A 141,724-nucleotide genomic window follows, 5' to 3' on the forward strand; every position below is an offset into this window, starting at 1 on the left:
ACGGCTGTCAGGTCCCGACCAGCTCCCCCGCTTCCTTGTTGTTGTTTTTTTTGTTGTTGGTAGGGCCAGAAGAGTGTAGGAGATATAGGGACATGACTAAACAAAAGGGCATAAGTGGAGGTAGGAAAGGAACAAGGGGAAAGGACGGGGGGGGGATCTGTGGAGAGTCTGGTTCAGAATAGGGCTGAGGGGAGCACAGGTGGAAGGGAGCTGAGGAGCGATAGACGGGTAGGACAGGGGCAGGGAGAGCATAAGAGGAAGAAGACAGAAAGTGAGAGTGAGTCAGCAGAGGATATGCAAAGTGAGGACGAGGGGAGAGGAAGTAGGGAGGATGAGTGCTTGAATGTAGTGGTGAGGTTTGTTGAGGCGGGTGGTGTGAGCAAGAAGAATCCATTCGGATTGACAGGGGCACTGAAAGGCTGGCTAGGGGAGATTAAATTTGCACGGGTCCTGGGGGATGGGAACTTACTGGTGGGGTGCAAGAACCTGGGGCAGGTGGAGAAAGCAATTCAAGGAGGGAATGGAAGGAAGATAGTGGGGTGCACAGTGGAGAGGGTAGTGCTGGTGGGGTTGAAGAGGACAGCAGGAGGGGGGTGTAGAGGGGTGATTACAGGGGTTCCAATGGAGGTGGGGGAGGAGGAGATAAAGGAGAGAATAGACACTAAGGGAGGTCCGAGGGTGGTGAAGGTGACAAGGATGAAGAGGGGGCCACAGAGGGAGTTTCGTGAAACGGTGGTGGTGGAGTTTTAGGGTGAAGTTCTTCCAGCTCGGGTATTTCTGGGGTGTATGTGTTTTTTTGTGAGGGCCTTCATTCCCCTGTCACTGAGGTGTTTTAATTGTCAGTCTTTTGGGCATACTGCACAGGGTTGTAAGGGGAAGAGGAGATGTCCACAGTGCGCAGGGGAGCACAAGTTTGGAGAGTGTCCTGAGGATGCCCAGCCCCGATGTTGTAGCTGTGGGGGTGCGCATAGTGTAGCTTTTGGAGGATGTCAGGTGATGAAGCGGGAGGTTGAGGTTCAGAGGGTGAGGGTGTTAGAGAAGGTGTCGTATGCTGAGGCGGTGAAGGTGGTCAGGCAGAGGGAGGGAGGGCAGAGTGCAGTTGAAGGGTCGGAAGCAGTGGGTAGGGCAGGCTTGGGAGGGTGGACAGGTGTAGTAGGGCAGACAGTTGGGGGTAGGGAACAGCCGGGCATGGAGGGTCGGGAGAACAGGAGTGGAGGGCTGGGGTGTCAGTGTAGGGAGAAGGGGTGGGTGGCTAGTGAGCAGGTTGTAGCGTTCGTGGCAGCAGCTATTACCTCCACTATGGAGGTTTCCTCAAAGACTGAGAGGATTAAAATCATAGTGAGACAAGCTGGGTGCCTGTTAGGGTTAGAGGAAGTAAGTTTTGAGAAGGTCATTGCCAGGATAGTAGAAGGGAATAGATCAGGGGCAGGGAAGGGTGGACACACTTGAGTATGGTGGTGATCCTTCGATTGAACGCAAGGAGCTTGATAGCAAATGGTCAGGAGTTCAAGGTCTACTTAGAGGGAATAGGGGTGCAACCAGATGTGGTGTGTGTTCAGGAAACATGGCTTAAGCCTGGGTTAGATTTTGTGGTGCAGGGATATGTGATGGTGAGGCGAGATAGGATAGGAGGTGGGGGAGGAGGGTGTGCCACGCTGGTTAGGAGGGGTGTGTCATTTAGGGAGCTAGATAGAGGGGTAGAACAGGAGTACATAGTGGTGGAGGTTTGGGAGGGGGGGAAAGGGGTTGTCATAGTTAATTACTATAACCCCTGTGTCAGGTTAGAGGTAGAAAAATTAGTTAGTATCCAGAGGGAGGGGTGGCAGAGGGTCGTGTGGTGCGCAGATTTTAATGCTCATAGTGTAGTGTGGGGGGGAGGGCATACAGATGGTAATGGGAGGACGGTAGAGGAATTAATGGAGGTTAGGGCACTAGTATGTATGAATGATGGTAGGGGGACAAGGATAGATGTCAGGACAGGGAATGAGTCAGCTTTAGATCTAACACTGGTGTCAAGCGGCTTGGCAGGGGTAAGCAGATGGGAGGTGCTGAATGGGTCGACTGTAGGGAGTGATCATTATCCCGTGGTGTGTGCAGTGGGTGAGAAGGTGCAAGTAGTGTCAGGTGAGGGGGTGGAGAGGTGGGTGTTTGGAAAAGCTGATTGGGGGGTGTTTCAGGAAGTGGTGGAGGAGAAGGTGGCTGAGTTAGATAAGGAGGGGAGTGCAGATGAGGTAAATGATAGGCTGACATCAGCAATAATTGTAGGCGCAACTGAAAGTATACCGAGGAGTAGAGGGAGGGGAGGCAGGAAGATGGTACCGTGGTGGACAGAGGAGTGTAGTCAGGCAGTGAGGGCAAGGAATAGGGCATTTAGGCAGTTGAAGAGGAGTCATAACATAAATAGTCTAGTGAGTTATAAGAGGGCACAAGCAGTGGTGAGGAGGGTGGTTAGGCAGGCTAAGAGGGATAGTTGGAGACAGTTTAGTAGAAGCATAGGGAGGACAACCCCGGTGGGAGAGGTATGGGGAATGATTAGGAAAATGGGAGGGGATAGGAGGGAGTGGGACTACCCAGTGATGACAGCAGGGGGGGAGATAGCAGTGACAGAGAGGGAAAAGGTGGAGATGATGGCGGGGGCATTTGCAAGGATACATAGTGAGGATAACTTGACAGAAGAGGAGAGGAGGGGGAGGGAGGCGACTTTGGGCAAGCATTTGGGGGTGTTGGACAGGAGGGAGGATACAGGTGGGATTATCGATGATAGGTTCACGATGGCAGAGTTGGTGAGGACTATAGGTAGGGCTAAGCACACAGCTCCAGGGGCGGATCAGGTGGGGTATGTTATGCTGAAGCACTTGGGTGAAGGAGCACTGGAGGCACTTCTGGGGCTGTACAATAGGGTCTGGGAGGAGGGCAGGATGCCAAGGGTGTGGAAAGAGGCAGTGGTGGTAAATAAGGAGTCAGTTGTGGTGGTGTTATATTGAGAAGGCATATGATATGATGTGGAGGGAGGGGGTGTTAGTTAAACTGCACATGTTGGGGGTAGGAGGTAGGGTGTTTAACTGGGTGAAAGATTTCCTGTCCGAGAGGGTGATACGGGTTAGGATAGGGTCTGAGGTGTCAGGTGAATACACAGTGAGCAATGGCACACCACAGGGCAGTGTAATTAGTCCACTGTTGTATAGTATTATGATTAATGATGTGTTTTCACGGGTAGCTGGGGATGTAGGGAGAGCACTGTTTGCTGATGATGGGGTGCTATGGAAGAGGGGTAGGGACTTAGCACATGTAGTGGGTAAAGTACAGGAGGCTATAGATGTGGTGGTTGAGTGGGGCTATGAGTGGGGGAGCAGGTTCTCAGTAGATAAGATGCAGACAGTGTTCTTTACTAGGAAGAGGGATGTGGGTGGTGAAAAGCTTAGGATGTATGGTAGGGAGTTAGAGAGAGTGGGGTCCTTTAAGTATTTGGGAGTAGTTTTTGATAGTAAGTTGACTTGGGTGGAGCACATTAGGAGGGTTGAGGGCAGGTGTAGGAAGGTGATAAATGTGATGAGGTGTTTGTCAGGTAGGGACTGGGGGGCTAGCTGTGCGGCACTGAAGACGATTTGTACTTCGATGGTGAGGGCGGCACTAGATTATGGGTGTATAGTATATGGGTCGGCTGCTAAGAGTCACTTGCGGGTTCTGGATGTGGTATACAATAAGGCACTGAGGGTGTGCTGTGGGGCGCTAGGGACAACACCGGTGACAGCACTGCAGGTGGAGATGGGTGAGATGCCCCTGGAGCTAAGAAGGAAGCAGTTAGTGGTGAGGTATTGGGCTAACCTGCAGGGTCACTCCAGGGTGCATCTGACCAAGAGTGTGTGATGAGTGTTGGGAGTACGGGAGGGGGAGGGAGACACAGGGAGCACTTTTGGAGGATAGGGAATGTACTGGCTAGGGAGCTAGGAGTAGGGCACATTAGGGTGAGTCAAACAGTGGTGTACCCAGAGATGGCACCGTGGAGGATGGAGTGGCCAGAGGTGGACTGGTGTTTGTTGGAGTTGAGGAGGAAGGGGGAGGGGGAGGACTTGGTTAGGGCTCACAACAGGTGTATGAGAAGGGTGTATGGTGGATGGGAGAAGGTGTATACGGATGGATCAAGGGCGGAGTCCGGGGAGACAGGATTTGTGGTGGCAGTACCGGGGAGAGGGATAGGGCTTAGTAGGCGCACGACAGATGGGCTGGGGGTTTTCACAGTGGAGATGGTAGCGGTGCTGGTGGCTCTGAGGTGGGTGGAGTGTACACAAGTGGGGAGGGTGGTGGTCTGCTCAGATTCAGCAGCAGTCCTAACTAGCATCAGGTCATGTCACACGGGTTGTCGTCGGGATATTTTGTACCAGGTTCTTCAGGCAGTCATGAGGATAGTTCAGCAGGGGGGTCAGGTTAGGTTTTTAAGGGTACCAGCACATGTGGGGGTGGAGGGGAACGAGAAGGCAGATGAGTTGGCAAAGGGGGCGTTGGTGAAGAGGACGGTGGAGATGAATGTGAGGGTGAGTAGGGCTGAGGTGAAGGTGATAGTGAGGGAGAGGGTGATGGGCATGTGGCAGGGAAGGTGGGACAAAGAGAAGAAGGGTAGGCACTTTTATAGGGTTCAGAGGAGTGTGCAGGCTAGAGGGTGTTGGGGTGGAGGTGGGCAGAGGAGGGAGGAAGTAGTGAAGGTGAGGCTGAGGCTGGGACACTGTGGGCTGAACGGGACTTTGAAGGTGTTAGGGAAGCACAACACAGGGCTGTGTGAGGGCTGTGGTGAGGAAGAGTCGGTAGAGCACGTACTTCTGAGGTGTGGCAGGTATGAGGTGGAGAGGAGGGTGATGAGGGACAGGTGGAGGAACATGGGGAAGGGTGAGATCAGTCTGGAGGGAGTTCTAAGGATGGAGGATAGGGAGAGTGTTAGGGTTCTTTTAGAGTATTTGAGGGATACAGGATTGTATTATAGGATTTAGGTTTAGGGATTATGTTTAGGATTTAGAGGTAGGATTTAGGTGTAGTATAGGATTTAGGTTTAGGGATTATGTTTAGATTTAGAGGTAGGGTTTAGGTGTAGGGGTTAGAAGTAGGGAAAGATGGTGTTCCGCGATGGGACAGAAGAGGGCGGTAATGCTCCATCTGGTGGGTTGCCAACCGCCGAAAAAAACCAAAAAGAAGAAGAAGAAGAATTTTCAAACAAGGAGGAAAGAAGGAGAAGTCCGTGAACCTCCGGCCTCGGTCTCTGTTTCCTGAAGGCTGACTGGCGCCAGTAGAACCTCAACATGTGCGCCGCGCAGCTGCTGCGGGTGTCGGTCCAGGAGCGGATCCTCGCCGCCGCTGAAGACTTCCTGCTGCAGCTGGGAGAAGGAGACTCAGCGGCTGGAGTCCCGGGGCTGAGAGCGCTGCTCACCGAGCGGCTGGCGGCGGCCGCGGAGCAGATCGTGGCTCTGCTGGAGGAAACCGTGGCGGAGTTCGAGCGGGAGAACCGCCGGCAGAGGTTGCTGCTCGATGCCGTGCTGAAGCCCCGAGTCAGGCTCTACAGAGCAGGTGAGTCCCCGCAGGGACCTGCTGGGCCCCGAATTCAGCCCAGGAAGTGGAGAGGCAGCAGGGCCGGTTCTCGACAGGCATTTGTAAGGGGGCACATGGTGGCGACAGAGGTGGGAAAGGGTGTGATGGTGTTTTGGGGGGGGGGGGCGTAGTTGGTTCTCTGGATAACTGTTTTAGTTATGTTCTTAAGTCAAGTCATTTTTTTTTGTTTAGAACCAAATCACTCCAAAAGTTCTCTCATGACTCTTTACTAGTAGAGCAGGTCCAGCACCAAACTCCTCCAATGAATCTACACCCAACAATTCTCCACCAGCAAGCACATCCTGCAACAGTGGTGATGAAAATCTTCCTTTTAACAGGCAGGAACATCGAGCAGATCCAGGATCAGTGGGGACGGCCTTCTGCTTTGACCGATTGGGGGGGAAAGAGAGCAGGAGAGCGGGGCAGAGACAAAGACAGATAATGGAGAAAGACATTCATGCAGAAGGAAAGAGAGGGACAGATAAAGAGAGCGATCAAGGGAAGAGACTGATGGACAGACGGGGACGTGAGCAGGTGGAGCTACGGGTGGCAGCTTGAGCCTCTTCAGGTCTGCAGCCTCCTCCAGCAGCACCCGGGTCACTGAGGCCCACAAACCCCCTGAAAAATTTAAAAAAAAGAAACTACAAAAACTAAAAAAACATTTCTCATCAGATGACAACAACTAAATCTTGACATTTACCTTCAGTGGATGGCCTGAATCAAATATATTCAAACCCAACAAGAATGCTTGTCACTGTTGCCAATATTAACAAAACTAAAAGGGTCGGCCAAGTTATTAAAGAAAAATCCCTTCACCAAGTCTTGAAAAACAAAACTGATCAATAGAAAATAAATAAATACATAAAACAGAACACCCATCCAGATCTTGACAACCAACAACATAAAACTGATCTTAATTGGATTGTCTAATTCTTAGATACATTTTCAAAATAAAGTAAGAATCAAATAAGACCTCTCAATATAGCCGATATTTACAAACTAAAAAGGGTCGTTATTGTATTAAATCTCTTTTTTGTCTTTGCGTCTCGTTTCAAGCTCGTTTGTTTGGGAGCCCCTGAACTCTGTGTTTGCACCTGAACAGCTCCACTCTCCTTTCTCATCAATCCACTCCTCAACAACAGCCTCCTGTTTCCCTTTGCAAAACTCTAACAAACCTCCATATCCAAGTCTTTTGTTCTGGACTTCTCATGGGCCAAGATCACCAAATTCCTCTTTCCTTTATGGATCATGGTGTGATGATAGGGGGTTGGGATCCATGACAAAGTAGAGAAGGAACTCTCACAAGATGCTGAGACGCATCAATTACAGGGCACAGACTCAGGAGGGAAAGAGAGGAGGAGAGGCGGAACCTATCATCTCCTTGGTGCCTTTTCCAGTGGATTTTTCAGCTCCTGCAGTGAATCTTGTCCATATTCAGTTTGTGGGTCATCTGTTATTTTCTTAAGGGAGAGAAAGAGAAACGTCAAAATCTGAGTGCAACCGAACGCTGCAAAAGTCTGTGTCCCTGCTGGAACCTGACAGGCTACGTCCTGGGTCGTTTGCATCCAAACAGTGATTGGATGTTGATGGAGGGCTGTGGGGTTGGGAGGGGTGTGTGTGCACGCGTGTGTGCTGCGCATCCTGAGAAGATACACACACACACATCTCAGCAGTGTCTCTGTCTCCAGGACCACAGCTGTACCAGTTTTTCTTATGTGTGTGTCTTTCAACAATCTTTCAAAAATTAATATAGTAATATTAAATAAATTTGTACATCAAAATGGATGTTTTGGCCGCTAACTTGAAATCAACAACTCCAGGAAAAACTACAAACTTTATTATGTTAATTGGTTAATGAATGTAATCTACAAACAAAATTTCCTTCACAAGAAAATAAGAAGATAAAGTAAAAGCAACCTAAAACTATTGGTTTATTCTCTGTTGTTACACTACTGATTTAATATAAACCCTCTAAAGAAATGCATACAACATTACAATTAACACTTCAACATCAGAACACAGTCAGCACGCACACACACACACACACACACACACACACACACACACACGTGTCAGCAGTCTCTCTGTCTCCTGCAGCAAGTCACATGCAGCTCTTTGAGTGTCTCACTGGTTCAGACCCCCAGTGCTACAACCAGGAACAGGAACCTTGAGGACCATCAACCATTCATCAACAGTATAGAACAATGCAGAAGAGTTTCCACTTCCAAACTAAAGGCTATCACACTGTTACTATTACAATATTACAGTGTTATAGGTTTTAGAAAGTTCACCAAATTAAGAGTAAGAAATGATATCATAGGCATTGACTCAGCTACATGTAGAATACAAATGCAAAGCCAGAAAACCTGGAGGGAACCCACGCAGGCACAGTGAGAACATGCAGACTCAACACAGAAAGATCTTGTGCCTGAGCCGGGGCTCGAACCCAGAACCTTGTTGCTGTGAGGCGACAGGGTGAACCACTGCATCACCGTGCTGCCTATAATGTAAATTATACAGGCCGATTAAAAAAATATTTTTGTTCGCTGCCTGGCTGGCCTGGGCTGGACAGCCATTTGAGAATTGTCCCACTTTTCCCAGTCAAATGAAGAGATTTCTGATGTTGCTGTTTGTGTCCTGCAGATGTGGAACAGCTGCTGGTGATTAAAGAAGAGGTTCCCACTGAGTTGCAGGACCAAGTGCCTCCACACTTTAAAGAGGAGTCAGAGGAACTCTGGACCAGTGAGGAGGGAGCGCAGCTTGAAGGGCAGGAGGAGGCTGATATCACCACGTTCCCCTTCACTCTGGTCCCTGTGAAGAGTGAAGAGGAAGAGGAGAAACCTCAGTTCCCACAGCTTCACCAGAGTCTAACTGAGGAGAACTTGAAAGCAGAGTCTCTGAGCAGCAGCCCAATTCATCATCTGAAAACAGAAGCTTGTGTAGAAGCGTTTGGAGGACCAGAACCAGAAACCGCCAGCAACATAGATCTGGATACACTTGTAAAACCTGAGACTGACGACCAGATGTCAGACTCTTCTGAAGCTGAGACTGAAGTCAGTCAGGATGACAGGGTCAGACCTGATAACACGGCCACCTCTGAGCACAAGGAACACTTTGGCACAACGAAGAATTTGCTTCAGAAATTGAGCCCAGGACAGGAAGCAGCTCATTGCAGCTCAAAAGAGCAAAAAGTAAAAACTGAAAGTGAATCGGAGATCACCAGGAATGTGACCTTTGGTCCTTCAGAAACTCAGACAGAAGTCAGTGAGGATGGGCATCCCTTTAGGTGCTCAACATGCAGTAAAGGTTTTAGTTACAGAGGGAATTTAGATATACACATGAGAATGCACACGGGGGAGAAACCATTCCTTTGCTCAGTTTGTGGCACAAGATTTCCACAAAATGGACATTTGAAAACACACATGAGAATGCACACTGGAGAAAAACCATTCCCCTGCTCCATTTGTGGCAAAAGCTTCTCAGTCAAGGGACGTTTGAAAATACACATGAGAACGCACACTGGAGAGAAACCATTCCCCTGCTCAGTTTGTGGCACAAGATTTTCAGAAAAAGGATATCTTAAAAACCACATGAGAATGCACACTGGGGAGAAACCATTCCCCTGCTCCATTTGTGGCAAAAGCTTCTCAGTCAAGGGACATTTGAAAACACACATGAGAATGCACACTGGAGAAAAACCATTCCCCTGCTCCATTTGTGGCAAAAGCTTCTCAGTCAAGGGACGTTTGAAAATACACATGAGAACGCACACTGGAGAGAAACCATTCCCCTGCTCAGTTTGTGGCAAAAGGTGTTCAGAAAAGGGAAATCTGAAAAAACACATGAGAACCCACACTGGGGAGAAACCATTTGTCGCGACATAACTCTGTCTTTTAATAAACTTTCTGTACACTTTTAAAGTTCTCAGTGCTTTTGTTTACATGTAGAGGCTCTGCTTGTATCACCACTGATGTGTTTTACTGTTTGGAGTGTATGTTACTGTTATTATTTGTCTGTATATCTGATGCTGAGGGAGTGGTTTAGGCAGTGGTTGGGCTTATTTGCACTCTGAGAGAAGCCAATTGAGTCTTAACAATGAAATAAATGAGGAGCAAAGGCTTTTCTTTTCAGCATCTCCATTCCCACAACATTGAAGTCAGCTAAGCTAATTCTTTTATCTCGATAACGGGCTGTTAATTGGTTGACCAAATGTGTACAAATCATTCAGCCATGTTTGGAGGCACAGTGAAAGTAAATGTGGGGGTCAAACTCAACTCCTTCACAGAGGCATTGAATCTGGGCGAGTCAGTTACAAATCTGACTCATTGATGAGAGTGTATTTAGCACTTGATGCAATGTTGGATGAAAACATCACTTTAGAACTACTGATAACTCCATATTCCTCCACCAGCTCCTCAGGGTCCTCACTGAGAGACAAAGCAGGTGCTCGGAGGCTGCGATCTGTCCTTGTTTTCATGGAATCGCTCCACAAACACAACTTGTGTGTGTGTTTGCTCGTATCATGTTTCTCCTTGACAGCAGCAGGAAGAAACCCAGGCTCAAATTTAAACCACTACATGAATGACCCCCCAGTTCCTGCTGTACTGGCCCAACAAAATCTGGAAAAATGTTTCTGTAATGTCCAAATCTCATTAATAATTTGGAATGTTAAAAGGAGAATATCACTACAAGTCATTTAATGATGTGCTCATGAAATGAACCCTAGATTTAAGTCCTGGATTCAAAGGAGAAACAACTTTCTATTCACTTGTGGAAAATGGAAATTTAAAAGATTTGAAAGCCTGAGAAGAGAATAGGACTTTGAAAAGTCTGACTTTTTTGAATCCTCTTAGGTGAGCAATTATTTTTGAACACGACATCAGAAATGAAACAGACTTTAATGATCCAAGGCTGAAAATATTTTTGGCTTCCCATCAAGAAACCAGAAGAACCTCATATTGTCTGTTGTTTTCCATTTGACCTGATTCTTGGTTGTCAGCTCACTGGCTCATTCGCTTTCTTGATGGAACAACAAAAGCAAAAATTGAAGACTTTAAATATCCAGGCCTCTGGCGTGATTCTCAGCTGTCATTGAAACTTCACATGAACTCAGTGTCCCAGCAAATATCTGGTTGGCTGAAATTACTTTTGTTGTTCTGTTGACTTTTTCCACAAGAAGTCTGGAAAAGTATTGGAACACAGTTCATATTCCCAATATTGGACTACGCTGGTGGTTTCTATGGGAACACTGATGAAGGCCCCAGCCTGGGTCCTATGCAGAGTTCTGTGTGCAGGGTCCTGTTGGTGGGTGTGTTTGTGTCTTTGCAGGTCTGAAGAAGCCTGGTCATGAGGCTGACTGGGAGCACCAGGCCAGTGTTCCCAGTTAGGCCTGTTTAACCCCACCTTCCCAGACATCTGTCTCCCTTTTGCACTCAGCCAGCGTGCTGTTGTTGTCCTTTAGTTTGTCCTTGTTTCACACTAACAACATGCAGCACACATTGACCAGCACATCCACACACTCACCTCCACTGCTGACACTGACTTCCACACCTCACATGGTTGATGATTGACTTTAATAAATGGTGATTTGCTGCTACTAGGTTTTGCTGCACGTCTGAGCCGCTCGTAACACATTCAGACATCAATCTTTGTCCTCTTAATGTCTGATATAATTGTCTTTGTAGATTTGTGCTCAGGTGTTTGGACAGAACCCATCATTATTGAATGTAGGAGTCCCAAAGGAACTCCATTGGTCAGGATTTATTTTCAAATGTGTCCACTTTAATTTCCCTTCATACTTGAAACAACTTTTAATTCCTTTCAGCTCACAATCCAACCTAGAGTGTAGAGATCATTTGTTTCTGTATCTGCCTAGAATCAGCAAAGAAACTGGTCATCGCACATTCATATTTTAGTCAAGTCAGTTTTATCATTTGGAAACCATCTTGAGGAGATTTGGAGAAAGTTCAATCATTCAGCTGCAGTTACAGTGACTTACAACACTGCAACAAAAATCACCCTCCACAAACACTCTTGTCCAACTTTTGTGCCCAAATTTTCTCCTCATGAGGCACCAAATCAAGTCAAGTCATTTTTACTTGTTGAAAACCAAATCACTCCAAAAGTTCTCTCATGACTCTTTACAAGTAGAGCAGGTCCAGCACCAAACTCCTTCAATGAATCTACACCCAACAATTCTCCACCAGCAAGCACATCCCGCAACAGTGGTGATGAAAACCTTCCTTTTAACAGGCAGGAACATCGAGCAGATCCAGGATCAGTGGGACGGCCTTCTGCTTTGTATTTAAAGCTCCATCAGATTGGAACAACCTTTCTTCCTCACTTCGGTCTCTCCCTTCCTTTCACATCTTCAAATCATCAAGCATTTTCAAACATCTGCTCTTGTTTCTGATGCACCTCACCTTTTCTCTCCAGGATTCACTCTCTACTTGCTCCTTTTTTTTTCTCTGTACTGTAAATATGTGGATATTTGTGTATGAATATGCATTGTGTACTTTAATGGTGCATGTAAGCAGTATTTATTTAGATGGGTGTTTAAATGTATGTGTATGTGAACACAGGCCCACTCCTATTTTGCAGTGGGATCTCTGATCATACTTTGTAGAATACTGTATGGTGAGTGATGGGGGGGGCTTTGGGGAACATTGTTGGCCTGTACCTGGGTGTATGATGTGTGTGTCCTTGTGTTGAAATGTTTGTTATTTTGTTTCGAATCTACTTTTATTATCTTTGTATTGTTGGTCATTATTTGTCAGGACCCCCTCCAAAATGAGATGGTGCATCTTAAGAGGCTGCCCTTGAAATCAAGAATCAAGAATGAAGGTGGATGCTGGTCTTGGTGGACCCTCTGCTCCTCAAGTTGAGTCAACAGATTCCTGTGTTGCTTGAGTCATTGTGTATCCTGGCTGCATTCAGCGCTTTCACCGCTGCAGCCCAGCTTGAGTGCCAGTCAGGACAGGTGATATTAAGGATGGAAGAGGTGACAGTTTTGGCAGGACAAGTTGCTCCACATTCAGGAGATGGTGGGAAGTTTCAAAGCTGCCATAAATCTTGATGACAAACTCCTTCACTGTGTGTGGTTCAAAGTCCCTGGTTTCATTGCAGCTTTGAACAGAGCAGGTGTTCATTCACATCTCAGTAATAGGGGGACACTTTATCACACCAGTGGACAAACATCAGCATTCATCACCCAGCACCTCCTCTGATCAACAGAACAAGTTAAAGTACTCTGGAGAATGAGGGCATCGATCCCTCTTCCTCTCACATGCTAAGCTAGCGCTCTACCATTTGAGCTAATTCCCCTGTTAATGAGCACAGCAGATAATGCAGGTTGACCTTCATGCATGGTTGAATGAGCGTCACCAGTTGAAGCTACTCTGGTTCAAAAAAACCTTGGGACCAAGACAGGAATTGGAACCTGTGCAGGTCTAGACCCGTGTTTAAGTTGGTGGAGACAATTGTTTAAACCAGGGACTGAATGAAAAGACTTGCCCAGACTCCAGCTCGCTCTTCTGAACCGACCCCTCATCTCTGTGTGGACTAAACATCAGAGGTGGAGGGTGCAGGTTCTGCTTTGACCTCCTGACCTCCTGGGTAAAGCAGTGTAGATGTTGAGCTTGAAGGAGTTGACGGCCTCCTTCGTCTTCTCATTGGTTTGCTAAACTCAGCATCATGAAATGTTGCTGAAATTCAACATGTCAACTGAGGCCAGAGATTCCTGCGTTCCCTGAGTCCTTGTGTGTCGTCTCTGTTGTTTGAAAGCACAAAGCTGTTCCTGATGGTCCAGTGTGTGACAGATTCTGGGCTCTCACAGCTGAAACTGGGGTTTGAGCTACGTTAAGGGAATGGTTTTGTGGAGAGAACCAAGCAAAGGAATTGACAGTTTCAGCAGGAAAGGTGACCATTGCTCCACAACCTCAGTCCCAGGATTCATTCCTGCTTCACCCAGCATGGCCCTATGATCAACAGAAATGAACTGCCAGTGGAGGTCCTCAGTAATCCAGGTCATGGTTTCTCTAGATTGCTGTGTTGTAGTCAGAACATTTGCACCTCCATGAGCTCTCAATCTTTCTTTTCTCTCCATTTCTCCTCTTCATTTCTACTCCTTGCTGACTGTTGTTCCTCATTTGTGGCACAGAGTTCAGTCAGTGGACCGGACATTTTGCCACTCCACTGTCCATCATCAGGGCATTTAACATCCAGGACTGGCTCCCAGATCATCGCCATGACCTCATCCCCTGCACCAGTGGACAGTTCATCAAGGATGGAAAACATGTGGGTCTCAATTCCCCTCCATCTTTGTAGGTCGGTTACATTTCCTCCTGGTCTTTAATACATCTTTAGTTGACATTTTCTGTTGAGCCCAGTTTGTTGACTGCCAGGCCGTTTTACTTTTCAATGGCACAACAGCAGACAGCAACGAGGGTTGCTATGATGCAGTTGGTGAAATCCCTATCTATGGTCTGCAGAAATATGCTGGGAGTTCATTTTTATTATTAACCAGAATTCAAAGACTGACCAAGGAAACCAAAGCACAGAATTTAGAGATCAAAGAAAGAAATCAAAGACAGAACCTGAAGATCAGGAAATGGCACAGATCAATGAGATCCATGGACTCATCAGTGAAGGTTTTCTTTGTTTCACGGTCACTTGTTGTCGTACTGGTACAGTGATGTCAAAGCCTTCACATTCAGTTCAAACAGACTCCAAAGTGTAGCGTGTGATGCAGAGGGCAGCAGCCTTGTGCTTGGTACCATCATGGTTCTCTGCATTGTTAGCAAACTCACCAAAGACCTCCCTGAAAGCAGGATCATTTTCCCACAGTGCTTTTTTAACTAAGTACCAATTTGTCCTTCTTTAAAAAACAACAAAAAAAAGATGAGATCAGACTGAGATGGACGAGATGATATGGATGTGATTTATGGCTTTCAAACACCAAATATTCAATTTGTCTTCAGGGGTTTTGAGAGGTTCTGGGTCATGAATGAAAATTTAAGTTGGACCAAAACGACATGCAGGGTCACTGTGTGTGTTTACACGTGTGTGTATTTCTAGTTATATGGTGTTGGAAACCATTTCCATCATCAACACTGATCAGGAGTCCTCGTCCTCATGGGGACCAAAGACCAGCCCTGATGCAGTGCAATGCAGTTTGTGAGTTCTTTCAGAGTCAAGGTTTGGATTGAGTTTAGTTTCAAATAAACATTAAGATTCATTTGGTTAAGATTAAGATTAAGATTAAGGTTAAGGTCAGGCTGTACATAGAATAGAAGTCCATGGAATGATCTACTAAGAATAGCTGGGCACACCTGAGTGTGTTTACATGCAGACTTCCTCTTGTGACAACTGATGTCATTGAAACCATCTTGAGGATATTTTGAGAAAGTTCAATCATTCAGCTGCAGTCACAGTGATTTACAACACTGCAACAACAACAAAATTCAGATTCAGATTCAGATTCAGATGACTTTATTTATCCCTGAGGGGCAATTAAAGTACGGTACAACTGAGCAGCATGACATTAAAAAACAATAGAAAAAAATAGAAAAAAAAAAACAACAAAAAAACAGGGACATGACAGTGGGAATAAATAAGAGAATAAAAATAAGATTAAAGATAAAAATACAATAAATATACTACATACAGTATGTACGCAATGTAAAATGAAGAGTAAGGTGACTGGACTGAGTGAATAAAGTGCAGACAATGTAAACAGTATAAACAGTGTAACAGTGAAGACAGGATATTGAGTAGTCCGGGGAGAGTATGTAGGTGTGTGTGTGTAGGGTGTTGGTGTGGGGAAGGTGTTAGCAGCTGGAGTTAAAGAGAAGAATGGCTTTGGGGACAAAGGTGGCTTTCCTCCTCTCAGTTCTGCAGGCCACACAGCGGAGGCGTCACCCAGAGGGGAGCCATTCAAATGCAGAGTGGAGTATATGTGAGGGGTCTCTGATGATCTTGGTTGCCTGTCTCAGGACCTGTTGGCTGTAAACGTGTGAAAGAGTTCTGACAGGCAGGCCGATGATTTTGGAGCACACTGATGCAGTGCGCTGCAGTCTGTTCCAGTTCTGGAGGCTGAGGGAGTGGAACCAGCAGGTTATGGAGGATGTGATGATGCTTTCCACAAAGGCGTAGTAGAAAGTTATCATTATGGGCACACTGACTCCAAAGGAATTGAGTTTCCTGAGGAGGAACAGTCGTTGGTGACACCTCCTGAGAATCTCCTCTGTGTTGGCAGAAAAGTTCAGGAGGTTTTCAAAGATTGTGCCCAGGTATTTGTACTCCTCGACCACCTCCACTGGCTTCCCGTGGATGGTGGTGATGACAGCAGAAGCCAGATCCCTCTGCTTGCTGGAGAAGGTCACCACCATCTCTTTGGTCTTGCTGACGTTCAGTTCTAGTTTGGAGCTGTCACACCACTCTACAAACTCCTGAAGAGCGGGTCCATGATGTTGTGCTGGGCCTGACAGCAGTGACAGGAGAACTGTGTCGTCAGCATATTTCACCAGGTGGCAGTTGGGCTGTGTGGATCGGCAATCATCTGTGTAGAGAAGGAAGAGCAGGGGGGAGAGCACACAGCCCTGGGGGGACCCAGTTGAGGTGAAGCGGAGGTCCGAAAAGGAGTTGTTGACCCGAACTTTCTGAGTCCTGTTGGTCAGAAAGTCCAGAATCCACAGTATAAGCTGGTCGTCCAGATGGAAGCAGGAGGAGAGTTTGGTGGCCAGGACGTGGGGCTGCAGTGTGTTAAATGCTGATGAGAAATCAGCGAACAGAAGTCTGGCGGAGGAGTTAGGAAGCTCCAGGTGCTTGTGGATGGAGTCCAAGATGAAGATTTTTGCATCCTCGACGCCTCTGCGTGCGCGATAAGCAAACTGGAGTGGGTCCATCAGGGGGTCGGTTGCTCTGATGATGTGCTGTTTTATGATCTTCTCCATGGCCTTCATCACCAGGGAGGTGAGGGCCACGGGGCCGAGATCGTTCAGAGACTTAGGGTTGTTTTTTTGGGGGTTGGGGATGACTGTGGAGTGTTTCCACAGCTGGGGAACTGTGTGACTGTCCATGGAGTGTTGAAATAGAGTCCGGAAAACACTGCCTAGTTGCCCCGCACAGTGCCTCAGGACTCTGCTGCTGATGTTGTTGGGGCCGGGTGAGCTCCTTTCCCTGGTCCTCCTGAGGGCTCTCACCACGTCCTCCGTCGTGAAGGTGAGTGCGGAGCTGCCAGGTTTGAATGAAGATCTGGTCTCCTCAAGCTGGATGATGTTGTCCGACTCAAACCTTGTGTAGAATGAGTTGAGGTCGTCGGGGAGGGTGGAGGGGTCACTGCTCTTCACCTGGATGGCTCTGGGGGTGGTGACCGCAGTGTTCACAGAGGCCATGGTTTTGAGGCCCTGCCAGGCTGAGCGGAGGTCCCCTGTGGTGAATTTCTTTTCCACAGTGTTTTTGTACTCCAGCTTATGTACTCCAGCTTGTACTCCAACATTTGTGCCCAAATTTTCTTCTCACGAGGCACCAAATCACTACAAAAACAGCCATTAAGTTGATCTCGTTGGGCACTGGTATTTTTTCTTGCTGCAGCTCATTTCCAGCTCTTAACCAAAACTCAGGAGTGATTCAGGAGAAGAGTTTCAGAACAGCCAAGGTTGGGGACTGGAATTTTAAATTTCACCTGGTACCAGACAACCTTGGGAGGTAAAACCTCAAATCATAGCCACTCAGATGCAGCAGCAGGAAGAAGCTGTCATCCACCCTGACAGTCAGAGCATCAAGTCAAGAAAACATCAACCATCTTGTAGTTCCAAGCCTTCACCTGTCAGATTCAGCTACTTATTATTGTGGGATTTTAAATTTGAACACAATGGAATTCGGACAAGCAGTTTTCCTTCAAGTCCAAACATCATCGTCCAGCCTCCAACCAGAGGTTCATGAGTTATCATGGAGCCACATGTGGAGCCATGCTGTTTGGTAACAGAACCATGTGGGACTTTGAACAGAAGTCAAAGATGTTGCCTCAGTTGTTTATTAGAGGTGAGAACTAATGATGACGTTTGAAGAAATAACATTTAGTGATGTTTGCATCTTCAGATGGAGGAAACTCTCCAGTCTTGGTGTTTGTTGAGAGGAGCTCTGACATTCACCACTATCCTGGTTGTTGTCCTGACATCTAAAATGTTCAAGACACACAGCTGCCAAAACACTGGTGGGCTAAACTTTCCAATGTTCTGTTGATCATGAAGGTTCTATGTAAAATACACTGCAGAGAAGCTTGGTGTCAATAACGCAGATTTCGATGAGATTTAGATGGGGGGGGGGGGGGCTGGAGCCTATCATTGTGAAACATTTGAAATTCAGATCCCTGTTCTTATCACAATCCTGCTGTCCTAAATCAATGACTGCTCAACAAATGGTGGCGCAGAGGAAGTGTGCTGGGCCCAGAACCCAGAGGTTGATGGATTGAAACCATCCTCTGCTAAATGAAAAAACTAAAATGAACCTGCTTCTTTAGAAATGTGTGTCTGTTAAAAAGGGGTTCATAAGGAATTCATAATCATTCAAATGAACCTTGCCTGTGATTGTACCCCTTCCCCCATGTGGGACCAAAGCTTTGCACCTACAGCTCTTAAGGAGCTTCCTTGGGCTGCTCTCCTCTTTTGGCTCCACCCCCTTTAAGGAAACCACCAGGAAGAGGAGGACAGACCGTGATGACTGAAACTGCCACATTTACATGACACAAACTTGATAAACACAAAATACCAGGCCTTGCACAGAGATTCCCACTCACTGACACTGGGGTTTTCATTTTCCACAGGCAGGATGGCCAGTCCCCCTGTGCTTCCCAGGTCCCTCCCCGGAACACATGGCATAGAAAATGTTTCACATGTTTGCTGATTCAATAAACCTCACCATTAACATGTGCGTGTGCCTATAATTTACATAAACTGTTCATACCAAGACAAATGCTGCCTTCAATTAATCATTTATGTCATGGAACCCTTGGTCTCCATTACATTGGTCAACCAGAGAAGCTTCAAGTGGTGACGCTCATTCAACCATGCATGAAGGTCAACCTGCATTATCTGCTGTGCTCATTCACAGGGGATTAGCTCAAATGGTAGAGCGCTAGTTTAGCATGTGAGAGGCAGAGGGAACAATGCCCTCATTCTCCAGAATACTTTAACTTGTTCTGTTGATCAGAGGAGCTGCTGGGTGATGAATGCTGATGTTTGTCCACTGGTGTGATAAAGTGTCACCCTGTTACTGACATGTGAATGAACACCTGCTCAGTTCAAAGCTGGAATGAAGTCAAATCATAACCCTGTAAAGCACCAAATAACAACAAAAGTTACACTTTACAAGTAGAACAGGTCCAGTTCCACACTCCTTAAATTAATTTACACTCAACAATTCTTCATGAGCAAGCACATCCTAGCTTAGGCCCAACTTTTCTAGCACTCCCCCAGCAGCTCCCAAGCATCTGGAGGAGCGCTAGTTGGGTCTAAGCTAGGAGCTAAGTTAAGGTGGTCTGCACCAGCTAATGAGGGCTGGCTAGCTCTCGCAGCTTTTGGTGTAGAGCCGCTGCACGTCCAATTCAACATCACTAAGCCTCACCTCCAAGGCTACAAAAAAACTACTTTGAACACACTTATCAGTATCACTAAAGGAGGCAGAGGAGGAACAAAACATGTGGCACCCTGAGCAGGACAGAGGAGAACAAGAGGGAGAAGCCATCGTTAGCTTAGCGTGTTTACAAGGCAGAAAGACTGTTGCTACAAGAATGATGGTCTTTTAAACTTTGGCCAAATAAAGCAATTAGGTATTTATTTTTGGTGGTGATTCCCATCCAGCTCATGTTGGTGACCTCAGTGGCAGGTAAAATGGTGCTTCAGTGGATCTTGTGGATCAACTCATGTCTGTCCTCACTGCTCCACAGGTCTGTCAAATGTTCTGTAAAATAGTTTGACCCACAGCAGAGATGCTACATTAGGAGTTGATGGGAGTTGTTGCAGACACCAGTGTCCAAAGTCCAGCTTGAACTGAGTTTGTGCAGTTCTTTGTCAAGCTAGCAGAGATTCTTTTCACTGCCAAGCTAAAGTGACTTCTGTCAACAAAAGGTAAACATACAAAAGGATATTTCTACTGTCACTTCAAGATTTTGATCAAACTCCTTTTTCATAGCTTCAACCTTCCTCTTGTGTTAGCTTTCTGTTCCCATCTCTGATGTTAACAGGTTGGTTTGGACCCACGTCTTCAATCAGCTGGAAAATAAACTAAAAACAATTTTCTATCATCCAAGTTGTTTCCCATCTCTTGGTTTCCTTGTTAGGCTTCCTTATCCATGGAAATATTGGTTTGAATATTTTTGTTGTGGGCCTCTGGACCTTTTTTTTAGTCAGTAAACCCCTCGTTTTCAATTTAAAAAAATGGTAAAATGAACCTCAAGAAAATCACATAAATAAACAAAAGATTGTTGTGTTTCCTGACCGTTACTGAGGGTGTTAGAACACATCTCTGAAATGTATTGGTTTATTTATTTTGGACGGATGGATAAATGCTTTCTGTCATGACTGAGGAGGTGGCAGTGAGGTGTTCCTTTGCTTCACTCTCCCTACTGGAGTCCTCCAGTAATTACAACTCCTCTTTCTCACCTACTCTGAGTTATCAAGCTAAAACATAAAAAAATAGAAATTTCTGTCATGCTGTAATTAAAACCCAACCATTTTAAATACAAAATATAATACAAGGCAAATATGTTCAGCTACCAAAATAAAACATTTTAAGATCTTCAGTCTCAGAAGTTATTCCACTCATTCCAGCTATAATCTCATTAACAATCAAGTGCAATTACATCTGCATCTGTAATGATAGGTTTTCCAAATATAACCAAACTTTCCAGTCCACAGATTTGAAAAAGAAATTACAGCACAGAAAATCTACAGCACGAGATTTCTGATCCAAGGATTATAATCCACACTGCTAAATCACCACCCAGTAAAGAGAGTGAACAAAACCTCGGTATCTGGGGAACAATCTAGAAGATGTTGAATGATACAACAATAATAGCACCACTGAGACAAGTTGGCCTTGATTCAAGATGTCAGTCTCTGCATTCATTCCTCCATACAATCATTCACGCTACACATGTAATTCTCCTGTTAGCTTCTGAAGCGAAGCTCATCGTGTGATTGTCTTGTGGCTCAGAGCTTTGTCTCAGCTCTGGTGGCAGCAGTGATGCTGCAAAGAGCTGTGCTCACGTCCACAGTCAGGGCTTGGACTGATTCTGGACCTCTGGGCCATGGAAGCAGATTCCAGGGAGAGATGGTGTTCAGGAAGCTGCTGAATGGTTTTCTTGTTGGACTCACGTCTCCATTTGAGATGGTCAGTTATTGTCAGTAACACTGAGCAGTAATAAAGTGGGCCAAAGACATCACGCTGGTCGCTACACGTCATGTGCAGAGCCCTGGTCGTTTGTCAGCCCAAGAATTTCTCTTCAGTCGTGTTGAGGTCTTCACGGCTGTGATGATGCAGGTTGTCTTTCTTATTTTCTTCTTAAAAAAGTGAATAATTTCATGTAAATAATTAATGTTGTATTTTCAAAAAAAATGTGTCATGTTTTATTATCACTGCATTCCCTTCTCTTGTTCCAGAGTTAATTTCATGATCTAAACTTGACATTTAGAAAATCCGACAGCACAAAAAATGAAAATGTCACTATATCATTTAAATTTTCTGTCAAATCAAGTAAATATGAAGGTGTTGACTTTTTCGTATGAAGCTCTTGATGAACCTCTTGGATGAAAAAGAAAAGGAGTGATATTTAGATGTCTGTCTGCCTCGATGTCCAGTAGCAATGATCCTGATAGATGAGCTGGTTACCAGCGAGATACAACACATCAACATCAACATGTGTTGAATTTGTGTGTCTATGCTGTGGGAGCATTTGAGGATCAACAAAGACAATCTGATATGAAAACATTAACAGGAACCAAAGTCCATTACCCAGAGTTCCTCACTCACAACAGTAATTCCTTTGAGAGCTCAGATTGGTCACCAGTGTCCTGTGATGCACTATGATTCACCACCTCTCCATGTTTGTGAGTGGCCATTTAATGCCTGTTGCCAGGGCAACACCCCTCCCCTTCCTGTCTTCCTTAATAAGTGAGCACAATCACTATTTTGAATCAATCTGTCTTAAGACTTGGATGTGTTGAGGCAGAATCTTTCTAGCTCACACATTCAAAACTTTACTGGCAGATTAAAAATACTTTATTTGAGGAAATTTTCAAGAATCAGACCTGAGGATTCATTTCTGACCTTGATTCAAGTTCCCAGTTCAAATTTAACTTCAGGAATGGCTTCAAGGAAGACCTCCAACACCTCAGGTAAGAGTGAGAGATGCTGAATGTTTGACAACATGCCTCAACTCTGAAATGTTTCACTGAAATGAACTGACAGAGTCACTGTGGATCACTTTTGTTCAAGTTATATTAACTGGAAAGTTCTTGAAAAGTGGTGTTCAGAATTCATTCTCAATGCTTGATACTTAAAGGCTTTCGTTGGTTATTTCATCCTTTCTGTATTACTTCTGATTTATTCATATTATGTTAGTGTTGAGTCATCAACACTGTCCGCCACGCCATGATGTCACCACTTGAACTGAAGTCACAGTCTTCAAGAGTTTCTCCCCAAACTGTCAACCTGCTGTGACTCATACGACAACCGATACACACAAACATCTGTCAAAATGACCCAACATTTCAAATGCTTTTATTGTGGAGCCCTGGATGGAACACCTTCCCATGAAAATGCTTCTGTTATTGGGAGGCTTGGCCTCCAAATCAGTCCACACATTCAACTCTGATGTCATCAGATCAGAAGGTGGCAGTGTTGTGTCTGTTTATGTGTTTCTGGTTCCTCTTTTCCTGCCTCTGCTGTCTTTTTTCAGGTCTTCTTGATGGTCCGGCTTCTTCTCCTTCATCGAGGGGTTGCTCTCACCTTATGGAAGCCTTGGAAGCTCCGTGATTCCAAGATGGCTGCTGCATTTATTCCTTGTTACTGTTATGGTGATGATTCACTATATGTCCACATCGTTGGGCTAATTAGAGAAAAAGGTTACATTTCCATCAAAGTGTCCTGCATAACTCTCAGCAAGTAACTTCATATAAGAGGTTGCTTAGTGTGTAGAGTCGAAAATACTTTAAATGTGAAGACTGAGAATACTTCAACATGTGAGCCTGTGTACTTGAGCTTCAGGCCCTTGACCCCAGACTCTTCTTGGTGAACTGATCAAAGGATCAAATTAGTAGAAAAGCATTGACACAAAGGGAAACGTCCTCATTCCCTGAACGCAGCTTCATCAAACAGAGCAGTTGCTAACTGTTCACCTGCAGTAGTGAAGTCTTCAGGACAGGAAGTTGATCAAACATGTGAAGTTTGACACAGAGCAACCAGGCAGGGAGGAGTTAGAGAATACATTCATTTGGCTCTCAGACTGTATCTCCCACTCTTTTGTCATGGCGTCAGTGCCATGTTTGGACAAATGGTTTCTCCCCAGTGTGCATTCTTATGTGTCGTTTCAGATGTCCTTTTACCGAGAATCTTTTAGCGCAAACTGAGCAGGGGAATGGTTTTTCCCCAGTGTGTGTTCTCATGTGATTTTTCAGATTTCCTTTGTCTGACCATCTTTTGCCACAAACTGAGCAGGGGAATGGTTTCTCCCCAGTGTGTGTTCTCATGTGTCTTTTCAAATGTCCCTGTTCTGAGAATCTTTTGCCACAAACTGAGCAGGGGAATGGTTTCTCTCCAGTGTGTGTTCTCATGTGTCTTGTCAACTTTCCCTTTCCTGAGAATATTTTGCCACAAACTGAGCAGGGGAGTGTTTTCTCCCCAGTGTGTGTTCTCATGTGTGTTTTCAAACATCCCTTAACTGAGAATGTTTTGCCACAAACTGAGCAGAGGAATGGTTTCCTCCCAGTGTGCGTTCTCATGTGGTTTTTAAGATATCCATTTTCTGAAAATCTTGTGCCACAAACTGAACAGGGGAATGGTTTCTCTCCAGTATGTGTTCTCATGTGTCTTTTCAAATGTCTATTTTCTGAAAATCTTGTGCCACAAACTGAACATGGGAACGGTTTCTCCCCAGTGTGTGTTCTAATGTGTATATCTAAATTACCTCTGTAAGTAAAATGTTTACTGCATGTTGAGCACCTAAAGTGACGCCCAGTGTGCGTTTTCATGTGTCTTTTCAGATGTCCCTGTTCTGAGAATCTTTTGCCACAATCTGAACATGGGAATGGTCTCTCTCCAGTATGCACTCTCATGTGTCTGTTCAGACAACCATTTTCTGAAAATCTTGTGCCACAAACTGAGCAAGGAAATGGTTTCTCCCCAGTGTGTGATCTCATGTGTCTTTTCAGATGTCCCTTTTCTGAAAATCTTGTGCCACAAACTGAGCAGGGGAATGGTTTCTCTCCAGTATGCGTACTCATGTGTGTTTTCAAATATCCCTTTGAGAATCTTCTGCCACAAATTGAGCATGGGAATTTTTTCTCCCCAATGTGTGTTCTCATGTGTTTATCCAAATGCCTTCTATTACTAAAACTTTTACTGCATGTTGAGCACCTAAAGGGATGCCCATCCTCACTGCCTGTCTGAGATTCAGAGGGACCAAAGGTCACTTTGCTGATGATTTCTGATTCTCTTTCAGTCTTTACTTTATGTAGTTTTGAGCTGCAATGAGCTGCTTCCTGTCCTGGGCTCAATTTCTGAAGCAAATTCTTCCTTGAGCAAAAGTCTTCCTTGTGCTCAGAGGTGGTCATGTTATCAGGTGTGACCCAGTCATCCTCACTGACTTCAGTCTCAGAGTCTGACATCTGGTCGTCAGTCTCAGCTTTTACAAGTGTATCTGGATCTACATTGCTGGCTGGTTCAGGTTCTGGTTCTAGTCCTCCACTCTCTTCTTCATCAGCTTCTGTTTTCACATCACGAATTGGGCTGCTGGTCAGAGACTCTTCTTTCAAGTTCTCCTCAGTTAGACTATGGTGAAGCTGTGGGAACTGAGGTTTCTCTTCTTCCTCTTCACTCTTCACAGGGACCAGAGTGAAGGGGAACGTGGTGATATCAGCCTCCTCCTGCCCTTGAAGCTGCCCTCCCTCCTCACTGGTCCAGAGCTCCTCTGACTCCTCTTTAATGTGTGGGGGCTCTTGGTCCTGCAGCTCAGGGGGAACCTCTTCTTTAATCACCAGCAGCTGCTCCACATCTGCAGGACACAAACAGCAACATCAGAAATCTCTTCATTTGACTCTGAAATAGTGGAGCAACAGACAGAAACAGAAATAAACTAAATGAAAAGAGACATCCTGCTACTGACGACCAGTCAGCAAACTGGGAATAGAAACGCTGGCTTCAGATGCTTGCATCAACGCTGTGTCACCTATGTCAAAGGTCATAGGTCCCCTCTGCTGAATGTTTTTGTCCATTCATCATCATATCTGCTAGTTGATTAATTGGTTAATTTCTATAATATGATCCTGCAGGAGAATGAGAGTTAAGTCACTCTAACCAGAGGTGAGTGCTGGATCACTGAGACCTGTACTGATGCTAAACATGTCAGCCCACCCAGGAAAAAACAGGAGACATCTGGGAAAGAGCCAAGTACACACACACACACACACACACACACCCTGTTGTGTTCTCCACGAGCACAGAACTCTAAAGTAATGTATCACCTATGAAGTGTTACCATGTTACTTAGTTTTGGTGTTTCTCTTCTGCAAAAATACCCAAAAGCAGTAGCAATACAGTGAACAGGTTGGAGGGCCTGAGCAAGATGGCGGTGGCAGGGATGCATCCTAGAAACCTGATGGCGCCATCTAATGTTGATCAGGAAGCAGCCAAGATGGCACCCTGCATGTCCCGAGCCTGGTGATGTTTAACGGCTTGAAAAACACCAAATCACCATCAACCATTAAACACTTCTATGTTGTTACATTCCTGCTCAGTTGGAACACAATGACCCGGATTATGGACACAACAAGACCTGAGACACTTGCTGGCTAGCATGAGCATGAGTGCCTTCTCCCAGTTTCCTGGTCAGTGTGTTGGGTCCAGGGATGTCCTGGCGACTGGGAAAAGTGGGACAATTCTTGAATGGCCGGTCCAGCCCAGGCCAGCTGGGCAGGGAACAAAAATATCTTTTTAATAGGCCTGTATAATTTCCATTATAGGCAGCACGGTGGTGCAGTGGTTCACCCTGTCACCTCACAGAAAAAAGGTTCTGGGTTTGAGCCCTGGCTCAGGTACAGGATCTTTCTGTGTTGAGTCTGCATGTTCTCACTGTGCCTGCGTGGGTTCCCTCCAGGTTTTCTGGCTTTGCATTTGTATTCTACATGTAGCTGAGTCAATGCCTATGATATCATTTGTTACTCTTAATTTGGTGAACTTTCTAAAACCTATAACACTGTAATATTGTAATAGTAACAGTGTGATAGCCTTTCATTTGGAAGTGGAAACTCTTCTGCATTGTTCTATACTGTTGATGAATGGTTGATGGTCCTCAAGGTTCCTGTTCCTGGTTGTAGCACTGGGGGTCTGAACCAGTGAGACACTCAAAGAACTGCATGAGTGACGTCAGTTCAAGCAAGCAAAACGACTCCAGCTACGGTCCTGCTGAGTGTTGTGATGCTCCGGGTTTAGCTGTCAAGCTAGCAGCTCAAGACTCACTGATCTGGACTGAAACTGCATTGAAATGAAACAATAAAGCTTCATTTGTGTCTGCAGGAGGTTTGCCTTTGTATTTTGTCCCCTAAAGCGACTGAAACATTGGTTAATTCTGATGGGACTCATTTGCACATCATGTGACTTGCTGCAGGAGACAGAGAGACTGCTGACACGTGTGTGTGTGTGTATGAATCTTCTCATGACGCGTAGCACACACACCCCTCCAACACCACAGCCCTCCATCAACATCCAATCACTGTTTGGATGCAAACAACCCAGGACGTAGCCTGTCAGGTTTCAGCAGGGACACAGACTTTTGCAGCATTTGGTTGCACTTTGCTTGAAAAGCAAAGGTGGAGGACTTATTATCTACACCAACAACCGTTGGTGTAACCCTGGCCATGTCTCAGTGAAGGTGGTTTTGTGTTGCCCTAATCTGGAGCTGCTAGCCGTTAGCATGAGGCCATATTACCTGCCAAGGGAGTTCAGTCACGTGATCTCCCTCTGTGTGTCCATCCCTCCGACGGCGGACGCGGCCGCTGCACGTGACAGGATCCACAGTGTTACTGCACGGCTGCAGACTCAACATCCTGAGGCCTTCATGATAATTTCTGGAGACTTCAATCATGTCACCCTGGACTCTACCCTGGCTGCTTTCCATCAGGTTGTTGACTGTCCCACAAGGAAGAACAGGACGATTGACCTACTGTATACCAATGTTAATGAGGCATACAGAGTCACCGCCCTCCCCCCACTGGGCAAGTCAGACCACAACCTGGTGCACGCACAGCCCCAGTACATCCCCCTGGTCAAAAGACAGGCAGTCTCTACCCGCACCATCAGGAGATGGACTCCTGCAGCAGAGGAGGCCCTGAGAGACTGCTACAACACCACAGACTGGGATGTACTGCTGGGTGCACATGATGAAGACATAGATGGGATGACTCACTGTCTCACAGACTACCTCAACTTCTGTGCAGACGTGGTTGCCCCCACCAAGACTGTTCGGTGTTATCCTAATAACAAACCATGGATAACACAGGAAGTCAAGGATGTCCTCAACAGGAAGAAGAAGGCCTTCAGGACAAAGGACAAGGAGGAGATGAGAGCAGCACAGAGGGAGGTGAAACGCTGCCTGAAGGAAGCAAAGGAGTCCTACAGGAGGAAGGTGGAGCAAAAGCTGAAGGAGAACAACATGAGGGAGGTCTGGGAGGGCGTCAAAACCATCACCGGCCACAAAGCCAGGATCAGGCCCATGAGAAGTCAGGAACAAAAGACTTGGATATGGAGGTTTGTTAGAGTTTTGCAAAGGGAAACAGGAGGCTGTTGTTGAGGAGTGGATTGATGAGAAAGGAGAGTGGAGCTGTTCAGGTGCAAACACAGAGTTCAGGGGCTCCCAAACAAACGAGCTTGAAACGAGACGCAAAGACAAAAAAGAGATTTAATACAATAACGACCCTTTTTAGTTTGTAAATATCGGCTATATTGAGAGGTCTTATTTGATTCTTACTTTACTTTGAAAATGTATCTAAGAATTAGACCATCCAATTAAGATCAGTTTTATGTTGTTGGTTGTCAAGATCTGGATGGATGTTCTGTTTTATGTATTTATTTATTTTCTGTTGATCAGTTTTGTTTTTCAAGACTTGGTGAAGGGATTTTTCTTTAATTACTTGGCCGACCCTTTTAGTTTTGTTAATATTGGCAACAGTGACAAGCGTTCTTGTTGGGTTTGAATATATTTGATTCAGGCCATCCACTGAAGGTAAATGTCAAGATTTAGTTGTTGACATCTGATGAGAAATGGTTTTTCTTTTCTTTTTTCATTTTGCCCCGAGGGACTGCCACCTCCTCCTGGTCAGGGGTTTGCAGGCCTCAGGGACCCTCAGAGTTCCACCACCAGAAGCTTAAGCCCTGTTCAAACTACGCTACTTTTTTGTTCGCGACACGCCCTGATGTTCACACCATCCAACGCTCGATTGGGCAGCTATTCACACGACAAGATTTGTTGGCAGACGGGAGTGTTCAGAGGACACGATTTTCCCCGTCAGGAGGCGTGGCCAACTGTGCAGCTGGCAAGGAAACTCTTGGACGCAGCGAACGCCGCTTTCATTGTAAACATGGATGCGGAGCAGAACGCAGCCCTCAGGTCGTTTGAGCGCTGCTGTGTCGTGAAAAATCCTGTGTCCAAGGATATGGTGAACCCTTCATAGAATCCATGCCCCTCATCATTTTTTTGTTGTTGTTCGTTATGCGTCACTCCCCCACTGCCAGAGGTCCCATGTCTGCTTTCATTGGCTGCAGCTCCGTTTACGTCACTGCAACAACTCCTGGATATCTAGCAGTGCTGGGTGTCCTTTTTTTGGCCCACAACGCATGCGACCTCCCAGTCTATTGTCTTGGATCTGTTCACACTTCATTACTTTTGTCGCGGTGGTCGTCAGTGCCTCAGCTCGATTTGGGGGAGGGAAGTCGCGGACACTTAAAATCTTGGAGTGTGAACTGGGCTCTAGCCTTCATGTGGGACCAAGTTGGACCGGTCTCAGGGTAAAGGTCTGAAAAAGTGTAATCCAATAACATGACAAAAACAGTTATCCAGAGAAACACCCCCCCCCCCAACACCATCACACCCTTTCCCACCTCCATCCCCCCTTCACATTTCTGTCTGCCCCCTTACAAATGCCTGTCGAGAACCGGCCCTGCTGCCTCTCCACTTCCTTGGTTGAATTCGGGGCCCAGCAGGTCCCTGCGGGGACTCACCTGCTCTATCCAGCCTGACTCGGGGCTTCAGCACGGCATCGAGCAGCAACCTCTGCCGGCGGTTCTCCCGCTCGAACTCCGCCACGGTTTCCTCCAGCAGAGCCACGATCTGCTCCGCGGCCGCCGCCAGCCGCTCGGTCAGCAGCGCTCTCAGCCCCGGGACTCCAGCCGCTGAGTCTCCTTCTCCCAGCTGCAGCAGGAAGTCTTCAGCGGCGGCGAGGATCCGCTCCTGGACCGACACCCGCAGCAGCTGCGTGGCGCACATGTTGAGGCGCAAATCAACCTTCAGGAAACAGAGACCGAGGCCGGAGGTTCACGGACTTCTCCTTCTTTCCTCGTTGTTTGAAAATGTCCGGCTTTCTTCTTTTTCTTCTTCTTCTCTTTCCTCTTCTTCTTCTTCTTCTTCCTCGGTTGCCAGCCAGCTTATTGGCGCATTACCGCCACCTTCTGTTCCGGAGTGTGGACAACACAGTAACTTCCAGTCTTCCTGTCCTAACCAGATCTACTACAATATTCTACCATCATGTCTATCATTAAACTCCTTATCCCACTCCTGTGTCCCCTACTGCCACCCTGTTCTTCAACCCCCCCCCCCCCCCCCCATCAATTCAGTTCTCTCATGACCACCAGTCTCCCTCCAGAAAGCTCTCAGCACCCTAACCTGGGCTCTCCCCCAGACTCAGGAATATTTTTGGTGTAAACTCCTGCACCCCTGAGTCCTTCAGCTTCTTCCTCCTGACTCTCTGCTTCTCATCCCTCCTCCACCTCAGAAATCCCTGCTCCACCGACTCCTCCTCCTGACATCCCTCACACAAGCCTGTCTGGTGCTTCCCTATCAGTTTCAGTGGTTTATTTTGTGCTCTGACAAGTCAAGACTAAGGAGATGTTTGTGGACACGAGGAAGGAGAGGAGACCTCAGGGGCCACTGTTCATCCAGGAGCTTGAAGTTGAGAGGGTGCGCAGCTTCAAGTACCTGGGCGTCCACATCAGCGAGGACCTCACCTGGACACTAAACTCCACACAGCAGGTGAAGAAGGCACAACAGCGGCTGGACTTCCTGAGGAGGCTGAGGAAATCTGGCATGTCGCCTAAGAGCCTCAGCAACGTCTCCAGCTGCATCGTTGAGAGCATCTGAGCAGCTGCATCACAGTGTGGTACGGCAGTGCTGCTGCTATGGACCACAAACGCCTGCAGAGAGTGGTGGAGACTGCTGAGGAGACCACCAGGACTCCACTGCCCCCCCTGCAGAGAGTGGTGGAGACTGCTGAGGAGACCACCAGGACTCCACTGCCCTCCCTGCAGAGAGTGGTGGAGACTGCTGAGGAGACCACCAGGACTCCACTGCCCCCCTTGCAGAGAGTGGTGGAGACTGCTGAGGAGACCACCAGGACTCCACTGCCCCCCTTGCAGAGAGTGGTGGAGACTGCTGAGGAGACCACCAGGACTCCACTGCCCCCCCCTGCAGAGAGTGGTGGAGATTGCTGAGCAGACCACCAGGACTCCACTGCCCCCCCTGCAGAGCATTGACCACCGCAGTCCACAGCAGAGCTGCCTCCATCTTGAAGGACCCCACCCACCCCAACACGTCTGTTCACACTTCTACCCTCAGGCTGGAGGGACAGAAGTGTGAAATGTAGAACCACAGGACTAAAGAACTCTTTCCCTCTGCAATCAGACTCCTGAACTCCTAACTAAACTACCTCAGGACCCTACTTGACCTCTGCCTGCATCAACAATTCTTGTTTTTGCAATACTCAAATATTTTGCACAGCACTGTTTAATTGCACTGTTTCCTCACTTCTCTACTGTCACTGTTTATTGTAAATTTAAATTTATTTTTATATTCCTGATGTTAGGAATTCTGTGGGCAGCAAAGTAAGAATTTCATTGTACAGGGAAACATGTTTCTATACTGTACACATGACAACAAACACTTTGAATCTTGAATCTTTGAATCTTGAGTTTGGTGTTTGATCTTAGAATTCTTTCTTTGATCTCACCTTGATTTCTCAATGCATTTCTTTGTGGACACAAATTGTCTTTGATGTCTCAATGAGACAAAGACATAGAAGCTCAAGCTGCTGTTGAGGCTCTGATCCTCGGTCATCAAATCGGTGTCAGTTCAGGTTGCCTGCAGGGATTTTTAAAGTCCAGCAGGTGTCAGTATTCAGTATCGCAGTATCAACAGTGCGTCATTGTGTCGACACGCTTCTTGACGCCTCATCGATCATCACTGCGTCCAGGAGTGTTTACGATTCTTTTCAGTGCCGCTGGATTTCTTTTTGAGCAACTGAAAATAGCGACTCCCTCGTTTGTTGTAATTAAACGTCGCGGTGAAGCCGTGTGATTGGCGAGCGCCGGCGTCTTCTTCTGCTTTATTTTAGTTAAGCGACCTGCTGCTGCCCTCTACTGGCAAGACCCCCCGGAGGAAGAACTCAATTGGAAAAAACAATTCTGCTTCTTTTTCATCCACAGAGGATCATTTAAGATTAAATAAAAGAACCTGAGAAAAAGGTTCCTCTTCTCTCAGCACGATCTTCATCTGATTTAAATGCAGTATTCCTCCACATCCTGTCCGAATTCTTTGTACAAAAATTCAGTCGGTGACATTTTGTTGAGGACGTTCAGAGCGAGAGGAGAAAATAACTGGGAGACTCTCCCTCAGTGAGAGATAATTAGGATCTGTTTAAAACTCTCAACATGTGTGGTTGTTGAACGACTCTCACGACCAGAACACTCGGACCAAGAGACATGAATCTTCCCACTTTGTAATACGTGACACCACATCAGTGCACACCAACACAGTGATGCACACAATCCAGACCTGTTCTTTTCAGTCCAGGAGTTTGACAGTTTTCTATTTTCCCAGATTAAAAAAAACAAAACACAAACATTGTTTTAATTTGATTTTTTTTATTTGTAATTCAATGAACACAAAACATTTCATCAAGATCATCAATTTTCAGTGAAAAAAAAAAAACAATTGGAAAAAAACATTTAGACACATTAAAACAGGTTACAAGAAAGAAAATTCAGAACAAAAAACAAAAGTTAACAGGAAAAAGAAGGCACATGAAAACAAAGGCTGCAATAACAAAAAAAGCAGACATTTTTAATTCTTATGTATATATTTGACACACACACACCTGCAGACAAGAGTCAGGACCCCCTTGACGACCCCAAAGGGCAGGGAAGCAACCCTTTCATCCACTGGGGTGAACCCCAATGTACAGGCAGAGTCTGGGGGCTATCAGAAAGCCCACCCCGACCCTCTCACCCTGAGCAAAGGAGAGTCCAACGCCTCTCAAGGACTTGGGTTCAGGAGCCGGAGCACTGTGTGGAGGTGAGGCCGACTATGTCTAGCCAAGAACGCTCCACCTCCTCCACCACCTCCAGCTCCTTACCCACCAGAGAGGTGACATTCCAGGTCCCAAAAGCCAGCTTCCATCACCAGGGATCAGACCACCAAGGCCCCCACCTTGGTCTGCTGCCCGATCCACACTGCACCAGACCCTTCTGGGTCCTCCTGCAGGTGGTGGGCCCATGGGGGGACTAGACCATGTATGCAGCTCAGGTTGGGCACAGCCCCACCCCACGGGCAAGGGCATGGCCACCAGGAGCTCGCCCATGGGCCACTACCCCAGGGCGGGGCCCTGGTAACCCTCAGGGCCAGGTACTCAGTCTCTTGGCCCTCTTCCTGTGGGTCTTATGAACCATTCTTTGTCAGGCCCTTCACCAAGAACCAGTCTGCCTTGGGAGACCCTTCCAGGGGCAAAATGCCCCCGACAGCACAGCTCCTAGGGTCATGAGGGCACTCAAACTCCTCCACCACGGTAAGGTGACGGTTCCAGGAGGAGTAGATATAAATCTATACATATAGATATATATCTATATGTATAGATATCCATATAGATAGAGAACTGTATCTGTATCTATATAGATAGACAAAAAATACACACATTAAAATCTACAATCACAATTTAAAATAAATAAAAGTCTAAAGAAAAAACATTGTTAAAACAGAGGTGAACATCACAATTTTCAAATAAAAGAAACAAAACCCAAAGATAAAAAAAGCATGAAAAACAGGATACAATTAATGAAATAAAAACAAATAAAATCGATAAAAGCTCCCACCAACCATCTCCCTCCACCGCTCTGAGATTTATTCTGATTTCTCTCAGGTGTCCAGTGTCGTCTCTCTCTATTCATCAGGTAGATATCTTTGTACCCGTAGATCATCATCAGGTACACACACATCTCCATCATGTTCCTCAGGTATTTAGCTGGTGATCAGGTATTTGTCTAGAAAGATAATCAGCAGGTGAAGATCTAGAAAGAGACATTCAACAAGTTTACATCTGGATGTCGATATTTTTGGGACATTGGTCAACATGGTTTTTGTCCAAGTCAGCAGATATCCCATGATGCTTTTGACTGAGTGTCTCTGCCTGGAGGATTTGGCGTCACCTTTGAGACTTTAAATAAAGCTTTTAGATCCGTACCTGATGGTGGTCCACATTTCTATATAGATATTTCCCTGATGAACACATCAAAGTGTGGATGGATTTAAACTGATTCAGACTGATGAAAACCTATGGGACGGTTATTTAGCCCAAGAGTCTCTAAACAGACACAAACCTAACGCATGTCTGCAAATATCGACATGTGGAACATGAACATCGAAGCACATGTGGATTTATACCAGGTGAAGGGCCGAGGTTGGAAGAAAACCTGAGAGCAGCCAGACAGACAGTGGACGGGAGCTTTTTTCGAGGTATCAAAGTTATTTTCTCTCAAACAAACTCCCTTTCAAAAAAAAAAACCACAAAAAACACAAAAAAACCACAAAAACCATCTGGATCCATTAAAGCTGAGAATAAAGTTACAATTTTTGATTTAAAAAAAAAAGGACAAAAACCATTTAAAACACAATCAATTAGAATTTTTTTTTTTAAATTCATAAAGCATTTAAAAAGATGAAAAGAGGCTCCAGTCGTTCTCATGGTTCACCTCAGTGGTTCAGCCTCTCAGGCTAAACTGTCCTCGGCTCCTTCCAGCAGCCTGTGCAGCCCCTGGGGCCCCGGTGAGGACTTGGGGGGCCATCATCTTCAACTTATCCCAGCCAGGTGAAGAAGAGATGCACGGATTCCAAGGCTCGCTGCTCTGCACCGTCACTTCCCCGCCACTTGAGGAAGACCTCGGTGTAAATGACATCTTCTTCAAAGAGGACGTCAAAGACCGTCAGGAGCAGCACTGCGGGGACGCAACAACACGGCAGCTTTTATCATGGACTGATTTAGGGGCTTTGGAGCCAAAGCACAAGACTCATCCCACCCTCCAGGGAGGTCAGGAGGTCAACGCTCACTTTTGGGGTGATGCATCTCTGCCATCAGCTGCTGGAGGGCCAAGAGGGCCTGAAGTTGTTTGGGTCCATCGGTCAGAAACCTCTTGAGAAGCCTGACTCTCTTAGTCAGCCGTCCTGCATCCAGACAGTTGCTGTGCTCGCCTGAAATGAGCAGATAAACCGGTGGAAAACTTCTATGAGAATTCAATTCCATGTCAGCAGGGTCACGACCCAGAACCGAATATGAGGACAGTCAAAAAACCAAACAAAACAGATGAGTCCCACGCACCGACGACGGCAGACCTGCACACAGTCGTCATCAAAGCTCTGAGGAACTCCACAGAAGCGGTCTGGCTTTCATCCAGGTTGGCCTGAAAGAGAGAAGAGGACAATCCAGGTTCACCATGACTGACCAACAGACCGATGTGGTCCCGTCACCCCACAACCAGAAAACACACACCTGCACCCAGTCCCAGATCTGCTTGTTGCTGGCCTCGTCCCTCAGCAGCCTGTCCAGATGCTGCCTCATCTCTCTGGTGGTGAGGCTCTGAAAGACCATTAAAAATCAGTTTCAAAACGCTCTTCGGCAACTCGCCGATCCAACAAACCAAGTCACCAACAGAAGTAATCGGAGCATGAACCCCAGACAGCCTGCTGACCTGCTTCCTGACACACTTGGTCAGGTCCCTGGATGAAGCAGCAGGGGACAGGTGGCCACGTCCACGCTTGACTGGAGGGAAAGAAAGACAATAAGGGGTTGAAGTTCAGTTCCCATCATGTGAGATAGAGGCTTTAGCTGAAAGTTCCTACCTGTGACGTCGGCGCTACGACGCCCGTCCCTCCAGTTGGACTCTCGGCGGGAGGGTCGCCAGCGGCCCCACGTGTCCCCTCGGCTCCTTGCCCCAGCAGCAGGCTAGCAAAACAACATGCGATTTCAAGTTCAGTCACCAAGACTTCAGCCAGGACGGGCGGTGAAAATGACTGGGACTTTACCGTTGGGATGCTGCGGGCGGCGTCCTCTCTCTTTTGGGGCTCCTGCCTCTCATCACGAGGTGGGCTGCGCCACCGATCTCCATTTTTGGAAGGGTGCCCCATGGCTCCTCCACGTCTGCCTCCACCCTGCTGCTGCTGGATCTTGGAGCAGTCCCTCAAGGTCTCTCTCTCTGGACCAGTTCTCTTCAGCCCCTGGACCTCTTGAGGGGGAGTCAAGTTCACCTGCAGCACAGAGGAGGAGCAGGTTATGAACCATGTCATATCTGTCCCAGCAGCCATGTTTGTTTTTCCTTTACAATTCTACAATTTCATTTAGCAGACACGTTTGTCCAAAGCGACGTACAACACAAGCAAGAATTCAGACTTAATTAAGGAGAACTCCATAGGAAGCGCAAAAGTGCTTCAGTTGTGATTTGGTCACAGGTACTGCCATCTAGTGGCAGAAGAAGTGTCGCCCCCTCACAGTTGGTGCTACATAATCACTAAGTGCTGGGTCTTGGACCCTCTGACTGATTCTACCCCACAGGACAAAGAGGAGAAGAGTCAGGTTCAGTGCCTTGGTGCTCTCTGAACAATTGAGTCTTCAATTGTCTCTTAAAAGTAGAAAGGGACTCAGCAGAACACACAGAGTTCTGTAGTTCGTTCCACCATTGGGGAACAACAGAAGAGTCTGGCTAGAGATTTGGAGCAGCGCTGGGCTGGAAGCACCAGGCGTCTTTGGCATGCAGAGCGTAGTGGGCGAGAAGGAGAGTAGACTTGGATCAGGGATTCCAGGTAGGCTGGAGCCGTTCTTGTGATTGTTTTGTGAGCCAAGAGAAGTGCCTTGAATTTGATCCTGGCTGCCACTGGAAGCCAGTGAAGAGAAACCAGCAGCGGGGTGACATGTGCCCTTTTGGGCTGGTTGAAGACCAGACGTGCTGCTGCATTCTGGATCATCTGCAGAGGCTTGAATGAGCCTGCAGGGAGGCCTGCCAGAAGAGAGTTGCAGTGGTCAATGCATTAGATGACAAGAGCCTGAACCAGAATCTGTGTGGTCTGTTGGGTCAGGAAGGGTCTGATCTTCCTGATGTTGTAGAGGGCATAACGGCAAGACCGAGAAACTGAGGCCACATGAACCTTAAAGGTCAGCTGGTCATCAATCATGACACCCAGGTTTCTGGCTGAGTTTGTGGGTGCAAGTAGGCTCGAGTCAAGTTGGACAGTGACCTGAGGCTGAACAGATGGACAAGCTGGAAAGACCACAAGTTCAGTCTTAGAGAGATTCAGTTGAAGGTGGCGTTCCTCCATCCATGTGGAGATATCAGCCAGACACGCTGATAAACGATCTGAGACCGTTGTGTCATCAGGTGGAAAAGAGAGGAAGAGCTGAGTGTCGTCAGCATAACAGTGGTAGGAGAAGGAGAAGCCATGGGAGCGGATCACTGAACCAAGTGAGGTGGTGTACAGAGAGAGTGAGGTGGTGTACAGAGAGTACCTTTAACTTGTCACCCGTTAATAATTACTGCTAAACGGGTCAGCATCAACCTTTCTAGGGTGCACAACACCTCACTTGAATTATTAGAACAAACAAGAGCTGATCTACTGAGAGACGATCCCTTGATAATGATTCTTCTGGTTGTTTGGAGCTTCAGGAAACTAAGCCTTCATCATCAATCTCAACTTTTACCACCCAATTAAATTAACAGGATTCTCAAGACCCACAGCATCAATGCAGATGTTCACTTTCCTCAATGTTCTGCTGCTAATCTTCACAATTTACTCTCCAGGTCAAAGGACAGGAAAAACAAAAAGCAAAGAGATTCAAACATTCAGTGGTGTATTTTGTTATAAGCTATTTAACAGGTGGCGTTTATTCCAGAGTTAGCTTAGCGCAGGTTAGCATAATTGTTCACATAGGTTAGATTAGCGCAGGTTAACATAATTGTTCACATAGGTTAGCTTAGCGCAGGTTAACATAATTGTTCACATAGGTTAGATTAGGGCAAGTTAACATAATTGTTCACATAGGTTAGATTAGGGCAGGTTAACATAATTGTTCACATAGGTTAGCTTAGCGCAGGTTAACATAATTGTTCACATAGGTTAGATTAGGGCAGGTTAACATAATTGTTCACATAGGTTAGATTAGCGCAGGTTAACGTAATTGTTCACATAGGTTAGATTAGCGCAGGTTAACGTAATTGTTCACATAGGTTAGATTAGCGCAGGTTAACATAATTGTTCACATAGGTTAGATTAGCGCAGGTTAACATAATTGTTCACATAGGTTAGATTAGCGCAGGTTAACGTAATTGTTCACATAGGTTAGATTAGCGCAGGTTAACATAATTGTTCACATAGGTTAGATTAGCGCAGGTTAACGTAATTGTTCACATAGGTTAGATTAGCGCAGGTTAACATAATTGTTCACATAGGTTAGATTAGCGCAGGTTAACATAATTGTTCACATAGGTTAGATTAGCGCAGGTTAACGTAATTGTTCACATAGGTTAGATTAGCGCAGGTTAGCATAATTGTTCACATAGGTTAGATTAGCGCAGGTTAACATAATTGTTCACATCGGTTAGATTAGCGCAGGTTAACGTAATTGTTCACATAGGTTAGATTAGCGCAGGTTAACATAATTGTTCACATAGGTTAGATTAGCGCAGGTTAACATAATTGTTCACATAGGTTAGATTAGCGCAGGTTAACGTAATTGTTCACATAGGTTAGATTAGCGCAGGTTAACATAATTGTTCACATAGGTTAGATTAGCGCAGGTTAACATAATTGTTCACATAGGTTAGATTAGCGCAGGTTAACGTAATTGTTCACATAGGTTAGATTAGCGCAGGTTAACATAATTGTTCACATAGGTTAGATTAGGGCAGGTTAACATAATTGTTCACATAGGTTAGATTTGCGCAGGTTAGCATAATTGTTCACATAGGTTAGATTAGCGCAGGTTAACATAATTGTTCACATCGGTTAGATTAGCGCAGGTTAACACAATTGTTCACATAGGTTAGATTAGCGCAGGTTAGCATAATTGTTCACATAGGTTAGATTAGCGCAGGTTAGCATAATTGTTCACATCGGTTAGATTAGCGCAGGTTAACATAATTGTTCACATAGGTTAGATTAGCGCAGGTTAACATAATTGTTCACATCGGTTAGATTAGCGCAGGTTAACACAATTGTTCACATAGGTTAGATTAGCGCAGGTTAACATAATTGTTCACATAGGTTAGATTAGCGCAGGTTAGCATAATTGTTCACATCGGTTAGATTAGCGCAGGTTAACATAATTGTTCACATAGGTTAGATTAGCGCAGGTTAACATAATTGTTCACATCGGTTAGATTAGCGCAGGTTAACACAATTGTTCACATAGGTTAGATTAGCGCAGGTTAACACAATTGTTCACATAGGTTAGATTAGCGCAGGTTAACACAATTGTTCACATAGGTTAGATTAGCGCAGGTTAACATAATTGTTCACATCGGTTAGATTAGCGCAGGTTAACACAATTGTTCACATAGGTTAGATTAGCGCAGGTTAACACAATTGTTCACATAGGTTAGATTAGCGCAGGTTAACATAATTGTTCACATCGGTTAGATTAGCGCAGGTTAACGTAATTGTTCACATAGGTTAGATTAGCGCAGGTTATCATAACTTCAACTGACTAATAATCGTATATTTCCCCCCGAAACAATGCAGCGTTTTCCTCCACCTTCATTTCATTGACAATTCTTGAACTAGAACTTGCTAGCAGTGCCATGGCTAAAGGTTGTTCGAATTGTTGCGTTCACCTTCAAAGGTACAAGCGCCTACATTTGCGGTCGACTCACCTGGACGCACTCTCCCGCCTTGTATCGGAACAGGGACACATTCTGGTTGGTCTTCAGACGGAAATCAGTGCAGGAAAAAGCCATTAATGGTCCAAAATTCAGTGCAAAACGGTGCCGAGTACAGAGTTTGGTTGTCACTGCCGCCAGCAACGGCCGACTGAGGAATGCTGCGTCACTTCCAGGTCTTATACTCTCGATTTCGAACGCAGACGCATCAAAGGAACGATGAGAATTTAAACATTTGAATGATACCCGCGGAGTGGGCGGGGCTTAACATAAAGAGGCTCAGATTCTGAACAGCACCATCTGCTGGACGACTTTTAAAAGTGCAACTGAAAACTCTGGACTCAACTCAATGTGTGGGAGATTTGAGGGCGTCCGCAAGTCAAATGTTTACTTTTATATCCTCGTTTTATTGTTTGATTATACTGATTCTACACACTGAATTTAATAGAAATGAATACAAATACATTTGAATAGACCGCACAGCACGACAGTCCTGTCCTTTTGATACCATCATCAGAGACCGGCTCATTCAGGGTTGATGTGGGTTTTCCACACCTTCAGGAACATTTTTTAATCACCAAACATTCACTGAAACGTCTGTTTATACGAGAGAATAAACCTAGAAACCTGTCTCTTGCTGCCCTCTACTGGCGAGATACCCCAGGAGAAGAAAACATCAGAAATATTTGATCAGATTTTGTTTGCTTTGACATGATTGAGATTTATTGAACATCAGTCAAAATTACTGGTTTCAACCGGATCGCTATTCAAAATCCACCTTTTTCTTCTCCTTCTGATGGCACTGATTTTTTCCCCCAATTTATTTCGATCTTGACACGAAATTTAGAGCCAAAAGAAAACTTGTCTGACTTAAAATAAAATCCTCTTTTGAGTCCAGAACCTGTAGCGTTGCGCCTCTGTCTGGCTGGTGAAACTTTGATTACTTTTTTGAAAACAAAGAACTTGAAGAGAACAATGACAGCAAGGACCCAAACTCACAATATCATCCTAAAAGGATCAAATAGTGGATCTTTTCACTGGAACCTCAGAGTTCACCAGATTGACACAGACACTTGAAAACAAGTTCAGATTCATCAAGTATTCCAGCACCAGTGTTTCATGTTTCTCTATGGTTGTCTGATGTTTGGCCTCTGACTCACTCTGAGAAAACATGCTGTCCACCTCTGATGCAGCTGAACAGAGGCGCTATGACACTGTTCCATGGTCATCATGGAGGGACTCAGTTCAAGAGTTAGACAACCACTGGCCTGAAGGATAGAGAAGTGAACTTGTGACCAAAGGGTTGTTGGTTCAATCCTCAGGACTGGTAGGAGGAAGCAGCCACCCTCATTCAGACCACCGAGGCGCCCCTGAGCAAGGCTCTCAGAGGCAGTACGGAGCAGCTTGTGTTCAATGACTGTGAATGTGATCAGAGTGCTGCTGCAAATGTGAGTCACTCTCAGTGAGTTTCCTCTGACTACATAAAGGTTAAAAACAACAACATTGGAGTTTCATCATTGCCAGAATAATAGAGGAATGTTTGTGTGCATGTCAACAACCAAAGTCAACTTGTCCTGGATCACAGTCACATGACTGTTAGTGTCAATCATGTTACCTGAGCAGGTGATTTCCTGGAGCGAGAAGAGTTCCATGACCTCACACACTCCTTCAGTGTTGATGTAGACTGAACACAATCAGAGTTGATGAACCACATGAGTCGTTCTGAGGACTCGTCTCTCTCCTGTGTTGAGACAGCAGAACCACAGTCCAGCCATCTACATATCACAGCTGTTTCCTTCAGGGTCCAGGACCAGCCTGTCTCTGCTGCTCTCCACTCTCCCAGGTGTTTCACCTCCAGTCTACCAGCACAGTGGTTTGCTCCTCCCACCAACTTGACATCATCAGGGTCTGAACAGAGACAAGAGGATCATTAACACATGAATATGGAACAGGACTGAGGAGGACCTGATTCACCCAGATTCAAACCAGGGCTGCTGCAGCCACAACACAGAGGACTGACCACTATAGGATCAGGGCCTCCTCAACAGCAGCTTGAGCTTCTGTGTCTTTGTCTCATGGAGACATCAAAGACAATTTGTGTCCACAAAGAAATGCATTGAGAAATCAAGGTGAGATCAAAGAAAGAATTCTAAGATCAAACACAAACTCAAGATTCAAAGATTCAAGATTCAAAGTGTTTGTTGTCATGTGTACAGTATAGAAACATGTTTCCCTGCAAAATGAAATTCTTACTTTGCTGCCCACAGAATTCCTAACATCAGGAATATAAAAATAAATTTAAATTTACAATAAACAGTGACAGTAGAGAAGTGAGGAAACAGTGCAATTAAACAGTGCTGTGCAAAATATTTGAGTATTGCAAAAACAAGAATTGTTGATGCAGGCAGAGGTCAAGTAGGGTCCTGAGGTAGTTTTGTTAGGAGTTCAGGAGTCTGATTGCAGAGGGAAAGAGTTCTTTAGTCCTGTGGTTCTACATTTCACAATGAATCAGGTGAAAGGCGGGGGGATCAGGCAGTGTGTGTGTGTGTGTGTGTGTGTGTGTGGACTTTGCTCTTTTCCCAGATGTCTCCTGTTTTTTCCTGGGTGGGCTGACATGTTTAGCATCAGTACAGGTCTCAGTGATCCAGCACTCACCTCTGGTTAGAGTGACTTAACTCTCATTCTCCTGCAGGATCATAGAAATTAACCAATTAATCAGCTAGCAGATGTGATGATGAATGGACAAAAACATTCAGCAGAGGGGACCTATGACCTTTGACCTTGGTGACACAACGTTGATGCAAGCATCTGAAGCCAGCGTTTCTATTCCCAGTTTGCTGACTGGTCCTCAGTAGCAGGACGTCTCTTTTCATTTAGTTTCTTTCTGTTTCTGTCTGTTGCTCCACTATTTCAGAGTCAAATGAAGAGATTTCTGATGTTGCTGTTTGTGTCCTGCAGATGTGGAACAGCTGCTGGTGATTAAAGAAGAGGTTCCCCCTGAGTTGCAGGACCAAGAGCCCCCACACATTAAAGAGGAGTCAGAGGAGCTCTGGACCAGTGAGGAGGGAGGGCAGCTTCAAGGGCAGGAGGAGGCTGATATCACCACGTTCCCCTTCACTCTGGTCCCTGTGAAGAGTGAAGAGGAAGAAGAGAAACCTCAGTTCCCACAGCTTCACCAGAGTCAAACTGAGGAGAACTTGAAAGCAGAGTCTCTGACCAGCATCCCAATTCATCATCTGAAAACAGAAGCTGTTGAAGAAGAGAGTGGAGGGCCAGAACCAGAACCAGAACCTGAACCAGCCAGCAACGTTGATCCAGATACATGACTGATGACCAGATGTCAGCCTCTTCTGAACCTGATAATGAAGTCAGTGAGGATGATTGGGTCAGACCTGATAACACGGCCACCTCTGAGCACAAGGAACACTTCTGCTCAAGGAGGAATCTGCTTCAGAAATTCAGCCCAGGACAGGAAGCAGCTCATTGCAGCTCAAAAGAGCAAAAAGTACAGACTGAAAGAGAATCAGAAATCATTAGGAATGTGACCTTTGGTCCTTCTGAATCTCAGAGAGAAGTCAGTGAGGAGGGGCATCCCTTTAGGTGCTCAATCTGCAGTAAAGGTTTTTGTTACAGAAATAGTTTTGCTATACACACAAGAACACACACTGGAGAGAAACCATTCCCCTGCTCAGTTTGTGGCACAAGATTTTCAGAAAAGTGATGTCTGAACAGACGCATGAGAAGGCATACAGGGGAGAAACCATTATCATTTCATTTCGATGCTGTAAAACCAAATCCCTGCAATCATTCAAAATGATAAAAATACAATAAAATATACAAGAACACACTTTAGGTTAGTTTTATGCTAGAATTCTCCTTCTATGAGCTTTAAAAATGAGAAGAAGGATTTTACTTTTTGGATGATATTTTTTTTTAAGTAAAGAAATTATATGTCTTTTGCACAGGCTGCCAAGGCACCAAGCTGCCTTGGTAATCAAAAACAACCAAGAAGTCTGTGTGGAGAAGAACGGCTCTCTGACATTCTCCTGTCTGCCCTAGAAACATCCAGAGAAGTCCCAGTGAGGTCATCAGAGTCTTTAAAGACACAGCACTGAGGAGGAGGCTGCTTTAGAGAGTGGTAACGCTGCACTCTTCACGTCTTTGTCTTATTTATTTACTCCATAGGAACGCCTTCATCTTCACTCTCTTCAGATGGAGCTGGATCAACCGCGTTGGTTTAATATGAAATGAAATATGTTGAATTAGCCGTGTAAAACTTTTCACGTGTTCAAAAAGAAGCGTCCGTTATTCTTGATGTGGATTTCAATCATCACCCATCAAACAGTTCAAACTGAAGTTAAACACATTTGATCATTTCTACACTTCAAGTGGTTCAATTGCAGTCTGACAGGAATTTGCACAGAAATGTTCTTGGAGTTGTTCTCCATTTTAAAGGAGGAGAATTTTTAAAAAAATCAACACACAAAAACTGTTCAAATCACACAAAAACTCTGCTGCAAATGTTACCAGATGGAATTTACAACAAAACTGGGCAACATTTTACTCAGTTTGAGCAGAAACTTACGTCCAACATCCAGTCTGGTTCCTCCACCGCACGTCCACCACAGTGACACAAACTCTTTGAGGCGCCGTACAAAAACCTCTGACTGCAGAGAGACACGACTCTGACTGTGAAACACACACCCACTTGAATCAGAAGCCAGTAGTAAAACGTCTGAGCTCAACTGAATCCTGACAACACAGCAGCAGGTCAACAAGTCTGGGCTTCATGTTCTGTACATTCATGAATCAATATGTTAGACATGAACATGAAGAGAAGTCATCGAAGCTACGGAGCCCCAGAGCGGCCAAGGAGAGATTTGAACGTGTTCCCTCAATTCATCAATTCAAGGCCATGAGATAGAAGCTGTTCCCACTGATACTGAACTTGGAACAAGATACATTTATGACCAAAAATTAATGAGGTTAATTGACGAACAAATACAAAAATTTTAAGAAATCACAAGGCTGCAAATGAATCACACTGTGGGGGCAACATCTGGCCTCTCCAGGGCTCCGTACTCATAACATGAAAGTCAAAGCACCTAAAAATGAGCTCCGACACATCCTGATCAATACTCTAGTGATTGATGGATGTATGGATGGATGCAGCAGCATCAGAGCGTCCACGTCTCTGCTGGAGTCCCTCTGAACATTTCCATAGAGAGACACTTTGCATCAGCAGCACCATGCTCCAGTGCTCCGGGACACTTTATAGTCCTGAGAGTTGAACCCTGGACGACTGACAGCTGTCCGTCACCACAACAGAAGCCACAGAAATCTCCTCATCAGAAACATGGTGTTGACCTCCACACTCGTCTGGACGCTCCTCTGCTGCTGCTTGACAGGTAAAGTCCATAGGGTCCAACTGCTGTCCTCTATCAACATGCGTCCCTCTGAGGTGAAGCTGCTTGATGGTTGTGTGTCTCCCCAGGGTCCAGAGGTCAGATCACCGTGACTCAGCCTGCAGCAGTGAGCTCTGCTCCAGGAGCCTCCGTCTCCATCACATGTGTAATTAGTCCTGCTGTTTTAAACGGGGATAGTGTAGAATGGTACCAGCAGAGAGAAGGAGAACCTCCTAAACTTCTCATTTACTGGGCTACCAGGAGAGCATCAGGGCTTCCAGATCGTTTTTCAAGCAGTGGATCAAACTCTCACTTCACTCTGACCATCAGTGGAGTTCCGGCTGAAGATGCGGCCGTTTATTACTGTGTTGGTCGTCACCACATCAACAGTCAGTATCTGTTCACACTGTGAAAAACCATCGTACAAAAACCTCCCTCAGTCACACTGAAGTGAAACTGAACTGACTGCTGCAGCTGGAAGCTGCTGACACACACACACACACACACGCACATACACACACACACACACACGCACATACACACACACACACACACATTTCATGCGAAGAACTATAATGACAACTTTTAAATCCCACATCAGATTTTATGCTGATGATTTTGTGCTGTTCATCACAAATTCTTCATCATTGTTGTGGTCCTTCATCAGATTCGCAGCTTGTCTCTGATGATGTCAGTCACATCAACTTTGCTTCTGGTTTGATTTTCAATGAACTTCAAGAAAAACCAGCAGCAGCAGCGGCAGGGAGGGACGACTGGACCCTGCAGAGAGAGAGAATGATCAGCTTTAAAGAGGGAAATGAGGCTGAGACTTCTGCTGCTTGTCCTCACACGACTCTGCTGTGGAGACTTTTGGAGGAAACTCATCTTCAGTCTTCATTTCTCTCTGAGCTCAGTAACCATAGCAACTGATCGGCATCACTGCTAAACCGTGACAACAGACGGTTTCAGAACTGAAGATAAAAAGAAGAGAAAACTCACCGTTACTAAGTTTCAACAGCCCAAATAAAAGCAGCTTTGGAAAGTTTGAAAAACAACCACAATTTAACACCTGTTGTTTTATCAGGTTTTATTTTCCTGAAGCCAGACACAAAATTCATATTCTCATGATCTTTGTGTCTGCCTTGACCAATGGTGTGAGAGAGAGATTTTTTAATTTTTTAAAATCAATTTTATTTGCTGCTCTTATATATTAAACCATTTCACTGTGTACTTTGAATGATCACATTCTCAAAAAAATCACCCTTCCTTTCAATAAAAAGATCAATTTATAGACACTCATGCTTAACGATACACACATGGACCTACACAGACATGAACATATGTGTACACACACACACACACACACACACACACACACACACACACACACACACACACAGTCACACAGACCAACTGACATTCCCAGGGTCTAAACCAAACCAATTCATTCTTAACCCTAACCTCCACCTAAATTCTAGATGAGACTGGTTGAACATGGAACCGTCCCACTTGGAACATTTCCACCTGCTTCACCACCACTGGAGTATCTGGTCAACACCAGAATGGTGGAGACAAGACAACATGCTACCAATCCTCTCTCTCTCCCTCATCATCAGCTGCTCCAGCCCTTGAAAGAGAGCCTTGAACACATGAACCAAAAGTGAGAGCAGGTGTTGTCTCCTCTACAACAGCAGTTTAACGTTGTTGGCAGGATTCGAACCTGCGCGGGGAGACCCCAATGGATTTCTAGTCCATCGCCTTAACCACTCGGCCACAACAACTACACGCACACACACATTAGTAGAGGACTTACAACAGAGTAAATTCTGTCCATATCAAGATTCTTATTTTGCTATGATTCTTAATCTCCATCTCATTTTTACTGTCGTATGTTTACTATTTTGTTGTCTTGGTTCATGTTTTGGTTGTCAAAGTTCATTCTGAATGTTTGTGGAAAGTTGGCCTGCCTTTACTTGTACTAATACTTTCTTTTGTAACAAATAAAAAAAGCTCAAGCTAAACTTCAGTCAGGACAACCAGTCTTTCTCATTCTTAGGCCTCTATTTTATGTCCATGACCTTCCTGTCTCTCCCCTTTTGTGATGGAGACATCAGTTGATGACATCAGCAACGGTCCTCCAACCCAACTGCCTCTGTGAGCTGTCATCTGTCTCAGGGGACCCAGTCAGGTAGACCTGGGCGGATGAGGGCCCTGCTGCTGACAGATAAAGGTATGGAACAACAGAGTATGACAGAAATACAGCATTTGTTATGAAAGGGGGGGGCAGCACGGTGGTGCAGTGGTCAGTACTGTCGCCTCACAGCAGGAAGGTTCCAGGTTCAAGTCCCGGCTCGGGCACTGGATCTTTCTGTGTGAGTCTCCATGTTCTCCCTGTTCCTGTGTGGGTTCTCTCTGGTACTCCAGCTTCCTCCCACAGTCCAAAGACATCAAGAGGGGACGAGGCTGAAAACCCACTCCACCCAGCTAGTCTTGTTTCACCACCCTCAGGTTTCGCCGCTGGGATAGGCTCCAGCCCCCCCCCCCCCCAACCCTTAACAGGAATAAGCGGAAGACAATGGATGGATGGATGTTATGAAAGGGTACTTCCTCAAATATGCACTGAATACATTTACAGGTTTAAGCTTAAAGGAAAATGGCTCAGCCAGTAACACTTCCACTCAACCTCCTGACGTCTCCTTTATCTATTTCATGCAACGACTCACTGTCGTTATTCTGATTGAGTCAATAACTGTCAGGTTCCCAGTGTTTTTTCATGATGTCCCCTTTCCCTCCTTCCCTTTGGTGGGCGTCTGTTTTCCCTGAGTTTTGTGTTGGAGGTTGGCCTGTGCTGGGTGGAGCAGGAGCTGCTTCATCCTGCACAGCTGCAACCAATCCACTGATTAGACATCTCCAGACTCACCTGCTTAAAACTCAGTTCAGCTCTCCTGTCTTCACCTGATTGTCTGTGAACCTCAACAACTCATGGTTACCATGGTCGCAGCTCCTCGTAGTTTTTGGTCGCAGCAAACCCACTCCACCCAGCTAGTCTTGTTTCACCACCCTCAGGTTTGTAGGTTGTTGAATTTCAGCGCTTACACAATATTAAGATTACAGCTGCTTCAAAGAGAAGTTTGAATCTGGAACCCCCCCCCCCCCAATCAGGAATCCCTGTGTGGAGATCATAAGTGTTGCTCTCCAGGTCGTCCTCCTCCCACCAGCCAGCACAGCAGCCCTCATCCGGTAAGTTCCTCCTGTTTACACATTTGTGACATGAGCACACTTCACTTGTGGACTTATTCTCTTCCGTGTGTGATTACAGGCGCTACATCGGCCAACCGCTCGGAGCTTTTGGCTGAAGATCTCCTCACCGCTGCCATGGAAGTGGAGTCTCGTGAGAGAATATTGATGGAGATTATGTTGTGCTGCTTTCATTTGTGACCTATGAAAGATACATAGGTTGGTGACACGGGGCCAGGTGTCACTCCACCTGGAGACCCCTGTCTCATCCTCCAAAGCTCCTGGATCACAATTGATGACTATCAGCTTAAATTGATCGACTCATTCTCCTTCATCCCCATCCTGCTCCAGGAATTCCCTAAAGCATCAGGGTGTAAAACAGAGCTTAAAAAAGGCTACTTTCCGCAGTTCAGATGTCTCAAGAAACGGATATAAAGGTCCCATCCCTCACCTGCAATAAATGGGGCAGATGAGAAACAGACAGGATTTTTTTAACTGGTATCACTCAGTAAAAGATAGTTCAACTATGACCGTGAGTTGGTAGCTTATTGTGAAAATGATGTCCAAATCTTAGCTGAGGGCGCAATCAACTTCTGCAGTGAATTTGTAAAGACAACCGGCTGTGACCCGTTCGATAGCCTGACAATTGCATCGGCAGTACTAGCAGTTTTCGGAAGCCGATTCCTAAAACCCCAAACCGAGCACAAGGCTTTCTCACATGCCTCTATACAGTGGCTGGAGTTTGAAGCCTTCTCACACATGCCGACGTAGATGGACAGAAAATTGTCTTTGAATTCCTCGGCTGCTATTTCACGGGTGTCCTGTGTGTTTCAACCCCCACGAAGAATCTCCTCTGTCAGGCGTGTGTTTTAGCGAGCTGCAGTCTGACACCATGAAAAGGACAGCGCGCTTAAAAACAGATTGTAAGGTGCGAACCGTAGTGGTCAAGTGGGAACATGATAGGAATTTTTTGAAAAGGGGGGGGGGGGGGGGGGGAAACAAAAACGGATCCAGCCATTAAGTCTCCTTGAGGTATCAAGAACCACTCCCGTTCGACCCTAGAGCTGCCTTATAGGGTGGGCGTACATCTGCTGTCCGTCTGCGTCACATCGTCGCCCCAGAGGAGCGTATTAATTATGTTTTCACCTCCTAGTATCCTTTTGTAAATGTACTGCCAATGAGAAATGACAAAGGGACGTTGATTTTTACACTGTCATTCAAGTGCACTCATGAACAATCAGGCTACTGCTTGCACACAGTGTCGAAGAGAGGGCGCTTCAGGGGGTCTGGTAACGGTCGAGCTGATTGAAGCATTGAGAAAAGGAAATATTCTGGCTGAAGTTTATGAGGTGTGGCACTTTGAAGAGAAATCAGACGAGCTGTTTCAAGAATATATCTACACTTTCCTTAAACAGAAGCAAGAGGCGTCAGGCTACCCTTCAGGAGTCGAAGACCCTGCAAACGCGCTTACATCAAAGATTATAAAGACAAGCAGGGGGTTGAGCTTGACCCTCAGACAATCGTCTACAATCTGGCAAAAAAACAGATGGCTAAATTCTCTCTGAGAGCTGGTTCAATCTTTGTGCTCGTTTTCCCCAACCAGTCTGACGAGCACCCCTGGAACATTTTTTTGTTTTTTTATTTTCTCTTTTCAAGCATGTGTGACGTTTCACTTCATAAATGATGTTGCACTCGTTCAATGGCAGTGTAGTTCTAAGTGCGTCCTACCCCAGGCAACTCAAATATTTTTCTAGCCGCGTTCACAACGTCTTACGCACATCTCGAACTCTACAAGCAATTAGATTTGCTCCAAGAACGTGTTCTGTACTGCGATAACGATTCTGTGGTGTACAGCTCCAGCCCCAGTGATCGATATAAGCCTCCTCTCAGTAATTACCTGGGGGATCTGACATCACAATTAGACCAGTGATTATATTTGTAACTGGTCAGCTGCTGGTCCGAAATCATACGCCTCTTACACAGCAAGGTGACGTTACATGCTAAAGAAATTGCGCGGAATTTTGAGAACACGCGTGAAATTAACTTAGACCCTCTCACAGACCTGGTAGAGGGACATCTCAAAGACCCTGACAACCATCGCTAAATCCCTGCAGAATACGCGCTAGTAAATTACAGGCGCCCCTACAAATCCCCCCAATGACCCCCCTCCAGCCTGGTTCACGTAATAATTCACGCATCTTTGTGAAGTCATTTCATGTTATTTTATTGAATTCAGGTGAAAGACTATGCTGTTGTTGTAGCTATCAAGCAGATCCTGAAGTACATCTGTATCCCCGTGAGTGGTTTGTGCGGTGAAAAAATGACACATTCTTGATTTCAGCGTTCTATTAAAGCGTTCCACTACCGAAGCCTTCACTTCACTTCCTGTTGCTAACTGTTGAATGTTGTTTCTTCATCAGTCTTTGAAAGACACGTTTAAAAATATTCTTTTCCTGCATCCGTCTGAAGTTGCAACAGCTTTCAGTTTTAGAGGAGAGCGATACACCTGTTGCAACTTCAGACGCCGTCTTGTTTTTCAATGCTCGTGCATAAGCTTTCTTTGAAAATACATCTATTACTGTAAGCAGAAATTTAAACTGATCATTGTCTTTAGACAGAGCAGTCGTATCACATAGATCCGCTTGAAACTGATACAAAGGACGGGGTGTGAACACACGATTCCTAGCATGCGTTTTTCTTGCTGTTTTGTGAAGGGTCAGTGCCTCCTGGGCTGAGAGCCGTTCTCGCACTCGATCGCTGCTAACGGTCTGCTCTTCTACAGCCTGGTGAAGTCTTTCTACACCCCCATATGATCCAGCTCTTGCAGGGTCGTAATATAAACGTTTCAGTACACGTTCCGTCTCCCTTGAAAGTATGTCTGCTAGTAAACAGATAAGATCAGGGTACAATGTTTTTGAGTTTGAGTAATAAAGCATCTTTAGTGATCAGAATACATGTTAAGTGATTACGTATTTATATTAAAACAAGAAGACATCCATTTTCTCAATAATGGAAGCATACAGTACATTTAGTAGCTGATCAACATCAATCCTATGTCCATTCTGAAGTTTAAATGCTGCTACATCAACTACATCGGTATGCAAGACCTACAAACGAGTAGAGTTTAAGCCATCGGTAGAAATGTGTTTGATAATTTCACGTAATGTTACTTCAAATTCATCCCTATCATTGAGCCGATATACACGAGATTCTTCCAATGCTCCAAAGGACTCTCATCTCTCACCACAGCCGAAACTCTTTCAAAACGGTCCAAGTCCTCTTTACTGACACCCGCGGGGACTACAACAGAAAAGGAGGTATATCCCCTTTGGCATTTTCACAAATTTAGCGTTAGTTCTGTCAGGCCGTGCTAGTCAAGCGCAATTGGCTTCCCGTCCATCAATCAAACTGATCAGCTGATCACAGCTGCTCAGCGTCAGCTGATCAAATCCCTTGCTTCTGATTGGCCCCTCTCAACTTAAATGTCACCCGGCCTCAACTCCCGCTCTGCTAGCTTCTGGCTGCTGCTCTGCCCACTGTCATCGCTGCTATCTGCTGCTGCTATCTGCTGCTGCTGCTATCTGCTGCTGCTGCTATCTGCTGCTGCTATCTGCTGCTATCTGTTATCTGCTGCTACTGCTATCTGCTGCTACAGTGAGTGCTCGCAACTTGCTACCCTCCACCTCCCCAGCTCCACCTTGTCATGTATACATGGCATAGTTCGTTCCATGTCATGTGCTGCTCTGTTCATGGGGGTATGTTTCCTCTTCCAGTCTTAAACTGGGAGAACCTTACCTCACGCTGCTGGTCCCCTGTTTCATGGTGCTCATGAAAAATTATCAGGGGACTCCTCTGAATAGAGCCATACCGCCAATTTGTACTATAATAAACAAATCAAGCTCATGATCATCTCTTGTGTTTCTTGACGTGAATGGACCTGACAGAAATAGAATAAAAGTTTCACAAATACATTAGTGTATTTCTCTAGTGCAAAGTTATTGTCTTACCCAAAAGGTCTAAAATGTTTTCACATCAAAAAGTGTCCAAAAAAACAGACAATCAGTGCATAAACAGTCGCCCTACATGTTACTTTGATATGTCCTTAACTTTCCCCTTAAGTGCCGAATCGGAAGCTAACTTCAGCTAAACGTCCACCTCACAGCGACAATGTGTGCAATACGCATGCAAATCGTCTTTGCTACTTTAGCTAGCACGTGGGAAAAGGGGGCGGCTTGTTTACATTTTACACCAATGAGAAGTCAGATCATTGAGTGACATCATTTTTAGCCAATCATTTTTAACCACTCACACACCATTGGGCAATACGCTGCGTTGCGTTCATATGCAACTCCAAAAAAGATGACAAAGAAGCGTCCCGACTAACAAGGCATCTCAGTTCCGGACTGCCCTGCCTAAATCTGGACGTATGGCCACCTTACGCCTCCACACGCCTGTCCAGTCTCCTGCTGGCTCAACTTTACCTGGCCCTACTCTGTCGTGGAGACAGTGTAAATGGTAACATTATGAAGCGCCTCCGACAGGCCTAATGGAAACTGCATTGGACATACTCAGTAACCTCTGTGAGAAGTGAAATAGTTGTTGAAAACATCACTTTGATTTGATAAGAGTGATACAGTTCATGAGTGCCTGTCAAAATTCTATCAGTCATAGATGGGGTTCTGTGCCAGAGGGGCAACGACAGCCACCAACTGTGCAGTGGGCCCTTGTGTAGGCCAGCATGACTTCAGATGACTACCCGAGTGTAAGGTTTTCTTTATTATCATATATATATATATATATATCCACAATTGTCAATACATTTGAATACTATTCTGTTCCATAAATACCTATTCTGTTCCTTAATCTCTTTATTATTATCCCGGGACCTGAGTTCAATTTTCGTACCACCAGCATGGAAATGTGAGTGGTACAAAAATGAAGATCCTTTAATCCTTGAATCCTTGGTGTTTGATGATGGTAACAATGTTCACCATATAGTTGTGATTTCAATAAAATCCTCATGTTCCTCCTTTTATTTCACTTCTGGGATAGCTCACTTGACACTATCAAGTTCCGTTGTTGTGGTGACATCACCAACTTGAAATTTGAGGAGTTTTGTTGAATTTTTAAATTAAAATTCCAATATGTAAAACATGAGGGCATTGAGTGTGTATCTTGTCAAGTGTTTGTTCTTTGAACATTTGTCCTTGTGTTAAAAATCTAAGTGCCTCACACTGATAAAGAACTATGGAACAATAGGGTCGGCCATGTTCGCTCTCTCTCTCTCTCTCTCTCTCTCTCTCTCTCTCTCTCTCTCTCTCTCTCTCTCTCTCTCTCTCTGAATCAACAGCGCGTGAACGACAACCCATGCAGTTCAGTCGGGGGTGGTTGGTCCGGCCTCATGAGGGTATCTGAAGCCATAGAGATACATTGAGGGGAAGTGGGGGGAGGGGCAGCGAGTCGTGGCTGCCTGTCGGGAAGTGCGACAGCAGAGATTACCCATCATTCCTTGCAGCAGTCCGATTACGTTTGAAAGACTCAAAGAGAGAATTTTTAACCACTTAAAGATAAATTATAATAACCAAACACCTCAAATCTCTATGAGCTATATCTCTAATGTCTATATATTCATTTCAGTAGATTTTGCAGTTAGTGAGAACGTCACCTTGACTTAAATTGGTAGTGAAGGTGTGGCGTATATATTTGGTTGTGGGATGTAAATGAAAATGTGTTACTACGGTCGCACATATATCAAAATTGGAACGATACAGAGAAGATTAGCATGGCCCCTGGCGCAAGGATGACACGCACAATCGTGAAGCGTTCCTCCTTTTGCCCTTTGTCTGAGGCGCCATCTTGTGCTTAAATGAAAGCACAATACTTCTCTGTAGAGTACAGTCGTCTTCTCTGATTTCTAAAGCTCATTTTGTTTGTATTTAATACCAGGTTGTTGTTTTTTACGATTTGTAAAAATATTGCATCTTACAAACAATACATCTTTCCTACATCAAGGCCTCATCTCATTCAGTCCAGAGTTGTTTGCTTTGCTTGATGCGCCATCTTGTGGTAAAATAAAAGCACAACAATCCTGCAAAAAACAACAATACAAACAAAATACTCCAAATTCAATAATTATGATTTGAATCACAATGCATCAAAGCTAAATGACAAACCAGCTCTTAGAAATTTTTAACAGCATCCTGAATATAATTGCTGACTAAGACTAGATATGTAGGTCTAGGGTTTTTTGTATTGGATCTTGTACTTCTTTTAACTTTGTTCTGACGTTTTTACTTCCTGCTGTTCTAACTTTGCAAAAGCCAATCGGAGGCTTCCCTCTGACCATGAATAATTTTATTGGTCTGCAAGATTTAAAAAGGGCGGCGCGGTGGTGCAGTGGTTAGCACTGTCACCTCACAGCAAGAACGTCCCGGCCCGCACACGTGTGGAATTTGCACGTTCTCATGACATTGAGGTAAACGTTGTGCTGCCACTTGCACACAGGCGTGGACCCACCATTAAGGCAAAGTAGGTGACTGCCTTAGCCCCCCAAGTAGCAGGGGGCCCCAAACCGTTGCGACCGCACCAACAGATTCACGTTGCTGGCTCGAGGCTATGAAGCGGAGCTATCAAAGTGGGTCGGAGTAACGGAAAAAAAAGAGAAGACACAAAAAATAATACATCGCGACACCAACAAATGTGTCACAATTTTTTACGTTCTCGGTGACAAAACAGCATGAAAAAATGTCAACGAGCAGCCGCAGCCTAAGGAGCCAGAGCTTATTACAGCAGAGTGGGCAGACCCGGAGCCGAGTTCCAGCGGGCTGGCTCAACAAGTTGCCGCCGAACCAAGTGTCGTGAGCCCAGTGGTGGAGGAGCAAAGCGGTGATGCTCAAAATGAAAATTTGGTGAGTCCGCGGCCAGACAGCCCTCCATCTCACCCAAGTATGAATGAATTAGGACCGGATGATGACCCAGCACTGTGGCCAAAAAATATCAGTGACAGCGAGCGATGCGCGATAGTTATGAGAGGACCTGTTCAAGTCAAAACTGAGTTCCCTAAAAATGCAGACAGTCGGAGGTGCACATGTAGTAACTAGTACATATTCATGAAGAATGGAGAGAAGATCCATAGGTCCTGGCTTGTTTACAGCAAAGGTCTTAGTTCTGTGCTTCTGTTGCCAGTTGTTTGGAGAAGGGAGCATGCCTACACAGCTGAGTTCCAGTGGTTTTAATAAATGGAAAAATCTCCAGGCTCACCTCAAGGCACATGAAAGGTCCCCTGAACACATTCAATGCATGGAAGGCTGGCACACACAGAGAAATCATCTAAAGTCTGGCACAGGAATTGACCATGCAGGACAGCATCTCATTAATGCTGGAATTGTTAGGTGGAAGGAAATTCTGCACAGATTACTTGCTATCGTCAACTACCTACCTGAACGAACCTTGCATTTCGAGGCCGCAGAGAAAAATTATAGAAGCATGGCAATGGCAATTTCTTGGGTCAAGTGGAGCTTATGGCCAAATTTGAGCCAATGATGAAGGAACGCCTGAGGAGGATTGAGGAGGAAGAGCTGGCTGAGACATACCTAAGTAGGACTATACAGAACAAATGAATTGGCCTTGTGGAAAAGTGCACCACTAAAGACATGGTGGACAGAGTGAGGAGGGCCAAGCACTACGCAGTCATTAGGACTGCACTCCTGATGTCAGCCACAATGAGCAGCTGTCAGTAGTTCTAAGAATTGTCAACTGTGAGCTGACAAAGGGAGTGTCCATTCATGAGCACTTTGTGGGATTCCTTGTTGCTGAGGACACCACTGGCAGAATTAAGACTTTTTGGAGAGTGGTTGTAAATGTACTCCCCCAAACAATATTGCAATGTGAAAGGTGAGGATAGATTAGACTAGAAAAAAGAGTAACTAGACACTGCTTAGCAACAAGGTGCCTAACTTTCCTTATTATACCAGTAGATTTGTATGTTTTCTTACTCACACAAAAAATCTGTTCTCTCCAAGTCAAACTCTCTTCAATAATTATTCCTAGGAGTCTTGTGGATGATACTTGGGGCATCTCTGTAGACTCAATTGTAATTTTAGATAAACCGTTATTGTATGATTTTTTTCCCACTGAAAATAATAAAGTTAGATTTTTTTACATTCAGAGATAATTTTTTCATTTTGAACCATGTGACAAAGGCAATTAAGCCATCATTCACATCCCTTATTAAAGAATTCAAGTTTGAGTTTGAGAAAACCAGTGTTGTGTCATCTGCAAACATGATTGGGGAAAAGATGTTTGAGATGTTACACAAATCATTTATAGAGATAAGGAATAATAGAGGACCAAGGATGGATCCTTGTGGAACTCTGAGGTTTGGAGCCAGACACAAGCTGGTTAAAGACTCTTTGAAACGTTTCAGGAACAAATCACTCACAAACAGCATCAGATGGTTGCTGATCACTGGGAAACCTGAGTGAGCGACCATGACCTCATCCACTCTGAGCTGATAAGCTGATGGTATCCAGACACGTTGATCTCAAAGCATTTCAGAGACGGGTGGATTTTGTTAAATCAATCTGGACTCATTGGACTGCTGATTATCACTGAGGTGAATGAACCTTCATCCCAGCTGGAATCTCTTGCTTCATTTTCTCAGCTATCATGTGGAAACAGGACTCGTGGGTCCAGTTGTCCCGAAGGAATGGGAAGTTGAGAACACCCACATGAGCAGGACCGTAGGACATCTGCAGTCTCATTAGAGCTCGTCTTGATTGGTGCCCCAACTCCTGGTAGAGTACAGATGAATGTGAACAATATGGCAGTCATCACCAATAACCTGGAGTATTACTACTAATAACACCTACATATTATATTCTGAATAAGGAGCTGTAGTTTTGAGTATCTCTCCCAACAAATTTATACTTTCAAAATCTTTTCAAGGCGTATTCTGCCCAAGTAGAACACATTATTTGTTTATCTGGCTGAAATAAAAATGGATGAAAATGTGAAGAATTTCCCTCCTAAATCTGATTTCTTCAACTGAAATAACTCTGTAACATTTGATAGATTCATTCCCTCCCAGTAATGTCTTATTTCCAGCTCTGCTCTCCCTCAACTACTGTTTGGTGTCATATTTATTTTGCTGACTACTTCATTGACAGGTGGTAAAAATGTCTTGTCTTTCCTGAAATTAACTGAGTGCTGCTCAGTAAAGTTGTCATGACTTGAGATTCTATTCCTGCTTGGTCCATTTCAACATTCTTATCCTTCCTATCATTGGAGATAAAGTATCAGTCAGGGCTGTACTTGATTAGTACTGCATATAGTACACATCAGTCACTGACACTACACAGTGGAATGAATAGACACAAAAGCTCAAGCTGCTGTTGAGGAGGCCCTGATCCTATAGTGGTCAGTCCTCTGTGTTGTGGCTGCAGCAGCCCTGGTTTGAATCCTGGTCACAGCAGCAACATGAATACTGACTAGTATTTGTTGTTCAACTGGACAGTTTGTCTGGTGAAGCTCTCTACGTTGATCTGGTTGGGCACTGGTATTTTTTCTTGCTGCAGCTCATTTCCAGCTCTTAACAAGAACTCAGGAGTGATTCAGGAGAAGAGTTTCAGAACAGCCAAGGTTGGGGACTGGAATTTTAAAGTTTCACCTGGAACCAAACAACCTCGGGAGGTAAAACCTCAAATCATAGCCACTCAGATGCAGCAGCAGGAAGAAGCTGTCATCCACCCTGACAGTCAGAGCATCAAGTCAAGAAAACATCAACTATCTTGTAGTCTTGTATGTGGAGTCTGGATTCTTTTCTAGAATGTGATGGCAATGACAGTCCTGCCAAGTGACATCACTGGCTGCGTCATCCAATCATGTGACTGGATGACAGTGTAGATGCCAATGTAGAGGTTGGGGAAATAGTCTCTGAGAATCCAGCTTGAACCCACGCCCTCCTTGTTTTTCAAAAACCCAAACAGCGACCATCAGTCGCCCTCAAATCCTGTACTTGGGTTCAATGTTGCTGTTCCATTTTGCAGCAGTAGGGGTCGCTGTGATACCAGGTTCAGTTCAAGATTCCCAAATCCAGCTCATGTTGGTGACCTCAGTGGCAGGGCTTATACAAAAAGAGTCAACACGTTCATTTGTATAAAAGAAAATTGAAATGATTTGGTGGCATTTTCTTTTTTGTGCCGTCTGATTTTCTAAATATCAGGTTTAGATCCTCAAATTAACACTGGGACACCAAAAGAGAACACAGTAATTCTCCAGTGCTCTTGTGTTGTTGTGTTCTTCTCAGCTCCGTCATGAAGACGTGCTGGCAGTGGGCGCTGGTGCAAGTTTGCAGCACTCACTGGAAAGTCCTGAGTCTCGTCCCATTCTGAAGCAGGCAGTTGCTCCAAGCCAGCCCACACTTTCACTCTCTTGTGTAGGAGTGAAGAACAAAATCAGAATAAAGAATCATCACTCTTTCATTGGGGCTCCTTTCTCCTTGTTCTGATACAGAAATCAGCGCCCTTCTTCCTTCTTCTTCCACCAGCGCCCACTGCCAGCACGTCTTCATGACAGAGCTGAGAAGAACACAACAACACAAGAGCACTGGAGAGGAGCACAACACTTCTTTGCTTCCTTGCCACTCTCATATCTGTCTGTCCATCTGGAGCTGGGGGGAGGAGCTTTACATGTTTTTTCTTTTTTTAAAAAGGGAATGACGTGACTTACTCTGTATATTAGTATATGAACTACTAAAAATGTTCATCCCCAGTTTAAAGCTAGAATTGAATTGTAAACACAAAAACCTTGCCCTCTTCAATCCTGTCACTAAGTGTTGTAAACTGTTTCAAACAAATTCTCCTGTTAAACAGTTCAAGTGTTTCTAATGAAGCTGAATGTTCTCCTCTACTTTCCTCAATTGTGTTTCTTTCATGTCCTCCTGAGATCAAAGACAGAATTCTAGGTACAAATAAAGACACTATCAAAGCCCCCTGATGACATCATCATCAATTCTGACTTTGATCGGAGGCTCTCGCTTTAATCTTGGCTTTGATCTGACGAATGTTTTCTGACAGGTTGCTGTTTCCACTCCAGAGCAACTTCACAAGTAGAAAAGGTCCAGTACTAAACTCCTGAAATGAATTTACACCCAACAATTCTTCATGAGCAAGCACATCCTAGCTTAGGCCCAACTTTTCTTGGCGCTCTCCCAGATGCTTCGGAGCTGCTGGGGGAGTGCTAGTTGGGCCTAAGCTAGGAGCTAAGCTAAGGTGGTCTGCACCAGCTAATGAGGGCTGGCTAGCTCTCGCAGCTTTTGGTGCAGAGCCGCTGCAGATCCAATTCAACATCACTAAGCCTCACCTCCAAGGCTACAAAAAAACTACTTTGAACACACTTATCAGTATCACTAAAGGAGGCAGAGGAGGAACAAAACATGTGGCACCCTGAGCAGGACAGAGGAGAACAAGAGGGAGAAGCCATCGTTAGCTTAGAGTGGAGAATTTACAAGGCAGAAAGACTGTTGCTACAAGAATGATGGTCTTTTAAACTTTGGCCAAATAAAGCAATGAGGTATTTATTTTTGGTGGTTAATTAGTCAACGAAATAAGGAATTAGCAGGGAGGATCACACTTTAGCTAGCACAATGAAGCAAGGCTCTACGTTCAGCAACACAGAAAAAGGAGTTGAGGTCACAGGCTTCCTGCAACCAAGGTCAAAAATCCAGGACGGACGAAGGGGAGGACAACAAAGACAATGACACAAGAAACAGAGATAATAACCATAAACTCCATAACAACCAAAACAAATATAACCATACAGAACATATCTAACAAATATAACAAGAAAAGCATTAAAAAAACGTCACCTCTGGTCAAATACCCTGATTTGCATTTGTGTCTCTCAGCATTTTCATTTTCATGTTAAAGCCTCCAGAATGAGGGGAGGGGTCATGGGCAGTTGTCTGTGTTGTCTGCAAACTGCCGTGAATTACAGGAAACCTGAACTTCCACTGTCAATGTAACCAACTCATTAATTTATTTGATTTATACATAGATAACTCGTAGTTATTGCCCACACACACACATTCTCACATTTTGTGAAACAACTCAGGAGTCATCAGGTGTTTTACTCAGAGGGATTCATTCATGATAAATGAGCATGGAGGAGACCCAGTAATCATCAACACAAGCGTCACATGAGCAGGTCACCACCCACTTTTATTGATTGGTTCTTGTAAGAATCACTCCTAACGCCATCAGGATGTCATGTTTTGTCCTGCCCTGTCTCAACTGTTGGAGCACAACTACAGCCTGAACTCTGCCACTACCTTATCCCTCCCTAACAACCTCATACAGACCCACTACCTGGACTAGCCTGACCCCCCTGACCCTCATCAGTCACTCCTAGTGCCTCACACTGGAGGGAATAGGAGCATCTGTGAGCTCTGACTGTTGCGATGCACATCCATGTGATGGAAGAGCTGTTTTAAACAGGGAATCATTTGACCTCTTGACCTGTGTGGGCAGGTACAGAGGGACGACTCCATCATGAACACTAATATTACTCAACAAATGGGTCTTTAGCTTCTTTCTAAAGGTGTCCACAGCGTCCTCATGTCCAGTGGGAGAGCGTTCCAGAGTCTAGGAGCTGCAACCTGGAAGGTTCACTCTCCTTCACTGAGGCTGAATACCTGTGGTCAGTGAGGATAAGGGACCCACAGGTGTCACTAAAGTGCTTTAAACTGCAAAGCACACAGCTGATCAAGCTGGGATCAACTGCTTTGGTGATCAAGGTATCATCATATATAACAAACAAAGAAAACAAAGTTGAGGAAAAGCACACAAAGAAAAAACTATGAACATAAAGAGAGCATCTTCTACACCAGATGTCACACGGCTCAGTAGACCTCTGGTTTGACCCGTAGCAGGTCCAGTCTCCAGGGTGCCCCCATCATTCTGCTTTTTAGTTGCAGGACATGCAGCAGAACCCCGTCGCTCCTCTGCAGAAGGAGATATGAGAGTGTCTGCTTGCTCTTCTCTGGCTGGACGTAGGGGAGAGTCTTTTTGCTCTTCAGAAGTTTGCTGGACCTTCACTTGAAGGTCATGATTTTCCTCTTTCAAACAGCTTTTTAAATCATGAAGATTTCCCAGGATTTCCCTCTGAGCACTGCTCCTTTTCTTCTTTTGTGTTCTCACTGCACATAGAAGACTCTGGACTTCACCGTTCAGACTGTCAGTCTTTGTGGGGTCCTGGTCCTTCCTTGATTCTAGGTGGGCCAACTCAGCAGTGAAGGTCTCTGTCTCCTGAGATGCAGTAGAAACTGGTCTCCTCAAACATCCATTTCCTGCCTCTGTCTCCTCACTCTGGGATCTCAGCTGTTCAAGAGTCGTCTTCTTCTCAGTGAGTTCCTCTCTCATTTTGTTCATCTCTGCCTGGATGGAGTTGAGCTCACACTTGAGGTCACACTTCTCCTTGCAAACAATCTTCACCTCAAGCTGAAGATTGTGGACTTGTGTGTTCAGGTCTCTGATCTGAGTCTGGTTCTCCTCCTTCTCTTGTCCAAGAGTAGAAACCTGTCCCCACAAATTCTGATTTTCTGTCCATGTCTTGTCACACAGAGACTGAAGCTGATCAAGTGCACTTTTCTTCTCTGTCAGGTCTTCCTCAAGACATTTCATCTCCACCTGTTCACTCTCCCTCAGAGACTGAACGTGGGTCAGCTCTTTTCTGAGCTCATTGTTCTCTCCATCAACCTTCCTCCCCTCACGCTGAAGACTGTGGACTGTTGTGTTCAGATCTTCTATCTGAGTCTGGTTCTTGTCCTGGACCGTTTTGAGGTTGGCCACCACAGCAGTGAGGTTCTGGAGCTCCTGGATTGCTCTTTTATTCTCACATTCAAGAGTAGAAACTTGTTCCCTCAAATTCTGGTTTTCTGCCTGTGTTTTGTCACACAGAGACTGAAGCTGCTCAAGTGCAGCTTTCTTCTCAGTCAGGTCCTCCTGCTCTGTCAGCCTAAGAGATGGAGGAGCAGGATCACATTGACCAGGATCATTCAGTGGATAAATACAGCTCCTACTGAGATCCACCAGATCTCTGAATGCTCCAACGATACAATCCAATGGAGTCATAGCCTTCTGTCCTGTGTTGATCTGAAGATCTTGAGCCAGACTAAATCTCCTGGAACTGTCAAGTGTTTAAAGACCAAAACTGTCCCATAAATGTGGAGTCTGGGTTCTTTTCTAGAATTTGATGGCAATGACAGTCCTGCAGTGACATCACTGACATGACTGGATAACTTCAGTCATGTGACTGGATGACTTCAGCCACATGACTGGGTCATCCAATCATGTGACTGGATGACAGTGTAGATGCCAATGTAGAGGTTGGGGAAATAGTCTCTGAGAATCCAACCTGAACCCACGCCCTCCTTGTTTTTCAAAAACCCAAACATGGACCATCAGTCTCCCTCAAATCCTGTAATTGGGTTCAATGTTACTGTTCCATTTTTCAGCCGTAGGGGTCGCTGTGATATCAGGTTCAGCTAAGGATTCCCAACTCCAGCTCAGGTTGGTGACCTCAGTGGCAGGGTGAAATTGCGCTTCAGTGGATCTTGTGGATCAACTCATGTCTGTCCTCAATGCTCCACAGGTCTGTCAAATGTTCTGTAAAATAGTTTGACCCACAGCAGAGATGCTAGATTAGGAGTTGACGGGAGTTGTTGCAGATACCAGGGTCCAAAGTCAAGGCTTGAACCTGGTTTGTGCAGTTCTTTGTCAAGCTAGCAGAGATTCCTTTCACTGCCAAGCTAAAGTGACTTCTGTCAACAAAAGGTAAACATACAAAAGGATATTTCTACTGTCAGTTCAAGATTTTGATCAAACTCCTTTTTCATAGCTTCAGCCTTCCTCTTGTGTCAGCTTTCTGTTCCCATCTCTGATGTCATCTATGGTGTTATGGGTCAGTTTTGACTCTCATAAATTTACTTCAAGAAAAAGGCAAAAAAGTCATTTTTCAGCAGTAGAACTTTAATAAAGACACAAAATGAAAAGCAGAACAAGCCAGAACCCAAAATATAGATTTGCAAGGTCAAACAAACAACAACCAGTCAAGCAAATCAAACCAACAGAAACCAGTTACTGGTTCCCAACCAGTAAAAACAAAAACAGAGTAAAAGTCTCTGTGTGCAAGAACATGCATGTGTGTGTGTTTGTTTCTGTGTATGTTTAGAAGCATGTGTGACACTTCTGTGTGTTCTTTGCAGAGATGTTCCTGCAGTTGAAGCACAATCCATTTGTCCTGACTGCTTGGGCAGACGTGACACCTCTTTCTTCTGGAATCAGGTGGCCTGAGTGGGGTTGTGGCTGTGGCTGTTCTGGTAGGTGTTGAGGCAGGGCTGCTAAGGAGGATGCTGGCGTGGATGCTCTCTGTGTTGCTGATGGCATGGATGGAGTGCTGGGTGAGCTCTGCAGCTGTCTGAGCAAGGCTGCAGCGTCTGGGTCTCGGGGCATCCGTTCCCTTCCCTCAATGTGTGGCTTGACCAGGGAATTTCCCAGCTCCTCCAGAAACATTCTCCTCTTGCTCTTCTTGGTTGAGCTCCACTCTTGGTGGATGTGGGTCCACAACACAAATGCATTCTATGCAGACTCATCAAGGATGCTGCAAAACACAGCCATTGGCCATCTCCTGGTCATCTGCTGGCAAGTGAAGGTGGCAGTCAGCTTGTCCAGGTTGTCCACTCCTCCTTTGTTTTTGTTATAGTCGAGGATAATTGTAGGCTTTTTGTCACTTCCTGATGACACAGTTGCGTCTTTATGAAGAGTAGACATAAGTATCACACTCGTTTATTTATTTATTTTTGACAACATGAGCCAACAGTGGTGGTGTCTGTAAAGAGGTGGAGCTCTGTCCTTCACCTGCAAGATTTCAGCAGGCAGCTCAGATTTATTTTTCTTCTCTGTGCCACCATGATAAGTTTCCTCCTGAGAAGTTCTTGTCCAAGGTCATAGCTGGTAAAATCATTGTCACAAGTGATATTGTGACCCTGCAGTCCAGTCCTCATATCCAGGACCACTGGACCTGCCGTCTTTGTTTGTTGTGTTGTTGTGCAGGTCGATGGGAAAACAAGGCAAAATGAGAATCCCTGAAGCTCCCATGACTGGGAGAGGAGCTGCTGTCAGGGTGTTGCTGACAGTGCTCTTAGGACTTCAGGTTTGGCTCTAATTGTTGCTTTATCATCTTATTTTGAGAACTGGGATGAAACTGACCCTTACTATTTTATAATTTACTGAAAATTTTTTTTTAAATTTTATTTTGTTGAACTCGAGGTGGGCTGCACGGTGGTGCAGTGGTCAGCACTGTGGCCTCACAGCAAGAAGGTTCCGGGTTTCGAGTCCCGGCTCGGGCACGGGATCTTTCTGTGTGGAGTTTGCATGTTCTCCCCGTGCCTGCGTGGGTTCTCTCCGGGTTCTCCGGCTTCCTCCCACAGTCCAAAAACATGCAATTGGGGACGAGGCTGATTGATACTCTAAATTGACCGTAGGTATGAATGTGAGTGTGAATGGTTGTTCGTCTCTCTATGTTGGCCCTGCGATGGACTGGCGACCTGTCCAGGGTGAACCCCGCCTCTCGCCCGTTGACGCTGGGATAGGCTCCAGCCCCCCCACGACCCTTAATGTGTAGGAATAAGTGGAAGATGACGATGGATGGATGGATGGATGAACTCGAGGTTCCTGACAAAGTCAAAAAGCCTTGATGCAGTCAACAAATTCATGTGGTTCTTTGATGCATTTAAAACCTAAAAACAGGTCACACAGGAGGAAGGTTAAATCATGTGAACATCATTATCACAGCTGTTGACCTTGTTTGAACTATGTGATGGTGCTAAATATTGCCAGCTTGCTAACATTAACTAGCTAACATTGCCAGCTAACTAATATTGCTCTCTAACTTCAGGCCTAAATTTGGGATTTATTGTTAAAATTGTTCACCTCATCTTTGTAAGCACAAGGTTTTGTCTTGATGATGTCATCGTTATTGCCTTTTTGATTTTAAAATCTAAATGCATCCAAGAATAAAAATGTAAAACTTCCCCTCCATGGAAATATCATATTTAACATATTGCAGTATATTTTTCCAGTATACTCCACTATATTTAGTTTCCTAAGAGAGACTTTCATGTCTGTCTTTGCTCTCTAAACTCTGACTCTCCTGTTCTTGGTGCTGACTGAATTCTACCACCTGACAGACTGAAGGCTCATATTGGTGATGGATCCATAAATGTAGGAAGGTCTTGTTTCAATGGCAGGAACCAATCAGACCAGCCTCCTCCTGGTAAAACAGCTCTACTCATCAAGCCCCTGACCCCAGACTCTTCTTGGTGAACTGATCAGAGATCAGATTAGCAGAGAAGCAGTGACACAAAGGGAAACGTCCTCATTCCCTGAACGCAGCTTCATCAAACAGAGCAGTTGCTAACTGTTCACCTGCAGTAGTGAAGTCTTCAGGACAGGAAGTTGACCAAACATGGGAAGTTTGACTCTGATCAACCAGGCAGGGAGGAGTTATCAGAGTGATTGTTGTGATGAATCATCAAACTCTCCATCACGCCGTGGTCTCAGCGTTTGACCTGAAGTCCCAGGCTTCAAGGGTTCTCACCAAACTCAGGGTGGGTCTGACCACATCTTAAGGAAGTAATTCCACCAGTATTAAACTCAACGCCATGTCTCACTACTACAGAGACCCCTGATTCTGAGGTGAGTCATTTGGAGGTTGATCTCATAGTAGATAAAACTGCAGGTTCACTACCACCAACTCCAGACTCCACTGCTCCTTTAAAAAGATAGTTCAACAACAGAGAACAGCTGTGTGGTGTGATTCCATCACCAGGCAACTAAAGCAAGAGGCAGAATCGTCTTCAAATGGATAAGAAGGTCCTCAGTAAAGACAGAGACGCCTATTATTCATCACTAACAGAGGAAAATAAAAAGAGTCCAGGTTTCTTTTCAGCACCGAGCTAAACTGACAGAGTCCTGACTCTGTAGACCCTGGATTCCTTCAGCTCTCAGTAGAGACGACTTTAGGAGTTTCTTTGATGACAAAATATGAACTATTAGGATCAAATTAATCAGCTCCTGCCCTCAACAGATGCTAATTTACCTGTAAACTCAGTAAACATAGAAACTGCTGTAAAACCGGATATTTATTTGAACCTCTTTCATCAATATGAAAATACTGAATTCAATTCAATGATTACCTCATCAAAACCTTCAACGTGTCTGTTAGATTCAAGACCTTGTAGGCTGCTGAATGAAGTCTTTCCCTCAGTGAGCAGCTCTCTATTAAATCTGATTAATCTGTCTTTATTAACAGGATATGAACCACAGTCCTTCCTTTACAGAGACTTGAACTCTCAATTGGCATTAAGCAAACAACATTAAACTGGTTTAAATCTTATTCGTCAGATCAATTACAGTTTGTACTCATCAATGATAAATCTTTGACGCAAACAAAAGTTAAACACGGTGTTCCCCAAGGTTCAGTGCTGCTTGGGCCAATACTCTTCACTTTATTTAAGCTTCCTTTAGGTCATGTTATTCAAAACCACTCCATACATTTCCATGGTTACAGAGATGATACCCAATTTATTCATCAATAAAGCTGGATGAAGGCCAACAATTAACCAAACTACAAGCATGCATTCCAGACATAAAGGCCTGGATGACTTATAACTTGTTACTGTTCAACTCTGATAAGACAGAAGTTCCTGTGCTTGGCCCTAAACCCATAAAGACACATTATCTAGTGATATCACTGCTCTATTGTAACTCTTTATTATCAGGCTGTACTAACAAGTGGTTTAAGACTCTGCAGCTGGTCCACAATGCAGCTGCGCGTGTATTGAGAGGAACTAAGAAGCAAGACCATATCACCCAAGTCTTAGCTTCACTGCACTGGCCTCCAGTAAAATTCACAGTAGTGTTTAAAATCCTCCTCCCTTTAAAGCTCTTAAAGGACAATTCCAATGCAAAAAAACCAAATGTGTGTTCTTGTTTTATTAACTGTTTTGAAGAATTGCAGGGATATATTATAACAGCACCCAAAAGTAACCCAGTTTGGAAATTAGCACCCAACACAGGTTAAACTGAAAAGTCACGCGGAATCTTGTGTCTTTCATGATGTTTTTTCTTGTGTTGCAGCAGGTATCTGGAGGATGGGGAGCTGTGAATTCCCCCTCGTTGGAAGCACCTGGGCCCTTTTTTGATTTATTTATTTTTTTTTAGTTAAATACATTCATTATTTGGCTTTCAACCTGCGTTTCCCACTCTTTTGTCTCAGCTTCAGTGTCATGTTTGAACAAATTCTTTCTCCCCAGTGTGAGTTTTCATGTGTCTTTTCAGACGTCCCTGTTCTGAGAATATTTTGCCACAAACTGAGCAGGGAAACAGTTTCTCTCCAGTGTGAGTTTTCATGTGTCTTTTCAGATGTCCCTGTCCTGAGAGTATTTTGCCACAAACTGAGCAGGGAAACAGTTTCTCTCCAGTGTGAGTTTTCGTGTGTTTTTTCAGATGTCCCTGTTCTGAGAATATTTTGCCACAAACTGAGCAAGGGAACGGTTTCTCTCCAGTGTGTGTTCTCATGTGTCTTTTCAGATTTCCCTTGTCTGAGAATATTTTGCCACAAACTGAGCAGGTGAACGGTTTCTCTCCAGTGTGCGTTCTCATGTGTTTTTTCAGATTTCCATTGTCTGAGAATATTTTGCCACAAACTGAGCAGGGGAACGGTTTCTCTCCAGTGTGCATTCTCATGTGTTTTTTTAGATTTCCCTTGTCAGACCATCTTTTGCCACAAATTGAACAGGGGAATGGTTTCTCCCCAGTGTGAGTTCTCGTGTGTCTTTTCAGATGTCCCTGTTCTAAGAATCTTTTGCCACAAACTGAGCAGGGGAAATGTTTCACTCCAGTGTGTGTTCTCATGTGTCTCATCAGTGGTCCCTTTTTTGAGAATCTTCTGCCACAAACTGAGCAGGGGAATGTTTTCTCCCCAGTGTGTGTTCTCATGTGTTTATCCAAACTCCTTCTGTTACTAAAACCTTTATTGCATGTTGAGCACCTAAAGGGATGCCCCTCCTCACTGCCTTTTGTCTGAAATTCAGAAGGACCAAAGGTCACATTCCTGACCATTTCTGATCCTCTTTCAGTCTTTATTTTTTGCTCTTTTGAGCTGCAATGAGTCACTTCCTGTCCTGGGCTTGATTTCTGAAGCAAATTCTTACCTGAGCAAAAGTGTTCCTTGTGCCCAGAGGTGGCCGTGTTATCAGGTGTGACACAATCATCCTCACTGACTTCAGTCTCATCTTCAGAAGAGTCTGACATCTGGTCGTCAGTCTCAGGTTGTAGAAGTGTATCTGGATCAATGTTGCAGGCTGGTTCTGGTTCTGGTCCTCCACTCTCTTCTTCAACAGCTTCTGTTTTCAGATGATGAATTGGGCTGCTGCTCAGAGACTCTGCTTTCAAGTTCTCCTCAGTTCGACTCTGGTGAAGCTGTGGGAACTGAGGTTTCTCTTCTTCCTCTTCACTCTTCACAGGGACCAGAGTGAAGGGGAACGTGGTGATATCAGCCTCCTCCTGCCCTTGAAGCTGCCCTCCCTCCTCACTGGTCCAGAGCTCCTCTGACTCCTCTTTAATGTGTGGGGGCTCTTGGTCCTGCAGCTCAGGGGGAACCTCTTCTTTAATCACCAGCAGCTGCTCCACATCTGCAGGACACAAACAGCAACATCAGAAATCTCTTCATTTGACTCTGAAACAGTGGAGCAACAGACAGAAACAGAAATAAACTAAATGAAAAGAGACATCCTGCTACTGAGAACCAGTCAGCAAACTGGGAATAGAAACGCTGGCTTCAGATGCTTGCATCAACGTTGTGTCACCAAGGTCAAAGGTCATTGTTCTCCTACGCTGAATATTTTTGTCCATTCATCATCATATCTGCTAGTTGATTAATTAGTTAATTTCTATGATCCTGCAGGAGAATGAGAGTTAAGTCACTCTAACCAGAGTTGAGTGCTGGATCACTGAGACCTGTACTGATGCTAAACATGTCAGCCCACCCAGGAAAAAACAGGAGACATCTGGGAAAAGAGCACAGACAGACAGACAGACAGAGAGACAGACAGACACACACACACCCTGTTGTGTGTGCTTGGTTTAACAGCTCTAACAACACCAAATCACTATCAACCATTAAACACTTCTATGTTGTTACATACCTGCTCAGAGGTCAGAACAGAATGACCCGGATTATGGACACAAGAAGACCTGAGACATTTACTAGCTAGCATTAGCATGAGTGCCGCCTCGCAGTTTCCTGGTCAGTGTGTGGGGTCCAGGGACGTCCTGGCCACTGGGAAAGTGGGACAATTCTCAAATGGCTGGTCCAGCCCAGGCCAGCCAGGCAGCGAACAAAAATATTTTTTTAATAGGCCTGTATAATTTCCATTATAGGCAGCACGGTGGTGCAGTGGTTCACCCTGTCGCCTCACAGCAACAAGGTTCTGGGTTCGAGCCCCGGCTCAGGTACAGGATCTTTCTGTGTTGAGTCTGCATGTTCTCACTGTGCCTGCGTGGGTTCCCTCCAGGTTTTCTGGCTTTGCATTTGTATTCTACATGTAGCTGAGTCAATGCCTATGATATCATTTCTTACTCTTAATTTGGTGAACTTTCTAAAACCTATAACACTGTAATATTGTAATAGTAACAGTGTGATAGCCTTTAGTTTGGAAGTGGAAACTCTTCTGCATTGTTCTATACTGTTGATGAATGGTTGATGGTCCTCAAGGTTCCTGTTCCTGGTTGTAGCACTGGGGGTCTGAACCAGTGAGACACTCAAAGAACTGCATGAGTGACGTCAGTTCAAGCAAGCAAAACGACTCCAGCTACGGTCCTGCTGAGTGTTGTGATGCTCCGTGTTTAGCTGTCAAGCTAGCAGCTCAAGACTCACTGATCTGGACTGAAACTGCATTGAAATGAAACAATAAAGCTTCATTTGTGTCTGCAGGAGGTTTGCCTTTGTATTTTGTCCCCTAAAGCGACTGAAACATTGGTTAATTCTGATGGGACTCATTTGCACATCATGTGACTTGCTGCAGGAGACAGAGAGACTGCTGACACGTGTGTGTGTGTGTGTGTGTGTGTGTGTGTGTGTATGAATCTTCTCAGGATGCGCAGCACACACGCGTGCACACACACCCCTCCCAACCCCACAGCCCTCCATCAACATCCAATCACTGTTTGGATGCAAACGACCCAGGACGTAGCCTGTCAGGTTCCAGCAGGGACACAGACTTTTGCAGCGTTCGGTTGCACTCAGATTTTGACGTTTCTCTCTCTCTCCCTTAAGAAAATAACAGATGACCCACAAACTGAATATGGACAAGATTCACTGCAGGAGCTGAAAAATCCACTGGAAAAGGCACCAAGGAGATGATAGGTTCCGCCTCTCCTCCTCTCTTTCCCTCCTGAGTCTGTGCCCTGTAATTGATGCGTCTCAGCATCTTGTGAGAGTTCCTTCTCTACTTTGTCATGGATCCCAACCCCCTATCATCACACCATGATCCATAAAGGAAAGAGGAATTTGGTGATCTTGGCCCATGAGAAGTCCAGAACAAAAGACTTGGATATGGAGGTTTGTTAGAGTTTTGCAAAGGGAAACAGGAGGCTGTTGTTGAGGAGTGGATTGATGAGAAAGGAGAGTGGAGCTGTTCAGGTGCAAACACAGAGTTCAGGGGCTCCCAAACAAACGAGCTTGAAACGAGACGCAAAGACAAAAAAGAGATTTAATACAATAACGACCCTTTTTAGTTTGTAAATATCGGCTATATTGAGAGGTCTTATTTGATTCTTACTTTATTTTGAAAATGTATCTAAGAATTAGACCATCCACTTAAGATCAGTTTTATGTTGTTGGTTGTCAAGATCTGGATGGATGTTCTGTTTTATGTATTTATTTATTTTCTATTGATCAGTTTTGTTTTTCAAGACTTGGTGAAGGGATTTTTCTTTAATTACTTGGCCGACCCTTTTAGTTTTGTTAATATTGGCAACAGTGACAAGCGTTCTTGTTGGGTTTGAATATATTTGATTCAGGCCATCCACTGAAGGTAAATGTCAAGATTTAGTTGTTGACATCTGATGAGAAATGGTTTTTCTTTTCTTTTTTCATTTTGCCCCGAGGGACTGCCACCTCCTCCTGGTCAGGGGTTTGCAGGCCTCAGGGACCCTCAGAGTTCCACCACCAGAAGCTTAAGCCCTGTTCAAACTACGCTACTTTTTTGTTCGCGACACGCCCTGATGTTCACACCATCCAACGCTCGATTGGGCAGCTATTCACACGACAAGATTTGTTGGCAGACGGGAGTGTTCAGAGGACACGATTTTCCCCGTCAGGAGGCGTGGCCAACTGTCCAGCTGGCCAGGAAACTCTTGGACGCAGCGAACGCCGCTTTCATTGTAAACATGGATGCGGAGCAGAACGCAGCCCTCAGGTCGTTTGAGCGCTGCTGTGTCGTGAAAAATCCTGTGTCCAAGGATATGGTGAACCCTTCATAGAATCCATGCCCCTCATCATTTTTTTGTTGTTGTTCGTTATGCGTCACTCCCCCACTGCCAGAGGTCCCATGTCTGCTTTCATTGGCTGCAGCTCCGTTTACGTCACTGCAACAACTCCTGGATATCTAGCAGTGCTGGGTGTCCTTTTTTTGGCCCACAACGCATGCGACCTCCCAGTCTATTGTCTTGGACCTGTTCACACTTCATTACTTTTGTCGCGGTGGTCGTCAGTGTCTCAGCTCGATTTGGGGGAGGGAAGTCGCGGACACTAAAAATCTTGGAGTGTGAACTGGGCTCTAGCCTTCATGTGGGACCAAGTTGGACCGAGTAAAGGTCTGAAAAAGTGTAATCCAATAACATGACAAAAACAGTTATCCAGAGAAACACCCCCCCCCCAACACCATCACACCCTTTCCCACCTCCGTCCCCCCTTCACATTTCAGTCTGCCCCCTTATCAATGCCTGTCGAGAACCGGCCCTGCTGCCTCTCCACTTCCTGGGCTGAATTCGGGGCCCAGCAGGTCCCTGCGGGGACTCACCTGCTCTGTAGAGCCTGACTCGGGGCTTCAGCACGGCATCGAGCAGCAACCTCTGCCGGCGGTTCTCCCGCTCGAACTCCGCCACGGTTTCCTCCAGCAGAGCCACGATCTGCTCCGCGGCCGCCGCCAGCCGCTCGGTCAGCAGCGCTCTCAGCCCCGGGACTCCAGCCGCTGAGTCTCCTTCTCCCAGCTGCAGCAGGAAGTCTTCAGCGGCGGCGAGGATCCGCTCCTGGACCGACATCCGCAGCAGCTGCGTGGCGCACATGTTGAGGCTCTACTGGCGCAAATCAACCTTCAGGAAACAAAGACGGAGGCCGGGGGTTCACGGACTTCTCCTTCTTTCCTCGTCGTTTGAAAATGTCCCGCTTTCTTCTTTTTCTTCTTCTTCTCCTTCTTCCTCTTCTTCTTCTTCGTTTACCATCCAGCTTATTGGCGCATTACCGCCACCTTCTGTTCCGGAGTGTGGACCACACTAACTTCCAGTCTTCCTGTCCTAACCAGATCTACTACAATATTCTACCATCATGTCTATCATTATCTGCTGAGGAGACCACCAGGACTCCACTGCCCTCCCTGCAGAGAGTGGTGGAGACTGCTGAGGAGACCACCAGGACTCCACTGCCCCCCCTGCAGAGCATCGACCACCGCAGTCCACAGCAGAGCTGCCTGTTAACATTTCCATGTTTCCCACATTTTGCATTGTAAACTGTTTTCTTGTCTGTAACAACATCTACTGCACGTCTGTCCCTCCTGGTGAGGGATCCCTCCTCTGTTGCTCACCCTGAGGTTTCTCAGATTTTTCCCTGTTAAAAGGGTTTTCTTTGGAGTTTCTCCTCAGTCGATGTGAGGGTCTAAGGGCAGAGGATGTTGTTATGATGCCATGTGAAGCCCTTTGAGACAAACTGTTGGTGAAAACGGGCTCTACAAACAAAACTGCCTTGCCTTGCCTCCATCTTGAAGGACCCCACCCACCCCAACACGTCTGTTCACACTTCTACCCTCAGGCTGGAGGGACAGAAGTGTGAAATGTAGAACCACAGGACTAAAGAACTCTTTCCCTCTGCAATCAGACTCCTGAACTCCTAACAAAACTACCTCAGGACCCTACTTGACCTCTGCCTGCATCAACAATTCTTGTTTTTGCAATACTCAAATATTTTGCACAGCACTGTTTAATTGCACTGTTTCCTCACTTCTCTACTGTCACTGTTTATTGTAAATTTAAATTTATTTTTATATTCCTGATGTTAGGAATTCTGTGGGCAGCAAAGTAAGAATTTCATTGTACAGGGAAACATGTTTCTATACTGTACACATGACAACAAACACTTTGAATCTTGAATCTTTGAATCTTGAGTTTGTGTTTGATCTTAGAATTCTTTCTTTGATCTCACCTTGATTTCTCAATGCATTTCTTTGTGGACACAAATTGTCTTTGATGTCTCAATGAGACAAAGACACAGAAGCTCAAGCTGCTGTTGAGGAGGCCCTGATCCTATAGTGGTCAGTCCTCTGTGTTGTGGCTGCAGCAGCCCTGGTTTGAATCCTGGTCACAGCAGCAACATGAATACTGACTAGTATTTGTTGTTCAACTGGACAGTTTGTCTGGTGAAGCTCTCTCAGACACTCCTTTCTTCATCCTCCCTTCAGGCTCAGCAGCATCACAGTCAATGTGTCTGACTAGGATCAGAACCCTCAACCTGGAGGGCTGTGGTGCAATGAGAACACATCTGACAACGGATCAGAGGAGCGTTTGTTTGACTCCTGAAAACTCCATTTAAAGCTGAGAGGAACTTGTTCTTCATCACCAAACTCCCTCCCTGCACGTTGTCTCTCCAAAAAGCATTCAAATCCAAGTGTGAACCTTTGACTAAAAGCTCCAGTAGGTGATGCAGGCTCCACCTCTCTCTTGGTTCTGGAACCTCACCAGTTGAAGCTTTCTCAGCACCTGGATCTCATGTTCCTGACATCTCTGAGCTTGTTTCCTATCCACCTGTCTCATGTTGATGAGGTCATCCAGCCTGATGATCTCTATGGTTCTCCTTTGAGTGGTTCCCTCTGGGAGAGTTCTCTCTCTTGAACTTGTGTGTGTGTTTGCTCGTATCATGTTTCTCCTTGACAGCACATTAGTGTTCTTACCACTGGTGTCTTATCTGTGATTCACCATTGATGTTATGTTTTTGTCCAAGATGAAGGTGTGTTTGTTGTCATTTCTCAATCATGTGATCGCTCATGTGACTGTGGTCACTTGTGTTTAAGACGGCGCTGTTCTTTTCTTTCTCAGTCTGATGAAGAGCTCGTGTGCAGCAAACGTCTCTCCCTCTGATCACTTCATGCTGTAGAACATGGAGGACCCACAATTCCTCCATTCATGAATATTGCAGTGTATCACTGACACTGAAATCTAACAAAGAACCAACCTCCCCTCTCACTGCTGTCCAGTTTCCTTCATCAACACTGATTTGAAAATGATCACCAAAGCCTTCAGCACTAGAACTGAAACAGCCCCCACCATCTTAACCCTCCCAGACCAAAGAGGCTTCATCAGACACAGACACACCTCCTAGAACATCCAGAGATGATTCAGTCTGATTAATAGAACATGGCAAACAATCAAGAACATGTTATTGTTTGATCAGAAGCTGAAACAATGTTTCTATGTTTGTCTGTTCTGGTCTGAATGAATGAGGACATTTTCTTTGTCATGTGACGTGGATGAGAGTTCAACTAGAATTTCCTGATTCAACAGGATTTGAGTTTGTTGGGATTTTGTCAAAGCCATCAATCAAACCTCTGAGTGGTGCAGATGTCTGCTGCCTCCTCAGAGCAGACCGGAGCGCTCAGCGTCACACTCAGCTGTGGGAGCTACAGCAGAGCCACTGTGTGTTATGGAGTTTCAGTTTAGGCTCCAAGGTCCTGGATTGAATTGGTGTTGTGTGTTTTTAGGCCTCCTGGCACCGATGAATGAATGAACCATTGTTCCATGAGGTAGCTGGTGTCAGGTCACTCCCTGTTTCTACAAGACCTCCTGCTTCAGAGCCACACTGGGAAACATCCATCCATTTTCTTCCACTTATCCTGTTTAGGGTTGTGTGTGTGTGTGTGTGTGTGTGTGTGTGTGTGTGTGTGTGTGTGTGTGTGTGTGTGTGTGTGTGTGTGTGTGTGTGTTTGGAGCCTATCATTGTGAAACATTTGAAATTCAGCTTCCTGTTCTTTTCACAATCCTGCTCTCCTAAATCAAGGACTGTTCAGTCAATGGTAGAGCAGAGTGGAGCAGAGGAAGTGTGCTGGGCCCAGAACCCAGAGGTCGATGGATCAAAACCCTCCTCTGCTAAAAGAAAAAAATGAACCTGCTTCTTTAGAAATGTGTGTCTGTTAAAAAGAGGTTCATGAGGATGTTTTTCTTCCTCCACAATCACCAACCATTGTGAGAGTTAACAACAGTCCACTTTCTGACTGAAGCAAAAGTAGACTTCAAAAGGTTTTTCTGATTCAACATAGAAGCTAAATTTCCATTTCTATACTGATTATCTGTTAAGGTTTGTGGGGGGTGGAGCCTATCCCAGCTGACATTGGTCGAGGGGCAGGGTTCATCCTGGATGGGTCACCAGTCCATCACAGGGCCAGCACATACAGACAGACAACCATTCACACTCACACCTACAGTCAATTTAGAGTATCAATCAGCCTCGTCCCCTCTTGATGTCTTTGGACTGTGGGAGGAAGCTGGAGTACCAGAGAGAACCCACACAGGAACAGGGAGAACATGGAGACTCACACAGAAAGATCCCGTGCTGGAGCCGAGGCTGGAACCCCGGAAGTTTTTCACTGTCAGTGGAATCACTGGGAAAAGAAACTCATCCTGTCAGATGAAGGCCAAATATTTTTTGCTTCACTGTGTTGAGGAGGGTTTGTTCAGATGATTCTAGAAGAATGAATCAAAACCTCATCATTTAACATGAACATTAACAGAGACACCATCAACTTAGATTAAAAACCCCTGACTGCCTTTTATCCCCTCCTGGCTGCAGGAAATTAGACAGACCAGTCCATAGAGTGGAGGTGAGACCACAACCATGCTCTACAATCAATATTTACATAAAACCAGCACCATCTCAATCACATAACCTGACTAAATATATACATGATTACAGACTACTACACCAACTCAATAATACATCCACATGCATAATCATACGAATGAACCTTGCCTGTGATTGTACCCCCTCCCCCATGTGGGAGCAAAGCTTTGCACCTACAGCTCTTAAGGAGCTTCCTTGGGCTGCTCTCCTCTTTTGGCTCCACCCCCTTTAAGGAAACCACCAGGAAGAGGTGAGGACAGACCGTGATGACTGAAACTGCCACATTTACATGAGACAAACTTGATAAACACAAAATACCAGGCCTTGCACAGAGATTCCCACTCACTGACACTGGGGTTTTCATTTTCCACAGGCAGGATGGCCGGTCCCCCTGTGCTTCCCAGGTCCCTCCCCGGAACACATGGCATAGAAAATGTTTCACATGTTTGCTGATTCAATAAACCTGACCATTAACATGTGTGTGTGCCTATAATTTACATAAACTGTTCATACCAAGACAAATGCTGCCTTCAATTAATCATTTATGTCATGGAACCCTTGGTCTCCATTACATTGGTCAACCAGAGAAGCTTCAAGTGGTGACGCTCATTCAACCATGCATGAAGGTCAACCTGCATGATCTGCTGTGCTCATTCACAGGGGATTAGCTCAAATGGTAGAGCGCTAGCTTGAAATACAAATTACTTTGTCTTTTGTCCCTGTGAGGATGAGGAGTCCTGATCACTTTCTGTAGAGAAATGGTCTCCAAAACAGATAAGACAAGAAATGCATGTAACACACACACCGCACCCTAACCTCCACCTCAGTTCTGGATGAGACTGGTTGAACATGGAACCGTCCCACTTGGAACATTTCCACCTGCTTCACCACCACTGGAGTATCTGGTCAACACCAGAATGGTGGAGACAAGACAACATGCTACCAATCCTCTCTCTCTCCCTCATCATCAGCTGCTCCAGCCCTTGAAAGAGAGCCTTGAACACATGAACCAAAAGTGAGAGAAGGTGTTGTCTCCTCTACAACAGCAGTTTAACGTTGTTGGCAGGATTCGAACCTGCGCGGGGAGACCCCAATGGATTTCTAGTCCATCGCCTTAACCACTCGGCCACAACAACTACACTCACACACACATTAGTAGAGGACTGATACTCAACAATTTATTTTTATTGGAGCATAGTAGGTTTTTTTTATCTTCTCACAAACACAAACTATTTGTGTGTGTGTGTGTGTGTGTGTGTGTGTGTGTGTGTGTGTGTGTGTGTGTTAGTGGTTTTGACTGAGTCGTGAAGAGGACGATTTCTCCATTTTTGTTGTCACTCTGCAACTAATTTTCAGTTTAACTCATAAAAATGAACAAACTTTGACATGTTTCATTCTTTTGAGTGTCAATAACTTTGGTCATGAAAACTCCTGACAAACACACCACGTCACACACTCTACAGTTGTAATCTGTAGAGAACATGAAACGTGTGGCCCCAGTGACCCTGCATGACATTATTTGTCCATTTTAAATTTTGATTCATGACCCAGAACCTCTCAAAACCTCAGAAAAAAATAAAGGTTTTGGTGCATTAAAGACATAAATAATAACACCATCACGTTTCAAGGTTTTCTTCTCTCAAATCATTTCTAACAAGATGAGGGAATTCCTGAAATGTTTCAGTTGTTGAATTCTCAGCAGCCTAAAGGTCAACCTGCATTATCTGCTGTGCTCATTAGCAGGTAAATTAGCTCAAATGGTAGAGCGCTACCTTAGCATGTGAGCGGTCGAGGGATCCATGCCCTCATTCTCCAGAATACTTTAACTTGTTCTGTTGATCAGAGGAGCTGCTGGGTGATGAATGCTGATGTTTGTCCACTGGTGTGATAAAGTGTCACCCTGTTACTGACATGTGAATGAACACCTGCTCACTTCAAAGCTGGAATGAAGTCAAGTCATCACCCTGTAAAGCACCAAATAACAACAAAAGGTACACTTTACAAGTAGAACAGGTCCAGTTCCGCACTCCTTAAATGAATTTACACCCAACAATTCTTCATGAGCAAGCACATCCTAGCTTAGGCCCAACTTTTCTTGGCGCTCTCCCAGATGCTTCGGAGCTGCTGGGGGAGTGCTAGTTGGGCCTAAGCTAGGAGCTAAGCTAAGGTGGTCTGCACCAGCTAATGAGGGCTGGCTAGCTCTCGCAGCTTTTGGTGCAGAGCCGCTGCACGTCCAATTCAACATCACTAAGCCTCACCTCCAAGGCTACAAAAAAAATACTTTGAACACACTTATCAGTATCACTAAAGGAGGCAGAAGAGGAACAAAACATGTGGCACCCTGAGCAGGACAGAGGAGAACAAGAGGGAGAAGCCATCGTTAGCTTAGAGTGGAGAATTTACAAGGCAGAAAGACTGTTGCTACAAGAATGATGGTCTTTTAAACTTTGGCCAAATAAAGCAATGAGGTATTTATTTTTGGTGGTTAATTAGTCAACGAAATAAGGAATTAGCAGGGAGGATCACACTTTAGCTAGCACAATGAAGCAAGGCTCTACGTTCAGCAACACACAGAAAAAGGAGTTGAGGTCACAGGCTTCCTGCAACCAAGGTCAAAAATCCAGGACGGACGAAGGGGAGGACAACAAAGACAATGACACAAGAAACAGAGATAATAACCATAAACTCCATAACAACCATAACAAATATAACCATTCAGAACATATCTAACAAATATAACAAGAAAAGCATTAAAAAAACGTCACCTCTGGTCAAATACCCTGATTTGCTTTTGTGTCTCTCAGCATTTTCATTTTCATGTTAAAGCCTCCAGAATGAGGGGAGGGGTCATGGGCAGTTGTCTGTGTTGTCTGCAAACTGCCGTGAATTACACACACACACACACACACACACACACACACACACACACACACACACACACACACACACACACACACACACACACACACACACATTTTGTGAAACAACTCAAGAGTCATCAGGTGTTTTACTCAGAGGGATTCATTCATGATAAATGAGCATGGAGGAGACCCAGTAATCATCAACACAAGCGTCACATGAGCAGGTCACCACCCACTTTTATTGATTGGTTCTTGTAAGAATCACTCCTAACGCCATCAGGATGTCATTTTTTGTCCTGCCCTGTCTCAACTGTTGGAGCACAACTACAGCCTGAACTCTGCCACTACCTTATCCCTACCTAACAACCTCATACAGACCCACTATCTGGACTAGCCTGACCCCCCTGACCCTCATCAGTCACTCCTAGTGCCTCACACTGGAGGGAATAGGAGCATCTGTGAGCTCTGACTGTTGGGATGCACATCCATGTGATGGAAGAGCTGTTTTAAACAGGGAATCATTTGACCTCTTGACCTGTGTGGGCAGGTACAGAGGGACGACTCCATCATGAACACTAATATTACTCAACAAATGGGTCTTTAGCTTCTTTCTAAAGGCGTCCACAGCGTCCTCATGTCCAGTGGGAGAGCGTTCCAGAGTCTAGGAGCTGCAACCCTGAAGGTTCACTCTCCTTCACTGAGGAAGTGACAGGAACTGGCAGCAGAGGAGGCAAATGAGTTTAATGGGACTTTAAATTTGAACACAATGGAATTTGGACAAGGACTTTTCCTTCAAGTCCAAACATCATCGTCCAGCCTCCAACCAGAGGTCCATCAGTTATCATGGGAGCCACATGTGGAGTCTGGATTCTTTTCTATCACATGACTGGATGACTTCAGTCATGTGACTGGATGACAGTGTAGATGCCAGTGTAGAGGTTGGGGAAATAGTCTCTGAGAATCCAGCTTGAACCAACACCCTCCTTGTTTTTCAAAAACCCAAACAGGGACCATCAGTCTCCCTCAAATCCTGTACTTCGGTTGAATGCTGCTGTTCCTTTTTGCAGCAGTAGGGGTCGCTGTGATACCAGGTTCAGTTCAAGATTCCCAACCAGTTCATGTATGTGACCTCAGTGGCAGGGTTAAATTGCGCTTCAGTGGATCTTGTGGATCAACTCATGTCTGTCCTCACTGCTCCACAGGTCTGTCAAATGTTCTGTAAAATAGTTTGACCCACAGCAGAGATGCTAGATTAGGAGTTGATGGGAGTTGTTGCAGATACCAGGGTCCAAAGTCAAGGCTTGAACCTGGTTTGTGCAGTTCTTTGTCAAGCTAGCAGAGATTCCTTTCACTGCCAAGCTAAAGTGACTTCTGTCAACAAAAGGTAAACATACAAAAGGATATTTCTACTGTCAGTTCAAGATTTTTATCAAACTCCTTTTTCATAGCTTCAACCTTCCTCTTGTGTCAGCTTTCTGTTCCCATCTCTGATGTTAACAGGTTGGTTTGGACCCACGTCTTCAATCAGCTGGAAAATCAACTAAAAACAATTTTCTATCATCCAAGTTGTTTCCCATCTCTTGGTTTCCTTGTTAGGCTTCCTTATCCATGGAAATATTGGTTTGAATATTTTTGTTGTGGGCCTCTGGACCTTTTTTTTAGTCAGTAAACCCTCGATTTCAATTAAAAAAATGGTAAAATGAACCTCAAGAAAATCACATAAATAAACAAAAGGTTGTTGTGTTTCCTGACCGTTACTGAGGGTGTTAGAACACATCTCTGACATGTATTGGTTTATTTATTGTTTCATTTTAATATTATTAACTATTGTAACATCTATGGTGTTGTGGGTCAGTTTTGACCCTCATAAATTTACTTCAGGAAAAAGGAAAGAGTCATTTTTCAGCAATAGAACTTTAATAAAGACACAAAATGAGAAGCAGAACGAGCCAGAACCCAAAATATAGATTTGCAAGGTCAAACAAACAACAACCAGTCAAGCAAATCAAACCAACAGAAACCAGTTACTGGTTCCAAAACCAGTAAAAAAACAAAAACTGAGTAAAAGTCTCTGTGTGCAAGAACATGCATGTGTGTGTGTTTGTTTCTGTGTATGTTTAGATGCATGTGTGTCACTTCTGTGTGTTCTTTGCAGGCCCCTAACTACCATTGAGGACACAGAGGTCATATCCTCCGCAGTTTTTTCCCAGGTTTTTTTTTTTCATCTCAGAAATGTTCAATAAATTTAGGATAAAAATCCTTCTGACTTTGATTGATTGGTGGAAAATTCAGCAGCTATTCTCATTTGTTTATTCTGAAAATGAAGTCCACATGAGACAATCTTTTTTCTCATCACCATTTTAAAACGTAGCTGAACTCTCCGACACTTCCAACATTGTATCACACGACGCAGCCTCGTGAAAGTCAGCTGAGCACCGCGGGACACAGCCTACGTTCTCCTCAAACTCCGCGCTCTCAGTTTTTGTCGGGTGGAATTTGAAAATGGAAGCAAGATGAAGAAGTCGACTGTAAAACAAACGAAACTCAGCTCTGGAAAGCCAACAGGCCAGGGGGAAAGAGAGAGAAGGAGGTGAGTTGCTGTCGCTGGTGAGACGGTGCAGTGTTTGGTTCCCCCTGTGTTCCCTGTGTTCCCCCTGTAGCGATGTCACTCCCCTCTACGGGTGCCTCACCGTTCACTCTCTGTCCTTGCATGGCAGCCAGGGATGCCTGATCAATGCTCATTGTCATCAGTGTAGCTTTAATTAGCATTTCAAGCAACAGTTGTTCAAGCAACAACTGGCTAGATAGGATAAGTTTTCCAGTCGGCACAAAAACGCTTGGAGAGGTCGAGGATTTTTCCTCTCTCTCGATTTGATTTTGGCGCATTTCAGATTGAAAAAAGGCTGGAGAGTCGTCGCAACCTGTTGTTTATGACGTTGTTGGGAACCTCGACGCGACTTGGGCTATTTGGCTCACCTACCAGACTATGACGTGAACCCAAGAAGATGCTATATGAGCACTGGTTGCACCAAGACACCTGCTTGACATTGTTGTGCTAACAGCTGTGGCTGGTGGCCATTCAGCTTTCTACAGCCACAGTTTTGTTCAGTGCTGTCAGCATTGCTTCAAGATGATTGACATCGTCTTGAGATTCACTGCAGAGTTGTGCTGCTCACGGTGCATTTGGAAGAAGAACGATTTCTACCTCAGCCATTTTGTCTTATTCAACAAACAAACGTGGCTGCTCGCCATGACTACAAGTGGACATCACCACAGAAATGGGCTGCGATCACCATATCACATGAACTACACACTCGAAAATGCTTGGCTACGGCAAGTCAAGACGATCAAAACGCGCAATTGATCAGCGTACACATTTCTACCTTCCATTCTATTTTGCTGTTGCGCCCTCTTGTGACACTAACAGAAAATAATCACACACATAAATAATCTACTTTAGTGATCACCCCGTTCTGGAATTGTTCAAATAAACATGTTCACCTCCTTGATGGGCTGTGATTTGAACTCTGTTTATTCACGTTTCCAAAATGGATGAAAAGTCACCAAATTACCATGTTTTTTTTGTCAAATCAGATGTATCGCAATATTTGACCTCGTAATTTGAAAAATCCCGGGTACGGCCCTGGCTTTGTTGAATCAGAAAAACCTTTTGAAGTCTACTTTTGCTTCAGTCAGAAAGTGGACTGTTGTTAACTCTCACAATGGTTGGTGATTGTGGAGGAAGAAAAACATCCTCATGAACCTCTTTTTAACAGACACACATTTCTAAAGAAGCAGGTTCATTTTTTTCTTTTAGCAGAGGAGGGTTTCAATCCATCGACCTCTGGGTTCTGGGCCCAGCACACTTCCTCTGCTCCACTCTGCTCTACCATTGACTGAACAGTCCTTGATTTAGGAGAGCAGGATTGTGAAAAGAACAGGAAGCTGAATTTCAAATGTTTCACAATGATAGGCTTCATCAGACTGAGAAAGAAAAGAACAGCGCCATCTTAACAGCAAGTGACCACAGTCACATGAGCGATCACATGATTGAGAAATGACAACAAACACACCTTCATCTTGGACAAAAACATAACATCAATGGTGAATCACAGATAAGACACCAGTGGTAAGAACACTAAAGTGCTGTCAAGGAGAAACATGATACGAGCAAACACACACACAAGTTCAAGAGAGAGAACTCTCCCAGAGGGAACCACTCAAAGGAGAACCATAGAGATCATCAGGCTGGATGACCTCATCAACATGAGACAGGTGGATAGGAAACAAGCTCAGAGATGTCAGGAACATGAGATCCAGGTGCTGAGAAAGCTTCAACTGGTGAGGTTCCAGAACCAAGAGAGAGGTGGAGCCTGCATCACCTACTGGAGCTTTTAGTCAAAGGTTCACACTTGGATTTGAATGCTTTTTGGAGAGACAACGTGCAGGGAGGGAGTTTGGTGATGAAGAACAAGTTCCTCTCAGCTTTAAATGGAGTTTTCAGGAGAAAAACAAACGCTCCTCTGATCCGTTGTCAGATGTGTTCTCATTGCACCACAGCCCTCCAGGTTGAGGGTTCTGATCCTAGTCAGACACATTGACTGTGATGCTGCTGAGCCTGAAGGGAGGATGAAGAAAGGAGTGTCTGAGAGAGCTTCACCAGACAAACTGTCCAGTTGAACAACAAATACTAGTCAGTATTCATGTTGCTGCTGTGACCAGGATTCAAACCAGGGCTGCTGCAGCCACAACACAGAGGACTGACCACTATAGGATCAGGGCCTCCTCAACAGCAGCTTGAGCTTCTGTGTCTTTGTCTCATTGAGACATCAAAGACAATTTGTGTCCACAAAGAAATGCATTGAGAAATCAAGGTTAGATCAAAGAAAGAATTCTAAGATCAAACACCAAACTCTGAGATCAAAGGTTGAAGTTCCCCAAGGTTCAGTTTTAGCTCAGACCCTCTTTAATATCTATGTACTGCCACTTGTCATCAGGAGACTCAGTATAAACGTCCACAGTTCTGCTGATGTCACACAGCTGGACGTCGCCATGTCTCCTGATGACTTCCTCCACGTCACCTGTTGACGTGACAGGACTCGACCAAACGTTATTTTTTGATGAAGAGGGTGTGAGACTGAGTTGGCTCAGTAGAGACGACTGGACAGCAGCAGGACAGGAGACAGGAAACAGGTTTGGACCATCTGGGCTCCACCCACTTGTATTTATTGAAGGAAATTATAAAAATCAACAAAGTAGGAAACGTTGGTTTTGCCAGTGGGTTTAAATCATGATTTATATTTGAGTGTTTATCTGTTTATTCGTCCAAGAGTAGAAGAAGTGACTCTGAGTCAAACTGGAGTCCTGGGAGATCAGGATCAGGAGGAGCATTCAGGCTGAGGTCATCAGAACAGTCAGGATGTGCTGACTCATCATCAGTGGGAATCTCAGTGTCCAATGTTGTGTAGTGAGGGACAGCACTGTTGCTGTGGCCTGATGTGGAGATGAAGGAGTCAGTGAGACACCATGAAGACAGACAGCATTGGAGGAGAACACCTTCTTTTATTACTTCAGCGCTGGCAAGAAGTGGAAGCATCAGCAGAACCACCGCAAAAATAGAACACTTTTTTTTTACACATTTTTCATGTCACCAAGCACTCTGAGCTCAACTGCCCCCTTCTGGTGTAACTACGCATGTACAGGTGAAACAATGACACTCATACCAAAAATAGTAGAAAATCATGGTGCTCATTATGACATCACACTAAATACTTTCACTCCAGAAATCAGGTCATGACATCATAAAGAAGAACAGCAGTCTCTGCCTCACAGGTGTCACATCAACAAAATCTCTCCACACTCAACAGCAGTGAGAGAGAGCAAAGCTGCTAAGAAGACAGGACTGAGAGTGGAAGAAACCTCTCAATGTTCCAGAGTTGTTTCACTGGAAGAAATCCCACTGGGAGGGAGGTTCTTGACATTTTCATCCATTTTTATTTTGGTCAGATGAACACATGATGAGCTCTACTTGGACAGAATACACCTTCCAATAGGCAGGGGTGCTGAGGCTCAGAGACCAACACAGTTGAACATCAGATCTCATCAGGACAAAGACCAAGGGGTCTGTTTTCATTTGAAAAGATTTGTTGTCAGTGAATCTGTTATTTTTTCACCAACACCTGAATGAAGGTTGGTTTCATGAAAAACTGTCATTTCTTGACTAAAAGCACAATTTTGTCAAAGAAGTGGTTTTCCAGCATCAAACTGGACTTCATTTTGTTTCCCTCATTTGGTGCCTTCAAATGTTCCCTGTAAAAATGAACACTACTCATCAGTAGGAGGCCCAGTATTGGACCATGAGCTGATCTCTGCTATGCTGCTAGATGGGAACTTGTTTGCTGATAACCACCACAGTACTGAGAGATCAGGACTTCCTCACCTGACTGCAGAGGTGTCAGGTCAGGTCAGGTCCTCTGTCGTCGTAGCAACACATTATTCTTCATGTTCTCTTCTCACCATCACCACCAGAAGAAGATGACATCAAATACAACACAAACAAGTGGAGATGGGATTGATGGAGGAGAAATAAAAAGTTCAATGTAGGTGAAGTAGAACATCCATCCATTTACTTCTGCTCATTCCTGTTAAGGGTCATGGGGGGCTGAGAGGCAGGGTTCACCCTGGACAGGTCACCAGTCCATCACAGGACCAACACATAGAGACAGACAACCATTCACACTCACAGTCACACCTACGGTCAATTTAGAGTATCAATCAGCCTCGTCCCCTCTTGATGTCTTTGGACTGTGGGAGGAAGCTGGAGTACCAGAGAGAACCCAGCAGGAACAGGGAGAACATGGAGACTCCACACAGAAAGATCCTGTGATGGAGCCGGGACTGGAACCTGGAACCTTCTTGCTGTGAGGCGACAGTGTGAACCACCGAGCCGCCACAAACAATCCAAATAAACAAAAAATACGACAAAAATCATTCAACTGAAATACAAATGTGTGTACAATAACTACAAATTATCTTTGAATGAATCAAAAAATTATTAATCAATTCCATACATTTACATTGACCTTGAGAACAGAGATGGACGATCAGGAAAACACGAGAGAACCACAAGACTGCAATGAGGAGCTCTCCTGTTGCTTTAAACATCATCACGGTGAAAACAGAAGAAGCCTGGAGCTCAGTTGTGGCGGCGCTGCAGTCACACGTCCGTGGTGTCTTCATGGTGAACTCCAGCCTCCTCATCAACCAAGCCTTCCTCTGTCGCATCACCAGCGTTGAGTTCAATGTTCTCCTGGTGTCCTGCCCGCCGCTCCTTTTTGGCCTGGAAGACATGACAGCTCACACCTCCAGTTCCTGCTGAAACAACTGCTCATAGCCAAGAACTACGAAGCTACGTCGTGTTACCTTGAAGTAGCGGTAGAAGAAGACAGCACTTAACCCCAGGATCAGATGGTGGATGAACGCTCTGATGATGAAATCACTTGTAGGCACTGAAAAACATTTAAAGTCATCACATTTGATCGATGACATCACCACTGACCACCACAGACATGTTGATGGTTGAAGATTCTTGATGGAAGGCTGCATGTTAAGGAACATGCTAACTTTTAGGAGAAGTCTCTGATTGTCCATCATCCCCAGGGCCAGACTAGAAGATGGAGACCCTTCTCTAGGAGCTGAGACTCATGCTAGTTAGCTTAGCACAATGCATGGTAGGGGGTGGGAAGTGTTAGCATAAAAGTCCCAAACAGTTGTTGCTGTGGAAGGGATGAAAAAAATTGAATATAAATGTTTTAATATAAAACAGAAAGAAAATGTTGTGTATTAATGTGTATGTGTATGAAACATAAAAGCCCCCCCATCTTTTATTTTGAAGATATCACATTGAGAGCTGAACTTACGACACTGACTTGAACAGTGAGAATTTATTCCACCCGACCAGTAGGCGGAGCTCTAACTCCTACGTGGCTTAGGCTGAGAGATTTTTCCCACAGGCCCAACGAAGCATCAGAAATCAAACGGCGCTGGCCTTGAGAAGACGTTCATCCATCGTTTGTCTCTTCATTGATCCTCAGTCTTCATCCTGTGGATCACATGTAGCGTCCAGATACCCCTCAGTCTGGAGCGACACCTCCATGAATATATCTGGGGTTGTGTATCACTTTTGTCAGACATTCTAATTTTAGAATCACACACATAGCCGGGACTACTTTCCTGACTGGGCGCAGTGATTTGGCACAGCACCTGAAATTTCAGCCACCAAAACCAAATGTTTGTTGGAGCAGGAGAGCGACTGCTGCTACTGATCATGGCCGACTTTGGAAGAGAGGAGGAGGAGGAGGAGGACTGCAGGACAAACCAACATCCTGATCCTGAGGTAGTTGATGCTAACACTTCCCACTCACTACCATTCATTATGCTAAGCTAACTTGTGGTCTGCTGGTCTCAGCTCCCTCATGGACACACAGAACATGTAATTACAACACACGTGGTTTGATTTTCTCCAACATGTGTTGAACCTCATGCAGTTTCCTCTCTCTCTTTGTTTCCTGTTTGTTCCAACTATCAGTTCAAGTCTGGGGCCTCTTGCAACGAGATCACTTCCTGTCAGGTGAGTTTAGACACTGAGTTTGAAGTGGGACCTGCACGTGAGCAAATGATAGGACTCACAAATGTTTCTGGAGACTGGAAGGGAAAATCACAATGAGCTAACACTTCCCACCCACTACTATTCAATGTGCTAAGCTAACTAGCGTGAGTCTCAGCTCCCTAGAGAAGGGTCTCTATCTCCTTGTCTGGTTCTGGGGATGATGGACAAGAAGCAGATTTCCCAGAAGGTTGGTGGATTCATTTAACAGACTACTTCTACACCTACGCCATCGTTCCACTATTATTCTGAAAATGACAACAGTCCAGATTTAATCAGGATTCTATAAAGAGTTTATTCTGGGTGGGTTTTCAGAGCTGAGCATTTCTCAATGAAAACGTAGGATAGACCAATATTATTTGGGTTTGAGGCTTTTCTATCATGAATGAACTTCAGGAGGAATTAAAACTGTAGAGTCTCACAGTGTGAGACACTTTTAACTGGACAGGAGACAAACAAATGACAGTGAACTTTAGCTCCGCCCTTCGTCTCTCAGACTAGCCTAGCTAGTTAGAATTAGCCAGCTAGACTATTTTCCATAGTCATGTTTACAGCTTCATCAGAATGTTGTCATTTTCAGGATAAAAACAAGAACCAGGGGCCTCATGTATCAATGAGGTTTACGCAAGAAAAACTTGCTTACACCAGGATCGACGCTCACGTTCAGATGTATCAACGCAAAAAGTTTGTCGATTCTTGCGATGTTTCACGCCAACTCTGGAGGTGCAGTAGAACTTGGCGGAAAGCCGATTCTTGCGTCAACTGCACTTTGGTCCGTTGGCGACACCCTGTGGTGGTGTTTGGTAACTGACATTATTTGACAACCGCACATACATCGGGCACAAAAAAGCCTTCCAGCAGGAGATGGCGGACCGTTCCAGGGTGAGCCAGTTGACCCTCAACCGGGCCAGGCCCTGGGTGGTGGAGCTGATCATTGAACAGGCCAATATCAAAGCACATTTTGCAGCAATAGCCGGATTCTCTCATTTATTGGGAGCCACTGACAGCACTCATGTTGCCACAAAAGCACCATCCCATGAACACGCTTACGTTCATCGTAAGGGTTTCCCCTTCATCAATGTGCAGATCATTGATGCGCAGAGGCTGGAGGGATGGACACCGACGCCAGCCGGGCGGCCGTCATTGTACGCTAGAATTTCATTTCCACAATGTGAATGGGTAAGAATCTACTACATGATTCATGAAACCAGATTAATTTATTTCGTCCACGAAACGTTCCAGAACATTGATCAAGCAGTTCAGGCTCATTGATCCCTGTTACGTCCTCCTGTGACTGCAGGACCGCCTGTGTGAGGACGGGCTGGCCCGAATGCCGCTGGTCCTGGCGGATGACTCTGAGCGGGTGGACGGGCTGGCGCGGGAGCCGGCAGGGGTACTGCCCGATAGCGGCATGGCTGACGGATCAATTTCTATTAAACATATTGGTTTATTTAATGGCTGATTCTGTGTATTTGTTGCCTTCACATCTGTAGCAAAGCATGTGGAAATGTTGCGTAAGAAATGGAGCTGCCAGTTGCTCTCCAGGCTCTGAGTCAGCGTGCGTGGTGGTGACAACCATGAATTTGCATATTAAAAGGTGGGCATAACAGGGGCGGCCCGGTTGCTCCGAAATCTGTGCTCAATTCCACGCTGATTGGGATGTATCAAGGAAACGTGCGTGGATTCCGGCGTTCGCACATATTGACACAGCCGGATTTTTTTGTGCTTACGCAACTTTCACGATTCTTGCTACCGCTGTTCTTTAGTATGAGATCCACGCAAGTATTGATACATGAGGCCCCAGGAGAACAGAGGAGTAGAAAGCGCATGTAAATGTAGTCAGGGTCACATTCCTCTGTCTGACTCCAGCTCGTCCTGTTGTCACCTGCTATGATGAGGTGGAGCTCCTGGCTCTCAGAGGAGAAGTGATGGAGGAAAACATGGGACAGGTGATAAACACATCTGTAGTCCCCTCGGTGGGTGTGGTCTGCTGCTGAGAACAGGAACCGGGCGGAGTGATTGAGCGCTGGTAGGGTGTAGTTCTGTGCTGTGCTGGAGGTGGAGAAGATGAGCTGGAACACGCCTCCTGGGTACTGTGGTTCAACAGAGCAACTGATGGTGAAGTTGGAGCCCCGGAGCAGCAGAGTCTCCTGCTGCCTCACCTCAGAGACGCCGTCAGTGAAGGCAGAGAAGGAGATGTTTGGCTGGACCAGCAAATCTGTGGAGGGGGGGGCAGAGGAAAGGCTGACTCAGCAGAAGTGCTGGTGTCACTGAGGAAGCAGCAGCTTGTTTGGAATGTCCAGTTTTACCTGAACACACCACCATCAGCCTGGTATCACTATGAACTTCATCAGTCTCCAGTACACACTCCTGCAGTCCAGATGCTGACTGGACACAAGAAGACCTGATCCACCACACAGGCCTGGATAGTGAGTCCCGCCTTTCATTTGTTAAAGCAGCAGAGCCACAATTCATCTGTCTACACACTGCAGAGGCAGACTGGTGGAGCCATTCAGAACCCCCAGGGGCCGCTGGTCTCCACTCTCCCCGGTGTTTGATCTCAAGGGTTCCAGCACAGCGACTGGGCTCTCCCACCATCCTGACTCCATCAGGCTCTGAGCAGACACAGGAATCATGAGTGGTAGAAGTGAAGCAGTGAGATGAAGCAGATCCATGACCTTCACCTGAGCAGACGAGGCCAACGCTTTTCCCAGGTAAGCAGGTCTTCATCACTGAGCCAGACCTTCCACAGTTTAGCAGAACAGATTCATCTCCACCACACTGGAACTTTCCTGCCATGACTGGGGTCTCCATGTCTGTATACGGGCCCCCCTGGAGGAGGGACGGAGCCCCACACCCCAACTCTCTACACACCACCTCTGCATCCTGCAGGCCAAAATCCTCCTCACACACAGAGGACCACGACTGGTTAGACTTCACCTCCAGTCTGCCTGAGCACAGACTGGACCCCCCCACCAGCCTGACAGACTCTGTGGAGACATCAGGAAATCATCATTATTATAAGAGTCACCCATTTTCTCAGCTACTCATCCTGCTTAACCTCATTGGAATCACAAGAACCAAGAATGTAATTTGCTTCAAATTCATCTGGGAAGCTTAATAATATGAGCACATTTCATTGATAACTCAACTGAATCCAAACTATCGTTGGTTGTGTTCCTCAAAAATCTTCATCACAGTCTGACAAAGTCTGCAAACGGCACTTATTTCATCTGCCTTGTTACTTGCTGATTTGTCTTTTAAACCAAAGAGTAACAAAATGTCAGCTGTCAAAGCTGCAGGTGCTGCTCTGACCTCATCCACCATGACAGTCCATCTTCTTACTGAAATGGTGACGGCGCATGGAGGTGACAGAAGTGGAGACGATCAATCACTGGATCAAGACTAAGGGCTGGAATATTTATGGATCTGCCAAAAACAAAGAGAGGTCGTGTGCCTCAGGACAAAAACTGCTGAAACACCAGATTTGAGATGCGGATTCTGAATAGGGGGCGGCATGGTGATGCAGTGGTTAGCACTAACGCCTATCAGCAAGAAGTTTCCAGGTTCGAGCCCCGGCTGGCACATAGGATCTTTCTGTGTGGAGTTTGCATGTTCTCCCTGTGCCTGCTTCCTGCCCTCCATGACTAAAACATGAATGTATCGAGCTGAAGCGGCTGAGTCGAAGGTCAGTGAAACATTGAACATGGACTTTGAAACATGCATGTTTCAAAGGAAAAAATCATAAAAGTCACGAACTCTGACTCAGCTGTATGAGCTCGATACATCCATGTTTTAGTCATGGAAGCCAACGGGGTCAAAGGACGGGGACAGTAGAAAAGTGGCCGATCATGGATCATGATCATTTCTGTGCTTTCTTTCTACACTTGGTTTTTCCAATGTTTCACATGAGCCCAAAAGAGAAGATCAACAAGCGAGCAGATTGAAACACCAAGAGCAGAGACAGTTGCAACTCAAGCACACATTTTTGAATTTTGTGCCTTCAGTAAAGAGAAGTGCTCATCGTCACTGAATAATGTGCGCATGGGAGGTTCAATGTGCGCATGGAGTGTAATACACGCTTGTGGTGGACATTTGGCGAAAATTTGACAGCATAGTTGCAGCGAATTAGCTCTGCTTTTGATGCTCACATGTAAAATAAATGACAAATAAAGCTATATTTTTCTAAAACGCATCATCATGAAATATAAATTGAAAGTCACTAATTAAATCAATGTGTTGCGCACCTCTATGTTAGTGTCAATAATGTTACCTGAGCAGGTGATTTCCACAATTAGGGAACTAGATGTGTTTGATGATCTCACACACTCCTTCAGTGGAGATGTAGACTGAACACACCAAGAGTTGATGAACCACATGAGTCCTTCTGAGGACTCGTCTCTCTGCAGTGTTGAGACAGCAGAACCACAGTCCAGCCATCTACATATCACATCTGTTTTCTTCAGGGTCCAGGACCAGCCTGTCTGTGCTGGTCTCCACTCTCCCAGGTGTTTCACCTCCAGTCTACCAGCACAGTGGTTTGCTCCTCCCACCAACCTGACATCATCAGCATCTGAGCAGAGACATGAGGATCATTAATACATGAATATGCAACAGGACAGAGGAGGACCTGAACCAAAGCTCCACCTGAGCAGATGAGTCCAACTGATCTGCCAGGTGAGCAGGTGTTTCCAGACCCTGAGAGTCCACAGTCCAGGAGGGAAGATTCATGGCCCTCACACTGGAACTCCTGAGCCCAGAATGGAGACTCTGCTGTTCCAAAAAGTCCCCCCTCCAGGACTGAAGGTGTCCCACATCTCAGCTCTCCACACAGCACCTCTGCATCCTGCATGTCAAAGTCACCTTCACACACCGAGGACCACAGCTGGTTAGATTTCACCTCCAGTCTGCCAGAGCAAAGGTTCGACCCGTCCACCAACCTGACAGACTCTGAAAAAGACACCAAGAGGCAGATTCATGATTAGAATGAATTAGGGGTGACAAAGCCCCGGAGCGTGGGTGATAAGGTGACAAAAAATAGTCAACTCGTGAAACAATAAAAAATATTCATGATATGAAATAAAGATTAAAGAAAATCAAGAATCAGAAATGCAAAAATCAAATATTCTTTATTTTCCTCCTTAATATGCAGATATACAAGTTATTGCTGCATCATTGCACAGCTATCTATCTATCTATATATATTTATATGTACCTATATCTATATCTATACCTATACACACACACACATATCACTGTTAGCTTGTCTTTTACATGGGAAGCCAAAATAAGTCCACACAACTGATTTGTTTGATGAAGGAATGTCCACTACTTGTTCGACTTCGTATTCTACCATTTAGAAATAATTGTTTCACTTTGTCTTCTTTGATGGCATTGCTACAGTGTTCTTCTTCTTCTTGTAATACGTATATCGTGGGCGAGAGGGTCAAAACTCATCAGTGTTAGTGGTGCACGGTACCGATTCACATTGATTTTTTTTTTTTTTGCATTGATTCTTATTCCGTGCATCTTTGAATCTTATTTTACGTTTTTTTTAATTTAAAGAATTTTTATGACGCGAAATTTCGTAACACCCCTAGAATGAATTCATATTAACTAGCAAAAACCTGAGAATGAGACAGAAAAAAAGGATTTGCAAGGAATTTATCCTCCTTGGAATAATTCATGGGACGTAATATCTAATATCCTACATATGTAAACAGAGAACACAACTGGAATCTCTGGTTTTCATTATCATCATGACCCTTGTCCAGTTCTAGCACTGGTGGCCAAGGGAAAGGAAATGTGATGGGAGGGTTGCTGATTCAATCCTCAGCATAAAGTGGAAGAAACAGTGTAAATGACTCCGACGTAGGTCTGTTTTTTTAGTTAAAATTGCCAGTGAGCTCTTTTGTGTGAAAGCAATTTTCAGTATTTGAGGCTTTCATTTTTAATGGCATCCAGTTAAGTTTCTGTTTGAGCGCCTCTTGCAGGCAGCAATTTGATGCCTGCACAGAATGAAGCGAGGTTAAACGGTTTTCCTGAGATGTTCTGATCCTGGAAAGACACTGAAGCTCCTGGCTGGAATTGGAACAAGGAATTCTGTGATCATTTGTGTGATGCCAACTTATGGGAATCAGAGAACTTGATTGTGTGTTGAGATGAAGGCTATGCTAACATGAGCTTCCCTCACAACTGTTTCTCAGTCATGTTAGCTTTTCTACCTCGCCACATGAGCACACTATCAGTGAACATGACTCATTTTTGTTCTCAATTTTTGTGTATTTTGTTCATGTTGCTAATCTGATGCTAATATTTTGTGTGTTTTTACAAGAGCTTATTAGCAGCAAGTACTGTCGCCTCACAGCAAGAAGGTTCTGGGTTCGAGCCCCAGCTCAAGCACGGGGTATTTCTGTGTGGAGTCTGCATGTTCTCGCTGTGCCTGTGTGGGTTCTCTCTGGTACTCCAGCTTCCTCTCATAGTCCAAATCATGCAAGAGGGGACAAAGTTAATTAAATACTCTAAACTGACTGTAGGTGTGACTGTGAGTGTGACTGGTTGTCTGTCTCAATGTATTGGCCCTGTGATGGACTGGTGACCTGTTCAGTGTGAAACCCGCCTCTCACCCCAAGGCTAATGGGATAGGTTCTAGCCCGCCCACAACCCTTAACAGGATAAGCGCTCGAAAATGGATGAATGGACAAGAGCTTACGTCAAATCATTTGTCTGTCTATGAGCTCTTCCAGTTTTTTTTCTGTGACAAGGATGTAACAGAAAAACAGTAAATTATATAAGAATACTTCTAAAAGCTGGACAGGATTGAAAGGCCACTGAAAACATAAGTACACTTCACCTTTGTCTCGCCAGGATTCAGTAACAAGCAGCACTACTGCTTTACTTATTAACACCAACGAGGCAAGGCTCTCAGTCGTGTGACTGAGCGCCTTGTGTTTGATGATAGTGAATATAATCAGGGTTCTCCTGCAAATGTGAGTCAGTCTCAGTGAGTTTCCTCGGACTAAATAAAGGTTACAAAAAGACATTGGAATATCATCATTGCCAGAATAATAGAGGAATATTTGTGTGCATGTCAACAACCAAAGTCTACTTGTCCTGGATCACAGTCACATGACTGTTGGTGTCAATCATGTTACCTGAGCAGGTGATTTCCAGGATGGTGGAACGAGAAGAGTTCCATGAACTCACACACTCCTTCAGTGTTGATGTAGACTGAACACACTCAGAGTTGATGAACCACATGAGTCGTTCTGAGGACTCGTCTCTCTCCTGTGTTGAGACAGCAGAACCACAGTCCAGCCGTCTACATATCACAGCTGTTTCCTTCAGGCTCCAGGACCAGCCTGTCTCTGCTGGTCTCCACTCTCCCAGGTGTTTCACCTCCAATCTACCAGCACAGTGGTTTGCTCCTCCCACCAACCTGACATCATCAGCATCTGAGCAGAGACAAGAGGATCATTAATACATGAATATGCAACAGGACTGAGGAGGACCTGAACCAAAGCTCCACCTGAGCAGATGAGTCCAACTGATCTGCCAGGTGAGCAGGTGTTTCCAGACCCTGAGAGTCCACAGTCCAGGAGGGAAGATTCATGACCCTCACACTGGAACTCCTGTGCCCAGAATGGAGACTCTGCTGGACCCAAAAGTCCCCCCTCCAGGACTGAAGGTGGCCCACATCTCAGCTCTCCACACAGCACCTCTGCATCCTGCATGTCAAAGTCATCTTCACACACCGAGGACCACAGCTGGTTAGATTTCACCTCCAGTCTGCCAGAGCAAAGGTTCGACCCGTCCACCAGCCTGACAGACTCTGAAAAAGACACCAAGAGGCAGATTCATGATTAGAATGAATTCATGTTAACATGAACCATTCACACATCTGACATGTTACCGTGCAAAAACCAAGTTGAGAAAGAAAAAAGAAAAAAACATCAGTGAGAAAGAAAAGATAGATTTCTAAGGATAGTCCTTGAAATAATTTCAGTCACTCTGAAGAGCTCTGTGTATGCTCGGGGTCAAAGGTACAAACCACAAGAACCTGGTGAATGATACTTCAAAGCAGAGACGGCATCTGGATGGCTGTGGCTAAAAAGAAGTGAGCAGTGGCTAAACCAGTCTGCCAGCGGAGAGGGGGGGGGGTCAGAGATGAATTGTGAAGACTGGAAGAGCGGAGGGAGCAGTTCCAGGATGCTGGTTCTGCTGTCAAGCCCCATTGAGGTGTCCAGGGCTAGTAGACGAAACACCCGTTAAGTGGGGTGCCGGCTTGAAAACCTTGTGAAGTTCCAGCTCCGTCCTCAGTTGAATGACATCTGAAGGTAGCGACTTCTATGCCAACCATCTCACATAAAGAGCAGGAGGAAACGTCTGCCAAGTGTGGTGGCTGTGGTATCTATCGTTTTAAAGACATTTATGTGATTGCTGAAGCTGGGAAACATGATTCCTGCTTGTTCCTCCAGAAACCATCTAAAATCCCACATGTGGAAATCAGATAACACAACTGCAGTGGCAGCCAAAAGCAGTGATTCTCAAACAGGTGGAAAACCCAAATATTTTTTTTAAGTAAAACTAGTCAAGATTGTTTTGAAACAATGAATACTATACCATCTACCACTGCTGTAGATGAATAGAGCCACTATGCTACTGTTTGCTAAATCATGGTCATAATGGTTGTTCTTGGCTCGGAAAGTTTTACAACCACTGGCCTGAAGGATGAAATGAGCTTGTGACATTGGGTTGCTGGTTCAATCCTCAGGACTGGTAGGAGGAAGGAGCCACCCTCATTAGCACAACCAAGGTGCCCTTTAGCAAGGCTCTCAGAGGTGGTACTGAGCAGCTTGTGTTCTATGATCGTGAACATGGTCAGGGTGCTCTCAGTGAGTTTCCTCTGACTAAATAAAGGTTAAAAAAAATTGGAGTACTGTCATTGTCAGAATAATACAGGACTATTTGTGTGCATGTAAGAAGACAAAGTCAACTTGTCCTGGATCACAGGAGCATGACTGTTAGTGTCAATAATGTTACCTGAGCAGGTGATTTCCTGGCTTGTAGTGCTCAATTTGTTCCATGAACTCACACACTCCTTCAGTGTTGATGTAGACTGAACAGACTCAGAGTCGAGGAACCACATGAGTCGTTCTGAGGACTCGTCTCTCTCCTGCGTTGAGACAGCAGAACCACAGTCCAACCATCTACATATCACAGCTGTTTCCTTCAGGGTCAAGGGCCTGTCTGACTCCGCTGCTCTCCACTCTCCCAGGTGTTTCACCTCCAGTCTACCAGCACAGCGGTTTGCTCCTCCCACCAACCTGACATCATCAGCATCTGAGCAGAGACAAGAGGATCATTAATACATGAATATGCAACAGGACGGAGGTGGACCTGAACCAAAGCTCCACCTGAGCAGATGAGTCCAACTGATCTGCCAGGTGAGCAGGTCTTTCCAGACCCTGAGAGTCCACAGTCCAGGAGGGAAGATTCATGACCCTCACACTGGAACTCCTGAGCCCAGAATGGAGACTCTGCTGTTCCAAAAAGTCCCCCCTCCAGGACTGAAGGTGGCCCACATCTCAGCTCTCCACACAGCACCTCTGCATCCTGCATGTCAAAGTCACCTTCACACACCGAGGACCACAGCTGGTTAGATTTCACCTCCAGTCTGCCAGAGCAAAGGTTCGACCCGTCCACCAGCCTGACAGACTCTGAAAAAGACACCAAGAGGCAGATTCATGATGAGAATGAATTCATGTTAACATGAACTCACCTGTTCATGACTCTGACATGTTAACTAGCAAAAACCTGAGAATGAGACAGGACAACATACGTAGATTTGCAAGGGTTTTATCCTCCCTGGAACAATTCATGTGATCTAATGTGTTCCTCTGATGGGATAAAAGTTTTTAAAAAAAAGAGTCTCAATATTATCGTCATCAGAATAAAAAAAAAAGAAGAATATTTGTGTGGATGTGACTATTTAAAGATAACTTGTCCTGGATCTGGTGCCCATCATGTTACCTGAGCAGGTGATTTCCAGGATGGTGGAACGAGAGCTGACACTTGATGTCACACACTCCTTGAGTATCCATTTATACTGAACACACACAGACTCGATGTACCACATGAGTCCTTCTGAGGACTCGTCTCTCTCCTGTGTTGAGACAGCAGAACCACAGTCCAGCCATCTACATATCACAGCTGTTTTCTTCAGGCTCCAGGACCAGTCTGTCTGTGCTGGTCTCCACTCTCCCAGGTGGTTCACCTCCAGTCTACCAGCACAGTGGTTTGCTCCTCCCACCAACCTGACATCATCAGCATCTGAGCAGAGACAAGAGGATCATTAATACATGAATATGCAACAGGACTGAGGAGGACCTGAACCAAAGCTCCACCTGAGCAGATGAGTCCAACTGATCTGCCAGGTGAGCAGGTGTTTCCAGACCCTGAGAGTCCACAGTCCAGGAGGGAAGATTCATGACCCTCACACTGGAACTCCTGTGCCCAGAATGGAGACTCTGCTGGACCCAAAAGTCCCCCCTCCAGGACTGAAGGTGTCCCACATCTCAGCTCTCCACACAGCACCTCTGCATCCTGCATGTCAAAGTCATCTTCACACACCGAGGACCACAGCTGGTTAGATTTCACCTCCAGTCTGCCAGAGCAAAGGTTCGACCCGTCCACCAGCCTGACAGACTCTGAAAAAGACACCAAGAGGCAGATTCATGATTAGAATGAATTCATGTTAACATGAACCATTCACACATCTGACATGTTACCGTGCAAAAACCAAGTTGAGAAAGAAAAAAGAAAAAAACATCAGTGAGAAAGAAAAGATAGATTTCTAAGGATAGTCCTTGAAATAATTTCAGTCACTCTGAAGAGCTCTGTGTATGCTCGGGGTCAAAGGTACAAACCACAAGAACCTGGTGAATGATACTTCAAAGCAGAGACGGCATCTGGATGGCTGTGGCTAAAAAGAAGTGAGCAGTGGCTAAACCAGTCTGCCAGCGGAGAGGGGGGGGGGGTCAGAGATGAATTGTGAAGACTGGAAGAGCGGAGGGAGCAGTTCCAGGATGCTGGTTCTGCTGTCAAGCCCCATTGAGGTGTCCAGGGCTAGTAGACGAAACACCCGTTAAGTGGGGTGCCGGCTTGAAAACCTTGTGAAGTTCCAGCTCCGTCCTCAGTTGAATGACATCTGAAGGTAGCGACTTCTATGCCAACCATCTCACATAAAGAGCAGGAGGAAACGTCTGCCAAGTGTGGTGGCTGTGGTATCTATCGTTTTAAAGACATTTATGTGATTGCTGAAGCTGGGAAACATGATTCCTGCTTGTTCCTCCAGAAACCATCTAAAATCCCACATGTGGAAATCAGATAACACAACTGCAGTGGCAGCCAAAAGCAGTGATTCTCAAACAGGTGGAAAACCCAAATATTTTTTTTAAGTAAAACTAGTCAAGATTGTTTTGAAACAATGAATACTATACCATCTACCACTGCTGTAGATGAATAGAGCCACTATGCTACTGTTTGCTAAATCATGGTCATAATGGTTGTTCTTGGCTCGGAAAGTTTTACAACCACTGGCCTGAAGGATGAAATGAGCTTGTGACATTGGGTTGCTGGTTCAATCCTCAGGACTGGTAGGAGGAAGGAGCCACCCTCATTAGCACAACCAAGGTGCCCTTTAGCAAGGCTCTCAGAGGTGGTACTGAGCAGCTTGTGTTCTATGATCGTGAACATGGTCAGGGTGCTCTCAGTGAGTTTCCTCTGACTAAATAAAGGTTAAAAAAAATTGGAGTACTGTCATTGTCAGAATAATACAGGACTATTTGTGTGCATGTAAGAAGACAAAGTCAACTTGTCCTGGATCACAGGAGCATGACTGTTAGTGTCAATAATGTTACCTGAGCAGGTGATTTCCTGGCTTGTAGTGCTCAATTTGTTCCATGAACTCACACACTCCTTCAGTGTTGATGTAGACTGAACAGACTCAGAGTCGAGGAACCACATGAGTCGTTCTGAGGACTCGTCTCTCTCCTGCGTTGAGACAGCAGAACCACAGTCCAACCATCTACATATCACAGCTGTTTCCTTCAGGGTCAAGGGCCTGTCTGACTCCGCTGCTCTCCACTCTCCCAGGTGTTTCACCTCCAGTCTACCAGCACAGCGGTTTGCTCCTCCCACCAACCTGACATCATCAGCATCTGAGCAGAGACAAGAGGATCATTAATACATGAATATGCAACAGGACGGAGGTGGACCTGAACCAAAGCTCCACCTGAGCAGATGAGTCCAACTGATCTGCCAGGTGAGCAGGTCTTTCCAGACCCTGAGAGTCCACAGTCCAGGAGGGAAGATTCATGACCCTCACACTGGAACTCCTGAGCCCAGAATGGAGACTCTGCTGTTCCAAAAAGTCCCCCCTCCAGGACTGAAGGTGGCCCACATCTCAGCTCTCCACACAGCACCTCTGCATCCTGCATGTCAAAGTCACCTTCACACACCGAGGACCACAGCTGGTTAGATTTCACCTCCAGTCTGCCAGAGCAAAGGTTCGACCCGTCCACCAGCCTGACAGACTCTGAAAAAGACACCAAGAGGCAGATTCATGATGAGAATGAATTCATGTTAACATGAACTCACCTGTTCATGACTCTGACATGTTAACTAGCAAAAACCTGAGAATGAGACAGGACAACATACGTAGATTTGCAAGGGTTTTATCCTCCCTGGAACAATTCATGTGATCTAATGTGTTCCTCTGATGGGATAAAAGTTTTTAAAAAAAAGAGTCTCAATATTATCGTCATCAGAATAAAAAAAAAAGAAGAATATTTGTGTGGATGTGACTATTTAAAGATAACTTGTCCTGGATCTGGTGCCCATCATGTTACCTGAGCAGGTGATTTCCAGGATGGTGGAACGAGAGCTGACACTTGATGTCACACACTCCTTGAGTATCCATTTATACTGAACACACACAGACTCGATGTACCACATGAGTCCTTCTGAGGACTCGTCTCTCTCCTGTGTTGAGACAGCAGAACCACAGTCCAGCCATCTACATATCACAGCTGTTTTCTTCAGGCTCCAGGACCAGTCTGTCTGTGCTGCTCTCCACTCTCCCAGGTGGTTCACCTCCAGTCTACCAGCACAGTGGTTTGCTCCTCCCACCAACCTGACATCATCAGCATCTGAGCAGAGACAAGAGGCTCATTAATACATGAATATGCAACAGGACAGAGGAGGACCTGGAAGTGTCCCACATCTGAGCCTGTGAACCAGCCCGAAAAACTGAGAGCTGTGTTTGTTCAAGAGCTGCAAAATATTCCTGGTGTACAGGTTAATTGACCCACTGGCGTGCGTTAGTTAGTTAGTTAGTTAGTTAGTATCTATCTATATCTATACATATATCTATCTATCTATATCTATACATCTATCTATACATCTATCTATCTATCTATCTATCTATCTATCTATCTATCTATCTATCTATCTATCTATCTATCTATCTATCTATCTATCTATCTATACACACATATATATACATATAAATATATTTTTTCCCCCTTTTGCTGCAGGCGTGGTTGGTAGGTGCATTGGTTGGCACTGTCGCCTCTCAGCAAGAAGGTTCCAGGTTCGAGTCCCGGCTGAAGCACGCAATCTCTGTGTGTGGAGTTTTCATGTTCTTCCTGTGCCTGTTTGGGTACTCTGGCTTCTTTCCACGGTCCAAAGACATGCATGTGGGGACGAGGCTAATTGACACTCTTTGACTGTAGGTATGAATGTGAGTGTGAATGGTTTTCTGTCTATATGTGTTGGCACTGCAATGGACTGGCGACCTGTCCAGTGTAAACCCCGCCTCTTGCCCGTAGCTGCTGGGATAGGCTCCAGACCCGCTGCAACACTCAACAGGAATCAGCAGGAGAAAATGGGTGCGTGGATGGATTTTTTTTTTCTTCCCTGTCCTGTTCAGTCGCTGGGGCAAGCAGCATCCATGTTCCTGGTGCCTTGTTGTACTGAAGCGGTTTTACTCTGCATAGGAGGAATCTGATAAACTCCTCCTATCGCCATTTATGTTTAATTCTATTAGGAATGTTATTGGTTCATTGATAAAGCTACCGGACTGAGGCTGAGGAGTGGATAGGAAGAGAGAACAAGGACAGGATAGGGAAGACAGGGGGGGAGACAAAAACAACAACAGCAATAGCAGAAAAAAACAACAAACAAACAAAGAAAAGGTAACAACAACAGAGAGGTGAAAAGAAAAAAAAAAGAAGGAAAAAACATTGGTTGCAGAATTTCCGGTGCAGGCTGGATGCCGTGTGTAGCTGGCTGTCGCTGATGTGGGGGGGAAAGGATGTCACAACCCCAGTCCAGGATAGCAGGTGGGTCAGGACCAGGCCACCAGAGCACCCAGAAACCCCCAGGACAGGAGAAGCCCCAGGCCACCCCTCCCCCAGGAAACAGCCACAGGTCCAACCAATGCCAGGACCCGTAGGAAAGCATAGGAGCAGCAACCCCCACCTGGAAGCAACCCACAGAGAGACGGGGCAGAGATGACCCATGTCCTGCCGGCACCCCCCCCCCCCCCCCCCCACAGCATGAGCAGAGCCCAGGGGCATAGGGCCCCTCTGGCCCGAGACCCGACCAGAGCCCCCCAAGAGGTCCGCCAGCGGCGAGGCTGACACCCACCCACACCCCACACCCAGGCGGGACAACCACAGCCCACCACAACGACCAGGCCCACCGGCCCCCGTAAGGAGCAACCCCCCCCCCCCCCCCCCAAACCTCGCCAGGACCCCCCCACTCCCCCGAGAGGCCCAGCCTGCCCGCCGGGGTGAGCTGAAGGCCTGCACGCCCAGGACCGCCACCCCCGGACAAAACAATCATCTTCCTCCATACAGGGGCTGAGAACTCCATAGATGCTGATACGGTCCAGGGCACCTCAGACTTAGTGAAACCGGCAGCGAGTGATCAATTGCACAACAGCAAGGCCCGCGACCAACCCCCAGGCCCCGGCGCGGATCCCCGGCACCAGGGCCCAGGGCCCCCCACCCCCCCATACCGGCTGGAGGCCCCGACCCAGCCCAAGGACCCCCAACCCCCAATCCCACAGGGTGCCGCTATGATAGGGGAAGTCGCCCCCACACCCCCCACACCGTCCCTCAACAGGCGAGACCCAAAGCAGCCCCAGAAGGCAGTAACCCTGGGCCCACCAGCCCAGCGAGCCACCGGACACCCAAGGTAGCCAGTGTCCATAGCTACCCGCCCCGGGGCCAGAGCCACGAAGCCCAGTCCCCTCCGATCAAAACTATGTGATGGATTTAATTATCAGGGACCAGATTTGTTCTAACTCTGACGATCGACTTTCCTCCCAAGCAGACATTCTCTCCATGGCAATGTGGTCTAATAAAAGGTTTCTATATTGAGTAATGCTTAGGTTGTTCTTGGATTTCCAATTCATCAGGATGGCCTTCTTTGCAATGCTTAGAGCAGTGAGGAGCATGCAGGATTTGTTTACTTCCATATTGACATTAGTGAGGTCACCTAGCAGACAAAGTGAGGGGGAGGTAGGGATGGGGTACCCTAACCACCGTGATAGGTCTTTACAAACCCTCTGCCAAAAATTGTTAACAGGTGTACAAAGCCATATAGCATGCAGATAGGAGTCCAGTCGCACAATATGGACAAATGTTTGTTTGTGTGAGGCCCATCTGGAACATCCTTTGTCCTGTGTAGTGTGTTCTGTGGAGAACCTTGTACTTTATTAATTGTAGGTTACATGGATGGATATTTTTACTGCAGGGCACTGCAACGATTAATTTGAAGAAGCTGTAGTTGTAAGTGCTGTACCTGCCGCATGTGTGGTCAACCGACAGCAGAAGCAAAACAGATCAACTTTCCAGTAAAGTTACAGCGTTCTCCTCCACCTGCCTTGGCATTTTTTTGGATTAGAAAGTACGGATATTGGAGAAGGGTGGAGCTGACAGGGAGAGAGAAGAAAATGTGCAGGAGAAGCAGCTAAATATGTAAAAACTGATGCTACATTTACAGGCAGCACCACTGGTTTGAAGTAAAAATACTAGCTTTGTTTATATATGATCTAACCTCATGTACAAGGCTGGTTAATAGAGCGATGCTAATGATACTCCTGCCTAAACTGTATCCTACTACATTATTCCATATTTATACTTTCATGCATCTGAACATTCCAGTTTATTTGCACTTCTGGTTGGATGCTAACTGCATGTCAGTTCTTGGACCCTGTACTAGGGTTGTAAAAAATATTGATCTATTGATTAAATATCGATTTTGAAATATAAAAATGGTACAAAATGACATTTCCACAGTATCGATTACCTATCTGCCGCCGTGGTTTACATATGCCCCTCTCCTCCTGCCTTGTAGAGACAGATACACTCGCTCACACAAACACCACTAGCTGTATTTTTTTTGTGTGTGTGTAGTCGCTCTACATGTGTAAGCTGCCATGAGATGGCATCTGCAGGACATTCGCAACCAGTTTTAATAAATAAACAAAACAGCAGAAGTGCTGTTTGGAAGTTCTTTGGATTTGAGTCGGATGAACAAGGAAAGCCAAAGCAAAGCAGCAAGCCTTTGGCCAAGCATTTGGCGGAGCACCTCCAAGACAGAGGTATTTATTCAGGCCTTATAGTATTTATTCAAATAGGTTAACAGCTAGCAGCTGCCTAACAAGCGCTAGCTAAAGCTAATTGACCGAAGGTTAAATATATTAAAACGAGAGTTACAAATGTAACTGCGGTTCTATGAATCCCGAATAACAGCCAGAGGGCGTTGCTTAAAGCACTGAATGTTCCCTTCGCGCATGCGTAACCCCAGTATGAATACCAACAACGTCACCTGTGACCCCTGGATGACCCGGAAGAGGCAATATCTTCCAGTATCATCAGGGATTTTATTCCTACAGAGTCAGCAAAAACACTCCTGCAAGAATTGATATCCTTTTTTCTAATGAGAAATAAAGCAACTTTAACACAAAACTAGCCACTGCAATACCAGGAGCGGGGAGCGCAACGCTACCTTCATCGCCAGTGACCACAACTGACACAGCCGTAAGTAAAGAAAAAAAAACTTAGCGAACGCCGCCACTAACACAAGCGAGCTAATCAGAGCCAAACAAATTTAACAGCTGTCGGAGGGAGCGCGAACGCTGCCTACACCGACAACTGTTGACACAAAGTAAGCAGGGTACTAGCTTATCGTGCAATGCTGGAAAACAAACCAAAGAAACAGCCATGCTGAGAGACGCGTTTCACCTGGGACTTCCTCAGGTTCACTCCTCCTTCAGTGTGCAGTGCTCCATCTTTTTTCCTGCCATATTTATGATTTATGTATCTACCGTTTATTTATTCTATTTCTTTTTACAATGATCTTCTTCAGATGTCATTCATGAGCCTACTATGATAGATATTTTATCATTAATAATACGCATGAGACACAAAGAAACTGAACTGAACACACACACACATATACCATCAATTTACACACAACATTTTGACACAATAGCAGTCGCTCATTTTTATTCATTTATTGATTTTTTAAATATATTTTTAGTTTCTTTCCTTCTCCCAAATAATTCTTTTATTTCTCCCATATCAATGAATGAATTTATCTTGTTTATTTTTTCCTCCAATTTCCTGTCTCTCCCTTTGCAGTTTGCCCAGTCCTCTTTAAAGAGAAAACACACAAAATGACTTTAAACCGTCTGATTGCTCAACTACTTGAATAAATGAATAAAGAAATGAGACAAATATCTCATGAGCAGAGGAGGAGGAAGACCTTTTTAACTTTCTCTATTCAGTGTATTTTAACTAACTATAATTTGCTGAAACAGGTTTACTGACCCCCCCCCCCCCCCACACACACACACACACACCCACACACATACAATTTCTGCAATTATGGATTCAGTGTCTTTGTTTCTCGTCTCTTATTTCATGCTTCAGTTGTTGACACTTGGTCTTTTCTCAGTGTTCCTGTTATCTTGTCTCTCCTGCTTCATGTAAATCAAAAGAATATTTTTCAAGTTGATCTGAAACTAAGCTGAGATTAGTTAGACTGTGGAGGACCGACACTCTCTGGGTTTAGCAGCAGCTCAGTCCCCTCCTTTGATTGAACTACTGTGGTTGTACCAGCAAACTACAACTGGAGAACAGTACATTTATTTGACTTATTGCCATACGGAACACAGAACATCAGACCAGTTGAGGGCTGACTGGAGCAAACAGTGATGGAGTCAATCCAGAAATCCAGCTGCTGCCTCCAGGACACGAGCCAGTTGATTTGAGCCGTTTCAAACACGTCTATCTGAACCATACAGATCAACAACAACTTCCAATAGGAAGCCTACCTGAGCTCCACAGCACCAGCAGCACCAGCAGCACCCTGCCATCCATGTCCAGTGTCAAGCTCCTCCGATTGTCTGCTCCTAGTTTCTTCACTCTTATTTCCTCATCAGGACTCTTAAGTGCAGCTTTTCATGTCCGTGTCAACAGCTCCTGATGTGCTGAAGTGATACAAAGATAAAGCTGAGGGTCGGACCCGTCATCCACATCAGAGTTGCGACACTCATGATCTTCTGATCAGATGAGCAGTTTCCTCTCCTTCACTGCTGCACAAGCATCAGATTGTCAGCACCACATCTCCTGTTTCCTGATATAAAACAACACCTCCTTCACTAACAAGCCTGACCAACTTAACATATTTCATGTCAACTGCATTTCACAAAACAGAGAAGTTTTGTTAAATGCCTTCTGGAGGTGAATCTCATCCATGATTCTCCAGACATTTTTAGGACGTCTGACAGTTTCAACATCTGAGGAGGCAGACGACAGCGTGTCTGAAACAGAGGTTTTCAAAGTGAAGTCCTCAGATAAATTAGCTGAGTTTCACTGGAATGTGAACTCTTATGAAGGTCAGAGAATTAAAAAGATGGATAGATAGATAGACAGATAGATGGATAGATACATAGATAGATAGATAAATAGATAGATAGACAGACAGATAGATAGATAGATAGATAGACAGACACACTTTACTCAAATCCAAACATGCAGTGCTCATAAGAATGAATTTCATTGCAAAGGCTCTCGAAAACACAACACTGTACAACTAAACAGTGGACCCCACTGAGCTCAGTGTGAAAGCAAGCTTTTCCCAGGCATTTCAATAAAAGAAAAATCTAATCAAATTTCTGATCTGACCTTTAAATACATTTATCAAAATATAAACTTTTACTTTTTTTCCAGGTGATTTCCTTGCCGGAGTTACTTCTAATTTTTAGGGAGTTTCTTGATAGTCACTCAGGACTTTATCCCTCATGTTTTTGAAGGAAACAGGAAAAAAGATGAACAAACTGGCAAACACAACTGGAATATTAATAACAAACCTGCCAGACAAATCATAGAAAGAACATACAGGAAAAAGTTAAATCATGTTCACTTTAACAGATAGTATTGAGTGTCAGCTCACTGATCCTGGATCAGATTTGTGTTTTAAGGGATAAAAGCAACGAGACTTGTTTGAATGTCTTGAAGAGGGTTCATCATCCATGTACTTCTTATCTTGTAGTAACTGCAGTACTTCTACCTTTAACTTGGTCATGTTCAGACACTGTCACCACACATTTCAAAGCAGGGAAACTGAACTGGTGTTTTCAGGCCTGTTAAAAGAACCCTGCAAGTGAATGTGGTGTTCAGACCAGCAGATTTAGGGCCAAGTGTTTCCATGGATTTCTGTGTGAGAAGCAGCGTTGCACCACAGGCTTGTATTTTTGGGTCAAATCTACAAATCTTTGTTCAGTCATAGAAGCAGGAGCGAGGGGAGGACATTGGGTGAGAGTGAGAGTCAGAGGCTGCAAATGACAGAGAGGAGGGGGAGGCTGGTGGAGACAGACCTCCATCATGAGATGTTGATCAGCACAGACGTGCAGCATTTGGAGAGACGACGTGATAGAAACCTGTTTTTGCTCTTAACTTGCTTTTGCTGGTCTACAATGTTCGAGAGAAGAGAGAGAAATCCACACACTGGACCAGGCTGATACCAGCAGAACCAGAGCTCCGCTCCTTCAACCAAACATTAACTTGAGGTCACTCGGTGCATTTTGCTGCTTCCTAACTTGATCTTTTGAAACACAGAGGCTTCATCAGGAGAGTGAACAAGGAATGAAATGGTCTCCCTACAAGAGTCACCTTCAAGCTGCTGAGGCAACATGGTTGCTGATCTTTGCTCCTTTTGCTTGAAGCACCGTTGCTTCCTTGACCGGCTGTTTTACTGCACTCCTGGACTTTGATAGAACAGAAATATTCAGCACCCTTTCCCATCACAGAAGTGCTCCTGTTAAAGTTCAATAAAATACAAAGGATTACACAGTGACACAAAAATAAAAACATTGATAAAGAAGAAGGTTTGCTATTTTTGAATTTGTGTCCCATCCTATGAATCCAACTCATTATCAAACTGAGCATTTTCATTGATTGATGGTTTTAATTACTGTTATTTTACATTTTCATATCTGCTTTGATGACCACATTTAATATTGTTGCAGACTTAAAATATGAATCATGGTACGACAGCATTACATTACATAAGACAGTAACAAAGTTATCAACCAAATATTACAATATTGACAATTCCCAGTTTTTAAGAGGGAACTGTGAAGTATTAAGTCTTGAAAAGTAAAACCCCAAAGTTCTAGAATGTCAAACTGCTGACATCATCATCTCCTGGTTTCCCCAGTAAGGCATTTTCTGCCATCCACACACAAGAGTTTAAAAAAAAAGATTTCAATTTTCAATGGACTTTTCAGACAAAGTGATGAGCTTTGTGTGAGTGGAGGTGGTGTTGAATGATCTAAAGGAGACAAATCTAGAAACAGACCATGTTTGTGAAACTCAATTTTCATGGCTGCGTCCATTTTATTATTTTTCCTCAAAGTAGTTCAAATCATTTAGGTTCATTTTCAGTATTTCAAGTAACCTGTATTTAATAACTGAACATGTTATAGAAATGTGACCCAACTCTGTCACTGCAGTCCAGATTTCATTAACATGTCAAGTTAAGCTGCATCAGTGAAAATGTGTTTCTGACTGTTGACAGCAAAAGCTTCATAATGACTCCTGCCTTCATCACCTACGTCTGGATTGGCCTCCAGGAGTTCAAGGAGGACGTCTTCCTCCACTGCTGCCTCAGTCTCATCAAAAATGTCAAGTTCAGCTGCACTGGGAATCCCTGACTTGTTTTTTTTAACTACAGGAGGAAAGCATTTAATAAGATAAAGCTGGATTAAGTTTAAAAGGTTTCAAATGAAGAACTGCTTAAACAGTTTTTAATCCCCACAATAAATGAAAAATGTACCATTGCAGTAACTTGTTCACAGTTCAATCATGAATTAGCATCTTGTCCATTACCAATATTAGTGGATAATAAAAAACTTCTCATTTAAGTTGCAACATGCAAGAGGCAGCAGACAAGGTCAAATTAATTTGACACATCCAACTAAACAACAATGAGGTGCATACTGCCCTCTACTGACTAAAACTGATAATGTCACTGTGAACTCTCAGGAAAAGAAAAGCACAAATTGAACAAAATAAAAAAGGACATTCACCCCCCCCCCAAAAAAAAGAAATTCAACAAAAAATGTCCTCAAATAATTCAGTTACATCAAACCTTGTGCCTGTATGTTGTGATAGGATTTTATCCACAAAATAAAACGAAACTCACCTCGATGTTTGATGCAGTCCAGGAAAAAGAACACAGTTCCCTTTATTCTCCTGCCGTTAACGTTCCTAAACTAGCAAGAATGTTAGGTAGCATTAGCATTGACTTCAGCTAAAGTCTACCAGCTTCAGGTACCTTTATCAATCGCTTTAATAGCTACTTAAGGCTTTATAGGCGGTTTGTATAAAGTTTTAGAACCTGTACAAGTTAATATTCTTAGTTTTTTTATTTTTAAAGCGAATATTCCAGGCACTGCGTTTTCCTCTGGACACCGCGAATCGAAGAAAACAGCGCGTGCAGATGGAGAGTGGAACTCAGCCCAGAGTTCCTGCGCGTGACTGCTGAAATAGCCCCGCCCCCTGAGCTGCACTGAGGCGGGAGAACACCCAAATTAACACCATGGAACTAAAAATCATTTAAACCTGCTTTGAAGTCATTCAAAAATACATTTGCTGACCCTTAACCTCACGCAGCCCCCCTCCACGTCACCTACATATATAATCTTTAAATATGACAGTACTTGTGTCAACCACCTTCTTTCATGATATGAACTTCATTATCAACAGTTGAGTGATGGCTCGAATTTAATCTAAGTAACCAATGTTTAATATAATTTATTGGGAAGCCATGAGTGAAAGTGGAAAGTTGAAATTGTCTGACAGGAATCTTTATGAGATCCTTGTTTCTGAGGGGAACGTATATTAGGTGGTACATAATCAGTCTGCACTGTCTGTCTACTGTTGAGAAAGTGGTGCTTTGTTCCTCCTGGTACTTTACAGCAAACCTCATCTGTCAGAGGTGAGACACCAGCACCCAATATGACACATTTCTTTGGTAAAGGACAAGATTGGACGTTAAATGGTTAAAATAGAACAATGTCTGAAATTGTCATTCACCTTAAATGTGGGCATCATTCTAACCATATACAGGACACAGAGCATGAAAGGAAAGATGAGTACAAGTATCTGCTACAGTCAGTGGGACTTTATTAGAAATACATTTGTTTTCAGATGAAAAAATGGAATGCATGGAATAAAACAAGCAAACTGCTAGTGATTAGCAACCTGTCAGCTCATGAAGGGAAAAACTCAACGTATCAGTTTTCAGACGGAGCGATGGGTGGGAGTGTTCCAGTGGGAGTTTGCTGGATGCCAGCTTGTGAAAGACCTCAGGAGTCATCAGGTGTTTTACTCAGAGGGATTCATTCATGATAAATGAGCATGGAGGAGACCCAGTAATCATCAACACAAGCGTCACATGAGCAGGTCACCACCCACTTTTATTGATTGGTTCTTGTAAGAATCACTCCTAACGCCATCAGGATGTCATTTTTTGTCCTGCCCTGTCTCAACTGTTGGAGCACAACTACAGCCTGAACTCTGCCACTACCTTATCCCTCCCCAACAACCTCATACAGACCCACTATCTGGACTAGCCTGACCCCCCAAATGGGTCTTTAGATTCTTTCTAAAGGCGTCCACAGCGTCCTCATGTCCAGTGGGAGAGCGTTCCAGAGTCTAGGAGCTGCAACCTGGAGGGTTCACTCTCCTTCACTGAGGCTGAATACCTGTGGTCAGTGAGGATAAGGGACCCCACAGGTGTCACTAAAGTGCTGAAAACTGCAAAGCACTCAGCTGATCAAGCTGGGATCAACTGCTGTGGTGATCAAGATAATCACCAGTCATAAAATATACAGCAAAAAAAAAAAAAAAGATAAAATATAACCAGAAAAAAAGCATTTTCTACACCAGATGTCACACGGCTCAGTAGACCTCTGGTTTGACCCGTAGCAGGTCCAGTCTCCAGGGTGCCCCCATCATTCTGCTTTTCAGTCGCAGGACATGCAGCAGAATCCCGTCGCTCCTCTGCAGAAGAACATATGAGAGCGTCTGCTTGCTCTTCTCTGGCTGGACGTAGGGGAGAGTCTGTTTGCTCTTCAGAAGTTTGCTGGACCTTCACTTGAAGGTCATGATTTTCCTCTTTCAAACAGCTTTTTAAATCATAAAGATTTCCCAGGATTTCCCTCTGAGCACTGCTCCTTTTCTTCTTTTGTGTTCTCACTGCACATAGAAGACTCTGGACTTCACCGTTCAGACTGTCAGTCTTTGTGGGGTCCTGGTCCTTCCTTGATTCAAGGTGGGCCAACTCAGCAGTGAAGGTCTCTGTCTCCTGAGATGCAGTAGAAACTGGTCTCCTCAAACATCCATTTCCTGCCTCTCTCTCCTCACTCTGGGATCTCAGCTGTTCAAGGGTCATCTTCTTCTCAGTGAGTTCCTCTCTCATTTTGTTCATCTCTGCCTGGATGGAGTTGAGCTCACACTTGAGGTCACACTTGAGGTCACACTTCTCCTTGTAAACCATCTTCACCTCAAGCTGAAGATTGTGGACTGAACGTGGGTCAGCTCTTTTCTGAGCTCATTGTTCTCTCCATCAACCTTCCTCCCCTCACGCTGAAGACTGTGGACTGTTGTGTTCAGATCTTCTATCTGAGTCTGGTTCTTGTCCTGGACCGTTTTGAGGTTGGCCACCACAGCCGTGAGGTTCTGTAGCTCCTGGATTGCTCTTTTATTCTCACATTCAAGAGTAGAAACTTGTTCCCTCAAATTCTGGTTTTCTGCCTGTGTTTTGTCACTCAGAGACTGAAGCTGCTCAAGTGCAGCTTTCTTCTCAGTCAGGTCCTCCTGCTCTGTCAGCCTTAGAGATGGAGGAGCAGGATCACATTGACCAGGATCATTCAGTGGATAAATACAGCTCCTACTGAGATCCACCAGATCTCTGAATGCTCCAACGATACAATCCAATGGAGTCATAGCCTTCTGTCCTGTGTTGATCTGAAGATCTTGAGCCAGACTAAATCTCCTGGAACTGTCAAGTGTTTAAAGACCAAAACTGCCCCATAAATGTGGAGTCTGGATTCTTTTCTAGAATGTGATGGCAATGACAGTCCTGCCAAGTTTGTTTCAGAAAACTATTTCTTCCTGTGGGGTGCAATTAAGGGAGCAGAGAGTGGTACACTTTGTTACACAACAACACAGCAACACACATCAGGTAAGGAAGTGCAAGAACATCTTTACCTCCCAGGGTGAGCAGCAGTTGATTTGTAAAATATTAGACGACGTCTGACAGGAGGAGTTTCTTTTCCCAGTGATTCCACTGACAGTGAAAAGCTTCGTTCATCAGACTGGTCTGATAGGATCAACCACTGGTTGCTCTTGAGTGGAAACAGCAACCTGTCAGAAAACATGAGTCAGATCAAAGCCAAGATTAAAGCAAGACCCTCCAGATCAAAGTCAGTATTGATGATGATGTCATCAGGAGGCTTTGATGGTGTATTTATGTGACGGGTCACAGCTATCTGTGAGATGCAGCTCCACTCTACTGTTGCTTCTACAGACCACAGATGACGACCAGGTGGATTATGGGGCATTTATTTTGCACAGCTCTCTCCTGCAACACAGCATACAGGCACAGCGACAGCGTGTGAAATTATCATCAGTCTCAGGATAATCACAGTGGAGTCCTCTTTTTTCTGTGCCCATTCTCAATTTTCTCAATAAACAATAAAATAAAACAAAATAAAATACACAAATATGTTCACATGAAATAGAAACAAATATTACATTCAAGTGTGATCGTATAGTGCATATTGTTGTTCCTCAAACATAAGCAAAAACCCTCCCACATAATCCATTATGTGACATAAAGATGATTTTAGAAATTTTAGAACATATTAAACATTTACCACAAGTATTAAAAAAAACATAGCTTACACGTGGCCAACAGTATATGATTCAGAGGTAGACAAATGAATGCCAGTCATTTAGTAAAACTAATAAAATGGCTGCTCATTCACACAAATTAAACAATTAACATAATACTATGTAAACATATTACCTGCAACACAGCATACAGGCACAGCGACAGCGTGTGAAATTATCATCAGTCTCAGGATAATCTGAACAACACATGAAACGAAGGTTAACATTTCAGCGAGTTTAGCATCATTACAAGTTTCCAAAACGTAGTTTCATGGACTAACAACTCACAGTAAGTGCTAAAACCGTTAGTACAAATCACAACAATAACATTACAGAGCAAAATATTAAGTATGAACATCTAAATCCTTCAGAAAGTCTAAATTAGTGTTAATTATCCCAGACCATGCCTGAGGACGTTTTACAACGGTCGTCCTCTTTTTTTGTGCAGTTCCCACGCCAACCACTGCACCACTAGACGGCGGTGTTGCGCCTTTTTTGCCATAATTTACCAAGCACAAATCTACTCCGTTACATTTATTTGTACGTAGAATTCTGTCTTTGATCTCAGGAGGACATCAAAGAAACACAATTGAGGAAAGTAGAGGAGAACATTCAGCTTCAAACAGTTTACAACACTTAGTGACAGGATTGAAGAGGGCAAGATTTTTGTGTTTACAATTTAATTCTAACTTAAAACTGGGGATGAACATTTTTATTAGTTCATATACTAATATACAGAGTAAGTCACATCATTCCCTTTTTTAAAAAAAAGAAAAAACATGTGAAGCTCCTCAGCACTCACTGGAAAGTCCTGAGTCTCGTCCCATTCTGAAGCAGGCAGTTGCTCCAAGCCAGCCCACACTTTCACTCTCTTGTGTAGGAGTGAAGAACATCAGAATGAAGAATCAGCACTCTTTCATTGGGGCTCCTTTCTCCTTGTTCTGATACAGAAATTCAACAGCTTCTATCTTTGATTTGACAGGAAATGTTGATGACACACTGGGATTTTTGGTGTTCCTGCTGTCACTGTCAAGTGCCAGCTTAACATGTGAGAGGTAGCAGGATCATCCATGTGTTCATGTTTACAGCAGACAAGGAGGAAACCTGGGAGGATTTCAGTGACTTTTATCAATGGTTCACACTTCAGGTGTGAAAGCTTCTCAGGATGAAGTTGAAAGCGAGCTGGCCAGGAGTGGAACCTAGAATCTTCTGATCCGAAGTCAGACACGTTATCCATTGCGACACCAGACCTACAGAGGGGAGGGGCTGATACAAAAAGAGTCAACACCTTCATTTGTATGACAGAAAATTTAAATGATATGGTGGCATTTTTCTGTTTTTGTGCTGTCTGATTTTCTAATGATGGTGAACTCATCAGCTGTAAGTGGAGTCAAATCTGTCTTCAGAGAGGCCAGAGACACCCACACTGGTTGCCTCTCATCATGCAGCCTTGACAACATTTCATGTGTGCTGCTCCAGTGTGTTGGCACCTCATTGATGAGTTTCAGAGTTGGTCGTCCCATCTGTTGCTGTACGTGAGCGACCTTCTCCTTGGCTGTAGTGCTTGGATGAAAATATGTGACAGTGTTCCTAACTTTGTGTCTGATGCATGTAAGTGTGGGGATCTGATCACATGATTTTCTAACTAATAAATCGAGACTATGTGCAATGAAAATTGAGTGGCGTATTTGAAGCTGTCTAATGGATGCTATCATGTTTGCCGCTGCGTCGGTCACAAACCACTTTACTTTGTTGGTTATGGCCCAGTCCTCCATCATACCTCTTTTGACTTGGGCCACATTGTCAGCAGTGTGGCTTTGTGGAAAGTATTGCACTCCCAACACAGATGTACACAACTGCAAATTCTCATTAATGCAGTGAGAGATCAGAGCCAAGTGAGCCTCCTTGTTCACAGATGTCCACATGTCAGCTGTTTTACTCACTGCCACAGTTTGCTGTTCCTCCATTTTCACTCGTTCCCTTTCCTCCTGGTACTTGTTGGCCACCATTTGTTTGATGGTGTGAAAATTAAACCAAAAGCAAATCAATACATTTAAATTTCAGATGAAATAAATTGCCAATATCATCTACTACTTTATGTAACTTCCACACAAACCTTTCTCGTTGGCAAAACATGAGTGTTCAAGGACCTGAACCAGTTCCTTGAACACTTCACTCCCCACAATGCTGAGAGGCTGGCAGTCCTTGAGAATGAAGTTCACCGACTGCTGCAAAATGGAACAGAAACACTGAACCAAGTCCAGGATTTGAGGGAGACTGATGGTAGCTGTTTGGGTTTTTGAAAAACAAGGAGGGCGTGGGTTCAAGCTGGATTCTCAGAGACTATTTCCCCAGCCTCTACATTGGCATCTACACTGTCATCCAGTCATGTGACTGAAGTCATCCAGTCATGTGTCTGAAGTCATCCAGTCATGTCAGTGATGTCACTGCAGGACTGTCATTGCCATCAAATTCTAGAAAAGAATCCAGACTCCAAATTTATGGGACAGTTTTGGTCTTTAAACACTTGACAGTTCCAGGAGATTTAGTCTGGCTCAAGATCTTCAGATCAACACAGGACAGAAGGCTATGATTCCATTGGATTGTATCGTTGGAGCATTCAGAGATCTGGTGGATCTCAGTAGGAGCTGTATTTATCCACTGAATGATCCTGGTCAATGTGATCCTGCTCCTCCATCTCTCAGGCTGACAGAGCAGGAGGACCTGACTGAGAAGAAAGCTGCACTTGAGCAGCTTCAGTCTCTGAGTGACAACACACAGGCAGAAAACCAGAATTTGAGGGAACAAGTTTCTACTCTTGAATGTGAGAATAAAAGAGCAATCCAGGAGCTACAGAACCTCACTGCTGTGGTGGCCAACCTCAAAACGGTCCAGGACAAGAACCAGACTCAGATAGAAGATCTGAACGCAACAGTCCACAGTCTTCAGCGTGAGGGGAGGAAGGTTGATGGAGAGAACAATGAGCTCAGAAAAGAGCTGACCCACGTTCAGTCTCTGAGGGAGAGTGAACAGGTGGAGATGAAATGTCTTGAGGAAGACCTGACAGAGAAGAAAAGTGCACTTGATCAGCTTCAGTCTCTGTGTGACAAGAGATGGACAGAAAATCAGAATTTGTGGGGACAGGTTTCTAGTCTTGGACAAGAGAAGATTATTGCATATCAGCTGGTAGAGAACATGTCTGCCATGGTGGGCAACCTTGAATCTGTGAGGGAGGAGAACCAGACTCAGATCAGAGACCTGAACACACAAGTCCACAATCTTCAGCTTGAGGTGAAGATGGTTTGCAAGGAGAAGTGTGACCTCAAGTGTGAGCTCAACTCCATCCAGGCAGAGATGAACAAAATGAGAGAGGAACTCACTGAGAAGAAGACGACTCTTGAACAGCTGAGATCCCAGAGTGAGGAGACAGAGGCAGGAAATGGATGTTTGAGGAGACCAGTTTCTACTGCATCTCAGGAGACAGAGACCTTCACTGCTGAGTTGGCCCACCTTGAATCAAGGAAGGACCAGGACCCCACAAAGACTGACAGTCTGAACGGTGAAATCCAGAGTCTTCTATGTGCAGTGAGAACACAAAAGAAGAAAAGGAGCAGTGCTCAGAGGGAAATCCTGGGAAATCTTCATGATTTAAAAAGCTGTTTGAAAGAGGAAAATCATGACCTTCAAGTGAAGGTCCAGCAAACTTCTGAAGAGCAAACAGACTCTCCCCTACGTCCAGCCAGAGGAGAGCAAGCAGACGCTCTCATATGTTCTTCTGCAGAGGAGCGACGGGATTCTGCTGCATGTCCTGCGACTGAAAAGCAGAATGATGGGGGCACCCTGGAGACTGGACCTGCTACGGGTCAAACCAGAGGTCTACTGAGCCGTGTGACATCTGGTGTAGAAAATGCTTTTTTTCTGGTTATGTTTTATCTTATTTATTTTTTTTGCTGTATATTTTATGACTGGTGATTATCTTGATCACCACAGCAGTTGATCCCAGCTTGATCAGCTGAGTGCTTTGCAGTGTTCAGCACTTTAGTGACACCTGTGGGTCCCTTATCCTCACTGACCACAGGTATTCAGCCTCAGTGAAGGAGAGTGAACCCTCCAGGTTGCAGCTCCTAGACTCTGGAACGCTCTCCCACTGGACATGAGGACGCTGTGGACACCTTTAGAAAGAAGCTAAAGACCCATTTGTTGAGTAATATTAGTGTTCATGATGGAGTCGTCCCTCTGTACCTGCCCACACAGGTCAAGAGGTCAAATGATTCCCTGTTTAAAACAGCTCTTCCATCACATGGATGTGCATCCCAACAGTCAGAGCTCACAGATGCTCCTATTCCCTCCAGTGTGAGGAACTAGGAGTAACTGATGAGGGTCAGGGGGGTCAGGCTAGTCCAGGTAGTGGGTCTGTATGAGGTTGTTAGGGAGGGATAAGGTAGTGGCAGAGTTCAGGCTGTAGTTGTGCTCCAACAGTTGAGACAGGGCAGGACAAAAAAATGACATCCTGATGGCGTTAGGAGTGATTCTTACAAGAACCAATCAATAAAAGTGGGTGGTGACCTGCTCATGTGACGCTTGTGTTGATGATTACTGGGTCTCCTCCATGCTCATTTATCATGAATGAATCCCTCTGAGTAAAACACCTGATGACTCCTGAGGTCTTTCACAAGCTGGCATCCAGCAAACTCCCACTGGAACACTCCCACCCATCGCTCCGTCTGAAAACTGATACGTTGAGTTTTTCCCTTCATGAGCTGACAGGTTGCTAATCACTAGCAGTTTGCTTGTTTTATTCCATGCATTCCATTTTTTCATCTGAAAACAAATGTATTTCTAATAAAGTCCCACTGACTGTAGCAGATACTTGTACTCATCTTTCCTTTCATGCTCTGTGTCCTGTATATGGTTAGAATGATGCCCACATTTAAGGTGAATGACAATTTCAGACATTGTTCTATTTTAACCATTTAACGTCCAATCTTGTCCTTTACCAAAGAAATGTGTCATATTGGGTGCTGGTGTCTCACCTCTGACAGATGAGGTTTGCTGTAAAGTACCAGGAGGAACAAAGCACCACTTTCTCAACAGTAGACAGACAGTGCAGACTGATTATGTACCACCTAATATACGTTCCCCTCAGAAACAAGGATCTCATAAAGATTCCTGTCAGACAATTTCAACTTTCCACTTTCACTCATGGCTTCCCAATAAATTATATTAAACATTGGTTACTTAGATTAAATATGAAGCCATCACTCAACTGTTGATAATGAAGTTCATATCATGAAAGAAGGTGGTTGACACAAGTACTGTCATATTTAAAGATTATATATGTAGGTGACGTGGAGGGGGGCTGCGTGAGGTTCAGGGTCAGCAAATGTATTTTTGAATGACTTCAAAGCAGGTTTAAATGATTTTTAGTTCCATGGTGTTAATTTGGGTGTTGTTCTCCCGCCTCAGTGCAGCTCAGGGGGCGGGGCTATTTCAGCAGTCACGCGCAGGAACTCTGGGCTGAGTTCCACTCTCCATCTGCACGCGCTGTTTTCTTCGATTCGCGGTGTCCAGAGGAAAACGCAGTGCCTGGAATATTCGCTTTAAAAATAAAAAAACTAAGAATATTAACTTGTACAGGTTCTAAAACTTTATATAAACCGCCTATAAAGCCTTAAGTAGCTATTAAAGCGATTGATAAAGGTACCTGAAGCTGGTAGACTTTAGCTGAAGTCAATGCTAATGCTACCTAACATTCTTGCTAGTTTAGGAACGTTAACGGCAGGAGAATAAAGGGAACTGTGTTCTTTTTCCTGGACTGCATCAAACATCGAGGTGAGTTTCGTTTTATTTTGTGGATAAAATCCTATCACAACATACAGGCACAAGGTTTGATGTAACTGAATTATTTGAGGACATTTTTTGTTGAATTTCTTTTTTTTGGGGGGGGGGGTGAATGTCCTTTTTTATTTTGTTCAATTTGTGCTTTTCTTTTCCTGAGAGTTCACAGTGACATTATCAGTTTTAGTCAGTAGAGGGCAGTATGCACCTCATTGTTGTTTAGTTGGATGTGTCAAATTAATTTGACCTTGTCTGCTGCCTCTTGCATGTTTCAACTTGAATGAGAAGTTTTTTATTATCCACTAATATTGGTAATGGACAAGATGCTAATTCAAGATTGAACTGTGAACAAGTTACTGCAATGGTACATTTTTCATTTATTGTGGGGATTAAAAACTGTTTAAGCAGTTCTTCATTTGAAACCTTTTAAACTTAATCCAGCTTTATCTTATTAAATGCTTTCCTCCTGTAGTTAAAAAAACAAGTCAGGGATTCCCAGTGCAGCTGAACTTGACATTTTTGATGAGACTGAGGCAGCAGTGGAGGAAGACGTCCTCCTTGAACTCCTGGAGGCCAATCCAGACGTAGGTGATGAAGGCAGGAGTCATTATGAAGCTTTTGCTGTCAACAGTCAGAAACACATTTTCACTGATGCAGCTTAACTTGACATGTTAATGAAATCTGGACTGCAGTGATAGAGTTGGGTCACATTTCTATAACATGTTCAGTTATTAAATACAGGTTACTTGAAATACTGAAAATGAACCTAAATGATTTGAACTACTTTGAGGAAAAATAATAAAATGGACGCAGCCATGAAAATTGAGTTTCACAAACATGGTCTGTTTCTAGATTTGTCTCCTTTAGTCATTCAACACCACCTCCACTCACACAAAGCTCATCACTTTGTCTGAAAAGTCCATTGAAAATTGAAATCTTTTTTTTTAAACTCTTGTGTGTGGATGGCAGAAAATGCCTTACTGGGGAAACCAGGAGATGATGATGTCAGCAGTTTGACATTCTAGAACTTTGGGGTTTTACTTTTCAAGACTGAATACTTCACAGTTCCCTCTTAAAAACTGGGAATTGTCAATATTGTAATATTTGGTTGATAACTTTGTTACTGTCTTATGTAATGTAATGCTGTCTTACCATGATTCATATTTTTTAGTCTGCTACAATGTTCAACTTGGTCATCAAAGAAGACATGAAAATGTAAAATAACAGTAATTAAAACCATCAATCAATGAAAATGCTCAGTTTGACAATGAGTTGGATTCATAGGATGGGACACAAATTCAAAAATAGCAAATCTTCTTCTTTATCAATGTTTTTGTGTCACTGTGTTGTCCTTTGTATTTTATTGAACTTTAACAGGAGCACTTCTGTGATGGGAAAGGGTGCTGAATATTTCTGTTCTATCAAAGTCCAGGAGTGCAGTAAAACAGCCGGTCAAGGAAGCAACGGTGCTTCAAGCAAAAGGAGCAAAGATCAGCAGCCATGTTGCCTCAGCAGCTTGAAGGTGACTCTTGTAGGGAGACCATTTCATTCCTTGTTCACTCTCCTGATGAAGCCTCTGTGTTTCAAAAGATCAAGTTAGGAAGCAGCAAAATGCACCGAGTGACCTCACGTTAATGTTTGGTTGAAGGAGCGGAGCTCTGGTTCTGCTGGTATCAGCCTGGTCCAGTGTGTGGATTTCTCTCTCTTCTCTCGAACATTGTAGACCAGCAAAAGCAAGTTAAGAGCAAAAACAGGTTTCTATCACGTCGTCTCTCTAAATGCTGCACGTCTGTGCTGATCAACATCTCATGATGGAGGTCTGTCTCCACCAGCCTCCCCCTCCTCTCTGTCATTTGCAGCCTCTGACTCTCACTCTCACCCAATGTCCTCCCCTCCCTCCTGCTTCTATGACTGAACAAAGATTTGTAGATTTGACCCAAAAATACAAGCCTGTGGTGCAACGCTGCTTCTCACACAGAAATCCATGGAAACACTTGGCCCTAAATCTGCTGGTCTGAACACCACATTCACTTGCAGGGTTCTTTTAACAGGCCTGAAAACACCAGTTCAGTTTCCCTGCTTTGAAATGTGTGGTGACAGTGTCTGAACATGACCAAGTTAAAGGTAGAAGTACTGCAGTTACTACAAGATAAGAAGTACCTGGATGATGAACCCTCTTCAAGACATTCAAACAAGTCTCGTTGCTTTTATCCCTTAAACACAAATGTGATCCAGGATCAGTGAGCTGACACTCAATACTATCTGTGAAAGTGAACATGATTTAACTTTTTCCTGTATGTTCTTTCTATGATTTGTCTGGCAGGTTTGTTATTAATATTCCAGTTGTGTTTGCCAGTTTGTTCATCTTTTTTCCTGTTTCCTTCAAAAACATGAGGGATAAAGTCCTGAGTGACTATCAAGAAACTCCCTAAAAATTAGAAGTAACTCTGGCAAGGAAATCACCTGGAAAAAAGTAAAAGTTTATATTTTGAGAAATGTATTTAAAGGTCAGATCAGAAATTTGATCAGATTTTACTTTTATTGAAATGCCTGGGAAAAGCTTGCTTTCACACTGAGCTCAGTGGGGTCCACTGTTTAGTTGTACAGTGTTGTGTTTTCGAGAGCCTTTGCAATGAAATTCATTCTTATGAGCACTGCATGTTTGGATTTGAGTAAAGTCTGTCTGTCTATCTATCTGTCTATCTATCTATGTATCTATCTGTCTATCTATCTATCCATCTTTTTAATTCTCTGACCTTCATAAGAGTTCACATTCCAGTGAAACTCAGCTAATTTATCTGAGGACTTCACTTTGAAAACCTCTGTTTCAGACACGCTGTCGTCTGCCTCCTCAGATGTTGAAACTGTCAGACGTCCTAAAAATGTCTGGAGAATCATGGATGAGATTCACCTCCAGTAGGCATTTAACAAAACTTCTCTGTTTTGTGAAATGCAGTTGACATGAAATATGTTAAGTTGGTCAGGCTTGTTAGTGAAGGAGGTGTTGTTTTATATCAGGAAACAGGAGATGTGGTGCTGACAATCTGATGCTTGTGCAGCAGTGAAGGAGAGGAAACTGCTCATCTGATCAGAAGATCATGAGTGTCGCAACTCTGATGTGGATGACGTGTCCGACCCTCAGCTTTATCTTTGTATCACTTCAGCACATCAGGAGCTGTTGACACGGACATGAAAAGCTGCACTTAAGAGTCCTGATGAGGAAATAAGAGTGAAGAAACTAGGAGCAGACGATCGGAGGAGCTTGACACTGGACATGGATGGCAGGGTGCTGCTGGTGCTGCTGGTGCTATGGAGCTCAGGTAGGCTTCCTATTGGAAGTTGTTGTTCATCTGCATGGTTCAGATAGACGTGTTTGAAACGGCTCAAATCAACTGACTCATGTCCTGGAGGCAGCAGCTGGATTTCTGGATTGACTCCATCACTGTTTGCTCCAGTCAGCCCTCAACTGGTCTGATGTTCTGTGTTCCGTATGGCAATAAGTCAAATAAATGTACTGTTCTCCAGTTGTAGTTTGCTGGTACAACCACAGTAGTTCAATCAAAGGAGGGGACTGAGCTGCTGCTAAACCCAGAGAGTGTCGGTCCACCACAGTCTAACTAGTCTCAGCTTAGTTTCAGATCAACTTGAAAAATATTCTTTTAATTTACATGAAGCAGGAGAGGGGCTGCACGGTGGTGCAGTGGTCAGCACTGTGGCCTCACAGCAAGAAGGTTTCCGGGTTCGAGTCCCGGCTCAGACACAGGATCTTTCTGTGTGGAGTCTGCATGTTCTCCCTGTTCTTGTGTGGGTTCTCTCTGGTACTCCGGCTTCCTCCCACAGTCCAAAGACATGCAATTTGGGGATGAGGCTGATTGATACATTCATACCTACGGTCAATTTAGAGTGAGTGTGAATGGTTGTTCGTCTCTGTATGTTGGCCCTGCGATGGACTGGCGACCTGTCCTGGGTGAACCCCGCCTCTCGCCCGTAGATGCTGGGATAGGCTCCAGCCCCCCCCCCGACACTTACGAGTAAGGAATAAGCAGAAGATGATGATGGATGGATGGAAGCAGGAGAGACAAGATAACAGGAACACTGAGAAAAGAGGAGTGTAAACAACTGAAGCATGAAATAAGAGATTAGAAACAAAGACACTGAAGCCATAATTGCTGAAAGTTTGTGTGTGGTGGGGGGGTCAGCAAATTATAGTTAGTTAAAATACACTGAATAGAGAAAGTTAAAAAGGTCCTCCTCCTCCTCTGCTCATGAGATATTTGTCTCATTTCTTTATTCATTTATTCAAGTAGTTGAGCAATCAGACGGTTTAAAGTCATTTTGTGTGTTTTCTGTTTAAAGAGGACTGGGCAAACTGCAAAGGGAGAGACAGGAAATTGGAGGGAAAAATAAACAAGATAAATTCATTCATTGATATGGGAGAAATAAAAGAATTATTTGGGAAAAGGAAAGAAACTAAAAATATATTTAAAAAATCAATAAATGAATAAAAATGAGGGACTGCTATTGTGTCAAAATGTTGTGTGTAAATTGATGGTGTGTGTGTGTGTGTGTGTTCAGTTTCTTTGTGTCTCATGCATATTATTAGTGATAAAACATCATAGTAAGCTGATGAATGACATCTGAAGAAGATCATGGTAAAAAGAAATAGAATAAATAAACGGTAGATACATAAATCATAAATATGGCAGGAAAAAAAGATGGAGCACTGCACACTGAAGGAGGAGTGAACCTGAGGAAGTCCCAGGTGAAACGCGTCTCTCAGCATGAACCCAGTAAAGTCCTTCACTGTGTGCTGGTTCTTCTTTGTCCTGTCAAAGCTCCTGTTTCGACTGCAAAGAAGAAACAAGTAAAGAAGGTGATGAAATACAGAGTTAGTAATCATGTCAGTAACAACAGTTGGTGGCAACCAGAACAAACACTGACACCAGTTACAGTCATCAGAACTAGAATAGCAATGGGCCTCATAATGATCGTGAAAGGAGGAAGTGGATATTTGAAAGAATAAATGGCAACTATGTACATTTATGGGAACCTGGTAATTGTTATTATCCACACCATTGACATGAGTTAGTTTATGTCAGTGATGCTCAAAATGTGGCCCCCGGGCCCCATCTGGCCCACCGGCCGCCTATTTGTGGCCCCCAAACTGTTATTTGGCTGGTCCAGCCTGAGGTTTTTTTTGTTTTGATTTTGTTTTGTTTTTTTGTCACCCCAAAATGCGTTTGTATTCCTTTTTTATATATATATATATATTGTTCTTATTTTATCTTGTTTTGAGTTTTATTTTCTTTAATCTAATCTGTAGTGCACCACCCATGTCTTTCTCACCTGTCCTCTTTCTTACAGGCATTTTTACAAAATGTCCAGTCCAAAATTGTCCAAATTACCCCCCCCCCCAACCACCACCATGTTTTTTCTCATTCACAGCAGCAGCAGACAGGAATTCCATCACTCACTTAATGTTCAAGCCAGTTAACAATACAAACAACTGAAACAATACACTTTAAGAATAATTGAGGTGGTGTAAAAATTAAATAAAGTCACAAAATAATAAATAAATGGAACTCAATCACTTGCCAATAGGGCTTCTTTTCACAACACACATTGTAGTTAAAACACTCAAAGAACACAATAGGAGAAAGGTAATGTGATGCTAGAGCTTCCATCAGAATCTAGAACCTCTGCAATATGTATTGTATTTGTATTGTAAACTGTTTTCTTGTCTGTAACAACATCTACTGCACGTCTGTCCCTCCTGGTGAGGGATCCCTCCTCTGTTGCTCACCCTGAGGTTTCTCAGATTTTATCCTGTTAAAAGGGTTTTCTTTGGAGTTTCTCCTCAGTCGATGTGAGGGTCAAAGGACAGAGGATGTTGTTATGATGCCATGTGAAGCCCTTTGAGACAAACTGGTGGTGAAAACGGGCTTTACAAATAAAATTGCCTTGCCTTGCCTTGCCTTGCAAACTCCTTCCACTCCTCTGATTCCCTGCTCCTCTAGTAGAGAGTCTAGCGACGGTGAATTCCCCTGCAGCAGGTTTACTTTTCACCACCTCCATCTTCTCCTCCAGGGCCAGGCTAAAGGCGAGCATGCAGCAGCGTCAGGTCTGGCCCCGCCCCTCCCCATGATGCGTGTCGCAGGCAGCAGTCAATCAGAGACTTCCTTTACCAGTGATACTTTTCAATGGTGTGTGGGGGGGGGGACCTGATAATGACCCAATTTTCTTTGAAATCTGATTGGCTATTTGGCTCTCGTCCCAATCAGTCTCAGTCAGCTTTTTTGTGGCGTGAACCTGATGGATAGAGAGGAGAAAATGACAAAATGAAAGAAGACAGGAGAGACAGAAGTGGGTGGAACAGAAAAAGATGAGATCAAATAAAATAAAACTGCTCCAGCAGGACTTGTTTTGATTCACTACAATGGTAACTTGCTGATGCTTACTGTTGAGGCAGTGTTATTAACGTGACCCACTGACAGTAATTTGCACCTAAAATAGCCTAAAATAGCTGCACACCAATGACGGCCCTTGCAGCTCTACTTCCTGGGCTGAATTAGGGGCCCAGCACGTCCCTGTACTGGCCGGGACTTTTGTCCCTAACCCTGAATAATAATAATAATAATAATAATAATAATAATAATAATAATTATTATTATTATTATTATTATTATTATTATTTTCAGGAATAGTTGTAGTATTAGTATTAGTATTATTATCATGTGATAATCAATATTCAGCATTAATGGTACCCTGTTAAACGCTTCTGTTGTTATCACCACTATCAGTAAAATGTTCCTAATATAAGAATGATAATCATGAAAATATAATACCATTATTATATTGTATTGCAAACAATAAATGTTTGAACAAATAAAGACATTTTAAAAAAGAATCAAGGGGTGAGTGGAGCTGGTGTGTGTGTGTTGATGTGTGGATGTGTTGGGTGTTTGTGTGTTCAGTGTCACTTTGAGGGTTGGAGGTCAGGCATCTCAGAGGTTCATTGATTGATGGTAGTGGACCAGGTTTTACAGAAGTTGGTGGTTTCATGGTTGATGGAAGCAGACATTTTTTTCAAGGGATTTCTGCTCATCAGCAGATTCTTCCACTGTAGGATGTTGAGGTTGTTTGGAGGTTTCCAGTCTAACAGGATGGACTTCTGGGTGATAGTGAGTGCTGGAGGAGAAGACTGGAAGATGGATGATGGAATTGTAGTTGCCTCGTGGCTCCAGTTTGAACTCTTCTCCAGTACAACCTCCATCATTTTTCTGTCCTCAGTAACTGTGATCATTGTGTACACTTGTGAGCATTTGACATCAGAAGAGACCACTGAGGCAGGTTTACTGGTCACCAGCACCTCTCCTCTCCTGACAGGTCTCCTGCTCCTCTCCTCCTCCTCCACTGAGGGAGGGGGGAGGGGAGGCACAGCTCCCTTCTATTTACTTTAAGTTGGCTCATAGCACCGTAATTGAAAAGGTCCTGGAAACGTATCATGACACAGTTGTTAAACCAGGTCTGAGTGAACATGACCCTCTCAGAATCTTGGTACTCCAGTCAGGAATTTCAGTGCCATTTAGAGTCCTTCCTTCCTCGGTTGTATATTTAGTCTGCGTTTCTCTTTGTCTGGTGTGAGTTCGTCTTGTCCGTCATGTCCAACTGTGCTACACCATTCCCTGTCTCATCAAGTTTATATTTTTTTGTTGATGCTTTGTCTAGTCAGGTTTTTATTCCATTCCATGCTCCTCACCTGATCTAACTTTTAGTTTCTTTGTTACTTTGTCGAGTCAGGTTCTCCTCTGTGGAGTGATTTTGAGTTTTTGTAGTTTAGGCTTCTTCCAGCTCTCCCTCTGGTTTTGATTTGTACTGTTGTCATAAACTTTGTTCATCTGGCACCTTGCCTAGGAGTCGTGGCTTTGGGTTCTCATCCAAGCTCAAGTCATGACAGGAACAGAATTAAAGTGTGCACTTGATGAATTAGATTGTGTATAATTATAAAAGTGTCAAAAAACTGCTAAAATGTCAATAATATGATAATATCAAATCAAAATAATTCTAGTATAACATATCCTGGGCAGAGATGCACATGTTCACCTGGTGCCATAAAAACAATTTCCAATGAATAATTATAAATAGCCCAGATGATGTACATTAAACATAAAATAGAGATTCAGATTTGTCATTGGACAGAAGAAAAGTACTGACATGCAGTTAGCATCTAACTAGAAGTGCAAATAAACTGGAACATGCAGATGAAACAAAGTATAAATATGGAATAATGTAGTAGGATACAGTTTAGGCCGGAGTGTCATTAGCATCACTCTATTAACCAGCTGTGTACATGAGGTTAGATCATGTATAAACAAAGCTAGTATGTTTACTTCAAACCAGTGGTGCTGCCTGTAAACGTACCATCAGTTTTTTATGTATTTAGCTGCTTCTCCTGCACATTTTCTTCTCTCTCCCTGTCAGCTCCTCCCTTCTCCCATGTCTGTCCATCCTAGTCCCAAAAATGCAGAGGCAGGTGGAGGAGAAACGCTCTAACTTCAGTGGAACATTGCTCTGTTTTGCTCCTGCTGTCAGTTGACCACACATGCAGGCACAGCACTCTCACTACGGCTCCTTCAAAATAAAAGATGCGGTGATCTGCAGTGAGCAGCAGCAAGATGAAAAATATAAATGTCAGCCAGGCAGGCCAATTAGAGGGGGGGCTTTTTGGAACAGTGTCGTCTGCATTTTGGGCTCAGGAGTTCCAGTGTGAGGGCCATGAATCTTCCCTCCTGGACTGTGGACTCTCAGGGTCTGGAAACACCTGCTCACCTGGCAGATCAGTTGGACTCATCTGCTCAGGTGGAGCTTTGGTTCAGGTCCTCCTCTGTCCTGTTGCATAGTCATGTGTTAATGATCCTCTTGTCTCTGCTCAGATGCTGATGATGTCAGGTTGGTGGGAGGAGCAAACCACTGTGCTGGTAGACTGGAGGTGAAACACCTGGGAGAGTGGAGAGCAGCAGAGACAGACACGTCCTGGAGCCTGAAGGAAACAGCTGTGATATGTAGACGGCTGGACTGTGGTTCTGCTGTCTCAACACAGGAGAGAGACGAGACCACAGAACGACTCATGTGGTTCATCAACTCTTGGTGTGTTGAGTATAAATCTACCATGAAGGAGTGTGTGAAAGAAAGGGCCAGATCTCGTTCCATCATCCAGGAAATCACCTGCTCAGGTAACATAATGGACACAAGTTCCTGGACAAAAATCTCTTTGGATATTTACATGCACACATAGAGTTCTCGAATTCTGAAAATTACAATACACTGTTTTTTTGTTGTTGTTGTTTTTTTTTACTTTTATCTCATCAAAGGAAACTCAGAGTGATTCACATTTGTAGGATCACCCTGATCAGGTTCAAAATAACACAACACAAGCTGCTCAGTGCCACCACTAAGGGGCCTTGCTCAAGGGCCCCATGGTGGTTGTAATGAGGGAGGCGGCAGCACTGCTTCTTCCTGCAAGTCCCGAGGATTAAACCAGCAAGCCTCCAGTCTTAAGCTCACTTCTCTATCCTTTATTACACCACTGCTAGAATCTGCCAAGGGTCGTGATGATGATGAAAACCAGAGATTCCAGTTGTGTTCTCTGATTTACACACGAGGGATATGAGATGGTTCCGTGAGGAGCGAGCAGAAATAATGTTTCCCTGCTACAACAATGACATTAATTATTTCAAGGAGGATAAATTCCGTGGAAATCTGTTTTCCTGTCTCATTCACAGGTTTTTTTTCTCATTAGCTTGTCAGAGTCATGAACAGGTGAGTTCATGTTAGCATGAATTCATTCTCATCATGAATCTGCCTCTTGGTGTCTTTTTCAGAGTCTGTCAGGCTGGTGGACGGGTCGAACCTTTGCTCTGGCAGACTGGAGGTGAAATCTAACCAGCTGTGGTCCTCGGTGTGTGGAGGTGACTTTGACATGCAGGATGCAGAGGTGCTGTGTGGAGAGCTGAGATGTGGGCCACCTTCAGTCCTGGAGGGAGGGCTTTTTGGGACAGTGTCGTCTCCATTCTGGGCTCAGGCGTTCCAGTGTGAGGGCCATGAATCTTCCCTCCTGGACTGTGGACTTTCAGGGTCTGGAAACACCTGCTCACCTGGCAGATCAGTTGGACTCATCTGCTCAGGTGGAGCTTTGGTTCAGGTCCTCCTCAGTCCTGTTGCATAGTCATGTGTTAATGATCCTCTTGTCTCTGCTCAGATGCTGATGATGTCAGGTTGGTGGGAGGAGCAAACCACTGTGCTGGTAGACTGGAGGTGAAACACCTGGGAGAGTGGAGAGCAGCAGAGACAGGCTGGTCCTGGACCCTGAAGGAAACAGCTGTGATATGTAGACGGCTGGACTGTGGTTCTGTTGTCTCAACACAGGAGAGAGACGAGACCACAGAACGACTCATGTGGTTCATCAACTCTTGGTGTGTTGAGTACAAATCTACCCTGATGGAGTGTGTGAGGTCATGGAACAAATCGGGTTCTACCATCCTGGAAATCACCTGCTCAGGTAACATTGTTGACACTAACAGTCATGTGACTGTGATCCAGGACAAGTAGACTTTGGTTGTTGACGTGCACACAAACATTCCTCTATTATTCTGACAATGATGAAACTCCAATGTTGTTGTTTTTAACCTTTATGTAGTCAGAGGAAACTCACTGAGAGTGTCTCACATTTGCAGCAGCACTCTGATCACATTCACAGTCATTGAACACAAGCTGCTCAGTACCGCCTCTGAGAGCCTTGCTCAGGGGCGCCTCGGTGGTCTGAATGAGGGTGGCTGCTTCCTCCTACCAGTCCTGAGGATTGAACCAACAACCCTTTGGTCACAAGTTCACTTCTCTATCCTTCAGCACTGTGCTGAGCACTGTTGACAATCACACACGGTTGCTCTTTGACTGAGATACACACCAGACAGTTGTAGAATCACACACATCAGAATGTATCTAAGCATCAATCAGGGAAACGCTGGCTCTGGTTCTTCTGTGGAGGCGAGCAGCAGTGACGCAAGTTCATCCTCAGGACAACACAGGAGTTGGGAATGATTCAGCTCCTACAGGAGCTACGGCTTCATGACGATCTCTTCCAGGGTTTTCCACACAGAACAAGGCCAGGGCCGTCTTTTCCTTCATCACCATCTCTGTGACTTTCAATTCCCTCTTGCCAGATCACCTGCTATAAAGCTACTGGTGTGGCAGGTTTGAATGGTGGACCTGGTCTGCTTCAGTGTGTTGTGGGTGTTTGGTTCAAAGGTTCTGTCTGAGGTGCCGGATTCATGGATTCATCAGAATCACTTTTATTGGCCAAGTTAAAAAAACCAAGGAATTTGTTCCTAGGTTGGTATTGCTCACTGTACAGGGGAGGGAATAATTTAGGTTAAAAAGAATAAGATGTAAAAATATACATATAGTGGTATGTGCAATATAGACAGTATATGTACAAAAATGTACAGTCGGAATACAAAATATAGTGTAGATTTGAAAAGTAGAGTATCAGTTTGGTTTTTTTTTTTTTAAATTTCTTGACACTCTGACTATTTACCGTTCATCAGAGTGAAAGCCTGAGGGTAGAAACTGTTATTGTGCCTGGTGGTCTCAGCATCCAGGGCTCTGTAGCATCATCGAGAGGGGAGGGGATCAAACAGTTTGTGACCAGGGTGTGATGGGTCAACAGAGATGGTGCCTGACCATTGCCTGACCCTGGACTGATAAAGGTCCTGGATAGAAGGCAGGTCGGTCCTGACGATTCTCTCTGCTGACCCGATTGTCTGTTGCGGTCTGATCCTGTCTTGTTTGGTGGCTGATCCAAACCAGAGTGATGGCTGGGAACAGGACAGACTGAATTATTGCAGTAGAGAAGATGATCAGCAGCTCCTGTGGCAGGTTCAACTTCCTGAGCTGTCACAGGAAGTCCAACCTCTGCTGAGCTTTTTTCTGGACAGTGTCCATGTTTGAGGTCAACTTCAGGTTCTGGGAGATTTTGGTTCCCAGAAACTTGAAAGTGTCCACAGTAGACACTGTGTTGTTGAGGATGGTGAGGGGGAGAGTGTGGGTGGGCTCCTCCTGAAGTCCACTGTCATCTCCACATTCTTGAGCAGGTTCAGCTCCAGGTGGTTCAGACTGCCCCAGTGGACCAGCTGCTCCACCTCCTGTCTGAAAGCAGACTTGTCACCATTCCGGATTTGACCGATGACTAGAGCTGGGTATCACCACTGACCTCCCGATACAATACGATTTTGATCCACTAGGTCCCAAGTCCATCCGATTTCCGATACGATTCGATCCAATATACGATACAATATTTTAGTTCCAATACCAATTTTGCTTTGGTAATGGAAGAGATTCTCAAAGGACTAATGCTGTAAATTCAATTGTAAAAGTAACCCTCTAACCTGCTGCATAATTAAATATTAATATTTACATTGAGAACTGACCATTAAACAATAGTTATACAACATCATGCACTTGTTATTTAAATATATGACCGTCATTCAAAACAGAAGGGCAACTTAGACTTCCACAAACCGTCAGCAGCTCAGCAGGATGACTCGCGGTGTGGCGAGCTTCAATCGCCCGCATTTGTAAAACGTGGGACATGAGGGACCAGTTACTGTCAGTGTAATGAGAGGTGATGGTCAAGTAGGAATCGTAGCTCTGCTTGTCCAGCTGTGGCAAGCGATGGCAACTCTCTCTGCCGATTTCAGTGCAGTTGTGACGTTGTTTTTAACATCTCTGTACATCTTTGAGGTTGTGACTTGACTCAGTTGTTTCCGTGTCAGTAGCACATAGCGTGGTTCCAGTGTCTGGACGAGGTGTCTGAAGCCTACATTTTCTACCACACAGTATGGTCTGAGATCCTTGCAGAGAAAAATTGCAAGAGCCAAAGTGGTGTTCTCTGCACATGGAGGCGTGGATGGAAACTTAATCCCAAATGCTTTCTCTAGTGAGGGTTGTTGCAGTGACTTGTAGTTTCCTGGTTGTTGAGTGTACTCTGGGTGATGCCTAGTCAAATGGCTCCGGAGGTTAGTTGTATTTCCATTGTACTTCTACTTTGCACATTTTGCGCACAGCATTATTTTTGTCAAGCTGGGCGCAGTTTTCTTGCTTCTTAAAGCCGAAGTGCTGCCAGACATCGGCTCTTAAATTTGCCAAAGATGAAAGTTGCGCTTCCGCCATCTTGTTCTCTGATTGGAGGCACATGGCCTGGATCTCGCGAGATCTGATAATCTGACTGCAATAACGTTGCACGACATGACGTGAGACTAAGGGGCAAACAAAAACAGGTAAAATCTAATGCATTTTAAAAGATTGATACTGGGATTTATGTTTCGATATCTTTCCTACAAATGTGTATCGATAAAATATATCGGTATATAGACATTTTTAACCCACCAGTACCGATGACAGTGGTATCCTCCACAAACTTCAGGAGTTTCATTGACGGGTCCACTGAGGGGCAGTCATTTGTGTAGAGGGAGAAGAGAAGAGGGGACAGGACCCAGCCCTGGGGGGCACCAGTGCTGATGGTCCAGGTGCTTGATGTGATGCTCCCAGCCTCACCTGCTGCCTCCAGTCAGTCAGAAAACTGATGATCCACCGACATGTGGAGGTAGGCACTGTGAGTTGGGTGATCTTTTAGTGGAGGATTTTAGGGATGATCTTGTTGAAGGCTGAGCTTGGTTGTCCTTTTGTAATGGTGAGAGGTGTGAAGGGGTTCTGTTCAAATCTGCAGCAGAAGCTGTTTAGGCTGTCAGCCAGTCTGGGGTTTTCTACAGGGTGGGGGGATGGACTCCTGTAGTCTGTTAGTTGCTGCAGGCCTTTCTATACAGGCTTTTTTAGCCTCTCACTGTAGCTCCTCTTGGCTACTTTGATCGCCTGGGTCACCTGGTTCCTTGCTTACCTGTACAGGGCCTGGTCCCAACTTCTGTAGGCCTCCTCTTTGGCCTGACGCAGCTCCCTGAGATTAGCAGTGAACCACGATTCATTGCTGGATATGCAGAAGTACTTGGTCTGCACACGCATGGGCTGTGCTCACTGAGCCAGGTTTCAGTGAAACACAGGGTGATGGATCTGCTAATGTCTGTTAGACCTGTCTTCACCAGGGTACCAGAATCAGCACAAGAGGAGACAAAGTGTCCACACACGGAGATCAAGGTTTAACAAACAAGGTTTATTAGTGTACAGTGGTCGAGGTTTCTCTGAGACACAAACAAACAAGTGGAACGCTAATAAAACGCACAGGGCGCAAAAAACAAAAATTTGGAAAAACACTGAAACTAAACGCGGGCAGCACTATAAGCTGAAGGAACGATAACAAAAGGCGACCACCAGACTAACTCAGGGGTGAAAATAAATCAAGGCTGAGGAATCAGCGAGCCAAATAGAATGGAACGGAAATCAAAGGAAATCAAAAGGTCAGCACTCTGCTGCTATAATCCGACAAATAGCTTTAACAAAAATACCACAGAAATACTGGGTCTTCTGGCACACCTTAGTGGCTCAGGAAAAAGTGGAGCAAAATCACATTTAGAAAAAGTAACACTCAACGAGGAGGTCTTTCTACTCGGACTAGAAAAGTAACAATGAGAAAAAAAACTAGAAAACAGCGACGAGACAGCAAACTCCAAAAAAACTTAAAAAATGCACAGAAGGTGAGCAGGTCAAGACAACAGATGCTATTCAATATTCCGGCACACGGAAACAACCAGCTCGGACTTAAATACCCAGGGGGGGTAATCAGGGAATGGATTCAGCTGGTGTTTCCTGTGTGCCGCAGAGTGACTGACAAAGGGAGCAGCCAATCACCAACCAACAGGGGCGGAGCTTGGAACTGGGTAGAGAGAGGGAAATGGCACATGAATGTTGGATCATAACAATGTCCCCATTTTTGGAGCTGAGAAGCAGCAACTCATCCATTTTGTTTGCCGTGGAGTGGACATTCACCAGTTGTGTAGACGGTAGCGGTGTGCACGTCCTCGCTGTTTCAACCTGACGAGCGCTCCTGCGTGCTTCCCCTGTCACTTTGGCAAATCCCATGGAAAACTACTGCACCTTAGACCAAAATCTCTGAAAAACTCTCTGGGTCGGTGAAGACTGAGGTGAAAGTTTCAGAAGTGGACTGTCTGATACCCCTTTCACACTGAAGCACGTGTGTCAAAGCAGGTTTTTGTTCCCGCGTTTTCTCAGCATTAGGGGAAATGGATGGATGGAATTTTGTTCATAAATATATTTTCAATCAAATTATTTGCTTTTTTTTGCAGTACCCTTTGTTTCAAAACAATTTTGACTTGTTTTACTTTCCAAAAAATCTTTGGGTTTTCAACCTTTTGAGAATCACTGCTTTAGGCTGCCACTGCTAGAATCAGATAATGGTCTTGATGATGATAAAAACCAGAGATTCCAGTTGTGTTCCCTGATTTCCACATGTGGGATACTAGATGGTTTAGGGAGAAACGAGGGGGAACAACATTTCCCATCTTCAATAATCACATGAATTATTTCAAAGAGGATAAATTCCTTGTAATTCTACATTGTCTCTCTTATTCTCAGGTTTTTGCTAGTTAACATGTCAGAGGCATGAACAGGTGAGTTCATGTTAGCATGAATTCATTCTCATCATGAATCTGCCTCTTGGTGTCTTTTTCAGAGTCTGTCAGGCTGGTGGACGGGTCGAACCTTTGCTCTGGCAGACTGGAGGTGAAATCTAACCAGCTGTGGTCCTCAGTGTGTGAAGGTGACTTTGACATGCAGGATGCAGAGGTGCTGTGTGGAGAGCTGAGATGTGGGCCACCTTCAGTCCTGGAGGGGGGACTTTTGGGTCCAGCAGAGTCTCCATTCTGGGCACAGGAGTTCCAGTGTGAGGGTCATGAATCTTCCCTCCTGGACTGTGGACTCTCAGGGTCTGGAAACACCTGCTCACCTGGCAGATCAGTTGGACTCATCTGTTCAGGTGGAGCTTTGGTTCAGGTCCTCCTCTGTCCTGTTGCATATTCATGTGTTAATGATCCTCTTGTCTCTGTTCAGACCCTGATGATGTCAGGTTGGTGGGAGGAGCAAACCACTGTGCTGGTAGACTGGAGGTGAAACACCTGGGAGAGTGGAGAGCAGCACAGACAGACACGTCCTGGACCCTGAAGGAAACAGCTGTGATATGTAGACGGTTGGACTGTGGTTCTGCTGTCTCAACACAGGCGAGAGACGAGTCCTCAGAACGACTCATGTGGTCCATCAACTCTGATTGTGTTCAGTCTACATCAACACTGAAGGAGTGTGTGAGTTCATGGAACTCTCCTGGTTCCACCATCCAGGAAATCACCTGCTCAGGTAACATTATTGACACTAACAGTCATGTGACTGTGATCCAGGACAAGTAGACTTTGGTTGTTTACATGCACACAAACATTCCTCTGTTATTCTGACAATGATGATATTCCATTTTTTAACCTTTATGTAGTCAGAGGAAACTCACTGAGAGTGACTCACTTTTGCAGCAGCACTCTGATCACATTCACAGTCATTGAACACAAGCTGCTCCGTACTGCCTCTGAGAGCCTTGCTCAGGGGCGCCTCGGTGGTGTTAATGAGGGTGGCTGCTTCCTGCTCCAAGTCCAGAGGATTGAACTGGGCGGGGCTGGAACCTATCCCAGCTGACTTTTTATACAAATAAAATTGACTTGACTTGATTTATGTGAGCATAGCCTTTGCCTCAACATACACAGAATAAAATTCACGCAAAACACAGAACACGACATCAAACAAATCAACTACAGACGACCTTGTTCTCATTCCAACTCGGTGCTTCAAAGTCTTTAAATGATTCCTACATGTCAGGAAAACACTGTTTAACCTCTCTTTGTTCCGTGCAGGCATCCATTTGCTGACTTGGATGTGGAAAACCAAAACTTCACCAGAAGCGTTTAAAGAAAAATGCCTCTACCAAAAAAGCCTAAAGAAAATAAAAGCTCACAGAGTTTAACCTCAATAACAGACCATCAGATTCATTTACACTCCTTCTTCCTGCCAGTCCTGATGATTGAACCGACCACCCTCCCATCACAAGTTCACTTCTCTATGGGGTCAGGATGCTGATGCAAACCAGAGATTCCAGTTGTGTTCTCTGATTTAGAAATGTGGGATATTAGATGGAGGGGTGGCATGGCTCAGAGGTAGTGTGGCAGTCTGGCAACCATAGGGTCACTGGATTGATCCTTCCTCCCCCCAGTGGCCATGTCAAAGTATCTTTGAGCAAGACACAGCCCCTAATTTCTCCTGATGGCCCTGCAACAGACTGGCGACCGAACAAGGGTGAACCCCGCCTCTCACCCAATGTCGGCTGTGATAAGCTCCACCCCCTCCCCACCGCACGTGACCCTTTTCGGATAAGTGGTATACAAAACAGATGGCTGGATATTAGATGGTTCAGGAAGGAACAAGCAGGAATAATTTCTCCCAGCTACGATGATCTCATGAATGATTTCAAGCAGGATAAATTCCTTGGAAATCTATGCATTCCTGTCTCATTGACAGGGTTTGCTAGTTAACATGTCAGAGTAATGAACAGGTGAGTTCATGTTAACATGAATTCATTCTCATCATGAATCTGCCTCTTGGTGTCTTTTTCAGAGTCTGTCAGGCTGGTGGACGGGTCGAACCTTTGCTCTGGCAGACTGGAGGTGAAATCTAACCAGCTGTGGTCCTCAGTGTGTGAAGGTGACTTTGACATGCAGGATGCAGAGGTGCTGTGTGGAGAGCTGAGATGTGGGCCACCTTCAGTCCTGGAGGGGGGACTTTTTGGAACAGCAGAGTCTCCATTCTGGGCTCAGGCGTTCCAGTGTGAGGGCCATGAATCTTCCCTCCTGGACTGTGGACTCTCATGGTCTGGAAACACCTGCTCACCTGGCAGATCAGTTGGACTCATCTGTTCAGGTGGAGTTTTGGTTCAGGTCCTCCTCTGTCCTGTTGCATATTCATGTATTAATGATCCTCTTGTCTCTGTTCAGATGCTGATGATGTCAGGTTGGTGGGAGGAGCAAACCACTGTGCTGGTAGACTGGAGGTGAAACACCTGGGAGAGTGGAGAGCAGCAGAGACAGGCTGGTCCTGGACCCTGAAGGAAACAGCTGTGATATGTAGATGGCTGGACTGTGGTTCTGCTGTCTCAACACAGAAGAGAGACGAGTCCTCAGAACAACTCATGTGGTTCATCAACTCTGAGTTAGTTCAGTCTACATCAACACTGAAGGAGTGTGTGAGTTCATGGAACTCTTCTGGTTCCACCATCCTGGAAATCACCTGCTCAGGTAACATTGTTGACACTAACAGTCATGTGACTGTGATCCAGGACAAGTAGACTTTGGTTGTTGACGTGCACACAAACATTCCTCTGTTATTCTGACAATGATCATATTCCATTTTTTTAACCTTCATCTCCCCAGAGGAAACTCACTGAGTGACTCTCATTTGCAGCAGCACTCTTATAATGTTCACAAAAACATAACACAAGCTGCTCAGTACAGCCACTGAGGGCCTTGCTCAAGGGCAACTTGGTGGTGGTAATGAGGGAGGCAGCAGTGCTGCTTGTCACTAAATCCTGGTGAGACAAAGGTGAAGTGTGCTGATGTTTCCAGAAGCCTTTTTATCCTGGTCAGCTTTCAGTTGTATTTTAACAATTTACTGTCTCTGTTTCATCCTTGTCTTCAGAAAAGGAAACCCGTAAGAGCTGAATGACAGATCAGTGAAATAAAATTACCTCTTGAAAACAAATTTTAAACTTCAGATGTGCAACATGAACAGACACAAAAATTAGTCACAAAATAGGTCATGTTCACCCATCGCGTGTACATGTGGCGAGGTAGAAAAGCTAACATGACTGAGGAACAGTTGTGAGAGAAGCTCATGTTAGCATGGTCTCTCACACTCTGTCAAGTTCGCTGATGCACATAAATTGATGAATGAACCACAGAATAAATCCAGCCAGGAGCTTCAGTGTCTTTAATGGGATCAGTACATCTCAGGAAAACCCTGTTTGACCTTGCTTCTCCCTGTGCAGGTGTGGCGAGGGGGAGGGGAGTAGGTTACTGTGTTAAAAGCAGGGGGACCAAGTGTAACTAAAGAGGGAACGATAACACTACCTGGGGACCTGCACCCCAGGAAGTAAAGCACAGAAATTAAACCAGTGTACAAAACATAAGGGCACAGGGTCGAGAGACTGAGGCAGAGGCAGGAAGTAACTTTAATTTAAATAACAGAAAACTAATATCAGTGGGCTGGGGCCCCAGTAGGAGGCAGACTACTACGAATGTGACCCTTCCCACTGGCCTGGCGTGCAACACACGAATCACTACACAACATGCACTAAAGGTGCCCCAGTGCCTACTTGCATGCGACGGGAGTGAGTCCTCACCACGATGACTAGCCTCCTACCTGACGACCCCCAGGCCACACTGAAAGTCAAAGAGAACTCCCTGATAGAAAAGCAGAAGAAAGTTAACAAGACCAACAACCCAATTGATGGACAATCTCAACAACCTCACAGAAAAGCACTCCAAGTATAGAAACCTAACCCTGGACCATAACAAATCAGAAACTACCAGAAAGCAAAAATGGCCAAAGTCAAAGCAGTCAAAGCAAGAAACAGAAGGGCCAAAAGAAAACACGAGTCCACTAAAAGAAAATAAATCTTAACTACAACAAAACAGAACAGCAGCAGGGATCCGATAAAACAAAAAAGCGGAGATTAGTTAAAAGAAAACTTGGAGTTAAATAAACAGATATGATGGGGGCCCTACCCACCACCACCTGTGGAGGCAACCAGCCAGGGACTGAAACACACCAGGCTGGGCCTCTTATTCTGCACCTGGGGTCAATGGGAGGAGCTAGGGGAGGAGCTGAGGTGGGCTGCGTTCACAACTCCAACTGAGGTTCACTACAAAGGCATCAAATTGAAACCTCAAATACTGAAAATTGCCTTAACAAAATAAAAGCCCACAACAATTTGATCTCAGAAACAGACCAACATTAGAGTCATTCATAGTGCTTCTTCCTTCAAGTCCTGAGGAGTGAACCAGCAACCCTTCCCCATTTTCTTTCCTTTTAGCCACCAATGCATGAATTTGACAAGGGTCAAGGTGATGATGAAAACCAGAGATTCCAGTTGTGCTCTCTGATTTACACATGTGGGATATTAGATGATATTAGATCAGATGAATTATTTCAAGGAGGATAAATTCCTTGGAAAGCGATGTTTTCCTGTCTCATTCTCAGGTTTTTGCTAGTTCACATGTCAGAGGCATGAACAGGTGAGTTCATGTTAGCATGAATTCATTCTCATCATGAATCTGCCTCTTGGTGTCTTTTTCAGAGTCTGTCAGGCTGGTGGACGGGTCGAACCTTTGCTCTGGCAGACTGGAGGTGAAATCTAACCAGCTGTGGTCCTCGGTGTGTGAAGGTGACTTTGACATGCAGGATGCAGAGGTGCTGTGTGGAGAGCTGAGATGTGGGCCACCTTCAGTCCTGGAGGGGGGGCTTTTTGGTCCAGCAGAGTCTCCATTCTGGGCTCAGGAGTTCCAGTGTGAGGGTCATGAATCTTCCCTCCTGGACTGTGGACTCTCAGGGTCTGGAAACACCTGCTCACCTGGCAGATCAGTTGGACTCATCTGTTCAGGTGGAGCTTTGGTTCAGGTCCTCCTCAGTCCTGTTCCATAGTCATGTGTTAATGATCCTCTTGTCTCTGTTCAGACCCTGATGATGTCAGGTTGGTGGGAGGAGCAAACCACTGTGCTGGTAGACTGGAGGTGAAACACCTGGGAGAGTGGAGAGCAGCAGAGACAGACTGGTCCTGGAGCCTGAAGGAAACAGCTGTGATATGTAGATGGCTGGACTGTGGTTCTGCTGTCTCAACACAGCAGAGAGACGAGTCCTCAGAACGACTCATGTGGTTCATCAACTCTGATTGTGTTCAGTCTACATCAACACTGAAGGAGTGTGTGAGATCATTGAACTCTTCTCGTTCCACCATCCTGGAAATCACCTGCTCAGGTAACATTATTGACACTAACAGTCATGTGACTGTGATCCAGGACAAGTAGACTTTGGTTGTTGACATGCACACAAATATTCCTCTGTTATTCTGACAATGATGATATTCTGAATTTGACGAGGGTCATGATGATGATGTGAACCAGAGATTCCAAATGTCCATCCATCCATCCATTGTCTTCCGCTTATTCCTGTCGGGTCGCGGGGGGTGGAGCCTATCCCAGCAGCTACGGGCAAGAGGCGGGGTTCACAGTTCGCCAGTCCATCGCAGGGCCAACACATAGAGACAGACAACCATTCGCTCTCACATTCACACCTACGGTCAGTTTAGAGTATCAATCAGCCTCGTCCCCTCTTGATGTCTTTTGACTGTGGGAGGAAGCCGGAGTACCAGAGAGAACCCACACAGGAACAGGGAGAACATGCAGACTCCACACAGAAAGATCACGTGCCCGAGCTGGGACTGGAACCCGGAACCTTCTTGCTGTGAGGTGACAGTGCTAAACCATGACCACCGTGCCGCCTGATTCCAGATGTGCTTAACATTAATTACTCCATGACTCAAATCCCCTGTTGCAGTTCTCTCACGGAACAATGCTTGAACAAAAGAGAGTCATGAAAAAATGAGCAGAGAGACCAGGGTCTTTGTGTGTGGGTGTGGGTGTGGGTGTGGGTGTGGGTGAAGCCTAAACAAATAATAACAAGAGGAAGGTGTGTGAGTGGTGGAATGCTCCAGGACAGAGTGATGTTCCCTATAAACAGAAGCACTGGACTCAGTCAGAATCTCAAAGCAGCTCTGACAAGATCATTATAATGAACATTCTTTGTACCATCCTGAGTTGTAGCAGCGTTCTTTGGACATGAATCCAGCAAATTCAGAACCTGCATCTCAAATCTGGGTGGCAGATCCATAAATATTCCAGCCCTTAGTCTTGATCCAGTGATTGATCGTCTCCACTTCTGTCACCTCCATGCGCCGTCACCATTTCAGTAAGAAGATGGACTGTCATGGTGGATGAGGTCAGAGCAGCACCTGCAGCTTTGACAGCTGACATTTTGTTGCTCTTTGGTTTAAAAGACAAATCAGCAAGTAACAAGGCAGATGAAATAAGTGCTGTTTGCAGACTTTGTCAGACTGTGATGAAGATTTTTGAGGAACACAACCAACGATAGTTTGGATTCAGTTGAGTTATCAATGAAATGTGCTCATATTATTAAGCTTCCCAGATGAATTTGAAGCAAATTACATTCTTGGTTCTTGTGATTCCAATGAGGTTAAGCAGGATGAGTAGCTGAGAAAATGGGTGACTCTTATAATAATGATGATTTCCTGATGTCTCCACAGAGTCTGTCAGGCTGGTGGGGGGGTCCAGTCTGTGCTCAGGCAGACTGGAGGTGAAGTCTAACCAGTCGTGGTCCTCTGTGTGTGAGGAGGATTTTGGCCTGCAGGATGCAGAGGTGGTGTGTAGAGAGTTGGGGTGTGGGGCTCCGTCCCTCCTCCAGGGGGGCCCGTATACAGACATGGAGACCCCAGTCATGGCAGGAAAGTTCCAGTGTGGTGGAGATGAACCTGCTCTGCTAAACTGTGGAAGGTCTGGCTCAGTGAGGAAGACCTGCTTA

At 44.9% G+C, this 141,724-nt stretch overlaps 5 protein-coding genes, 2 long non-coding RNA genes, 3 other non-coding genes and 1 pseudogene across 19 annotated transcripts in view; 4 read left to right on the plus strand and 7 right to left on the minus strand.

Annotated features, from left to right (window-relative positions):
* Positions 1–2,540: 2,540 nt before the first annotated feature.
* LOC147238499 (uncharacterized) lies at positions 2,541–9,458 on the plus strand. The gene is made up of 2 exons (XM_086198244.1): positions 2,541–2,745; positions 8,218–9,458. Exons 1-2 carry the CDS (start codon positions 2,541–2,543, stop codon positions 9,456–9,458), a joined length of 1,446 nt encoding a protein of 481 aa, XP_086054370.1.
* Positions 9,459–22,356: 12,898 nt separating this feature from the next.
* On the minus strand, positions 22,357–29,597 carry LOC147238500 (uncharacterized; annotated as a pseudogene). Its single transcript, XR_015111776.1, has 2 exons — positions 29,065–29,597; positions 22,357–24,844 (listed from the first exon to the last, which is right to left on the minus strand). The product of XR_015111776.1 is annotated as an uncharacterized LOC147238500 (transcript).
* A 1,986-nt stretch (positions 29,598–31,583) lies between these two features.
* Positions 31,584–39,379, minus strand: LOC147238501 (eukaryotic translation initiation factor 4 gamma 3-like). Its single transcript, XM_086197238.1, has 8 exons — positions 39,241–39,379; positions 35,405–35,626; positions 35,222–35,324; positions 35,071–35,141; positions 34,872–34,958; positions 34,701–34,782; positions 34,433–34,573; positions 31,584–34,320 (listed from the first exon to the last, which is right to left on the minus strand). The coding sequence occupies exons 1-8, from the start codon at positions 39,322–39,324 to the stop codon at positions 34,181–34,183; spliced, it is 930 nt and encodes a 309-aa protein (XP_086053364.1). The 5' UTR covers positions 39,325–39,379; the 3' UTR covers positions 31,584–34,180.
* A 5,921-nt stretch (positions 39,380–45,300) lies between these two features.
* On the minus strand, positions 45,301–72,472 carry LOC147238502 (uncharacterized). Of its 2 annotated transcripts, XM_086197230.1 has the most exons (3): positions 72,031–72,472; positions 68,161–68,640; positions 45,301–45,431 (listed from the first exon to the last, which is right to left on the minus strand). In XM_086197230.1, exons 1-3 carry the CDS (start codon positions 72,293–72,295, stop codon positions 45,376–45,378), a joined length of 801 nt encoding a protein of 266 aa, XP_086053356.1. In that variant the 5' UTR covers positions 72,296–72,472; the 3' UTR covers positions 45,301–45,375. The 2 variants fall into 2 exon arrangements, with proteins under 2 accessions (XP_086053356.1, XP_086053355.1); XM_086197229.1 differs by lacking the exon at positions 45,301–45,431 and having other exon boundaries at positions 66,705–68,640.
* On the minus strand, positions 46,351–46,432 carry trnas-aga (transfer RNA serine (anticodon AGA)). The gene has a single exon. It is a non-coding gene; the product is annotated as a tRNA-Ser (tRNA).
* Positions 53,617–53,723, plus strand: LOC147238504 (U6 spliceosomal RNA). The gene has a single exon (XR_015111919.1). It is a non-coding gene; the product is annotated as a U6 spliceosomal RNA (small nuclear RNA).
* A 4,694-nt stretch (positions 72,473–77,166) lies between the features above and the next one.
* Positions 77,167–77,248, minus strand: trnas-aga (transfer RNA serine (anticodon AGA)). The gene has a single exon. It is a non-coding gene; the product is annotated as a tRNA-Ser (tRNA).
* A 4,284-nt stretch (positions 77,249–81,532) lies between these two features.
* Positions 81,533–90,187, plus strand: LOC147238506 (uncharacterized). The gene is made up of 4 exons (XR_015111783.1): positions 81,533–81,563; positions 87,277–87,368; positions 87,561–87,602; positions 90,131–90,187. It is a non-coding gene; the product is annotated as an uncharacterized LOC147238506 (long non-coding RNA).
* On the minus strand, positions 84,135–100,738 carry LOC147238507 (scavenger receptor cysteine-rich type 1 protein M130-like). 3 transcript variants are annotated; one of them, XR_015111775.1, is made up of 17 exons: positions 100,550–100,738; positions 99,934–100,236; positions 99,560–99,859; positions 98,045–98,347; positions 97,671–97,970; positions 97,055–97,357; positions 96,681–96,980; positions 95,167–95,469; positions 94,793–95,092; positions 92,286–92,588; positions 91,912–92,211; positions 90,323–90,628; positions 89,948–90,253; positions 89,524–89,856; positions 86,396–86,481; positions 85,413–86,312; positions 84,135–84,466 (listed from the first exon to the last, which is right to left on the minus strand). XR_015111775.1 is itself a non-coding variant. In XM_086197209.1 (16 exons), exons 1-16 carry the CDS (start codon positions 100,653–100,655, stop codon positions 86,190–86,192), a joined length of 4,059 nt encoding a protein of 1,352 aa, XP_086053335.1. In that variant the 5' UTR covers positions 100,656–100,738; the 3' UTR covers positions 84,485–86,189. The 3 variants fall into 3 exon arrangements, 2 of the variants coding, with proteins under 2 accessions (XP_086053335.1, XP_086053333.1); XM_086197209.1 differs by lacking the exon at positions 84,135–84,466 and having other exon boundaries at positions 84,485–86,312; positions 92,502–92,588; XM_086197207.1 differs by lacking the exon at positions 84,135–84,466 and having other exon boundaries at positions 84,485–86,312.
* A 32-nt stretch (positions 100,739–100,770) lies between these two features.
* LOC147238508 (uncharacterized) lies at positions 100,771–109,767 on the minus strand. The gene is made up of 5 exons (XR_015111781.1): positions 109,425–109,767; positions 108,835–108,947; positions 107,891–108,035; positions 106,051–106,206; positions 100,771–100,849 (listed from the first exon to the last, which is right to left on the minus strand). It is a non-coding gene; the product is annotated as an uncharacterized LOC147238508 (long non-coding RNA).
* An 8,851-nt stretch (positions 109,768–118,618) lies between these two features.
* Positions 118,619–141,724, plus strand: part of LOC147238509 (scavenger receptor cysteine-rich type 1 protein M130-like) — a 26,713-nt gene continuing 3,607 nt past the window's right edge. For 2 of the 6 annotated variants that reach the window (XM_086197210.1, XM_086197215.1), the window contains exons 1-14: positions 118,619–119,011; positions 119,490–119,601; positions 120,395–120,539; positions 122,182–122,337; positions 127,951–128,250; positions 128,899–129,201; positions 129,276–129,575; positions 134,715–135,017; positions 135,092–135,391; positions 136,691–136,993; positions 137,068–137,367; positions 139,428–139,730; positions 139,805–140,104; positions 141,450–141,724. The exon at positions 141,450–141,724 is cut by the window's right edge. In XM_086197210.1, the coding sequence (XP_086053336.1) occupies positions 122,292–122,337; positions 127,951–128,250; positions 128,899–129,201; positions 129,276–129,575; positions 134,715–135,017; positions 135,092–135,391; positions 136,691–136,993; positions 137,068–137,367; positions 139,428–139,730; positions 139,805–140,104; positions 141,450–141,724 (3,033 nt within the window). In that variant the 5' untranslated portion in view covers positions 118,619–119,011; positions 119,490–119,601; positions 120,395–120,539; positions 122,182–122,291. Of the gene's footprint in view, positions 119,012–119,489; positions 119,606–120,394; positions 120,540–122,181; positions 122,338–127,950; positions 128,251–128,898; positions 129,202–129,275; positions 129,576–134,714; positions 135,018–135,091; positions 135,392–136,690; positions 136,994–137,067; positions 137,368–139,427; positions 139,731–139,804; positions 140,105–141,449 lie in introns of all 6 variants that reach the window. The other 4 variants (XM_086197211.1, XM_086197212.1, XM_086197214.1 and 1 more) reach the window with 4 other exon arrangements.

Source organism: Aulostomus chinensis, chromosome 24 (genome assembly GCF_037954235.1).
Source record: "Aulostomus chinensis isolate RoL2024-O1b breed Wild chromosome 24, RoL_Achi_v1.0, whole genome shotgun sequence".
NCBI classification, from domain to species: Eukaryota; Metazoa; Chordata; class Actinopteri; order Syngnathiformes; family Aulostomidae; genus Aulostomus; species Aulostomus chinensis.

Excerpts from the sequence above, each read along its gene's own strand:
- LOC147238502 (XM_086197229.1), bottom strand. The coding sequence starts at position 72,295 with ATGTGCGCCACGCAGCTGCTGCGGATGTCGGTCCAGGAGCGGATCCTC. Across the intron at positions 68,641-72,030 it reads AGTCAGGCTCTACAGAGCAG|ATGTGGAGCAGCTGCTGGTG; the intron begins GTGAGTCCCCGC and ends TGTGTCCTGCAG.
- LOC147238501 (XM_086197238.1), bottom strand. The coding sequence starts at position 39,324 with ATGGCTTTTTCCTGCACTGATTTCCGTCTGAAGACCAACCAGAATGTG. Across the intron at positions 35,325-35,404 it reads CCGCCCGCAGCATCCCAACG|CCTGCTGCTGGGGCAAGGAG; the intron begins GTAAAGTCCCAG and ends TTGTTTTGCTAG. Across the intron at positions 34,574-34,700 it reads GTGCAGGTCTGCCGTCGTCG|GCGAGCACAGCAACTGTCTG; the intron begins GTGCGTGGGACT and ends TGCTCATTTCAG.
- LOC147238499 (XM_086198244.1), top strand. The coding sequence starts at position 2,541 with ATGGGAGGGGATAGGAGGGAGTGGGACTACCCAGTGATGACAGCAGGG. Across the intron at positions 2,746-8,217 it reads GGACAGGAGGGAGGATACAG|ATGTGGAACAGCTGCTGGTG; the intron begins GTGGGATTATCG and ends TGTGTCCTGCAG.
- LOC147238507 (XM_086197207.1), bottom strand. The coding sequence starts at position 100,655 with ATGTGGTACATCGAGTCTGTGTGTGTTCAGTATAAATGGATACTCAAG. Across the intron at positions 97,971-98,044 it reads AGTTGGACTCATCTGCTCAG|ATGCTGATGATGTCAGGTTG; the intron begins GTGGAGCTTTGG and ends GTCTCTGCTCAG. Across the intron at positions 89,857-89,947 it reads GCTGATGGTGGTGTGTTCAG|ATTTGCTGGTCCAGCCAAAC; the intron begins GTAAAACTGGAC and ends CCCCCTCCACAG.